The following is a 144,179-nucleotide window of genomic DNA, read 5'->3' on the forward strand; positions in this document are numbered from 1 at the left end:
TAAGGTTTTGTTCAGTTCAGTTCAGTTTGGTCACTCAGTTGTGTCCAACTATTTGCGACCCCATGGACTGCAACACGCCAGGCTTCCCTGTCCATCACCCACTCCCAGAGCTTGCTCAAACTCACATCCATCAAGTCTGTGATGCCATCCAACCATCTCACCCTCTGTTGTCCCCTTGTCCTCCTGCCTTCAATCTTTCCCAGCATCAGGGTCTTTTCTAATGAGTCAGTTCTTCACATCAGGTGGCCAAAGTATTGGAGTTTCAGCTTCAACAGTAGTCCTTCCAATGCATATTCAGAGTTGATTTCCTTTAGGATTGACTGGTTGGATTTCCTTGCTGTCCTAGGGACTCTTGAGAGTCTAGCTGGAGACCCTGTTGCTTTGGTCCATGCCTCCAATAAGCACACAATCCCCTGAACTGGATGCCCATCAGATCTTACTTGACAACTCAGCATGTGAAACCTTCTCTGGACCCTCACAAGGTGGAGTCAGTGGCTTCCTGTCCTATGGTCTCATTTAGTTCAGTTCAGTTCAGTCACTCAGTCGTGTCTGACTTTTTGCCACCCCATGAATCGCAGCACGCCAGGCCTCCCTGTCAATCACCAACTCATTACTCATGTCTTTTCTTGCCTGGGTACAATGTAGAAGAAAAACTCTTTGTAACATTTACCATTCAGATTGTGATTTTTTTGAGTGGAGAAAAGCTTTACTTGTCCATAATTCTTCAGTGTCTAACTCAAGCTTTGTATCCACAAGATGCTCAATGCATGCTGAATGAATGGAAAATGAGCAAATAAATCCTATATCAAATATCATAATCAAAATCCCTAGATCATCAGCACATCAACACACTTAGCCAAATAGTCTAATTTCGCAGGGAAACACACATTGACCAATGTTCCCGATTCATGTTTTTCTTGGTGATAGAGCCATCTTTCTGCCTGCCAATGCAGGAGATGCAGGTTCAGTTCCTGGGTTAAGAAGATCGCGTGGAATAGGAAATGGCAATCTGCTCTAGTATTCTTGCCTGGTAAATTCCATGACTGTCCATGGGGTTGCAGAGAGTTGGACACACATGCATGCAGAACCATCTTTAGAGCTATCTTTCCTTTCATAAAGTATCCAAGTATGTAAGCTCTTCAACCTAATACTGAATTCATTTTCTCCAAAATCTTGGCCACTGGCAATATTTATACACATCCTTAACAACACAGCTTGTAGGACTGCCACATCCTTGTTTTAGGCAACATGTTATGAAACATATATGATTTTGGACACAGTCTTTCCAAGGACTCCCCTGCCTGAAACAAGATCACTAATTGAGAATCTATTCTATCTTTGACTTCTTTTAAGATTCTGGCCTAACTTCTTTGAAGAGCTAAGGAGAAAAATAGGCTGACTATTCCAGGAGATGAAAAACAGCCCGAACAATAAAATGTCATAACCAGAAAAGAAAGCCGTTTCCCTCTCCTTTCGTGGAGAACAGGGAGGTAACCAGGCAGCATGGAATAGCTGTCGCTTTGAGAGCCAACAACAACAACAAATTATCAGATTTTCTAACAATAATCTCACAAATTATCACCTATGCTCTAAAAAATGTTAAAAAGACAAATACTTCTTGGTTAAGCTTCAACAGCCTAAAGTTCATTTCTTGATGGTTTGGCAGGGAAAATGCAGCCTGATTTTGGGAATATCCCAGGGGTTCGTGCCTACAGAGGAGCATGGCTGCATTCCAACAGCACCTTCCTGCAGGGACCTGGCCTCGGCCGTGCCATTCCTGTGATTAATGTGTCTAGCATGCTTTCAGGAACTCACCGGGTCCTCCGTAATCCTTTTAATTTGATAAGATGTTTTTAATTGAATCCCTCACTGACGTGACAACAAGCTCCTCAGTTCAGCGTTTGTCTTCTTGTCATCCTAGTTATGTCCACAGATGCCCAGACTCCGGTCAATTCTCGTCTTAGCCCGTGAAAGTCACTTGTTACAGCCCAGCCATTTTTAGCTCGAGTCTAGCACTGAACCAGCGCTCCTTCTGAGCGATGAATTTCCTGTTATTAAGAGCTTTTAGTTAAAGGGTCAGGACCACCGAAAGCTCAGGAGTCCTTTTGGAGTCCACCATTCATATCATCCATCATTCTCGGAAAGATGATTGTCACTGACGGATGCATCAGTGGAATGAGAATTACACCCCGTCGATGTCACTCGTCTGGACCAGTCATCAGATGTAGACACTTGTTTTGAAGGATAATTACGATGGAGCATTTAGCTTGTACAGACAAGTCAATGGAGCTCTGCAGAATGATTACCCACTGTGGGGTACATTAACAGTCAAAGACGAATAAGACAAATCCTCTTTTATCTAGCAGTCATTCACCTGGCTGTCTTAACTGTCTAGAACTAGGACGATCCTTGAATCAAGGCAAATTACCTGGGGAGGATATGAGCTGTCTGAATCCATGCACTCATGCTTATGAAACTTATCTGTGAAAGAATCCATTAGGCTCTTACATTAAGACCAGATTCTGACTAAGCTGTTCATTATCTTTCTTAGCTTAGCCATCATAAGAAGACAGGGATACTGGTAGGAGTTTTTTAGAAGCAAATGAACTAATGAAATGAGAATACGTCGCCCTACAATGCACTGGAATACAGGGCACTAATGAAATGAGAATGCATAATACATACGTATTAGAGTACATAATGTGATGTTAACAGAGACGATATAAAATCTCAGAAAGGAATGGCACAGAGCTACACAGATGCATGTCCATTTAAGGGGAAACTGATTATAAATCAAAGCTTCGCCTGCTTTGAAGCAATGCTGTGTTTTGCACAGTTCAGTGCACATATTTACTTTAGTCTATCAAGAAATTTAAATATTAGCCATGAGTTTCTAACTTACAGAGAGAACATTTATAATACATGTTACAGATTATTTTTTTAAAGAAAATGTTTTAATTTAAAAAATAAGTTTGGGCATATAAAAAGGTATTTTCTGGTATTTGTAAAATTACACTATAAGAGTACTTCTGTATTTGACTGAATATATGAGGCAGTCTATTGCAAAAATAAATAATCTTGAGTGAAGTAGCTAAAACATCAGTTTAGTTCCACTGATGGAACAATTAATAAAATTCTGATTTTTTGATCAGAACAGGAACACAGGAGCAGAAGTCACTGGGTCTGGGTCCAACCTTTGATATTTTATTAAGAATTGTTACTGCATTATATTTGGAAGTCCTGCATTTGTGGAAAAATTACATATGACATTGTCACATTCTTTTGGAGCTGCAAAAATCTCCCATTGAGTTGCTGATGAAACAGGAGACAAAGAGGTCAAAAATAGGGCTGAGAGAAAGTCCAACCGTGGCCGAACATGTCACACACGTCACAGGTTCATGGAAGAGGGGGCGAGGGATTAAGGCTGTGGGTCTCAGGCTCAGGCTGCCCCGCTTTGATCCCTGGCTCTCTCGCCCACTAGGTACAACTTGTGCAACTTCCTGCGGTCCCCACACCTGAGTCTCCCACGTTTGTAAACCGGGGTGGAGATAGCAGCACCTTCTCCCTCAGGTTAGCATGAAATTAAATGAGTCAGTGTGCGTATGACACTTAGTGTGGGGCCTGAAACAGTACACACGCCACAAGCATTAGTTCGCGAGGTCTTAAAATAAACCTATCAGCTGGCATTGTGTCTCAGCTTGACAGATGAAGAAACCGAGACTCAAAGACATCCAAGAACTTTCCTGGGGTCACTGTGTAAGTGGTAGATTTTTATAAGGACAGTCTGATAGGGAATGGGTATTATGCTCAACTAGAGAAAAGTTATCCCAACTCCTCCAAAGCTTTTTTTTTTTTTTTAATCTGTCTTACTCCAAAAGAAGAAGACCTAAAATCAAAGAACATGCGTGGAAAAACCAACGGTGTATTTTCACAGATGTTCTTCAAAAGTCCATTTCTTCTTCTCTGTTGTCTGATAACCAAACTTTGTACCTTAGCAATTACATGAGTTCCAGTGTACTTTTTTGTTTTTTGGTTGTGCCGCAGGGAATGTAGGGTCTTAATTCCCCGACCAGGGGTTGAACCCGCGTCCTCTGCACTGAGAGCATGGAGTCAACCACTGGACCAGCAGGGAAGCCCTGACAATGATATGTTCAGAGACTCAGAGATTCTACGATACTTGTTTTAGAACTACATTGTCTTTGCTTAAATATTTTAAAAACTCCACAATAATGAAATCATTTGTCAATCTAAACTGTTAGCAGATTGATGGCATGTCTAATCTTTTCTTAGCTCTGATTGCTTTCTAGATCTGGGGTTACAAACTCAAGTGATTTTCCAGCCAGGGCTTTAACCCCAAAGGAGTATGGCGAAAGGGTAGCAGGGGTGGGTAGAGCTTGTGGCTAACTGCTCAACCTGCTGAGTTATGATCAAATCCACGAAGTGTCTAAAGAAATGGCCCGAGACTCTCCTTTTCTATTACTGGTCTCCTCTGTTCCCACAGAGAAGAGAAGCCACAAGCGCTTTCCTTGTGACTCAGCTGGTAAAGAATCCACTGCAATGCAGGAGACCTGGGTTCAATCCCTAGGTTGGGAAGATCCCTTGGAGAAGGGAAAGGCTACCCACTCCAGTGTTCTGGCCTGGAGAATCCCATGGACTGTATAGTCCACGGGGTCACAAAGAGTTGGACATGACTGAGCGACTTTCAATCTCATTCTCAATCCTGAGGATGCAAAAAGAAAAGTGCTCTTTACTTCTCTCTTATTGTGTTCAGCAAGAGAGTCAGGTTCAGAAGCATCGGTGTAGTACCTGTGAAGCACGAGGCCATGGCTTAGGTCCAAAGAGGGTTGCAAAGATGAATCCAATGACAACAACAATACCAGGAAAATAAAAACCATTTCTCAGGTGTGTGGTTCATTTCTGCACTCAGGTATGCTCACAGAAAACTGGACATGATGTGGTAAGTTCCACCATCCAGTGGGTGGTGGTGAGGGAACCAATGCAGGACGGAAGAACCCTTGGAATTAGCACTTAGCTGACTTGAGGCTCCATCAGCTGGAGGGGCTTTCAGAACTCAGAGAAGTGTGCCATGGAGGGGGTCAGAGCTGGAACTTGTGTGGTATTCTGGACCACGACAGGCTTCCCAAGCCTCCTCTCCTCCTGGCTCGCCTTAGCATTAGTTCCTTTTCATCTGCCGTGATCAGCTCAGCCCTCACTCCTAACACGGCGTCCTCTCACCCCAGAGAGTAGACGTTGGAGTGGGAGAGGAAACTGTGATATTTAAACTAATCCCTCCTGTTCCTGTTCTGGAGAAGGAAATGGCAACCCACTCCAGTATTCTTGCCTGGAAAATCCCATGGATGGAGGAACCTGGTAGGCTACAGTCCATCGGGTCGCAAAGAGTCGGACACGACTGAACGACTTCACTCCTGTTCCTGGTGAGTGTGGCAAAGGCCGATAAGAGACGATGACCTCTTGGGATTTGTCCAGGTGGAGGTTGGAACCCCCTTTCCTGTTTCAGGGTTCTTCTTCCCTTTTTCTGATGTTTCATATCTTAAAAATTTCATGATCTGAATTATTCACTGTGTCGCTGTACATGCTGCTTTTCTCTGTCTAAAATTTTTAATTGAAAAGCACTTTCTTCCTTATCAGGTGAGCTTCCTTGGGTACTAAAGACACCTTATGCTTTAGATGTGCTTTGTCTTACCACCTGCTTACTGGGTGCTCCTGAGTCAATTCTGAAGTTTGAGGGTAACTTTAAATCTTCATTGATTTGAAGAAGTAATTCAAGGAAATATGTGCTAATATATTGACCTCCAAGTCAATATGTGCACATGAAATATTAAAATTATTTCAGTGCCCTTATCTGTAAATGGAACTGAAATAAAGACCCTGAGGATGGTGAGAGTGTTAAATATGGTGATATATGTAAATATAATCTATAAAGTATAGCTCATTGGATGAACATTAAGTATGATAAGGATGTGTGTGTGTGTTTGTGTGTGTGTGTGTGTGTGTGTGTTGTGTCCAACTCTTTGCGACCCCATGGGCTATATATCCTGCCAGGTTCCTCTGTTCATGGAATTCTCCAGGCAAGAATACTAGAGTGAGTTGACATTTTCTTCTCCAATGATAAGGTTAAGAGATTTTAAAATGGATGACAGTTTTGAGAATCTCTTGGCTTCTTTATTATCTAATGTGAGGAGAAAGACAGACTAGCAGATCTTTAAAAACAAAAGGAAGGCCTCTCCTCTGAATTAGCGATCTTTTATTAAGAAAAAACTACAAGGATCAACAACTTACAGTGATTCTGTGATGTCCACTGCCCCAAGACCCCTGAATTGTGCCCTCTTAACCTCACCTCAAACTGAGGAATTTGAGTTGATTCATTGAGCATTGATAGGACTGATCACATCCCCTGACCTTGAATTCAGTAAGACAAGAAGCAGTGAAATTCTATTATAGCTGATTTTTATTTGGAAATCATACTCATGTTATAATCTGGGAAAAAATTTAGTTGTAAATGCAAATGTTTACTTCCTTTTTTCCTTGTCCCTTCAAATTAAAAAAAAAAATCATTGTTGGTCTAAGATTAGGGACCTGATGATATATTTTAGTTTAATTCTTCCATCTGTTAAAAAAAAAAAAAACTGAAAACAGTTTTCATCACCTAGTGAAATGAAAAGGACTCTGAATTAGTTAATACAGTGAGAGGCACTGACCACAGAAGGAGTGCTCAGGCTCCTCAGAAGCACTTTGTCACACTTTCACCACCAGCAAAGCCTCAGTCTGCTCTCCCGGGCACCAGAGGACAAGAAGGGGCAGGCCTGTGAACACGCAGGATGTCACAGTCTGTCCCCAGCCAGAGCATGGGGCTCACCTGATGCTTGTCTTTGTGCGTGGGGCTGTAACATGGCAGCAAGCTGAGGGCTATGCTCATATTCATGGAAGGAGGTACTCATTGCCTTGCCAATACTGAGTGGGGTTAAAAAACCTTCTCTCTTTCATGGAAATAGTATTGTGACAATTGGTCAGTGGTTTCTGGTTCAGACGGTAAAGAACCTGCTTGCAATCCAGGAGACCCAGGTTTGACCCCTGGGTTGGGAAAATCCCCTGGAGAAGGAAATGGCAACCCACTCGAGTATTCTTGCCTGGAGAATTCTGTGGGCAGAGGAACCTGGTGGGCTACAGTCCAAGGGGCTACAAAGAGTCAGGCAGGACTGAGCGGCTAACACTTCCACTTTCAAAGCACCAATGCTCAGTTCATTGAAGCATTATTTACAGTAGCCACGACATGGAATACAGCCCAAATGTCCATTTAGAGAGGGATGTATAAAGAAGATGTGGTACATAAATAAAATGGAATATTAGTCAGCCATACAAAAGAACAAAATAACGTCATTTGCAGCCACATGGTTGGACCTAGAGATTTTCACACAGGGTGAAGTAAGTCAGACACAGAAAGATAAATATCATATGATACCGCTTATATGTAGACTCAAAGAAAGGGTACAAAGGAACTTATTTACAAAATGAAAATAGAGTCACAGATGTAGAAAACACACTTATAGTTACCAGAGTATAAGGGAGTGGGGGGCGGGGAGGAATAAATGGGAGCTTGGGATTGACACACATAAACTACTATATATAAAATAGATAACTATTGAGAACTTACTGTGTAGGACAGGGAACTATACTCAATACTCTATAAAGATCTATATGGGAAAAGAACCTGAAAAGGGTGGATATATGTATACATGTAACAGATTCATTTTGCTGTACACTTGAAACTAACACAATATTGTAAATCAACTATACTCCCGCAAAAATAATAGAAAAAGAAACCACTCCCCACCCCCACCAGCATCCAGGCTCCACCCATGAAATCTGACATCATATTTCTAGGGTCTGTGCATGCATGCAGTCGCTTCAGTCATGTCTGACTCTTTGCAACCCTATGGACTGTAGCCCACCAAGATCCTCTGTTCATGGGATTCTCTAGGCAGGAATACTGGAGTGAGTTGCCATGCCCTCCTCCAGGGAATCTTCCGGACCTACGGATCGAACCCATGTCTCTTATGTCTCCTGTATTGGCAGGTGGATTCTTCACCACTAGCACCACAAGGGAAGCCCTGTACTCCAATAAAAATAATAAAAAACCACAAAGGCCCAGGCTCTCCCTCTGGAATCTGATATCGTATCTCTGGGGTGAGAGCTCAGAACCGCATGTTAAAGGTTGTTTCAGTTGCTTTTATTAGGCAGCCAAGGCGGAAAACCTAGGGGTTCTTAAAATTTCCTACCGGTGGGGATCACCAGAAATTTTCTGCTATACAGATTCTTATTCATGGAACTATTTGTTCTCTGGTTCCTCTGCCTTTTCTAAAACCAGCTTGAACATCTGGAAGTTCACAGTTCATGTATTGTTGAAGCCTGTCTTGGAGAGTTTTGAGCATTATTTTGCTAGTGTGTGAGATGAGTGCAATTCTGTGGTAGTTTCAAATTGCCAACATCCACTGGATCATCAAAAAAGCAAGAGAGTTCCAGAAAAAAATCTATTTCTGCTTTATTGACTATGCCAAAGTTTTTGACTGTGTGGATCACAATAAACTGTGGAAAATTCTTCAAGAGATGGGAATACCAGACCATCTGACCTGCTTGAGAAATCTATATGCAGGTCAGGAAGCAACAGTTAGAACTGGACATGGAACAACAGACTAGTTCCAAATAGGAAAAGGAGTACATCAAGGCTGTATATTGTCAGCCTGCTTATTTAACTTATACGCAGAGTACATCATGAGAAATCCTGGGCTGGAAGAAGCACAAGCTGGAATCAAGATTGCCAGGATATATCAATAACCTCAGATATGCAGATGACACCACCCTTATGGCAGAAAGTGAAGAAGAACTAAAGAGCCTCTTAATGAAAGTGAAAGAGGAGAGTGAAAAAGTCGGCTTAAAGCTCAACATTCAGAAAACTAAGATCATGGCATCCAGTCCTATTACTTCATGGCACATAGATGGAGAAACAGTGAAAACAGTGTCAGACTTTATTTTTGGGGGCTCCAAAATCACTGCAGATGGTGACTGCACTCATGAAATTAAAAGGTGCTTGCTACTTGAAAGAAAAGTTATGACCAAACTAGAGAGCATGTTAAAAAGCAGAGACATTACTTTACCAACAAAGGTCCATCTAGTCAAGGCTATGGTTTTTCCAGTGGTCATGTATGGATGTGAGAGTTGGACTATAAAGAAAACTGAGCACTGAAGAACTGATGCTTTTGAACTGTGGTGTTGGAGAAGACTCTTGAGAGTCCCTTGGACTGCAAGGAGATCCAATCAGTCCATCCTAAAGGAAATCAGTCCTGAATGTTCATTGGAAGGACTGATGTTGAAACTGAAACTCCAATACTTTGGCCACCTGATGCGAACAGCTGACTCATTTGAAAAGACCCTGATGTTGGGAAAGATTGAAGGCAGGAGGAGAAGGGGATGATAGAGGATGAGATGGTTGGATGGCATCACCGACTTGATGGACATGAGTTTGAGTAAACTCTGGGAGTTGGTGATGGACAGGGAGGCCTGGCATGCTGCAGTCCATGGGGTCTCAAAGAGTGGTACATGAGTGAGCGACTGAACTGAACTGATTCATGAAACTGAATACATCCACTCTTCCAACAAGCCCCCAGCTGGTGCCAGAGTTGCTGGTCTGAGGTCCACTCTAAGAAACAAAGATCCACATACGCTGAGCTCTCCGGGATCTGGACTTCTTCTGTTCACCTTTAGCAAGGGTGGTTCATGGCTCACACACCCCATGTTGCCTTAGCACATGTACACTTCAGAATAACATCTATCCAGTCCCATCCCTTATTTAATGTTTATGAAAACACTAATTATCTTTAAAGTAATTATTGTGAACACATTTAAATAGGTGTAGTTCTGCGGTTAGGACACTCTAATTTGGTATTTCCTATGTTTTACTGATCATCAAAGTTAACTGGGAGCCTTAAAAATCTAACCGGAATCCTCCCCAACAGGGGTGGGTTGTAGAAGAGAAGAAGAAACTTTTTAATTAAGCCACGCAAGTGATGGTGATTCAGATGTCTTCACTTTGGAAGTTTATATCGGTTTATAAAAGCTAATGAATGAAACAAAATCATCATCTCTTTCACTTCAGTATATGATAGAAGAAAGCAACTTGGAACTCAGGCACTAAAACCCATGGGCATGCTATTTTGTCATGAATTATGTAGGAAATACAATGAAAAAACATAAACTTTGAATATAACTGTGGCAGTGTCAAAATCCTAAAGTTAGAAAAATGTTAAAAAACTGTTTGATACATAGCCTGCAAAGGGGAAGTGAGAGCTGGGATGGCAGGACAAATCACTCCAGCCATTATTCTTCCATCCGTTGGTGTCTAGCTATGTCCTCCCCACTGAATGGATGGCTCTGGCCTCTGGAGGGCAGATCCAGCTGGCTGCCACCTTGTCAAGAAAGGAACTGGTCTTCTCAGCGAATCATTCAATCAGCCCACTACATGAGCAGAGTTTAAAAACAGCAACTTCATGTAATTCTTGACTAGGAGGACATTCAGAACAATGATGCAAATGGCATATTTACTTCTTATCTAGAGAGCCTACTTTCATTGTCTCTCTCTCCCTGTCTTCCTCCTCCCCTCTCCCTCCCTCCCTCCCCTCCCCTCTTTCCCTCTCCATCTCTCCCCTCCTCCCCTCTCCCTCCCTCCCTTCCTCCCTCTCTCTCCCTTCCTCCTCCCCTCTCCCTCCCTCCCTCCCTCTCCATCTCTCCCCTCCTCCCCTCTCTCCCCCTTCCTCCTCCCCTCTCTCCCTCTCCATTTCTCTCCCTCTCCCTCTCCATTTCTCCCCCCTCCCTCTCCATCTCTCTCCTCCCCTCTCTCCCTCCCTCCTCCCCCCTCTCTCTCTCCCTCCTCCTCTTCCCCCTCTCTCTCCCTCCTCCTCTCCCCCTCTCTCCCTCCCTCCTCGCCTCCCTCCCCCTCCCCTCTCTCCCTCCTCCCCTCTCTCCCTCCTCCCCTCTCTCCCTCCTCCCCTCTCTCCCTCCTCCCTCTCCCTCCCTTCTCTCTCTGGCCCCCTTCCTCTCCTCCCTCCCTCTCCATCTCTCCCCTCCTCCCCTGTCTCTCCCTTCCTCCTCCCTTCTCTCCCTGCTGCACAGAACAAGGAAAAAACACTGCTTCAAGTTCCATCCTATTACCTAGGAACCGTGGACACTAGTCCCCTGAGATGTCTCATTCCTTTGAGTCTCAGTCTTTGTGGTTGGTTCTATTGTCAGAATCAAAGGAGTGGCTGGGGTGTGAAAGCTGAGAATCGAGGGATCTCTCTAATTTCTTCCTGGGTCTCCTCGCACCTGGCCTTTCCTTCCGTGGTCCCATTGCCACACACAGGCCAGAGCCTTTCCCCTTCATGCTCTGCCTACCACCTTTCACCTGTCCATACAGGAGAATAAAGCTGATTTTGAGGATGACTTCCTAAGGCTGACCGTGCTGGTACGTGCTCAGTCAGGTCTGACTCTCAGCGACCCCTGAACTCTAGCCTTTTAGGTTGTTTTGTCCATGGAATTTTCCAGAAAAGAATGCTTGAGTGGGTTGCCACTTCCTTCTCCAGGAGATCTTCATAATCTAGGGATCGAACCTGTGTCTCCTGCATCTCCTGCATTAGCAGGCAAATTCTTTACCACTGTGCCATCTGGGAAGCCCAAGACTAACTCTGGGGCTAATTCTCCATTATTCATGATAATACCATCCCCATCCCTCCCAGCCCTGCCCAAATAAGCTTCTCTCTGACTTTATTTCCAGCAAATATTGCCTATATTTTATCTATTTCATCACGTCTTATTTTTATGTATATTACACCTCGCCCACAAATTTATGAGCAGCTTGATGTTGGGAATGAAGTTTTTGTTACCTTTCTACCCTCTTGGTCTCTGAGATAAGGTAGATGCTCTATGCAGGCACAACCATTTGAATGAATCCGCAAACTCTGTTGAGATATCCTGTTAATCTAGGACGTGGAGGAGCAGAAAGAAGACTACTTTATATTAGAGTGTGAGTGTTTAAGTTGGTGCAAATCACCCTAAACTCATTTGCAGAAGATGTATAAAATACAAAGCAACAAAAAATAAAAATAAATTCAACTTGTAATGCTACTTTTTGAAACCTCAAGCTCTGTTTAGAATTTGCTAGTCTCCATTCTAAATTGACCTCAAGTATGAATGTAAACTCTTTAAGAAAACTAATAATTGGATTCAACACTGTCTTGGAAGGCTGACTGCCATCTTACCTTCATTATCTTTTACTTTAGTCTCTTAAGAGTAGAATTTTAAGCCCAAGGAGACAACATCTTAAAGTATTCTTTTGAGGCACAATGTGCTATTCTTGGGGCTGATTTTTCAAAGAGTAAACGTTAAGCTTTGAGAATGTGTTGATACAGTGGAAGAATCTCAGAGGGGAGTTTTGCAGATCTGTTTATATTTAAAATGCAGATTTCAGAAAAACACTTTCATTTAGCCCTTATTTAAGCAAACAGGATTTTCACAGCATTCAGTTTTTGCTCTTACTTTATTTTTGTTTTGTTAACATTCCATTGGAAGCTTGGTATTGTTTTTGTGGAGTGTTTCTAAGTGGGTGTTGTATGAAGTATGCAAAGGAAGAAGACTTCACATCTTATAAAGGAGGGAGCTCAGATGTGGATAAAACTATTTAGAATCTGAATTAAAGCAGTGACAGAGGATCCACACAATCCGGATATCTACCTCAAGTTGTATGGATAGTGGAATCTTTAAAGCTGACATTTAGGAACACAACCCCACTAAAAAAATATAACTAAGATAGGCTGAACTCATTTTCAGAATGATAAGCTTTATGCTGTCATTGTTCAATTGCTCAGTTGTGTCCAACTCTTTGCGACCCCATGGCTTGCAGCACACCAGGCTTCCTTGACCTTCACCATCTCCTGATGTTTGCTCAAATTCAAGCCCACTGAGTCGATGATGCCATCCAACCATCTCACCCTCTGCCAACCCCTTTTCCTCTTGTTTCATGTGACTTCCATATAATTCAGTTCATTGATTTAGTGTACAAACTCGGGTACCTCTCTTAGCCTCCAAATGACAACTCAGTCTGTAATCCGCAAATGGAGAGATGATTTTTCTCTTTTCCAGAGTGTTCTCCTTCCTGTGGAAAGGGCAAGTTTGGATTCAATCCAGAAATTCAGGGGTAAGTACTAATACCTTAAAGAGAAAAATAAAAACCCAAAGGGCTACTGAGGATTCTGAAATCCTATCGTCCTGAGGAGGGCTCCAGGCTTTTCTCCATCCCGTGGCTGCTGCACTCAGCGGAGTGAGCACTGGGGCGGTCCTTGGGAGGACTGCTGAAGCTCAGGTAGACTCCCCCTTGACTCAAGTGAGCAGGAAGACTTAAGATTCTGTGCTCCTAGCAGGATGCGTTATAGAACCTGCTGGGCGTCACTCTTGGGAGGTTTTCTTGGGGAGGAGAATGCTTCTCTTCCCCAAGTGTGTATGAGGCCTTCTTAGGCTGCTCTTTTGAATGTCCCTGAGACATCCACACCCCTGCAATCATATCCCCGGCTTCAGGGCCCTGGTTAGTGGTGTGAGGAGGGTTAGTCTGTGGTTCCACCATAGGTCCTGTGCTGCATCCTGAACCTGCTTCCCACCCTTGGTGGTGACTCTGGGAGCCTGTGCAGACTCACTGGAGGGTGAGTTGGCCCCTGATGTCCGTCACTGACCAATTTATCTAAAGAAACTTCAGTCCATCAGAGACATTCTAACAATGCTAACATTGCAGAAAAGGGTTAAGATCTCAAGCCTCTTTGTTTTAGAAAGTTCTTTGCTCCTGGGGCAATATTTAAACCCTGTCCCCAGAAACTCTCTAGCATTTTACAAAAACAGAGTATTGGTAGATCTGTGGGCCTATTGCACCTTTCTCCGGAGTCAGAATCCTAGAATTTAGGGCACTGGGAATGGGTCTGCTTGCCATTGTGGCAAGGGGTGGGGGGAGGGCTGGAAGGCGGACACTTCAAAAAAGTGGGGTCATACTTCAAAAAGTTCTACTTCATGTTGGATGTTTCTTGTTTCTGCCGCTGTAAAGGAAAACCACAACAAAACAGAGCAAAACAGAAGGAAGCAATTAAGTGGAAGTTTATTTTATCTTAAAGTTAAAAAAAAGAAGATAAAACACTGCCTCAAGTTTGACCTCACCAGTTATCTTTAGTTGAAATATTAATTACGTTAGAATGTGTTTCAGCATAACATTTATATTCAACAACCTGCAAATTTTATATAAAGAAATTGCTTACAAAATGCCAGCCTGTAGGTATTTATTATCCTAAAATAAACTTCTTTATCTTCCTGTAGCTTCGAAACTGCGAGGTCTACTTCCACTAGAATCCTTGTGCCTCCTTCATGATCTTGGTCTCATCCTGACTTTAGGAAGTTTCAATTTCATGCTTTATGGTTGGGCTCTAAAAAGTTACCTCCTGATTGAGGAATGAACTAAGAATTAGATTTCTAGATTGGCAAGCAAGCTGGTACTGTCTACTTAGTACTGCTAAAGAGTCTCCTTGAATGTGCATTCATAAGGTTCCTGTGTAATCACTTTGCACCCAATATATTGGGCTTCATTATGCTGAGTTGAAGCTGAAGCCACTTCTAAATGTGAATGCACAGTGGCCTTTAGCTGAAAATAGGACAAAAGGAAAATAAGAAATACCATGGTTTTTAAATGAACTACATATATGTACATAAGTGTATCCGTGTGTGTGTGTACATTTATTTAAAAGTACTTGTGAGAAAGTGACCTTATCTCCAAGACTGGATATCATTGTCTCTCAGATTCCTTGCAGCATGACAGTTCTCTGAAAAGAAAACCCCTAAGTCTTGCTTTAGTCTCTCGGTAGCGTTTTGGTTGCTTTAATTGACCATAAGAGCGCATCTTTTGATGATCATTCGTTTTCCTTTTTCTTGTCTACATTTAAGGCTTTATTGTTTCCAGCTTCTCATGGGTATAAACTGACATGACTTTCATTTCACCTCCTGAGAGCACTTGGTAAAGACAGAGAGAGCTGCTGACAGAAACAAGGATGGCTTTTAACTTTTCCTCCACCTCCACCAGGTCAGGCTCCCCTCCCAGCCCCACTGCATGCAACCCACAGACTTAAAAAGCAATGGCTTAAAATACCCGGTCAGCTAGATAAACTGCATGCCGTATAGAAGCAAATAAATCTACAGCAGGTTCTGGCTCTAACATGTTTTGCCAACAGTCAGTGCACAAGCTAGGTCTTGCCACATGTCTCATTTGATTTCTTTCAGTGTTGGCTTTCTTATCTCCACATGAGGTAGTAAGAATCTTCCAGTTCTAAACCCCTGCAGTATTTAAGCATGTGAACCATCTGGCCATGTGCCGATAGCTAAGAAATCCTTTCTTTATGCCATGTTGCTGTTCAGTTGCCAAGTTGTGTCTGATTCTTTGAGACCCCACGAACTGCCTCCGTGTCTTCATGCCATACAGATCGAATAAGCCATATTCAGTCAAAAATCCAGTAATTTTGCTTGAGATGATGGATTGATCTGTCCGGTTAAAGGGAGGGCCGTTACCTGAGGGACTGATGCATGTAAACTTTCTAGACACTTGTCCTGATTTTCCTAAACAGAGAAGAGACTTTTCTTAGGGGAATAACTTCCAGGTGTGAAGATGTGCAGGACAGCTAAACCCGAGCCGTCCACCGCTTTCCCAGCCCTGCGGGTGGACTCCCAGCCTCTGGGCCTCTTGCTCTGAAGAGACTGCAGGCACGGGGCGTGCTCACTGTCACAGCCCAGCTGACCAGGACAGAGGGCAACCGTGGGCTGTGCCCAGGACCACCATGCTTGCTCTTGGGCCAGCTCAGGGCTCTCTCTTGGCTGATGCAAACAGGAGACAGAGCTGGGGTTTGGAAGCAGGAAAAGAAAAGAAAGAGAGAAATGCACAGAAAAGGATTAAATTGTCGTAATCTCGAGGCAGCCAGTTAGTGGTCTATGTGGCTTGGCGAGAGAGCAGAATTAGAGCTTGGACTTTATTCCTGAGCAGGCTTCCCAAGGCCAGCTTGGGTTCCTGTAAATACAGGAAACTACATTCAATATTGTATAATAACCTATAATGGAAAAGAATCTGAGAAAAAATACATATGCATATATATATGTATGTATATATATATTAGTTCAGTTCAGTCATTCAGTCGTGTCCCACTCTTTGCAACCGCATGCACTGCAGCACACCAGGCCTCTCTGTCCATCACCAACTCCCAGAGCTTACTCAGACTCATGTCCATTCAGTCGGTGATGCCATCCAACCATCTCATCCTCTGTCATCCCCTTCTCCTCCTGCCCTCAGTCTTTCCCAGTATCAGGGTCTTTTCCAGTGAGTCAATTCTTCGCATCAGGTGGCCAAAGTATTGGAGTTTCAGCTTCAGCATCAGTCCTTCCAATGAATATTCAGGACTGATTTCCTTTAGGATAATTCATTTTGCTGTTCACCAGACACTAACACAAGATTGTAAATCAACCATTCTTTAATTAAAAAAAGTAAAATAAAACAAAGTAGATGATGCCCAAGGCCTTATTCATTAAAAAAAAAAAAGATTCTGTAAAATTCTACTACTGTTTTTAGTCTCTCAGTCTCTCATTGATGTGATGTAATCACCCTCTCATTGTAATACTGATGTTAAACATATTCATTCCAGATGTTGGATTTTTAAAATACCGTGTTCAATGATACTGCCAAACACATTTTCTTATGTCTAAGCCATATTTGATATACTCAGGATGTTGGCATTATACGGTAAATATTTAAATGTAATCCTTTCTTTAAGTTGCTCTGTCGTGTGTTGGCCATTATCATAATTCATTAAGCTCCATGGAGGGGCTGGGTGCCAGAAGAGAGACCGTAGTTGGGATTTACAGTCTGTTGGGATTGCAGATTAGAGGCAGATCAGGAATGGAAATGAGGACATGGGTCACACCAATGGGGCACCTGAGAGGATGACTGAGGACTCAGCGGTCTTATCAGAGGCTGGCAGCACCCTTGTCCTACAAAGACGCTAGGAACAATACCCAGATTTTTAAGGGAATGGTTCAGGAATCATGAAAAATAGAAGTGAAAGTGTTAGTCACTCAGTCATGTCTGACTCTTTGCTGGACCTGCCAGGCTCCTCTGTCCATGGGATTCTCCAGGCAAGACTACTAGAGTAGGTAGTCATTTCCTTCTTCAGGGGGTCTTCCCAACCCAGGGATCAATCTGGGTCTCCTGCACTGCAGGCAGATTCTTTACCATCTCAGCCACCAGAGAAGCCCTTGGTAATCATGAAGAAGCCAGAAATGGTATTCTAGGCAAAGGTTTGTTATGAGATTAGCAGATTGAAAAGTGCAAAGGATTTTAAAATGTACAGAATGAATTGCATCCTTAATCACAAGATGTATGGCTTGAGGAGGTAGCACACACTGAGCCTTGGTGCCCTCAAATGCAAATGGGCATGATATATTATCCAGTAATTCTAAGGATGAAGGTGATTAAAAAAGAATGCCTACCAAAGGGAAATTTATTATTATTTTAATATCTGTGGTGAATCTACATTTCAGGGTTTATAGAACAATCTTTATTTCCAACCCTGTACCATCCTCCTAACCTAATTCATACTTGTCAAACAATGAATCTCAATTTTCTATTGGAACAATATGGCACGTGTGATAGATTAGTGAAAGTGTTGGACACTGAGTTAAGTATAACTTCAGGATAAAAGCAATAAAAATGGCTATCATAAATCAAATAATGTTAAAATCAGGAAGCGGCATTTGGGGCACAAATTTAAAATGATCTAAAATGTGTATTATAAGGAAGAAGGTAACGAGTAAAGAACAGGTGTCTCTAACATGATAAATTGCTGCACATGTGAGTGCAGTTGCTTCAGTTGTGTCCGACTCTCTGTGACCCCGTGGACTGCAGCCCACCCTTCTCCTCTGTCCATGAGATTCTCCAGGCAAGAATACTGGAGTGGGTTGCTATGCCCTCCTCCAGGTGATTTTCCTGACCAAGGGATCGAACCCACGTCTCTTATGTCTCCTGTACTGACAGGCGGGGTTGTTTTTTTTTTTGTTTGTTTGTTTGTTTTTACCACTAATGCTACCTGGAAAGCCTTTACAGGCTTCTTTCTGAGGCCAGTCCTTGGGGTTTGCCCTGTCCAATCTACCTCACTCTCTCCTTGGCTGGTTCTTGCCGGCCAACTCTCTGGACTACAGTTTAGCATTTTGCTGTCATGGGGTAACTGGCTTCTTAATTGCTTACCACCAAAATCTCCACTGCTTTTGAGACAGTTGTTAGACTTGAATCTCACTACATTCTGCCTTGAGTCAAGGCAATTTATTTGGAGTAAGCTTCTGAGGAAATGGCAACCCTCTCCAGTACTCTCGCCTGGAAAATCCCATGGATGGAGGAGCATGGTAGGCTACAGTCCATGGAGCTGCAAAGAGTTGGACACAACTGAGCAACTTAACACTTACACTCACTCACTCACTCTCTGATCTTCCCATTACGTTGGCCTCTCTCTCTCTGCCCCTGAGCAAAGTGTCTGAGACACTCCTCCAGAGTCGGGGGCTGGGAGAGTGGGCTGCTTCTCTTGGGCTGACATCCCGTCTCTCTGAGCTAGTGTCCAGGCGGTGGTGTCATCTGATCTTCTTGGCTCTCTGCTCCTGCTATGTGCCCTCCACCTCTGGAGGAACTGAATCACGAGCCGCAGCTTTTTGCAACTGGGGTAGAGCCTCTGTCCTGTGAGGCTGGGTGGCAGGGATAGAGAAAGAGAGTCTCCAGCCTCTTTTCAGCCTCTACAGGTTAGCAGGAATGGGACAGTGATGGTACTGTCACTTTGTCTTTTAATACTGTAAGCAGTTTCAAACTTCATCTCTTCTAAAAATTGCATTGTTTTCTGAATGAGACAATTACTTCTTGCTAGCCATCTGTCAAGCAGGTGAGCAAAAATGTCAGCCGTAATTATGTTCACAGCTCCAGCTTTGGCATTTAGGGTAATCTGGAAAACACTCACTTTGCTGGGAGATATTATGTAACCAGGACTGAGATTCAACCATGACTGACTATCAGATTTTGTTCCACTGAAATTCAGCTACGAGTGTGAACTGATGATGGTGAACGTGTTGCTTTGTCCTGTGTCTGTGCGAGGGAAGCTTCACGGAGCCTAACATTTATCAGATGAAGCTGTTATCAGAGGAATCTATTTTTAGGTCATGTTCATAGCTCAATAGTTGAGTTTTCAGGTGTCGTCATTAATATTTTGTCTTCCGTTTCCACTAAGAAGTATTTAAGGGTGGTTTCCTTAAACTGAGAAAATTAGTGTGTTAAGCAATCTATTCATTTTGCTGGGAAAATCAGCAATTTGTTCATTCAGGTATTTACAAATGATTTATTGAGTCTTTACTAGAGGGAAGTCCATGTGCTAGGAACTGGGGATCCAGTTGTGAGTGAAATCCAGATATGATAGGACCCTAATGGAGCTCACAGGCTGGTGGGCAAAACAGACTTTAGTAAAAAAAATATCACAAAACAAGAAATCTTTCTGAAAATATAGAAACTCTGAAAGTTGGCTGGTTTGCATCTTCACACAAGATTTTTAACTTTCAGCTGTATCTTCTGTTATATTGTCAAATGACTTGAAATACCCCTCTTGGTTTCTGGTTGCTAACTCTTGGTTGCTAAACTAAATCTGAATATGGTAATATATGTGATGTACATAGAATGTGCCTGGCATTTAGTAGGTGAGCTGCCTATGTCAGTTTTCTTCCAAGTCCTGTTTCCTTTGCCGCAAGAGAAAGAAAAAAACCATAATGTTCTATCTGAGATACTGCTTATCTCTGACTATTCTAAAATTCTGCATGATGTCCAACTTCTCAACTTAGACATGTTTAACTTTGTCACGAAGAGGCCAGTATGTATTTTATATTACCCTCTGTGTTGGAAATGCCCGATTGCTTCATTTTAATGGAATTTGAGATGGATCTTCTTTCCCGAGGATTAAAGTGAGTCCCTGTAACAGTGTTCCTTAAACAGGAATTTATGCTTGAGAGTCAGTAGACATTTTGTGGGGAGTCATGAAATCTTTACAATAATTTAAAATTCTATATTGATATTATATCTATCTGTATCTCTATCTGCCATCATTATCATAATCTACCATCCATCTATAAATATGTATGTGAAAGTGTTAGATACTCAGTCGTGTCCAACTCTTTGTAACCCCCATGGACTGTAGCCCACCAGGCTTCTCTGTTCATAGAATTCTGCAGGCAAGAATACTGGAGTGGGTTGCCATTCCCTCCTCCAGGGGTCTTCCCAACCCAGGGATTCTCCCAACCCATGGATTGAACTTGGGTCTTCTGCATTGCAGGCAGATTCTTCACTGTGAGCCACAGGAAGCCAGTAAATATGTATATGTGACTATATCTGTATCCATCTGTCCATATGTCTTTATATCCTGGATTGTTCAGGTAGCCTTGTCTTCATGACCACACTGAAGCCAAAAGATCAGCTAAATTTCTAAGCTTAAACTTTTAATGCATTTTCTCACGCAGGATCTATGGCTCTGTGGGTCTTTTATCTCTCTCTCCTTCTACCTAACATTCTTTTATCCTGGGCTATGTTAACTTTTTCTGTGTGAGAATATTACTGCTTTGGGGAAAGATTGTATTTGTGTGTGTTTGGGCATTTCTGTACACACATTTCAGGTATGGATGTTATAGAACACATATTTGTTTACTGGATGATTGTAGATGTTTTTATTTTATATTGTGCTAGAGAAACATGACTGGTGGATCACACTGTTGAGTCTACGTTAGGACTAGCAGTCTAGACTTTGGGACATAAACTGTTAAAATCGTCTGATTCAGCATGTAGAGCAAACACCTTGCTGGTTCATTTTCTCTTGAACAGAATCGATGATCTTTCCTATTCTGGCTGATCAAGGGTGGATGTTAATCTTGAAGCCACTCTTGCATGGAGGAGAGGATGGAGGTGTGAGAGGGGGTCTGGGAGGAGGGGAAGAGTTTCCTCTGACTTTGGGGCTGGTGAATAGTTAAGCAGGGCCCTAGGCCACAGAGATGCATAAAGGCATTCCCAAGAGCAAGGGGTCATTTTCATCCAGTTGTTTGGACAAAACCAAGAAGCAGTGTAAAGGGGACTTGTCGGCTCGGGAAAGAGCCACATCAACACAACCCATCACCCGGAAGTTATCTTATTCCGTTTTGCCTACCTTGACTCTGGCTCTGGCAATCATTGATATGCTTTTGGTCTCTAGTAGTTTCACTTTTCTTAGAATTTCATGTAAGTGAAGTCATACAGAACGAATTACTTAGTATTTATTTTTCCCCTCATGCAGTGTAATAGTTTTGATATTTATCCATGTTGTTATGGGCATTAATAATTTACTTCTTTTTACTGCTGAGCAGTAGTGTCTCCTGAATTGGCAGGTGGATTCTTTGCCACTGAACCACCTGGGAAGCCCTCTTATAGTACTGTATTGTAGCGCTTCCCTGGGGGTTCAGTGGTAAAGAATCTGCCTGCCAATGCAGGAGATACAGGCTCAAATCCCTGGGCTGGGACTATACCCTGGAGGAGGAAATAGCAACCCACTTAGCATTTATGCCTGGGAAATCCCATGGACAGAAGAACCTGGTGAACTGTTGTACTTGGGGTTGCAAAGGATTCGGACACGACTTAGCAACTAAACAACAGCAACAAGTATTGTATGATTATACAGCAACTTGTTTATCTATTAAGCTATTGATGAATGTTTAGCCTGTTTCCAGTTGTTTGTGATTATGAATAAAACTGGTATGATTATTTATATACAAGTTCTGCATATACATATTTTTTATTTTGGGGGAAATTATTAGGTCATATGGCAAGCATCTATGAAATGTTATATGAAACTGTCAAACTATTTCCCAAGATTGCTCTACCATTTTTAAATTCCACTAATAATGTGTGAGAATTTAAGTTGTTCTATTACTCCTTGGAAGGAAAGTTATGACCAACCTAGATAGCATATTGAAAAGCAGAGACATTACTTTGGCAACAAAGGTCCGTCTAGTCAAGGCTATGGTTTTTCCTGTGGTCCTGTATGGATGTGAGAGTTGGACCGTGAAGAAGGCTGAGCACCGAAGAATTGATGCTTTTGAACTGTGGTGTTGGAGAAGACTCTTGAGAGTCCCTTGGACTGCAAGGAGATCCAACAGGTCCATTCTGAAGGAGATCAGTCCTGGGGTTTCTTTGGAAGGACTGATGTTGAAGCTGAAACTCCAGTACTTTGGCCACCTGATGTGAAGAGTTGACTCATTGGAAAAGACTCTGATGCTGGGAGGGATTGGGGGCAGGAGGAGAAGGGACGACAGAGGATGAGATGGCTGGATGGCATCACTGACTCGATGGACCTGAGTCTGAGTGAACTCTGGGAGTTGGTGATGGACAGGGAGGCCTGGCGTGCTGCGATTCATGGGGTCACAAAGAGTCAGACACGACTGAGTGACTGAACTGAATTGAACTGACTGGTACTTTGCAAATACTTGGCGTTGTTGGCATTTTAAGTTTTGTCTTTTAAAATCTACTAATTATTAATTTTATTTAGCCATTCTAGTAGATATACAGGGCTAGTTTGCATTTCCCTCCAAATTTCCACCAGTTGACCAGGCCAAAGGAGACTCAAGTCAATAATGTCAGGATGAATAAAGGGCTATTATCGTATTTTGTAATCAGAGGATAATGAAATGTGTAACATATGGGATACAAAAAATAATGATTTTTTTCTTAAAAATCAATATCAGGAGCAATATACTGTGGAACAGAGACTTAACCACTTCTTTTACTACCACACACACAGCTGAGCAGAAACTTGAGCATTTTGGCCACGAGAGAGTAATTGTACGTATCGTGAGGCCAAATTCACCCTTCTTGGCCATGGGGCTTTGGCATTGAAGCCAGGAAATTACTATTCCTCTTGGTTGCTGCTGTCACTCTAGAACATTCTGTGAGGTTTTCCTTGACTGTGGTTTCCAGGGTGCTGAAACTATAAAGATTCGGGGTCTATAATAGCCTCACTACTCATTAAGCAATAATTTAATAGGAGAGAAAATTCAAGGGTTTGTCAGCTCCCTTAAAAGAGTGCACGTTTCTTGCCAGTATTTTGCAGGAAGATTCTCAGAGCATTATTAAACATTGTACACAGAGCTTGGATGCACTATTATTATGATGCAGGATTTTAACTGAAATGAAAACCAGGTTCTGTCACCTCACTGGGGCTTTAGTGTATCCACTCTGGGATCACCAACTCTTCTTTTTTATTTTTTTCTCCGTCCAATACCGGTGGAAGCTCAATCCTTAGAAGACAATGTTTGGCATAGCATTGCAAGTCTGACTTGGTTTAATGCACTGTGAGAAAACATTGTTGATAATAAGATTCCCCAGGAAGGATTGCACTGTGAGGTTTTACATGCCAGTTCAGATAGAACTCAGACTTTGCTGTGCCTTCTTCTTCTAATCTATATGCATATGATCGGAAGCTTACCCCTCAATAGGTTTCTATAATCACCTACTGCGGGGCATTGAGAGCCTGTTTCACGTGAGTGCTTCATCAGCACTCAGCCTCGTCCTGCTTATCCTAAGAAATCTCACCCTGGAGAAATGAGCCTCCATCTCTGAAACAGGATCTCCAGTACCAGGCTCAGCTTTCTGCAGCCCAGCTGGGTCAAGGTCAAGGCTGGCAACCTGGGGAGCTGGGTAACAATAAGCAGAGATAGAGCAAGGAAGAGGGAGGGGAAATGCTGAATGAACAGACCAGAGGCATGAACAAACTTGTGAGTTTTGCACTGTGATTGGAAAAATCCTTTTGGCCTAAAGACAACTGGATTAGCAAGTAGAATGGGCCAGTTCAATTTACTTCAGTTGCTCAGTTGTGTTCGACTCTTTGTGACCCCATGAATCACAGCACGCCAGGCCTCCCTGTCCATCACCAACTCCCGGAGTTTACCCAGACTCATGTCCATTGAGTCAGTGATGCCATCAAACCACCTTATCCTCTGTCGTCCCCTTCTCCTCCTGCCTTCAATCTTTCCCAGCATCAGGGTCTTTTCAAATGCATCAGTTCTTCGCATCCGGTGGCCAAAGTATTGGAGTTTCAGCTTCACCATTAGTCCTTCCAATGAACACTCAGGACTGATTTCCTTTAGGATGGAGTGGTTGGTCTCCTTGCAGTCCAAGGGACTCTCAAGAGTCTTCTCTAACACCATAGTTCAAAAGCATCAATTCTTTGGCGCTCAGCTTTCTTTATAGTCCAACTCTCACATCCATACATGACTACTGGAAAAACCATAGCATTGACTAGACAGGCCTTTGTTGGCAAAGTAATGTCTCTGTTTTTTAATATACTGTATAGGTTGGTCACAACTTTCCTTCCAAAGAGTAAGTGTCTTTTAATTTCATGGCTGCAATCACCATCTGCTGTGATCTTGGAGCCCAAAAAGATAAAGTCAGCCACTGTTTCCACTGTTTTCCCATCTATTTGCCATGAAGTGATGGGACTGGATGCCATGACCTTAGTTGTCTGAATGTTGAGCTTTAAGCCAACTTTTTCACTCTCCTCTTTCACTTTCATCAAGAGGCTCTTCAGTTCTTCACTTTCTGCCGAAGGGTGGTGTCATCTGCATATCTAATGCATGGATATTTCTCCCAGCAATCTTGATTCCAGCTTGTGCCTCATCCAGCCCAGCATTCCACATGATGTACTCTGCATATAAGTTAAATAAGCAGGGTGACAATATATAGCCTTTTCCTATTTGGAACCAGTCTATTGTTCCATGTCCAGTTCTAACTGCTGCTTCCTGACCTGCATACAGATTTCACAAGAGGCAGGTCAGGTGGTCTGGCATTCCCATCTCTTTCAGAATTTTCCACATTTCATTGTGATCCAAACAATCAAAGGCTTTGGCATAGTCAATAAAGCAGAAATAGATGTTTTTTCTGGAACTCTCTTGCTTTTTCCATGATCTAGCAGATGTTGGCAATTTGATCTCTGGTTCCTCTGCCTTTTCTAAAACCAGCTTGAGCATCTGGAAGTTCACTCTTCACATATTGCTGAAGCCTGACTTGGAGAATTTTGAGCATTACTTTACTAGCATGTGAAATGAGTGCAATTGTGCGGTAGCTTGAGCATTTTTTGGCATAGCCTTTCTTTGGGATCGGAATGAAAACTAACCTTTTCCAGTTCTGTGGCCACTGCTGAGTTTTCCAAATTTGCTGGCATATTGAGTGCAGCACTTTCAATCTTTCAGGATTTGAAATAGCTCCACTGGAATTTCATCACCTCAACTAGCTTTGTTCATAGTGATGCTTCCTAAGGCCCACTTGACTTCACATTCCAGGATGTCTGGCTCTAGGTGAGTGATCACACCATCATGATTATCTGCATCATGAAGCTCTTTTTTGTACAGTTCTTCTGTGTATTCTTGCCACCTTTTCTTAATATCATCTTCTGTTAGGTCCATACCATTTTGCACTTCTTTTGCTTGGGGATGGTCTTGATCCCTGTCTCTGGTACAATGTCACAAACCTCCATCCATAGTTCATCAGGCACTCTGTCTATCAGATCTAGTCCCTTAAATCTATTTCTCACTTCCACTGTATAATAATAAGAGCTTTGATTTAGGTCATACCTGAATGGTCTAGTGGTTTTCCCTACCTTCTTCAATTTAAGCCTGAATTTGGCAAGGAGGAGTTCATGATCTGAGCCACAGTCAGCTCCCAGTCTTGTGTTTGCTGAATGTATAGAGCTTCTCCATCTTTGGCTGCAAAGAATATAATCAATCTGATTCTGGTGTTGGCCATCTGGTGATGTTCATGTATAGAGTCTTCTTTTGTGTTGTTGGAAGACGGTGTTTGCTATGACCAGTGTGTTCTCTTGACAAAACTCTATTATCCTTTGCCCTGCTTCATTCTGTATTCCAAGGCCAAATTTACCTGTTACTCCAGGTGTTTCTTGACTTTCTACTTTTGCATTCCAGTCCCCTATAATGAAAGGACATCTTTTTTTGGTGTTAGTTCTAAAAGGTCTTGTAGGTCTTCGTAGAACCGTTCAACTTCAGCTTCTTCAGCATTACTGGTTGGGGCATAGACTTGGATTACTGTGATATTGAATGGTATGCCTTGGAAACGAACAGAGATCATTCTGTCGTTTTTGAGATTGCATCCAAGTACTGCATTTCGGACTGTTTTGTTGACTATGATGGCTACTCCATTCCTTCTCAAGGATTCTTGCCCACAGTAGTAGATATAATGGTCATCTGAATTAAATTCACCCATTCCAGTCCATTTTAGTTCACTGATTCCTAAAATTTGACATTCACTCTTGCCATCTCCTGTTTCCCTTCAGTTCAGTTCAGTTCAGTTCAGTCACTCAGTCATGTCCAACTCTTTGCGACCCCATGAATTGCAGCACGCCAGGCTTCCCTGTCCATCACCAACACCCAGAGTTCACTCAAACTCACATCCATCAAGTCGGTGATGCCATCTAGCCATCTCATCATCTGTTGTCCCCTTTTCCTCCTGCCCCCAATTCCTCCCAGCATCAGAGTCTTTTCCAGTGAGTCAACTCTTCGCATCAGGTGGCCAAAGTACTGGAGTTTCAGCTTTATCATCATTCCTTCCAAAGAAATCCCAGGGCTGATCTTCAGAATGGACTGGTTGGATCTCCTTGCAGTCCAAGGGACTCTCAAGAGTCTTCTCCAACATCACAATTCAAAAGCATCAATTCTTTGGCACTCAGCTTTCTTCAGAGTCCAACTCTCACATCCATACATGACCACAGTAAAAACCATAGCCTTGACTAGACAGACCTTTGTTGACAAAGTAATGTCTGTTCTTTTGAATATGCTATCTAGGTTGGTCATAACTTTCCTTCCAAGGAGTAAGCGTCTTTTAATTTCATAGCTGCAGTCACCATCTGTGGTGACTTTGGAGCCCCAAAAAATCAAGTCTGACACTGTTTCCACTGTTTCCCCATCTATTTGCCATGAAGTGATGGGACCGGATGCCATGATCTTTGTTTTCTGAATGTTGAGCTTTAAGCCAACTTTTTCACTCTCCTCTTTCACTTTCATCAAGAGGCTTTTTAGTTGCTCTTCACTTTCTGCCATAAGGGTGGTGTCATCTGCATATCTGAGGTGATTGATATTTCTCCCAGCAATCTTGATTCCAGCTTGTGTTTCTTCCAGCCCAGCGTTTCTCATGATGTACCCTGCATGTAAGTTAAATAAGCAGGGTGACAGTATACAGCCTTGACATACTCCTTTTCCTATTTGGAACCAGTCTGTTGTTCCATGTCCAGTTCTAACTGTTGCCTCCTGACCTGCATATAGGTTTCTCAAGAGGCAGGTCAGGTGGTCTGGTATTCCCATCTCTTTCAGAATTTTCCACAGTTTCTTGTGATCCACACAGTCAAAGGCTTTGGCATAGTCAATAAAGCAGAAATAGATGTTTTTCTGGAACTCTCTTGCTTTTTCCATGATCTAGCAGATGTTGGCAATTTGATCTCTGGTTCCTCTGCCTTTTCTAAAACCAGCTTGAGAATTAGGAAGTTCACGGTTCACGTATTGCTGAAGCCTGGCTTGGAGAACTTTGAGCATCACTTTACTAGCGTGTGAGATGAGTGCCAGTTTGCTTTGATTCATGGACCTAACATTCCAGGTTGCTATGGGCCTATAGGATGGGCCAGACTAGGATGGTAACAGCAAGCCAGGAATCTGGGAGATTCACAGGAAAGAATTAAAGAATCTAAAGATCCATTTCCCACTCCACTCCTTCTGTCCCCAGTTTACAAGGTATGCCTCCAATGAAGTCTTAGACCCAAGGCTCTGCTCTGAAGGAGAAAGGGGTGAGTTTCAGGACCCTAGACAAACAAGATACGATGACATCGTCCCTTATCAGTGCTGTGATGTACCTTCTCTGAGCCTTGCTTTCTTCACCAAGAAAACAGAGATTATAATCACCAGTTACTATGAGGATTAAACAAGAATGCACGCAGAAGTGCTTTATAAACCATGGAAGAATGAACAAATATTAGTTATTATATAGAGACACCAGTCAAATGAGTCTTCATTGACACCACATCCACCAGCTTATCTTCTAGATGAAGTGATGGAAAGTCTAGAGATAAAAGCCTGCCTGACCTCATTCCTTCATGAAGACTGGACACACCCTAGGGGCACTGCCTCAGGAAGCCTCTTCCTGAGTGGACTCTGTGAGTGACCACCACACGTGAGAACAAAGATTCTCAAAGTCAGGTGTTCAGTCTCCCTGGAATTTGCAGATGTAAACTCAAGAAATAGTGCTTTGTATGGGAGTCAGTGTATACTTCTTTTCATCTTAATGGCAACCTTAACAAAAGTTTTGCCAGTTGTAAAGATAAAAGTGTCCTCTTGTGGTAACAATTTTTAATGGAAATATGTTTTCCTGTAATGAAACTGATTTCATATGAGCATATTTTTTTAAAATAGGCCTGTGGACTCCTGGGACCCATGAATACATTTCTGAGGGGCCCAAGGGGATGTTTTTTTTTTCTCTTTAGAAGGATTATTTCCTTTATCCAAATTTTAGAAACACCGTGACACATCTGGGACAGTTTACTTCAGAATTTAGAAATAACAAACATATCTTGACTTTCTACTATGATTATTATTTTAATTTTTCAGTGCGGTCCAAGTCTTTCTTCCCCAGAATATAGATTGTAACTCTCTCCTGTGAAAACTCAGAACCCCTCTTTAATTGAGGTGGTCATTTCTTTGTAGACTGTGAAGTGTTAGTTGCTCAGTCATATCCAACTCTTTGTGACCCCATGGACTGTAGCCTGCCTGGCTCCTCTGTCCGTGGAATTTTCCTTGCAAGAATACTGGAGTGGGTAGCCATTACCTTCTCCAGGGGATCTTCCCAATGCAGGGATTGAACCCAGGTCTCCTGCATTGCAGGCAGATTCTTTACCATTGAGCCCAGGGAAGCTGTGCCCCACAAGTATTTGCTACAGGCGTAGAAAATCAGTTATTGCAGTTATGGGCCCCAATCACAAGTCTAAAATCTTACTTAACTGCCGTGAAAGAAAGTCTTGATTCATTTAGTAGTTTGTGCAAGAAATGTGCATGAAGATACTCTCTTTAAACCCGATCCAGTTAGACTCCAGGCTTCCATGGGGTGATGATGGGAATGTGAAATGGAGTCTTTATTGGACCCCAATATATAATTGGGCTTCCACACTGCACAGGTCTCAGGTCTACACAATGCAGATCATTCGGGAAGGCTTTTCTGGGCCACCAGGTAACACTGAGAAGCTCTTGGTCCAACAGGCCCTGACTGCTGAGCCTGGAAGCTCTGACAGGTCCATGACACTTATAGCCCTGGACTCTAACCTGTGACCTTGAGCCCCTGGCCTGGGTTTAAGTTGTCTGACATCAACGTAAGCAATTGCTAAGCAATACTAAGTGAGTAGGATTTTCTTTGGAAGTCTGAGTTTCTGTTCGGCAAAGAGTGAGACAGCTGACCAAGATGATGTGCAGTTCCAAGATGATGTGCAGTTCTCATCTTCTCAGCAAAGGATGACAGAGCTGGGTCCTTCCTACCCCTGCAGGGCTCACTGATGTGAGTTCATCTGAGGCAGGACTGTAGCTCTCAGCTAACCCTGTGCTTTTCACCTCCAAAGACCCTCTTCCTCCACCCCTTTCCTCACTCCCTTTCCAAGATACTGTGTATACTCTCTATAATAAGTTTTAAGTGTGGTGAGACTAAGTCTTTGACACTTAGAGGGCTCAATTTAGTGTGTTTTATTTGATTCAGTTCATTCAAACTCTGAGCCCTACTCCTGGTAGGTTGAATTTTAGGGGCGATTGGAATTCTTTCACTTTTCTGGCATTGCATAAGAAGATGACACCCATCCACTGTTGGAAGGGTTCTTAGTCTGTGGTCCATTGTGGTTAATATTAACATCTTGACTATCCCAGGTGTTCTGGTTCTTGACGATTAGGCAGCTCAGCTCTGTGGTTTCTATGCTCTACTTAGGTCCTGGGAATCCAGACCCAGCTACCTTCATGACACCATTGTCCACTCCATCATCCCATCACTGCTTTGGGTTCTGAGGGAAAAGATGGACCATGAGGCTCTATAATTTACAAGATCCCATGTCTGTACCCTTCCCAAGATCTAGGAATCTTTGCCTCTTTCTCTTGTTCTTTTCAATAGATTTCAACTCTCTTCCTTTTTAAAAAAATATTTGTTTATTTATTTGGCAGAGTTGGGTCTTAGTTGCAAAAGTAAAGTGAAAGTGTTCATTGCTCAGTCGTGTCTGAATCTTTGTGACCCCATGGAATGGAGCCCTACCCCACCCTCCCACCCTCCCGCCCAGGCTCCTCTGTCCATGGGATTTCTCAGGCAAGAATACTGGAATGGGTTATCATTTCCTTCTCCAGGGGATCTTCTCCACTCAGGGATCAAACCCAGGTCTCCTACATTGCAAATAGATTCTTTACTGCTGAGCCAGAGAAATCCATGTCACTAATGGTAAAGAACCCATGTGTCAGTACAGGAGACATAAGAGATGTGGGCTCAATTCCTCAATTGGGAAGATCCTCTGGAGGAGGAAATGGCAACCCACTCCAGTATTCCACCTGGAGAATCCCATGGACAATGGAGCCTGGTGAGCTATGGTCCATAGGGTTGCAAAGAGTCGGACAAGTCTGAAGCAACTTAGCACGAGCATGCATAACACAGGTCTTAGTTGCAGCTGCAGGATCTTTTGTTGTCATGAGGGCTCAGTAATGGTGGCACATGGGGTCAGTTGCCCCAAGGCATGTGGAATCTTACTTGACTAGGATTGAACCCCTGTTCTCTGCATTGCAAAGCAGATTCTTAACCACTGGGCCACTAGGGAGGTGCTCAACTCTTTTCCTTTTAACCAGTAAAGTTGGAGACAATCTACTTGGAAAGGAGTTTTAAAAAAGTAAAAACAAATAGCAATTGATATTCAGGGAAATTCTCCTGCTAGAGAATCCTAAGTAAAATGCTAAAGAGATTCAAGGTTTGTTTTCATGCGGAGAATGTGAGTGTGAAGGTTGAAAATAGATTACAACAAATACAAATGGGATAGTCCAATATATTATCCTGTACTCATTCATTTAATCATTAAACAAATGTGTCCTGGGTACCTGCTCTGTGCCATCTGTGTGCTGTGCTTAGTCGCTCAGTCATGTCTAACTCTTTGCAACCCCGTGGACTGCAGCTTGCCAGGCTCCTCTGTCCTGGGGGATTCTCCAGGCAAAAATACTGGAGTGGGTTGCCATGTCCTCCTCCAGAGGATCTTCTCAACCCAGGGATTGAACCCAGGTCTCCTGCATTGCAGGCAGATTCTTTACCATCTGGTCCACCAGGGACGTCTGCTCTGTGCCAGAGACTTGGGTAAAAATAGTGAGGAGCACAGTGTAACGAGGAGACAGATAAGAGGTCACTAGGTTATCCTAAGATACATGGTCTTTCTGATGGGAAGAACATGAAGTTTGGATTAGATTGTTCTGGGTTAGCGCCCTGACTCGGCTGCTTTCCAGGTATGTGGCTTTTGGGAAGCTCCTCCCCTGATTGATCCTGTCAAGCTGACTGCTCTACATGCCAGGTTCATAGGGGTTTTCATCCATGTGACTCTCATCTGTCACTGAAGGGATTGCAACTTTATCTCCACTTTTGTGACACCTTTTTTCCTTCGTAGAAACGTATGGGAGACAATCTTTATACTCAGAGTTTTATTATCATTATCTCATCAGCCTTGTTTAATTTGTATTTCCAAATGCTCTTTCTTTTTCTTAAAAAAAAAAAACAAAAACTTTTTTTTATTTTTCTGTATAGCCGATTAACAATATTGAGATAGTTTCAGGAGGACAACAAAGGGACTCAGCCGTACATATACATATATCTATTCTCCCCCAAACACCCCTCCCAGCCAAGCTGCCACGTAACACTGAGCAGGGTTCCCTGTGCTATACCTGGTTGCTTATCCATTTTACATATAGCAGAGTGGACATGTCCATCCCAGACTCTCTAACTATCTCTTCCCCCAATTCTTCCCCCTTGGCAACCATGTTCTCTATGTCTATGAGTCTATTTCTGTTTTGTAAGTAAGTTCGTATCTTCTTTTTAGATTCCACATATAAGGTACATCATGTATTTCTCCTCTGTCTGTTAACTTCACTCAGTATGACAATCTCTTGGTCCATCCATGTTGATGCAAATGGCGTTATTTCATTCTTTTTAATGGCTGAGTAATGTTCCCTTGTATATATGTATGACAAACGTTCTTTCTTAAAAGTTGTTTGCAGATGTCATTAAAGCTCATGGGTTTCTTCTTAGAAGACAGAGAGAAGATCCAATTTCTGAGTTAACTCTCTCTCCTCAGTTGTGGTTCTCATAGATATCACCTACAAGCAGGCCAGACAAGTAGATGTTAAGCTTCCCTTTTCCAGACATCACTGTCCACTGAGGGAGTAGGGAGCATGGACACAGCATGGTCCCCTCAAATCAGCAGACAGGGGCCAGGTCCTGAGCAGGACCCGAGTCTTCCTGAACTCCTATGCTATTCCCCATTTGCACAGCATCCCTTGATACATCTGGTCTGTACTGTTGAGGCTTGAACCTGGTCAGGTCAGGAAGACCCAAATTTTTGATAATAGCTGCCTCTCCTTGTGGTCCATGCGTGTATGGGTGGGGGGCATGGTTTAAATCTTGCTTTTCCCAGTACCATGCCCTATGTGGACTGCTTGTTTTTCTATAGAAAAGTCTATTTTGCCATGGCAATTCCATAACATATTTGGAGGTAATTGGAGATGCCGTAAGATAATGTTCCTTCAGGTAGAAAATAATCATGATTATAGTGACAATAGTGACAATGAATAGAGCAATTATTACATGCCACTGAGTTCTGGATACTTTACAAATGCCTTTTCTAATGTCCCCTTCACTCCTACAAGGAACCAACTTTATCATCCCTCTTTTGCAGGTGAAATGATCGAGGCTTATGGAGGTAATATGTCCAAGACCTCTTTAGCAAAATTTATTCTGGATTTGTCTGACCTTTAACTTCTCCATTATTTACAGTTTTCCATTCACTCTTCTCTAAGAAGTGGAAATACGGGACATCTCAATTTTTTAAAAATGTATTTTGTATTGGGGGATGGCCAATTAACAAGCAATGTTGTGACAGTTTCAGGTGAACAGTGAAGTGACTCAGCCATATATATGCATGAATCCAATCTCCCCCAAAGCCCCCCGTCTAGGCTGTCACATAATATTCAGAAGAGCTCCATGTACTATACGGTAGGAAGGACATCTCAATTTTTAGAAAACATTTTATCTTGGAGCGTAGTTGATTAACCATGTTGTGTTAGCTCCAGGTGGAGAGCAAAGTGATGCGGTTATATATATACTTGTATCTACTCTTTTTTCAAATTCTTTCTCATTTAGGTTGTTATATACCATTGAGCAGAGTTCCCTTTGCTATACAGTAGGAACCTTGTTGCTTAACCGTTTTAAATATAGCAATGTGTACATGTCAATCCCAAACCCACTAACAGAAGACATCTAAAATCGAAACACATATATGGTTATTGTCTTCTGTACCTAGAAGAGGAGAGATACTTGAAAGCTTTGGGGGGAAATGGCACCCCACTCCAGTACTCTTGCCTGGAAAATCCCATGGATGGAGGAGCCTGGCAGGCTACAGTCCATGGGGTCGCTAAGAGTCAGACACGACTGAGCGAATTCACTTTCACTTTTCACTTTCCTGCATTGGAGGAGGAAATGGCAACCCACTCCAGTGTTCTTGCCTGGAGAATCCCAGGAACGGAGGAGCCTGATGGGCTGCCATCTATGGGGTCCCACAGAGTCGGACACGACTGAAGCGACTTAGCAGCAGCAGCAGGGAAATGACTTGTGTTAAGCTCATGATTATATATATATACATTGTTAGCAAGGCAGTTCCCAGGGCAGAGGTGTGAGGGCAGAGGGCAAAGCTCAGGTGAGTGTGCACCATCTGTCTTCCTGTAGCATCCTATCCTCATTACTTTGGCATTGTAAGTCAGTCCTTTAAAAGTTACATATATTCTCCACTCAACAGTGAGTTTTTATTTAAATGAGGGATTTTGTCTTATTCCTCTTCGTAGCCTCAACATCCAATACAGCACCTCCTGGCACATTATAGATATTAAAGGACATTTGCTGACATTAAGAAAAAAACATGGACTATCACAAAATCTATTTTCTAATCAAAACAGTTCAGTATTGAGCATATCATTTGAACATATCTGTTATCACTTAGTCTTGCTCCTTTAGCCAGATCTATTAAATCTGTTTTGTTCTCCTACTGATTCAGAGCTTGGGTAATTTTCTGCTTCATCTATTTCATAGAAACTCTTTTGAGCAACTTCTGACAAAGCATTCACTGTGAAAAATGTCTTAAAATATACTTGGGTTGCAAGGAGGAATTCCAGTTGCTGCTGCAGTATTATTTCAGTTCTTTGCCAGCGGGAAGCTCTTCTCCAAACACATTTTTTGGCATCCTTGGAAGACAGCTGAGGCCACGTCTTCAACCTGGGCTTCTTAGTACCGTCCTGATGGCCTCACTGCCAGCGCAGTAGGGGGCGGATTTCCCTGAGGACTCTCGTGACCCAGAAGCATCCCTCCTCACAACCCTCTGTCTCACTCTTCCCCAACAAGCATCCTGGGTTCTAGCCACCCTGGACCAAGAGCGTCTTACTTTCAATTTCTTTATGTTCTTTAGGTGGTCAAAGTCTGATCATTCCTCAAGGTCCTGAGATCTGATTCCCAAGCTGCACTTTCACAGAGGCTTCTCTGTTCTTTCAGCTAAAAGTTCTCTCTCTATTCTTTGAATGTCCCACATCAGTTGCCACCTCAATTGTCATGTGTTTAGTAAAATTATGTATACCGCCTTCCTTAATCAGAATACAGAGTATGTTTGAAAGAGGGAACTTCTCTGATTCATTCTGGGTCTTCTCCTTTTCATTGCATTCCAACCTTTTGCACATAAAAGATGATTGGTAAATGGCTTTGTAAGAATTAAAGAGTGTGAGCACCGTGGCAGCATGTGGGGTACAGTTGAAAGAACATGTACTGGATTCAGATCTCAGGAATTAAGACTCCAGCTCCATCCTTTTTAAGGAATTTTGGGCACATAAACTTTAAAGCTTCTTTTCTTTTTCTTGGATAATGATATTAGAACACGCATGCAGGGAAACTAAGTGTTTTTAGCTACTGAATCACTGCGTTCAAGATGGGGGAGAATGAGTGCCTGTATATGAATGGCTGAGTCCCTTTGCTGTTTACCTGAAACTATTACAACATTGTTAATCGTCTGTACTCCAATACAAAATAAAAAGGTTTTTAAGAAAGACTCAGGCTCGAGGAAATCCCCTTTGGTCTCTTTTTTTCTTCTCTCTTCTTTCCTTCCCCGATAGCAACAATGGCAATCTTGACTTCCATTTCTTGTCAACTTAATCTCTTTCTTCTAATCATAGACAGTGTCTTTCTGCTCTTCTTGCAGCACTGGTACCCAATAGGGAAAAAAATGTGTGTGTGTGTGTGTGTGTGTGTGTGTGTGTATATATATATATATATATATATATAAAGATTGGTCTAATGGATGAACAGAAACTCTGATATTCCATTAGTTTTTGCCAGTGGTGTATGCTGCTCAGCCACTGATGTCTAGTGAGAAACACTAGAAGCTTTTTCTATATTATTTTCCTCCCCCTCCAACATGGAGCTCACAGATCTCCTCTCTTCTTGAGATATCATATCCCTAATCAATATTTCCCCAAAGTGTTTCCTAAGAAGAATGCTAGTTTTATCACAGGAGCTAGTTAGAAGAAGAGAAGGAGGAAGAGGGGAGGAGGAGGAGGGAGGGAAGGAGAAGGACTAGAAGGAGAAGAAGATGCAAAGTTAAATAAGTCATTTGACCAATAACCCTCTTTTTGCTTTGAGTAACATCTACTGATGAGACTTTCCAGGTAGCACAATGGTAGAGAATCCACCTGCCACTGCAAGAGAACTGGGTTTGATCTCTGGGTTGGGAAGATCCCCTCGAGAAGGAAATGGCAACCCACTCCAGTACCCTTGCCTGGAAAATCCCATGGACGGAGGAGCTGGGGTGGGGGAGTCCATGGGCTTGCAAAGAGTCAGGCATGACTTCGTGACTAAAAACAACGGGATCTATTGATATCAAAATCAGTTTAGAAGGCACTCTTCTATGTTTTGATCATTTTCAGCTACGTAGAACCTCTTATCATTTGAATAGTTGCCTGAAAAATTCCCTAAAATGTAGCCATTTTCAGTATGAAAATTCCAGGTATGGGGGAAATCCTTTGTATCTTTCTTTCCTGATGGCTGGCAGCTCCTTGTGCAGTGACAGATGAAGTCAGTGCCTGGGGCTTGTAATCCTTCCATTTCCACTGCTTGTACCACGTCTTTCTAGCACCTCTTTAGGATTGCATAGGTGAGCTTTTGAAGCCTTGTAATGGAACTAATGGTTTTCTCAAAAATATTCCTAAAGATATATTCAAATCCTGCCTGAAATAATAAATGGGGGCATAATGAGGGGCATTTATTTCTCAGTACTTAACTGCAGTGTTGCCTCTCTACACTCACAATTTATGACGAGTAAGGATTTTTTTGTGAGTGGAATGCATTACGTTAGGAAAAAAAAATTAATGGCCATCTGTAAAAGTGAGGATGGCTGGCAAGTCGGTTATGCATGTTGTAATAAAAATGGTTTATTGGGCTATCATGGTCAGACACAGGAGCCAACGCTGCAGACTCAGCTGGAGAACATGATTGGACTTAATATTATTTTGACTTACGCTGGAGTCTCTCTGAAGCACTCTTCTTCTGACCCATTCTGAAGAGGTTTTCTACAATGGGTTCCTTTTGGACTGCTGGCCTTGGCCCAAAGATTTCTGGTTTGGAGCCCCAGGTTCCCGTCTGCAAATGAAAGTTTGCATTAGACAAACTCTAAGGTCCCAGGCACACACCGCTCGTAGGATTTGAAATCCCTTCTTGGGGATAAAGTCTCAAAAGTCTAGTTAGCCTGCATTCAACTGCAATTCAGTACTTGTAAGAACAATAAAGATGATGTATCTGCCATCTTCCGAAAACGCTTTGTTCCATAAAGTAAGGAAGTACTTGGAAAGCAGGGACATGTGAAAATGACCAGTTGTCAGCCTGAAGAGGAGGCCACTGGCCAAACTGGAGACCATCTGAGCATAAAAAACCCAGCAGATCATGACAGCACAGCTTATATCACCACTGGATCAAACGAGAATCTATAAGTCCATACCGACATGGCAGTCAGTCTGGAACACAGAGTATGTACCGTCTTTATCTTGATGATATTCACTTTGACCCTTGGTTGAGGAGGTATTGGCCAGGTTTCCCACAACAAGCTCCTATTTCTCTCCTTTGTAAAATATTACTGTGTCGTGAAGAGGTACTTCGAGGTTTTCTTTCCCACCATTTTCCTCAACATTTTTTACTTATAACTTTCTGGAAAACTCACCTCAGACTCCTTATACTGGACTGATTCATATTACTCTGCATTCTACTTTTCTAGAAAGGTAACAGTTTATGCCTATTGTCCGATTAATATTCTAGAGCCCCTTTCACTCACAAAAAATGGCTCTGTTTTGGTGAAGTACCTATCATTTGTCTGATCCGTCCAGAAGGGCAAAGTTTGGATTCAACCATACACTACTGAATGTTGTGGTTTCCGCACGAACTTCAGCGCAGCTAACTAGGAAGACTGAGACTTCAGGACATACCTGGGGTTACTTTGTGTGTGTGTGTGGTGGGTTTAGGGGGGACCTCTATCCCCATCTTGTTTCCATGGTTCCTCATGAAGACAAATTAATTAGGTGAAGTGGGAATGAAGGAGAAAATGTAAAGAAAGGTGTCCATAGATAAATCTCTATATGGTTGAACTTCCTGGGTGGTACTAGTGGTAAAGAACCCGCCTGCCAATTCAGGACACATAAGAGATGTGGGGTTGATTCCTGAGTTGGAAAGATCCTTCAGAGAAGGAAATGGCAACCCACTTTAGTATTCTTGCCTGGAAAACCCCATGGACAGAGGAGCCTGAAGGGCTACAGTCCATGGGATCACAGAGAGTCGAACATGATTGAAGTGACTGAGCACATACGTGATGGTTGAACTAGGGCTTGTGATTTTTTAAAACAAAACAAAACAAAAACATACTGAGGGATTGTGAGGAGAAGCGTGTATCTGGCATAAACCTTTGCATAGCTCTGCCCTTGATCAGGGCCCTGTGCAGACCACAGACCTTACATGTGACCGTGATTGGGGGAGAGGGTGGGGGGCTTTAAGGCACACGTGGAGAATTCTAATTGAACACAGATGGGATCCGGGAGGGGTCTAGGAGCAAGCCCAGCCTGTGGGAGCACAGAGGGAGGGGCCCCTGGAGGAATCCGAGGGCTGACAGCTCACAGTTCTTGGGGCAGGCAGCCTCTTGGGAGTGGGGAGGACACAGAAGATGGTTTGGAGTGGCCACCGAGGGCCAGAGCCAGGAGTGGGCAGGGCCTTGCGAGTGAAGCCAGTGCTGGGGCTCTGCAGTCACTGGGATGTACTGACAGCGTTGTTTGTCACCAGAAGATCACAACGCGATGAGAAAAGGATAGACTTGTCTGCTTAGACTTCTTAGTGTCACCTCCTTGTTTACCATTGAGGAGCTCATTCTCACTTATAGGTTGAAGTGAAGCCGAAGTGAAGTGGCTCAGTCTTGTCCGACTCTTTGCGACCCCAAGGACTGTAGTCCACCAGACTCCTCCATCCATGGGATTTTCCAAGCAAGAGTACTGGAGTAGGTTGCCATTTCCTTCTCCAGGGGATCTTCCCCACCCAGGGATCCAACCCAGGTCTCCTGCCTAGTAGGCAGACACTTCACCGTGTAAGCCACTAGGGAAGTCCTAGTAGCTGCTTACAGGCTGGGCTTCCATTATGAACGGGTACACCTGGACTTGCGTGGGTGGCAGCTGGCTGAATTGGCCAGTAGCACGCCCTCAACCCCATCCCCTGACCCCTGCCCCAGCACGGGTGGAGCTGCGGCAGGGAAAGTTCGGGATTGGATGTTTCTTCATTTCAGGATAACAGAAAGCCAACGTCCAAGGTTACCCCGGGCCACTGAAAGCGTAACCTCCTCCAGGCACGGAGCCCTGACGGCTCCCTTGTCCCTTCCCTCCACCCCTAATTCACCAGGTGGGGAGCCCTGGGCCGGGAATCAGCTTCAGATTCTGATCTCAAGTCAACGACTCATTCAACAACCTTGGAGAATCATTTATATCCCAGCAAGTCCTAGGTGTCAGCCAGGCTTCCACACCCGTCCTGCACCCACATGTGTGTCTTAATCACTACCAGGTACCAGGTGCTGAGCTGGGTGTAGGGTATGCAGATGTCAGCACCTCAAAAAGGGGACGGGGCTTCCCTGGTGACTCAGTGGTAAAGAATCCTCATGGAGACATGCAATCCCTGGTCTGGGAAGATCCCATGTGCCTCGGGGCAACTAAGCCCGTGTACCACAACTAGTGAACCTGTGCTCTAGAGCCTGGGAACCACAACTACTGAGCCCAAGTGCTACAACTACTGAAGCCTGGGTGCCCTGGAGCCAGGGCTGTGCAACAAGAGAAGCCACCGCAATGGAAAGCCTCTGCGCCACAACGAGAGAGTAGCCCTCACTCTCCACAACTACAGAAAAGCCTGTGCAGCAATGAAGACCCAGCATAGCCAAAAAGAAACAAATAAAATAAAATTATCAAAAGAAAGAAATGGGACCCTTAGTGCTCACTCAGTTCCCTGGGTTGATGGTATTTACCGCCATCAGCCGGTTGTGGGAACTGGTATATAAACAGGGTAACTATTTTGCCCAGTGGTTTTTCCAGTGGTCATGTATGGATGTGACAGTTGGACTGTGAAGAAAGCTGAGTGCCGAAGAATTGATGCTTTTGAACTGTAGTGTTGGAGAAGGCTCTTGAGAGTTCCTTGTACTGCAAGGACACCCAACCAGTCCATCCTAAAGGAGATCAGTCCTGAGTGTTCATTGGAAGGACTGATGCTGAAGCTGAAACTCCAGTACTTTGGCTACCTCATGCGAAGAGTTGACTCATTGGAAAAGACTCTGATGCTGGGAGGGATTGAGGGCAGGAGGAGAAAGGGACGACAGAGGATGAGATAGCTGGATGGCATCACTGACTCGATGGACGTGAGTCTGAGTGAACTCTGGGAGTTGGTGATGGACAGAGAGGCCTGGCGTGCTGCGATTCATGGGGTTGCAAAGAGTAGGACACGACTGAGGGACTGAACTGAAATGAACTGAACTGAACTGATTTTGCCCAAAGTCACACAGGAATATAATAGACCAGAGATCTATGGACCAATCTGATTTAAAGTCTCAATTTCCTTTGCTTGAAAATTTATGATAGTTAGACTAGATTGCTTCTAAGACCTTTGCCTCTCCAAAATTCTAGGATCCAGTTTTAATTCTATGTAACAGCTTTATTTAGCTGCTGACTCAGTTGATTATCCTTTCAACACACAGATTCTCAGCTATTGTACACTGGTTGTCCTGTTCTCTTTCCAAGATAGGATGTTTCATTGGTGGGCTGAAACATAGTAGCATAATCATTTCCATGTGATTAACCTTTTGTAGACGTGTTGAGGACAGATCTCAGTGTGTAAGACAGAAAGTGGAAAACTTTGTTCTTTAGCTTAGAGGCTGGTCTCTAGGGACTTGGTAAAGGACTTAGGAAGCAGAGAATCACAGCTTCTTCCAATTTGTAAGTGAAACATAAGTCATTTTTGCCTCTAGTAAACCTTTGAAATGCTGCGGAGAACAACTAGAGAAAATCAAACTAGTTGATGAAAGGGTTTCAAGCATATTTTTGCAGATATATGAACATGTCATTGTGGGGAGGTGGTGGGGTGCAATCATTTTGGGTCTCTTGGGCTCACAAGCCAGATCTGCAAGGATCCAGATTGGACTTGTTTGGCCCGAATAGATTTGAAACACATATGCTTAGAAGGAATGACATTTCTCCTGTGCCTATGTTTTCTCTCCTCCTTATGGCCTTGTATCTAGCTGCCTTGTCCCGGCCCTGGTGCTGGGGGTTCGTTCATGTTGGAGTCCCACCACCCAGGGCAGCAGGCAATGTCTTGAGGTTGAGGACCAGAGGGAAAGCAGCAGAGCAGAAGAATACTGTGACCTTAGCCCCTGGTGCACTTTGACCCTCATTGGTTTGTCTTCTTGGTCCATCTAGTCAATGCTCTGAGCCTTGGTTGCCTTCTGATAAACTGAGCAATAATCTTGCAGGATATCTCTGAGATTTAAAAATAAGAAACAATGGGAAAGAACCCAACCTACCATGGGCACATACCTGCTGCTCCTTAAACAACAGCTGTCATTTCCATGTCCACTGTTCATTACATTTGGTGACCACATTTCAAGTGCTGATGACCATGCTTCTTTCAGGGGCTGCAGTGAGATGGAAGTGTTATTTATTTTTCCAGAAAGAAGGGTGTTCATCCCCTTACTCTGGTGGCTGAGAACAGACGGGGTTGCCTGGAGGATGCCTCTCATCCCTGCCCCTTTCTCTGTTCTGTGACCTCCCGGGGAGGTGCCACTTCTCCCTGTAATGAAGAGACGTCTGGGTTCGCACCCCGTTTCTGGTCTGGACAGCATATGCATAATCAGCTCATTTTCTTCTGAGGCTCATTGTTGGGAGGTGTGGGGAGGGTTGTTAATCCAGTTGCTTATGTATAACTCTCGTCATACAGTCAATTACAGGACTCTTTCAAAGGCACTGCTGAACACGTGTTTGGCTTAATCAGTTTTGACAGCAGCCGGGCCGGGGCTGCGATTCAGCGTGCTGCACAAAGGCGCGTCATTAGCGGGCTGGTCTCAGGGCGCCAATGTGTCCCTGTGTGTGCTCTCAGGGTGACGGGACTGATAAATGTCACCTCTTTATGAACTGCTCCGATCACCTCTAATGCAAGTTAAAAATAGTAGGCTTTTGGAGACTATACCAGCCCAGGGCACAAGTGCGTGCTAAGTCGCTTCAGTTGTGTCTGACTCTTTGTGACCCGCTATGGACTGTAGCCCTTCAGGCTCCTCTGTCCATGGGATTCTCCAGGCAAGAATCCTGGGGTGGGTTGCCGTGCCCTCCTCCAGGGGATCTTCCTGACCTGTGTCTCTTACGTCTCCTGCATTGGCAGGTGTGTTCTTTACCACTAGCACTGCCTGGGAAGCCCACCTGCCCAGGGAACTTCCTCTAATTCATAACAGTGGTGGGAACTGCCTCCAAAGAGTCCAGTGGAGAGGAGAGGACAAGAGCTGGCTTCTGAAGTCAGGTCACTTGTTCAAGCACCAGTTAACTCACCTTCTAGCCTTGTGACCTGAGCAAATGAATAACCCCTCTGTGCCTCAGTTTCCTCATCTGTAAAGTAGCAGATGGAGCCCATCTCAGGACCGAAGGGGATAAACATGAAGCATCTGGCCCAGCTCTTGGACCATCATAAGCCCTTAAAAAAGATGAGGAGTTGTGTCCATTACCAAGGGCAAGACAGACCACTGCTTCCTGAACATGAATGTCAACATGAGACTCACAAGCACTGAGAGGTTATTTCATGCCGGATGTACTCCACACCCTTTACATGTAGTAACTCAGGTGCTCCTAAGAAGGAAAGCTATGACCAACCTAGACAGCGTGTTAAAAAGCAGAGAGGTCACTTTGCTGACGAGGATCCATATAGTCAAAGCTATGGTTTTCCCAGTAGTCATGTACAGATTAAGAGTTGGACCATAAAGAAGCCTGAGCACCCAAGAATTGATGCTTTTGGACTGTGGTGTTGGAAAAAACTCTTGAGAGACTTGGACTGCAAGATCAAACCAGTCCATCCTAAAGGAAATCAGTCCTGAATATTCATTGGAAGGACTGATGCTGAAGCTTAAGCTCCAATACTTTAGCTACCTGATTAGAAGAGCTGACTCACTGACAAAGACTCTGATGTTGTGAAAGATTGAAGGCAGAAGAAGAAGGGGGTGACAGAGAAGAAGATGATTAGATAGCATTGCTGACTCAATGGACATGAGTTTGAGCAAACCCTAGGAGATGGTGAAGGACAGGGAAGCCTGGCATGCTGCAGTCCACAGGGTCGCAAAGATTCAGACACGACTGAGTGACTGAGCAACAACGCATTTTGATCTTCAGCAAATTTGATGAATAAAAATATTTCTCTTTCAAAATGGAGGAATCTGAGTGTTAGCAGAGTTTCAATGAGAACACGCATTTATCTGATGGCAAAGTCTACACCTGTGATCAGGGCTTGGAGAATATACTTTAGTTTTTAAACTGCTGTCTTGTCATCATGCCTGGAAAATCCCATGGATGGAGAAGTCTAGTGGGCTGCAGTCCATGGGGTCGCTAAGAGTCAGACTGGAGCTTCAAGAGGTAGGGGTGCTTGCTAAGCAAGGACTGGGTTTGACACAGTTGCACAATTACCAGGGGAGACCCTGAGACCCTCAGGTTGCAGCTGCCAGCAGACCTTGTTCTGAGAATGGCTGGGGGTGTCCTTGAGCCTGACACTGTTCAGAAAAGATCTCAGGGTTCTCAGGGATGCAGGAATGCATCTGAAACCACATCCACATGGCCACCCAGCTCCAGTATGGATGCTTGAACCACAGTGACTCCATTTTGATTTTTAAATGTTTACTTTTCTTTAGTGATTAAAGCAGATGTACAATGCATGTTTGACGAGCCCTAAGACAGACTGTTCTGGTTAGCATAAAATTCACGTTAAATCATGTATAAGCCGGAATGACTTCTCCATCCTTCAGTATGTGAAAATTCCTTTCACCAAGACTAAGGCAGAATTTTGTGTTTCTGTACAGTCCTCTGACACACATGGGAAACTCCAGATGCATGTAAGCTGCTGGATGAACATGTGTGGTCCTGGACCTGCAGGCGTGATGCGTGTGGGCCTCTTCTTTTCTTGCGCCTGATTTCTTTTTGAGACATGACTGTTTCTTCTTCTCTTTCTCCTCATTCTCACTGTTTTTCATCTTCTTTTAAATCAACGTCAGTGTTTATCCATCTCTCTCTCAGTTTTGCTCTGGTCCTCTGCCCTGTAAGACAGAATGCCTGTTAAGATAGCAGGATGTTCCAGATCATCACTGCTCCAGGTGTACTGCACAGACACTGACATCCCTCAGTTGCTTACTAGAAATGTGGAACCTCAGGCTCCCCTTCCAGTTCTACAGAGTCAGAATCTGCCTCCTAAATCTGACTCACTAAAGTCAGAGAGCCTCTGGGCTGGGAAGAACAGGAGCCTGGGCCCCTGGAGGAACTAGACCTGAATCCCACACTCTATTGACCATCTGGGCTGCCCTGGAAAAATGCATAACCTCCTGAAATTGTTTTTAATTATAAAATGAACTTAATGATATCTTGTAAGAGTGTTGCAAGAACTGGTGATAATTAAAGTAGCTGTACTGATTATTCTGTACTCAGTATTATATGAAATGTGAAAATATGTGAAACATTTATATGAAATATTATATAATATGAAGTATTATATGAAATATTTATATGAAATATTATATGAAATATACCTGTATTGTTTCTCATTTCATTTTCACAACAAGGCTGTGAAGTAGGAGCTAGGTATATCTTAGCAATGAAAAGACTAAATTTCAGAGAGGGAAATGCTATGGTTCCAGCTTCTCTGTCTCTCTCACTTGAGCCAGGCCTTGACCTGAACAGATAAGGACATGACTTCTGTAAACACCAGGAAGCCCACGTGCCTCTGCGGACACCATGCACACACCTTATCTATTGCCTTACTTTGTTGAGGACTAAAGGACAAATAAAATTTCTTGTATAAGAAGTATATGGCATGACAATTTGATATATGTTGTACAATGATTATCAAGATCAAAATAATTCAAATCCCATCATCTGACTTTATTAACATAATTGGCTTTTCTTCTACAGTCTTTTTTATTACTATTATTATTATTTTGGGGCCATGCTGAATGGCATATGGGATCTTAGTTCCCTGAAAGTTAAAGTGTTAGTTGCTTAGTTGTATCTGACTCTTTGGGGGCACCATGGACTATAGCCCGCCAGCCTCCACTGTCCATGGAATTCTCCAGGCAAGAGTACTGGGGTGGGTTGCCATTCCCTTCTCCAGGGTATTTTCCTGACCCAGGAAATGAACCTGAATCTCCTGTTTTGCAGGCAGATTTTTTTGTACTGTCTGAACCACCAGGGAAGAGGGATCAAACTCTCGCCCCTTGCTGTGGAAGTACAGTCTTAACCATTGGACCACCACAGAGGTCCTCCACACAATCCTTAGAGCTACCCTCTATGAGTTCACTAGGGCTGCAGTGGCAAAATCTCATAGACTGGGGACTTACACAGCATGAATGTGCTTCCTCATAGTTCTGGAGGTCAGAGTTGGAGGTCAAGTGTCGGCAGGGTTGGGGGCTGTGAGGAAGAATCTCTTCCAGGCCCCTCTCCTGGCTTCTGGTGCTTTACTGGTGATCCCTGGTGGTCCTCGTGTTCATGGCTTGTAGACCCATCACCCAGAAGTCTCCTTAATGTGTGTGTGTGTCCAAATTTCTACTTTCATAAAGACCCCAGTCACATTGGGTTAGGGCCCATCCTACTCCAGTATGACTTCATCAAACCAGTTATACCTATAAAAGCCTTTTTCCGAATCAGATCACATTGAGTCATCGGAGAACTTCAACACGTGAACAGTGTTTCAACCTATGAATGCTTGTGTGCATGCCCGCTCAGCTGGTTCAGTTGCGTCTGACTCTTTGTGACCCCATGGACTGTAGCCCACCAGGCTCCTCTGTCCATGAGATTCTCCAGACAAGAATCCTGGAGTGGGTTGCCATGCCCTCCACCAGGGGATCTTCCTGACCCAGGGATCGAATCAGCATTTCCTGGTGGAATCTTTACACACTGAGCCACCTGGGAAGCCCCAGTGAATGTTTAGGGGACAAAATTAAACCCATAAGAAATCCTATGCAATAGACTTTGGCATGTATACTTTAAAGATGAAGATGATGAAACCTTGAAAAGAGTAAGAATTTTCCAAGGTCGTCTAGCTTGTAAATCTGACCTTAAAGCCTAAGCCCTTGTCATAAGTCTTATTACTTCTGAAGAGAGAGCAACTGTACCCCCCGCCCATGTTGATTTTCTAGGTCAGCCTGGAGAGTTTGGGGTGAATGTAGATTTTGAGGAGGCCGAGTCCTGGTGACCTGCCCCCTGCCCTTCTTCCTTCAGCCTCATCTTTCATCTTGTGTAGATGTACTACTTGTTTATTAGCTGCCTCTGTTGCAATAAAGACAGAGTTAACATTTGCATCACAAACGGCTGATTCCGGGGGCTTTTAGTTTTCTGTAAAATTAAATTCTAGTGAAATCTCTCCTGCATTTTCTTAGCAGGGAGGTAAAAGGCCCACTTAGATGCTATTTGTGGGTTGCATTTTTAAATGAATGCAGCTGGGTATTTTGATTAACTGCATATTGAAATCCACTTATAACGAGTGAACCAAGACAATGAAAGGGCCTCAATGCTCCATTAAGACTTTTTTCTGAAATTGTTCAAGTTACACAATTCAGTAGGATGTCACCGTGCTCTGGCGTCGCCTAGAAACAGGCACCGAGCCTGTGACAGCGACATTTGCCAGCTCTAGGAGACCGTGCTCTCCAGGGTGGGGTGTGCAGACCAGAGGTGCAGACCTCATCCAGGTGAAAACATCTGTGGGACCAGATTTCCGGGCAATCCTTGAGGTGTACCAGGTGCTCAGCAAATTCTAAATAGAATCACCGATGTGGCTTCTCATAAGACAAAGCAGTTCCATGGCTGGAATCAAAGCTTTCCGATTGGCTCTGCAGCCTTTAGAACATGTTCCCACCTTCAAAGAACTGTTTATTTCCCGTGGGTTCTCAGAGCCACCCACGGAAGCATTCCCTTGCCTTGAGATCTTGCCCCCTGGCCGCTGCAGCAGGCAGTTCCTGGGAGGCATCTACTGACCTCAGGCCCCTTGAGGGCTCCCAGGCTGTGAGCTGATGTCAGGGCTTGGACAGGGAGGGAAGCAGTCCATATTCACTTTGTTGACTCGCCTGTGTCCATGCTGCTGTGAGCCAGAGGCCGGAGTCCCTGAGGTCACAGGACATACCGCAGTCTGCTGGGGTAGACAGACAGTGAACATAAGTCAGCATGATCACTGCTTTGATGACAGTGGTCCAGGTGCTGGGAGAGTCCTGTAGTCAAGGGAGCCATGCCTGGGGGAGCAGTCCCATACTTGAGTTTTGCAGAAAAGTAGTGGAGGACAGGGAAGCTGCCAGGCTCTGGTCCATGGGGTGGCAAAGGATCGGACACAACTGAGAGACTCAACATCAGAGAGTAAAGCAAGAGAAGGGTGTCCAGAGAGCTCCATAAGCAGAGAGACTAGAACAGGCGCTCACAGGCTATGGAGGAGTAAGTCACAATGGATGGAGATTCAGCTCTGGAAGATGGCAAGCTACAAGGTTTACAAACCTTTTTCACCCCGGCAGAGGAAATACCATGGAGGGTCTTCATGCCCAGCAGCTTGTTACTTACTTACCAGCATCAATAAAAACACATCCTCTCTGGGGGATGACCTGAGGCCAGAGCGATTGAATCATACAGCTTCCAGATCTGGGTCAAGATCATCCTTGGGTCTCCTCATCGTCCCCTCTGAGGCCCTCCTTTATAAAATCTGAAAATGCCAGATGCAGTGTAGTACCAGGGAAGCTTTGAAGAAAGAGACACTGTTCTTGAAGACTTAAAATATACAGACAATTTTAGTATTTAAAGTTACTTTGATAGTCTTTCAGTCAAATAACCGAACCAACACATTATTAACAAATGGTCATTTTTGTCTTTGCCTGAATCCAATCCAACCTAATGCTTTTACTATTTGTCAAGTAGAAAGCATCCCAAGGCTGTGCATTCTGTTGTTAATATCTTTAGCTTAAAAACTATCCTTTTTTTAAATCCTCTCGATGTAACATCAAACAAGTACCCAGACTTCCACAGGACATGACAATACTTTTGATGCTGTTTTGCCTTAATCTTTTCTCAGTCAGCCTGCTACAACATAAAGAGTGTGGATTATGTAGTTAAGAAAACCTGATTAAAGCCATCATTTTCATAGTTAATATTTACCTTTGATACAGAAATTCATAAACTGAATCTCAGGGTCTACTACTGGTCCTTACTGGCCCATGTAATTATTGGGCTTCCAGACTTCTCCAACCCTTGTAAATCAACTGTAATCCCTAATGCTCATTGACTTAAGCTTTCTTAAAACTTTTTCAGTATTTCTGTCAGAATTTGAGTGGGATAAGATCTTCTTAAAAATCATATATGCTTTATATATGGAATCTAGAAAAATGGTACTGATAAGCCTATTTTCAGGGCAGCAATGGAGATGCAGACATAGAAAACAGACTTGTGGGTGGAATGGGGGAAGGAAAGGGTGGGATGGATTGGGAGAGTAGCTTTGAAACATGTGCTTTACTTTACCGTGTGTAAGATAGATAGCCAGTGGGGATTTCCTATATGATGCAGGGAGCTCAAACCGGTGCTCTGTCAACCTAGAGGGGTGGGCTGGGGTAGAGGGTGGGAGGGAGGCTCAAGAGGGTGGGGACCTATGGTTGATTCATGTCTATATATGGCAGAAACCAACAAAATATTGTAAAGCAATTATCTTCCAATTAAATAAATTAAAAAACATCATATCTGCTTCATGAGGATAGTAATAAATGTGGCTTTACACATTACCACCTGCAGGGCCTTGAATGATGATAGTGCCCAGTACCTGGATAAATGAATCAAGTAAATACTCTTCATATGCTGAGTTTTCTTCTTTTTTATAATTATAATTATTATTATTTTTTAGCTGTGCTGGGTCTTCTCGCTGAGTGTGGGTTTCTCTAGTTGCAGCACATGGGGCCACTCTCTGGTTTCGGTGTTGAGGGCTTCTCACTGTGATGGCATCTTTTGTTTTGGAGCATGGGCTCTAGGAGCAAGAACAAGGGCTTCTCTGGTGGCTCAGATGGTAAAGAATCTGCCTGCAATGCAGGAGACCTGGGTTTGATCCCTGGGTTGGGAAAATCTCCTGGAGTAGGGAAAGTCTACCCACTCCAGTATTCTTGCCTGGAGAATGCTATGGACTGTATAGTCTGTGGGGTCACAAAGAGTCGGACACAACTGAGTGACTTTCACTTCACTTCATGGGCCCTAGGGCACACGGGCTTCAGTAGTTGTAGCTCAAAGGCTCCAGGTTGGTGCATGGGCTTAGTTGCCCTGCAGCACGTGGGATCTTCCTGGACTATGGATTGAATCTGTGTCCCTTTCACTGTGAGATGGATTCTTAACCACTGGACCACCAGGGAAGCCCTGAGTTTTCTTCTTGAAATGTCTAGAATCTTGCCTGTTTGAAACCAATAGCAGCTTTTTTTTTTTTTTTTTTTAATGCTAATAAATATGCTAGGTGCTGGGCTAGACCCTTCACATTCCATATTTCGTTTAATTTGTATGATTTCTCCAGGCAGGTAGCTCAGTGGTTAAGGGCATAAGCTGTGGAGTCATGCTGTCTGCCTGAATCCCTGCTCTGGCTTAAGTAGCTGTGTGCTCCTGAGTAAGTTACTCAGCCTCTCTGTTTTCAGCTTCTCCCTGTGTAAATGGGGGACATGGATAGTAGCTTCTACATGTGGGGGGGCGTCCCATTCTGCGATGAGGAGCATGGTGGTCTCCTAACCAGCCCTTTATCTGGGGGCTGTTCTTGCAGCAGAGCTGCTGTTTCTCAGTCTGAATCCCCTGGATCACTTCTTTCCCACAATTCTGGGCTGCCCTGCTCCACATATTGTGCGTTTGTTCTAATTGCCCTCAGCTACAACTCTTGTTGAGGCTCCCACCCTGCTCTGCCTGCCTGGAGAACCAAAGGACCTGGGAGTTCAGGCCTTTAAGATACCCTTAGACAGAGACCAGCAGATGCAGGGACCTGCTCAAACCCTCTGGAGGAGAAACCCCCACAGGATCACACTTTGCCCCGAGGTTCCACCTTCACGTGGCTCCTTCTCTCCCATCTTGCTTCCTCCTGGGCCTTGCCAGTTTCTCCCGAGAGCACTTCTTCTGGAAGTCATCTGCCCAGGGTCTGCGGCTGTGAAGCCAGAGTAAGTGTTTCTTCTGTAACTGTGTCTTCAAATGCCATTGTTGTGTCCTGTTAGGAGCACCAAAGCTAGTCTCTTTAGATGAGCCAGCAATGACTTGACAAGAACTTTTTGTCTTTCCCAAATCTTCTAAAGCTCAGACCTTTAAAGCTTTTCTTCTTATAATTTTGTGATATTTCTTCACCACCTATTGCAGGCTCTATTTTAGACTGTCTTGCTGAAGGATGGCTGTTGGTTTCCTCTCTGTGTTGTCCTGCACCTGGAGGCGAGTGTCCTGTCTGAGCTCTGCATGATGTTGAAGCTACAGTGGCCCAGGTCTGATCCTCGGCCTCAGTTCTTTATATGTTTGGGCATATAGCTCAGTTATCCTGACTCATTTCCTTGTCTGTAAAATGAGGAAAATCATACTTCCAGTCTTACTGACCTCAACCTTCTTTGTTATTTGTCAGTTTTTACTCTCACTTGTTAATTCCGTCTTGCCTTTCATTTTTTATTGGTCTTTTTTAAAATTAAATTAATTTCTTATTTTAATTGGAGGCTAATTACTTTATAATATTGTAGTGGTTTTTGCCATACATTGACATGACTCAGCCATGGGTGTACATGTGTTCCCCATCCTGAACCCCACTTCCACCTCCCTCCCTATCCTATCCCACAGGGTCATCCCAGTGCACCAGCTCTGAGCACTCTTTCTCATGCATCGAACCTGGACTGGCGATCTATTTCACATATGATAATATACATGTTTTTAATTTTCAGCTCTGGTTCCTCTTCCGAGATTTTCCTAAATTTACAGGCTGGGTAGGTGCCCCTCTTGGCTCTCCCACCACACCTCATGCAGCTCTCTATCAGAGGTAACTACCAGCTTTAAAATAATCCACCTGTCTCTCTTGCTGACTACTACATCACGGGCTCCTTGAAGATGGGCATTACCTCGTTCTGTCCTGTGTCTTTGTTGTCTTTCTCAGCTTCTGGTCTGTGATAAGTACTCAGTACGTGCTTTTTGGAAGAATGTAAATGTTAAGGCTTCTTAGATTCATAAGAACTTTGCCTCCTGATGAAAATACCTCATATAACCTTCTGCTTTTTTTTGAGAAATAAACTAACACAAGGAATTGTTTTCTACATGGTTTATGCTGTTCTTACCCAGTAGAAAAATCTGGGGGTCATATAGTTTTTTTTTTGTTTGTTTGTTTGTTTTGTTTAATGACTGCAGTCATTCTTAATAATCCTTGAATGAACTTATTAATAAAAGTATGATGGTCTTAAAATGTAAGGATTGATACATGACTGATGTATTGGTCTAGCTAACATGTCACCATCATCACTGAGTGAAAATACTGTAGGTTGATTGAAGTCTCATCAAAGTAGCTTGTTGAAATGCTACATTTGCTACCAATGCAACACTGCACCTTCCCATCCAATCTCAGCACTTTAGTTTTGCACAGTATGTGTTTCTTCTGGGTGGAAATTTACAACAAATTACGGCTCATGACTCCTAGGGAGTGCGGCAGAATCACCTCTTTGCAACAGCCTTTGTGGTAGGGTGTTGTGGTTTAGTCTCTCAGTTGTGTCTGACTCTTTGTGACCCCATGGACTGTAGCCCACCAGGCTCCATGGGATTTCCCAGACAAGAATATTGGAGCAGGTTGTCATTTCCTCCTCCACGGGATCTTCCCCACCCGAGGACTGAACCTACATCTCCTGCATTTGCAGGTGTATTTTTTACCTTGTGCAACCTGGAAAGCCTGTATACCAAAACTGGCAACATAGAACCAAGGTTGTTTAATGAAAAGACTTTAAGAAACTTTGAGCTGGAGCATGATACATTAGGCCAAGGTCAGCGCTTTCCTGGAAGCGCTGGAAGCATTACCTGTTGATCGTTCCTCTGTTCTTTTAGCTCAGAGAATCAGTTTGCTGTCTTCTCTCTGGGACAGTGCTTAAGATCCACAAAGACAGCTCCTCTTCCCTCCCTTAGACTTTTCCATCCATGCTAAACATCTCCAGATCTATAAGCTGTCTTTCATGAGCTGGTCTCTTTGCATGTCTTTTACGATCAGGAGGTCAGAAGTGAATTAGAATTCTAGGTGCATTTTGTGTGGAAAGGGGAAGATGGACCCCATTACCTTACATTTAAAGTGAGGTGGACAGTTTACTTCCCTTTTCTCCAGTCTGAGTTATATTATTTAGTTATGGAAAATTTAGGGCTTGCCAATCATCATCAGGCATGAAATCTGGACCTCTCTTTCTCATGACAAATAAAAGCCCTGATTTTTTTTTTCCTTGAGAGCTCAATGGCCTGGAATATTGTAGGCACAAGGACATTTTGAGGGAGAAGAAAGCAAGTGAATTTTATGCTTTACACTAAAGCCATGCTTTTTTTCTGATTTTATTAATGGAAGGTGATTATAGAATATTTTAATGTCAGGAAGGTTTGAAAACCATTATGCGTCTCTGCAGATCTAAAGCTGTTCTGCTTAATGACTACTGTGGATGTGCATGATCTGTCTCTGTCTGTCTGTCTCTCTCTCACACACACACTCCACATGCAACAGTAGAGAGTTGACTCTGCTCTTATTTGTCATGCCTTCCACAACTCCTGTATTGCATTTAGGAGGTGCTCAGCGTCTTACAATACTCAGAAACACTGACACAAAATACAAAGATGATCCAATTACACTTTCTGCAACTGCATTTCATTCTGCTAATGCTTACAAATTAAGGGTGTCTGTCGCTGCTTGCATGAGGCTGCACGGAGAGCGCCTCCGACCTCATGAATTTTAGAGTGTGTGCTCAGAGGAAACGCAGAAACCAATCCAAAGGTAAGGAGCTGACACACAGCTCGTAATCCCTGTCTAGCCGGTATGAAAATCTGCCTACGTGGGGAATGCAAAACCAAGTCACCCAGGCACCCGTGGAGTCCTGGGCTGTCGGGGGTGTTACTTTACCAGATCAGAGGCAGGGCTGTCCTGACGTGAAGTATTTAAAGAGGAATCACTTTTCTGGGTTGAAAAACACGCATGTGCTCAGCTCTTTTCAATCAGCACTGTTTTGGCCATTGTCCTTTGCTTTTAAAACTTTCAGCATGTCTGTGGATGCCCTGGTATTCACTGCGATGCTGGGAGGTCAAGATTGTCCCCAGGATACAAATCGGGCTGCAGAGGCTGAGGGGTGACCCAGCCTGTGGGGTCCTTACCTGCTGGATGCTGACAGCACGGAGGAGGGACTGTGGTGGGTTATCAGCAAAGATGGTATAGTTGCCCTCATCCCTACATGTGCACTCAAAGGTCAGGGCAGTTTTGACCAATGGAATGTGCTAGAAGGGGTGCCTACCAAGTCCCAGCTGAGGCTGGAGAGGCTGAAGGTTCCACTTCTGCTCTCTTGGAAACCCTGAACCCTTCCTGGGTTTTCATGAAACCACTGATCCCCACCCCTTTCTGTTAACCCCCCTCCCCACCCCACTCTCAGCTGAGCCCATTCAACCTACAGGAAAGTAACATAATAAAGCTCTGGCATTTTAGACACAGAGTCTAGGAGTGGCTTCTGTCTCTGCCCCTTAGGATCTGTGATCTCGGTCAAATCTCTGATTTCCAAGTTCTCAGTGTTCACATCTCTACAACGGGAATAACAGTGTGTGTGTGTGTTAAGTCGCTTCAGTCCTGTTCTACTCTATGTGACCCTATGGACTGTAGCCCACCAGGCTCCTCTGTCCATGGGATCCTCCAGGCAGGAATACTGGAGTGGACAGCCATCTCCGCTTCCAGGGGATCTTCCTGACCCATGGACTGAACCTGAGTCTCTTAAGTCTCCTGCATTGACAGGCAGGTTCTTTACCACTAGCGCTACTTCTGTTGCTGTTGTTCAGTCTCTCGGTCATGTCTGACCCTATGCGATCCCATGGACTGCAGCATGCCAGACATCCCTGCCCATCACCAACTCTCAGAGCTTGCTCAAACTCATATCCATCTAGTCGGTGATGCCATCCAGCTATCTCACCTTCTGTCGTCCCCTTCTCCTCCTGCCCTCAATCTTTCCCAGCATCAGGGTCTTTTCCAGCGAGTCAGCTCTTCACATCAGGTGGCCCAAGTACTGGAGATTCAGCCTCAGCATCAGTCCTTCCAATGAATATTCAGGGTTGATTTCCTTTAGGATTGTTGATATCCTTGCCTTGAAAACCCAATAAACTGTATGAAAAGACAAAAAACACCACCTGGGAAGCCCCTTTTATGTGGACATATGTTTTCAACTCATTTGGGTAAATACCAAGGAGTTTGATTGATGAGTCATGAGTTAAAAGTATGCCAAATTGTATAAAAAAACTGCCAAACTGCCTTCACAAGTGCCTGTACCATTTTGCATTCCCACCAGAAACGAATGAGAGTTCCTGTTGCTCTGCATTCTGGCCAGATTTGGTGTGTGATTTAGAGTTTGGCCATTCACAGAGGCGTGTAGTGGTATCTCATTACGGTTTTAAGTTGCATTTTCCTAGTAACAAAAAATACGGAACATCTTATCATATGCTTATTTGCTATCAGTATATCTTCTTTGGTGAATTGTCTGTCCAGGTTTTTTGCCCATTTTCTAATCAGGTTGTTCATTATCTTATGATTTAATGAAGTCTTTGTATACTTTGGAAAACAGTTTTTTATGTCTTTCTTCAAATATCATCAGAGAAGGCAGTGGCACCCCACTCCAGTGCTCTTGCCTGGAAGATCCCATGGACAGAGGAGCCTGGTGGGCTGCAGTCCATGGGGTCGCTAAGAATTGGACACAACTGAGCGACTTCACTTTCACTTTTCACTTTCATGCATTGGAGGAGGAAATGGCAACCCACTCCAGTGTTCTTGCCTGGAAAATCCCAGGGACGACGGGGCCTGGTGGGCTGCTGTCTATGGGGTTGCACAGAGTCAGACACGACTGAAGCGACAGCAGCAAATATCATATCCCAGTCTGTGGCTTGTCTTTTCATTCTCTTGATATGGTCTTTAGCAGAACAGAAGATTTTAATTTTAGTTAAGTCCAGCTTATCAATAATTTCTCTCATGGATTGTTGTGACTTTGGTGTTTCAGCTGAGAAAGCATCACTATATCCAAGGTCATCTATCTATGTTTTCTCCTGTATTTTCTTCTGGGAATTTTAGTTTTGTGTTTTACATTTAGGTCCATTTTAAGTTAATTTGTGGCACGTGTAAGATCTTTGTCTAGATTCTTTTTTTTTGACATGTGAATGTCCAGTTATTTCAACATTATTTGTTGAAAAGCTGAATTTGCTCCATTGAATCCCCTTCTATCCTTTGTCAAAGATCAGATCACCATACTTATATAAGTTTGCTTCTGAGTTCTCTCTGCATTCCGCTGGTGTATGTGCCTCCTCTTTCCTCTGACCACATCATTATGATTACTGTCACCTTATGACACTTCTTGAAGTTGGGTAGTGGTTGGTCTTCTGGCTCTGTTCCTCTTCCATATTGTATCTGCTATTCTGTGTCTTTTGCATCTCCATATAAACTTCAGAGGGTTTCCCAAGTGGCTAGTGGTAAAGAACCCACTGCCAACGCAGGTGGACCTAAGAGACGGGAGTTTGATCTCTGGGTCAGAAACATCTCCTAGAGGAGGGCATGGCAACCCACTCCAGCATTCTTTCTTGGAGAATCCCATTGACAGAGGAGCTGCTGTGTCCATGCAGGCTGCTGTCCATGGGGTCATACAGAGTCAGACACGACTGAAACAATTTACCATGCAAGCACATAAACTTTAGAATCAGTTTGTTGGGTGCCATAACATAACTAACTGATATTTTAAATAGGATTGCATTAAATCTATAGGTCAACTGGAGAAAAACTGACATCTTGAGAATATTTAGTCTTCTTATCCATCAGCGTCAATCATCTCTCCACTTATTTGGTTTTCTGATTTATTTCATTAGTCTTGTAGTTATCCTCATACAGACTTTTTATGTATTTAATTAGATGTATATCTAAATATTTAATTTTTGGTTGCTAATATAAGTGATATTGCATTTTAATACCAAATTCCACTTGTTTATTGCTCATATTTTAAAAAATGATGGACTTTTGTATATTAATTTTATATTCTACAAAGCTTACTAATGTATAGTTTCAGGAGCTTTTTGTCTTTTCTTTTAGAATTCTACATAGACAATCATATCACATATGAAGAAAGGCAGGTTAATTTCTTGCTTCTTGATCTGTATACCCTTGTCTTATTGCATTAGGGAGGACTTCAGTCTGAAGTTGGGAAGGAATTGTAAGAGAGACATCCTTTCCTGGTTGCTGACCTTAGTGGGAAAACTTCTAACTTCTCACCATTAAGTTTGATGCTAGCTGTAGGTTCTTTGTGGCTGTTAGAATTGAGTTTTTACCTCTTCTGTGGTTTTCCTCTTTACCAATTTTCTCCCTCCCCAGAAATGCATCTGTTTCTTCCATCTCAGATCTTAAAAAAAAAAAAAATTAGTTAAATTAATTAATTTATTTTTGGCTATGCCAGCACATGTGGGATCTTAGTTCTCTGATCAGGAATCGAACCTTGGCCTCCTGCATTGGAAGTGCAGATCCTTAACCACTGGACTGCCAAGGAAGTCCCCCAAACCTTCCTTCATAGTAAAATCAACTTGGACTCCCTCTGAAGCTTTCCCTACATCAGTACAATGAAACTCCAGCCTTCATGAAACTAAACTGTCCGTCAGTTAGACCTGGTTGGCCCAGCAGTCACTTGAGCCTGGGGTCCATTCTGAGCCACATTATGAAGCAGGGGGTTGCATTCCTTCAAGCCCACTCACAGTGTACTTACCCATGATGTCCATTTTTACAAATAGAACTCCATTGTGGATAAATGGAACCTCTCTGCTTACCAGAATATTTAATTAATCCAATTACCCATTTCCAATCTATGGAAGATGAATGGAAGTTTTTCTTGTAGTTGAGTCAAGTGTTTTATTTATACAGCCATCTGTTCCAGTAAAAGCCAGCCCGGTGAAGCCTGCACAACGCTGGCAATGCTGCTAGTTCTCTTCAGCTCTGGCTATTTGCTTTCAAAGTAGTGGAGGCAGAAGCCTGAGTTATAGTAGAAAAAAAAGTGAATGGTGAAACCTGTGGTTGTCTCCCTCTGTAATTGTTTGTTGGTGTTGGGTGTGTGAGCTTTTAATCACAGAAAGGAAAAGATTTTCAGATATTCATGGGTACCTAAGGAATTAGAGCACAAAGAGAATTTGAAAATACTTTTGCTAGTGCTGTCGTAGTTGAGGCTAAGATGAACCAGCACATGTCGCCTAGTAATTCATCAACTCAGCACTTTATTTTTAGCATGTTGGGGACAATCTGGGGGTCTGGGAAAGTCAGAACTGGAGTGACATGGCTCAGATTTCAGTTCTTGAGCTCTCCTCTTTTGACTTGGCTTTCTTAATAGTTTTCTTTCTTACTTAAAAAAAAAAATGGAGGGAGATGGTTTCTCTGAACACAGTCTTGCTACATTTGTTTCCATTTTTTCTTATTTTGACACTTTCAAGGGGGCTACTTTGGTGTTGCCTGGATTTGTAACATCATTGTCAGTAAGTCTTTTATTTCCAAATGGCTGCGGCACACTGCTCCCCCCACCCCAACCCGCACCCTCCCCCACCACTCACAACAGGCTTGTGGGCCAGTACAAACTAGTCTCTCAATCCAGTGGGCACTTTTTCCTGATATGATTAATGAATTATACATGTTTTGTATTTCAGCCATTCCCAAATTCACTCAGCTCTGGGGGGCTCTGTGGACTCAAAATTGGTTTGGTTAATAGCCCGGCAATTTTCTTGAATAGCTCTATGAAAAAACCCCATAAAGGTCAAAAAAAAATTTTTTTTTTCCTATTAACACTTCAAAAAACCCAATTAATTGACTCAAAGTGCCTCAGGGAGGAGAATCTTTTCCCAATTATAACAAGCTGTGTTTTGAATAGGAATTGAAATCTTATTATTATTATTATTATTTTTCCTGTAGAAACCTGAAGGTGAGGTTGCTCTCCAAGATCCCATATTTCTTTCACAGTCTGAAAATATAAACAAATCCAATGAGATTCATATGCACAGCCTGGAGCTTGGGGGGACTAGGTCAGAGACTTGGGAGAGGCAGGGGAAAGAGAGGGGGAGGGAGATAGAGAAGGGGGTGCCGGGAGGGGAGGGAGAGTCAGAGACCCGCCCACCATCTGTCCCCAGTCCTCTACCAGCGACTTTGCACACTACACCCAGCTTAACTGTAAACCAGCAACTGTGACATAGAGACTGAAGACCCTTTAAGCCAGGTCCAGTGAGCAGGAAAGAAGGGTCCCTTGTGCGTGTTATCCTAAATCTTTGATCAGGAGGGACCAGGAAACTCCTCTGTGGCTTTATCTGCTTTCGACCACACAGTGAAGCGCATCCTACTTAAGGAAACAAAAAAACGAGGATGAATCCCACCTAATAAGCCAGCTACTTTGCGGGGGCGGGGGGGATTGTGGGGGGTGGGGGAAGATCGGGGAGGGAAATAAAAGCCAGAATTTAGCATGTATTATTTCAAAAGGAGATTTTGCTTTCTGCCTCATTTTTATGTTGAAAAGCAGGGGGGAAAAAAACCACAGGGCACATGCCCCACCCCCATTCCTTGAATTCTGGGCTTTGTGTCTCCCGATTGCTGGAGGATGGACTTGTCGGGGAGAGGAGCACAGCTGGTCTGGGTGGGTGAGCTGGAGGGGGCTGGCTGTTAACCCCACAATTGCCAGAGAGCTGAGAGTTCAAGCCAGAGATACAAATCTTGTCAACATCCTTAGAATCAGCTAAAGGGGGGAGCACAGACACCATCTATCCAGAATGATTTTTACATGTGAAATTAATTACATTTCTGTTTCTAAAACCAGTATTTGATTATTATTTAAGACTACAAAAAACCAGGAAAGGCAAGAGAAAAAAGCCCCATAATTCTACTATCCATTGGCAACTGTTATTTATGATGGTTAATGTAATTATCATTGATTATATTTAATAATATAGATAATTTAGGGAACACTGTGCTGGTACTCCAGAGAGTTAACCTATGCTTCCTACAACTGTTCTAGAATATTTGATTAGTTTCTTCATTTGAACAACAAGGAAACCTTTCACATACTCCTTTCAAGTTCCCTTTTTCTGTGGGTACTTAAGTATACTTGGGTTACATTTGTGCAGTCTTCTTTTCCCACTTGACAATGTGAAAAACTCCATATTTCTACAAACCGCATTTTTAAATTACGTAACTGTAGAACATCATGAGATACTTAGCCATTTCTCTATTTTTAGATAATTATATATTTGCAGAATTTTTTTTCTCGTAAATAAGATAGTACTATGGATATTTTTTGGCACAAAGCTAATTATTCCTTAGGCCAGATTGCCAGAAGTTTCCCAGTCATTGGGGGCTGTTGAGGTTCTTGATAGATATGTCAATTAGTTATGGAGAACAATTATAGCAGGCCACCTCTGCGGTGTCCAAGGAAACCATGGCCCATGAATAACCTTGCCAGCACTGAACATAGGCCCTTTGCTCAGGTGATCATGGCATTTCTAAGCCAGTTGCATGCATTTGATTTTCTTCAGCCCACCCAGGTTGCAGGAAACACCCTTAGCTAGTGCAAAAAATTCTGAGGTTTAACTGGTCATTATTTCCTAGAAAGTGCTCTCTGCAAGTTGGGTGACTTTTTTCTATAGTTTTATGTGTTTTAAGTATTGCATTTTTAAACATTCTTATGCATTTCAAGGAGGACAGTGAATGTGTTTTCTATTCCACAAAAGGGAAACAGACATTGTAAAATGCTTCTTTGATTTACTCCCCGTCTCATCCTAAATGTGGGCATGAACACTAGGAGTTCACGACTTACCCACAAGTATCTGTATGATCATTATTTTATTTCCTGGAGGAAAGAAATCTCATTAGGGGTCCATCTATGACAAGGAGAATAACAGATGAAATTTTACATCCATCTTCCTTGTTGAACATTCCAAGGTGGAATGTTGATATTCTGGCAGGTTTGTGGCCATCTAGATATCAGTGGTGAGCTGAAGGTATGCTTGTTTGTGCCAGTGAATATTCTTGGGAAGCCGTGTGGGTTTGCGGACGCTATGGTGGATCTGGGGCTATCGTGGTGGGAAGTCGCTCAGTCATGTCTGACTCGCCACGACCCCATGGACTGCAGCCATCCAGGCTCCTCCGTCCATGGGATTCTCCAGGCAAGAATACTGGAGTGGGGTACCATTGCCTTCTCCAGTTAGGTTGGGGAGCTAAGATACGTTTCTCTTTCTGTAAAGAAAACATTTCAAAGGTAAGTAGCTAATGATTTTGCAAATAAGTTCTCAGAAGGCAAATGAAGGAAGAGAAAGGGAAAGCACGCTCTCTCAACATCAGCTTGTATGTGTGTGTGTTCAGTTGCAGTTGTGTCCAGCTTTTTTTATGGACTGTAGCTCACCAGGCTCCCCTTCCACGGGATTCTCCAGGCAAGAATACTGGAGTAGATTGCCATGCCCTCCTCCAGGCTATCTTCCCAACCCAGGGATCAAATCCTTGTCTCTTATGTCTTCTGCATTGTAGGTAGATTCTTTACCCACTGAGTCACCTAGGAATCCCCAACATCGGTTTGTTTGTTAGTTGTTGCTGTTCAGACACTCAGTTGTGTCCAACTCTTTGCCATTCTGTGGAGCACACCAGGCTTCCCTGTCCTTCACTATCTCCCTGAGTTTGCTCAAACTCCTGTCCATTGAGTCAGTGATGTCATCCAACCATCTCAACCATCCACATCTCTTACGTCTCCTGCATTGACAGGCAGGTTCTTTATCACTAGCGCTACTTTTGTTGTTGTTGTTCAGCCACTCAGTCGTGTCCGACTCTTTGTGACCCCATGGACTGCAGCACTCCAGGCTTCCCTGTCTTTCACCATCTCCTAGGGTTTGCTCAAACTCATGTCCATTGAGTCAGTGATACTATCCAACCATCTTATTTTCTATCATCCCCTTCTCCTCCTGCCTTCAGTCTTTTCCAGGATTAGGGTCTTTTCCAACGAGTTGGCTCTTTGCATCAGGTGGCCAAAATACTAGAGCTTCAGCTTCAGCATCAGTCCTTCCAATGAACATTCAGGGTTGATTTCCTTTAGCATTGACTAGTTTGTCAGTAAAGGTATCTTACTGCCAGTGCTTTGTTTTGTTTGGTTTGTTTCTCTCACAGAACAGCTGGAGCCTTTTTCCCTTTTCTGGGTCCTGTTTCAGTAATCCTGGAAGGTTGTTTAGCACTAGCCCTAAATAATCTATTTCTATTAGAATCGATTTTCTTTAACCTGCTTTGAATATTCTGGATTGTCCTCCAAACTCCATTCTGATATTTCATTTATCTTGCGGTAAGTGTAGTGGCAACAGCTTGCTTGAGAATCTGTGTTCCAGTCCCTATGTCAGCAATTCGTTTTTCCTTTGGGGCTTTGGTTTTCTAGATTTTTCCAAACTTAGCCACTCATGTGAGTTGGCTGTTAAAAATACAGCTATAAGACCGTTTTCCAGGAAAAGCTGTTTAGTGATTCTGGACAGGATGTTTGAGCACATGAATCTGTCAGATGATTACCAAATTTTGGGAACTGCAGACCAAAGAGACTGTGGCATAGCTGTGGTGTGGGCTTCCCCTGGATTTATTAAAGACATAGAATATTGGGTCCCAACCCCAGACCCACTGAACCAGAAAATGCACTTTAACAGGATCCCAGGTGATTTATAGAACAGGGAATTTTGAGAGGCATGGGGCTAGATGAGCTCTAAATTCTCTTCCATCTCAAAAACGCAGTAATTCTGAGCTTTACTTCCATATTCCGATTCTATTTCCAGCTCTTTTCCTATCCTTTTTTCCCTGATATGCTGAAGAAAATTTTCTCTGTGTTAGGTAGATATTCTATTTGGTGAATTTCCAGTTTGTCTGCAAGAGGTTTTGTATGTCAAGAGGAATTGGGACTCAAGGAGTTAAACACAAAACACATTACCATAAGACAGCTGCCAAGGCATCACATTCTGAAATCTGATAAATGAAAAATGGGCATGGTATCAAATTTAATCACATTTGTATTCAGATGTTGTTGAGAGCAGACACTGATTTATGAACTAGCAACAGACACCAGATTTCCTGCCTATGTTATATACATATGAATGGGTGGACGGATGGATAGATAAACAGACAGTGAAATTATGTTGCAAATTACACAGCACCAGACGTGTTTATAACCTAGATCTCATCAAACTGATATTAAAAAATACTACAGATATAATTTTTTCCTGGGCAGTGGCTGTTGGTTTGCTTTTACCCTGAAAAACAGATTGTTTTCAAAGTGTAGTCTTGCTTCAGTGTGTGCAATGTTGAAAATGCTTCTGCTGTGCTCCGTGGCTGTATATTATTTGTTCATTGAGAATATCCTTGATGAGATAAAAAGGGAGAGGGGGGTGCTCAAACCATTGCTGCATTCTGTTGCACACACCCCCTCTCCCCCACAACTTCACGAAATGTCCCCAGTGCAAGGAACGGCCGCATACATCTGGGACTCCACTGCTAAAATCAAGGAGCTGTGAGGTGCTGACCTGGAGGAGGAAATGGCAACTCACTCCAGTGTTCTTGTCTGGAAAAATCCCACGGACAGAGGGCCCTGGTGGGCTACAGTCCATCTGGTTTGCAAACATGACTGAGCACTTGTCAGCAGCAGCAGTGAGGTGTTGAGGTGCAAGGGGGAGGACATTCAACTTGGATTAATAATGAAGAAGTTAAACAACTTCTTAGCCGAGCAACAGGAAGGGCTAGGTTCAGTGTTTCTGTCCCACTGACAATTTCAAAAAAATAAATCATTTGGATCATAAGACTCTCTACTTTACAACAGGTCACTGTTCAGTCTCACCAAAGACATCTAGCCCTTTTTGAAGTGATTTCTTGACCATGCCCTCTGCCTAGGCCTCTGCTTTTCAGAGACTTATCCTCAAATTTGGCAAGTCTGGACAAATTTTATCCATCATTCAGTGGTCACATACATACATTAATTCACTTTCAATACATTTTTACCAAGACCCTATCTTGTGCTGTGCACAGGAAAAATAGAAGTAGATGACCCCTCAATTGACATTGAAAAAAAAATCAGGTCAAATGAACTTTTTTCCAGGGCAGGAATAGAAACACAGATGCAGAGAAAGGACATGTGGACACAGGGGAAGGAGAGGGTGGGATGAATTGGGAGATTAGCATTGATTTTATATATATATATATATATATATATATATATATATATATATGTATCTGATATATATATATATCAGAACCCAGCTGAACTTCCTGTGTTATATAGTAGGTTCCCACTAAATATTTTACACATGATATTGTGTATATATATATATATATATATATATATATATATATGATGACCTAGAGGGATGGGATGGGGTTGGGGTAGGGAGACACAAGAGGGAGTAGATATATGTGTGTACACACACACACACACACACACACACACACACACATGTAGCTGACTCATCTCATTGCACAGCAGAGACTAACACAATGCTGTAAAGCAGCTAGACACCAATAAAAAAAAAGCAGCTCAGGAGCTATGGATAAGTCAGATAAATATAGACAGTTTCAATATAATTAAGAAGAGTAATTGAATTCGGCACAGAGAGCTAGATTAGCTCAGAGAAGTGAAACCTAAATCAGACTAGAAAGGCGCCAGCCAAGGGTTCCTGGAAGAGGTGGCACTGAGTGGAGTCCCAAAGAATGAGCCATCTCCCACTGATCCTTGAAGAGACAGGAGGGTGGGGATTGGTGGTGGAGAAACACTGAGGGACCAGGCATTCCCAGGGTTGGAAACCATGGAGGCTGGGAAAGCATGGCGGTCAGGGGACAGCAAGTAATTGCGATAGAACTCAAGTAACATTGCGCTCCGGCTGCTAACGAGACGGTGAAAAGACGACAAAGAAACCATTACTACAGTGTGACCTCGAGGTGTTCATGTCCACCCTGGGGAGAAAATCATGTTGTCACCACCTGAACAAATGGACAGGTGTGATGGGAAAGCTAAACAATGGGAAGGGTTCAGAGACCCAAGTGCAATGAGGACTTCAACTGACAAGGAGTGTTTTGAGAGAGGGACACGAATTTGAGTAGTCTCAGGTCTGGATATGGAAGATAGTCAGGACCAAATGGCTGATAGAGAAAAGATTTTAAAAAAGGGACCGCTCTGTGGAATTCTATGTAGGTGATGATACTCTTTACTGAGAGAACATCCAGAAGAAGGGGTTTGCTTTGTTAATTTGATTTGCTTTGCATGGAAGTGTGGGGAACACAGGGTACTCCTTTGCTGTGGGTGTGACATTAATTGAAACTTCACCTTCCCTAAGGAGCTTGCCCTAACATCTGAGCTAGAAAGCAACCTCCTTCTGTGCGCCTTTAGGAAACAGAGTGGATATTACCCATTGAGAACCCATTACTACTCTGAACTTGGTTCTGTTTTCATGTGCTGTCTCATCTTCTTAATGAAATGATCTCCTCTAGGGGAAGGCCATGCCTTATTCCTGTTGGATCATTCACAGAGCCTGAAGCATAGTGCTCCATGTAGAAAATATTGGTCAATGTTTGTTAATTGACTTGTTGGATTTTTTTTTTTTTTCACTGAACACATTCCCAAGAAGGAGCCAAACCCAGAGTTAGGAAGCCATCTGGCAAAGCCTGTTTGAAAGAACACTGCTTGCCTGTCATAGCTTAGTGGTGTTCTTAAATCGGCTTATATTTATTGAGTATATAACTATGTGCCAGGCTTTGTGCTGAGCCCTTTATGTGTATATATATAAAGAGATGCAAGTTCGATCCCTGCCAAGGGAAGAACCCCTGGAATGGGAAATGACAACCTGCTCCAATATCCTTGCCTGGAAAAATCTCATAGAGAAAGGAGCCTGGCGGGCTAAAGTCCACGGGGTTGCAAAGAGTTGGACATGACTGAGCAAATGAACACACGTGCACATACACACACACACACACACACACACACACACACACACACACACACATATATATATAATGTCATCTCATGTAATCTTTAGAATAATCTTGTGACATAAATGCTATGAATATTCCCCCTTTAAAACTAAGAAAAATGAGGCCCAGAGAGATCAAGCCATTTTTTAGATCAGTGAGTTGCAAACAGGAGTCAATCTAGCTTCTTGGTCTACCAACTTCAATGTCCATTAAATTTGTTCCCGGATGGAAAACGCCTAGTGCACTCTCTGCCTTCTCTCTCCATCTCTTTTTCTACCATCTGAAAAACTGATACCCTAGGACTAGACAAGCGAGGCTCATCTATGGTTCCCCGTGCAGAGCTGGAGCCAGGAGTCGAGCCTAGATGGGGTGTCATTGTATTCGCTACTCTGCTATACTGCTTTGAAGACAAATCTATTTTTGAACCAAGCTTTTCTACTGGGCAATAGGGGTCACAGAAAGAAACTTAAAGCCTGCTATTTGGCTCCAGAAGTGGCACAAACTAGTTTGGGATGCATGACAGAATCTCTATAGTTAAATTCTAGAGTACAGCAGCCCCGGTGAGACCCTTACAGACAACACACTATAAGAAGGACAGTTTGACACAGTGGGTATTTGTACTCTAGAAAATATGGGAAGGTTGTGATTCTTTCTTCAGATGAGCAGAGCCTAATTCTCTCTGAATCCTCACGGAGCCAGATTTTAGCCACATACCACCTATTAATAAGTGGTTGTTAATAGATATTTTAGCAACTAACATTGTCAGTAGTGGCTGGTGTGAGTGTGTGAATTAGTGCAAGTTTCACTGCTATTATTATTCAAGCTGGGGCTGGATGACCGGATTGATAAAATACAAAAAGGAATTGCTGCGATGAAAATTGGGGTACACGTGTCTCTTTCAATTCTGGTTTCCTCAGTGTGTATGCCCAGCAGTGGGATTGCTGGATCATAAGGCAGTTCTATTTCCAGTTTTTTAAGGAATCTCCACACTGTTCATCGCAGCACTGTTTGTAATAGCCAGGACATGGAAGCAACCTAGATGTCCATCAGCAGATGAATGGATAAGAAAGCTGTGGTACATATACACAATGGAGTATTACTCAGCCATTAAAAAAAATACATTTGAATCAGTTCTAATGAGGTGGATGAAACTGGAGCCTATTACACAGAGTGAAGTAAGCCAGAAAGAAAAACACCAATATAGTATATTAATGCATATATATGGAATTTAGAAAGATGGTAACAATAACCCTGTATACGAGACAGCAAAAGAGACACTGGTGTATAGAACAGTCTTTTGGACTCTGTGGGAGAAGGAGAGAGTGGGATGATTTGGGAGAATGGCATTGAAACATGTATAATATCATATATAAAACGAGTCGCCAGCCCAGGTTCAATGCACAGTACTGGATGCTTGGGGCTGGTGCACTGGGATGACCCAGAGGGATGGTATGGGGAGGGAGGAGGGAGGAGGGTTAGGGATGGGGAACACATGTATACCTGTGGCGGATTCATTTTGATATATGGCAAAACCAATACAATATTGTAAAGTTAAAAAAAAAAAAGAATTGCTGTATCAAGAGGTGGACCACAGGAGGTTGGCCAGGGTGACCCCTTCAGCTTTGTGTTCTTGATTCTTTCTAGGTGTCTGACTGGTTGCTACAAAGCCTAACCACCTAATTCATAATTTTTCTCCAAGATGGTTCTTGCATGCATGAGCCAACTGCCTATGGTATATGGATTGGGGAAACATTTTTCTCCATTTCAGTTGGCCCTAGATTTGAGCCTCACATCATTTTCAGGCCTTTGGTATAATGTTCAGAACTACATGCCTATCTATAAAGGGAAGTTACAGAATCACTCTAGAGATTAGAGCATAAAATTAGCAGCTTTGTACTCCAAGATGTTTCTTCTTTCCACTGGAGAAAGTAAGTTAGGATTAGAATGTCACAACACTGCCACATATCCTCAAACTTTAAGATATACTGTGTAGAACAATTCAGGTCCTTTTAGGATATTTTACTATTTGTAAAGCCTGTGAGAAGACAAATCTGCCTTCAAACCCTCCTAATCATTATAGACAGTTCACAGTCTTTATTGGTGACTCAGTTTCGGGTCACTGAAAGTCGAGCTTGGGTGAAGCAAGAATGAAAATTCATTCCTGCCATTCCTGGGACCAACCACAATTGCAGCAGTCAAGTCAAGACCTTAAGATGTGTCTACAAGCTCTGTGGGCACAGAGGAGTTGGATTTCCTGTTGGATTCAGCTCTGAGTGTGGCATGCATGGGCTGGGGTGATGAGGCAATGGGCAGAGACAACAGACGACATTCTGAGGTCAAACTCGGAAGTCCGATTGTTGGGTCTGAAATCCAAGTCTGTCCACTCACTCCTGTGACTTTGGGCAAGTCATTTTGTTCCTGCTTGACTCAGACTGGAAGTAAAATGCCTAATTGGCTGAAATAACCCTAAAATATTTCCTAAATTTATTCCGAGAATTAAGTGAGCCAATACTCTCAAAGCTTTTAAGTCAGAGCTTGACCTTAAAAATGAGCACTCAGTCAGTATGAGTTTTTATTACAATAGCAATTACAATCATTATTCCTGGAAGTAGAAATAAGGGCTAAATCACTAAAACAGGAGGAAAGGAAGGGAAAAAAAAAGAACCATAAGAGGAATCAGAGAGATTTGAAGGAAGAAGTGAGAATGTTTGGGAGACATTCGTTTTACTCTAGATTGCTGTCTAAACCAGATTGTAGGCTCTTGAGATGATCCTGTTCATATGGGTCAGGATTTGTCTGCTCTCAGAACGTGATAAAATGCAGAGGATGCAGGGCTGGTTGATGTGAAGAGCTCCAGCTGAAGCCAAGGTCACGGTGTGCTGACCCCTGAAGTTCCTAAAGTTGAACTTGATTCCTCACGTTCCATGCAGAGGCCCCTGAGTGTGGAGCCTTGGTCTTTTAAATGCAGTCCCTGTTTTGATGAGACTCCACCATCTGGCTGTGTATGGCAGAGCTTCCAATTACAACTACATCAGCCTACAGGCTCCCTTTGGCATGCTCACAGCAAACCCTGCTCTCTTGGAATTTAAGATCCCTCTTCTGAAATATTAGAGGAGGGGAAGTCTAGGGGCCCCAGGAGGGTTGTTGGCATATACAATGCTCCATCTCAAACCAGACCTCTGCAAACTTCTTCCTCATTTCAGAATTGGACATTAAAATGGTATCTGAACTAGCATAAAATTGTTCATATAAGTTTCTTGTCATCATTTTCTTCAATATCCTACAGATACCCCAGACACGACATCTGAAGACTTCAACTGAACAATAATAGCCTATGGGAAGACACAGCATAGCTACTGTGGGGAGCAGGTGGTGACTCTTGCTGCCATAGCCTTGAGCACACACGTCCTTGCGCAGAACTCCCCAACACAGTTTCTCAGATGAGATCACCCCATCCTCCAATTCCAACCCTCTCTGTTCTCAGCCACAGACCATACTTCATAGACTTGCAGTGAGTGTCATTCATCTCTGATTTCTCAGCCTCTGCTAGAGAAACTGACGTGTAAGAGGCTCTGTAAGTAACATGAAAAGAAAAAAATTAAAGCTGACTTAGGTTGCTTCCGTATCTTGGCTATTGTAAATAGTACTGCAATAAATAGTAGGGTACTTACATCTTTTTGAATTATGGCTTTCTCAATATATACGCCCAGTAGTGGGATTGTTGGGTCATATAGTAGTTCTACTTTTAGAACATCATACTGACTATACCAACTTACATTCCTACCAACAGTGTAGGAGGGTTCCCTTTTCTCCACAGCCTCTCCAGAATTTATTGCTTGTAGATTTTTTTTTCAATGATAGTCATTCTGACCTATGTAAGGTGATACCTCTTTGTACTTTTGATTTATATTTCCCTAGTAATTAGTGATTTTGAATATTTTTTCATGTGCCTCTTGGCCATTTGTTCATCTTTGGAGAAATGTCTATTTAGATCTTCTGCTCCTTATTTGTTAGGATTTTTTTTTCTCTGATATTGAGCTTCATGAGCTGTTGGTATATTTTGGGGTTTAATTCCTTGTTGGTTGCTTTCTTGGCAAATATTTTTTCCTAGTCTGTAGGCTGTCTTTTAATTTTGCCTATGGTTTCCTTTGTTGTGTAAAACTTTTGTGTTTGATTAGGTCCTATTTGTTTATTTTTTGTTTTTATTTTCTTTGCTCTAGGAGTTGTATCAAAAAAGATCTTGCTGAGATTTGTGTCAGAGTGTTCTGCCTATGATTTTTAGTTCTTTAATCCATTTTGGGTTTAATCTACAGCACTATTTACAATAGCCAGAACATGGAAGCAACCCAAATGTCCACTGGCAGAGGATGAAGGTGTGGTACATATATGCAATGGAATATTCCGTTCAGTTCAGTTGAGTCGCTCAGTCGTGTCCGACTCTTGGTGACCCCATGAATCGCAGCATGCCAGGCCTCCCTGTCCATCACCAATTTCCGGAGTTCACTCAGACTCATGTCCATCGAGTCAGTGATGCCATCCAGCCATCTCATCCTCTGTTGTCCCCTTCTCCTCCTGCCCCCAATCCCTCCCAGCGTTAGACTCTTTTCCAATGAGTCAACTCTTTGCATGAGGTGGCCAAAGTACTGGAGTTTCAGCTTTATCATCATTCCTTCCAAAGAAATCCCAGGGCTGATCTCCTTCAGAAAGGACTGGTTGGATCTCCTTGCAGTCCAAGGCACTCTCAAGAGTCTTCTCCAACAACACAGTTCAAAAGCATCAATTCTTCAGTGCTCAGCCTTCTTCACAGTCCAACTCTCACATCCATACATGACCACAGGAAAAACCATAGCCTTAACTAGATGGACCTTTTTTGGCAAAGTAATGTCTCTGCTCTTGCATATGCTATCTAGGTTGGTCATAACTTTCCTTCCAAGCAGTAAGTGTCTTTTAATTTCATGGCTGCAGTCACCATCTGCAGTGATTTTGGAGCCCCCATAAATAAAGTCAGCCACTGTTTCCACTGTTTCCCCATCTATTTCCTATGAAGTGATGGGACCGGATGCCATGATCTTTGTTTTCTGAATGTTGAGCCTTAAGCCAACTTTTTCACTCTCCATTTTTACCTTCATCAAGAGGCTTTTTAGTTCCTCTTCACTTTCTGCCATAAGGATGGTGTCATCTGCATATCTGAGGTTATTGATATTTCTCCCGGCAATCTTGATTCCAGCTTGCATTTCTTCCAGTCCAGCGTTTCTCATGATGTACTCTGCATATAAGTTAAATAAACAGGGTGACAATATATAGCCTTGACGTACTCCTTTTCCTATTTGGAACCAGTCTGTTGTTCCATGTCCAGTTCTAACTGTTGCTTCCTGACCTGCATACAGATTTCCCAAGAGGCAGGTCAGATGGTCTGGTATTCCCATCTCTTTCAAAATTTCTCACAGTTTCTTGTGATCCACACAGTCAAAGGCTTTGGCATAGTCAATAAAGCAGAAATAGATGTTTTTTCTGGAACTCTCTTGCTTTTTCCATGATCCAGCAGATGTTGGCGATTTGATCTCTGGTTCCTCTGCCTTTTCTAAAATCAGCTTGAACATCAGAAAGTTCACAGTCCACGTATTGCTGAAGCCTGGCTTGGAGAATTTTGAGCATTACTTTACTAGCGTGTGAGATGAGTGCAATTGTGCGGTAGTTTGAGCATTCTTTGGCATTGCCTTTCTTTGGGATTGGAATGAAAACTCACCTTTTCCAGTCCTGTGGCCACTGCTGAGTTTTCCAACTTTGCTGGCAGATTGAGTTGCCGTGACATGGATGAACCTAGAGATCGTAATACTGAGTGAAGTCAAACAAAGACAAACACTATCATGTGCTATTACTGATATGTGGAATCTAAAAAAACGGTACAAATAAACAAAGTTACAAAACACAAATAGAGTCACAGATTACCAAGGGAGAAAGAAGGGGAGGGATAAATTGAGATTGGGATTAACATATGTACATTACTATATGTAAAATAGATAACAAATAAGACCTACTGTATAGCAAGGGAACTCCAGTGAATACTCAGTAATGACCTATATGGGAATAGAATCTAAAAGAGTGGATATATGATTAAATATGTAACTGATACACTTTGTCATAAAGCAGAAAGTAACACAAATTGTAAATCAGCTCTACTCCAATAAAAATTAAAAATTAAATAAATGAAATAGTCAAATTAACTCATTTAAAAAAACAAACAAACAAGCTTTAGAGGAAGAGGGCTCAGGCAGACTACAGATTTTAAGACTTCCATCTCAGAGGACCAGCAGTCATTTGATGCTTTTATGCTCTCTTGAATATAAAAGTCACAGTTTACTTTTCTCTTAGTGACCATGTACAAAGGCTCATTTATAATTTATGTGCCAAGTCCTTAATAAAGCAAACCAAATGTCATGTTTCCCCTTTTCTACATTACCAAGTCATTATTTCTTCTGGATGAAAGCACTTTTGATTCATGAAAATAAAAACAATGAGATCATTTGGGTGGATTCAGTGCATAGAAATATTCTTTCCTATTACAGATGCTCAGTTGTCCTCATCACTCTTAGAATGGTTTCAACCAACCATGTGTGAGTTAGCAGCATTCTGATGAAAGCTGCTGTGAAGGTCTGGTTCCTTGGAGTGATCCATGGTGAAAATGAAACTCTTTATATGTCAACAGAGTTTCTAAGTGAAGCTTTTATGTATCATCCTCCCATCTATGGGCCCGGGAAGAGAGAATGATACTCTGCTCATCTCTGTATTTCTATTTTAAAAATTATTATTATTTTTTGGACATGCCACATAGCATGTGAGATCTTAGTTTGCCTGAAAGTGAAAGTGAAGTCGCTCAGTCGTGTCCGACCCTCAGCGACCCCATGGACTGCAGCCTTCCAGGCTCCTCCTTCCATGGGATTTTCCAGGCAAGAGTACTGGAGTGGGGTGCCATTGCCTTCTCCGGCCAGTTACTGCTGCTGCTAAGTCGCTTCAGTCGTGTCCAACTCTGTGCGACCCCATAGATGGCAGCCCACCAGGCTCCCCCGTCCCTGGGATTCTCCAGGCAAGAACACTGGAGTGGGTTGCCATTTCCTTCTCCAATGCGTGAAAGTGAAAAGTCAAAATGAAGTCGCTCAGTTGTGTCCAACTTTTAGCGACCCCATGGACTGTAGTCCACCAGGCTCCTCCATCCATGGGATTTTCCAGGCAAGAGTACTGGAGTGGGGTGGCATTGCCTTCTCTGTCAAATCTGCAGTCCCTGCCTCAAAATGGAGAGTCTTAACCACTGAGTCACCAGGGTAGTCCCATCTCTGTGTTTCTGTCACACCAATTCTTGGACCTCATCTGGTGCTTAATGGATATTTCTTGAATGTTGATGGCCACCAGTTACACGAGCTTTTCTTCAAAACACTGCTTTCTGGGATCCTTTGTTCCCACCTGCAGAGAAGGACGCTGTCACTAGATGGGGCTTAAGGCCCTTTCAACTCTGTCCATGATGCTGTGTCTCCATGTTCATACAAGATGGACTTCTTATTCTTCTGGGCAATGCACCAGGCAGAGTTACTACTAGATAATATTTTGTACCACTGGTGAAATCTGACGTTCACAAATATTTGAGTATGCCTCTGTATTTTCTTAAAGGAAGATGGAAATAAAAATTCATGAATTGAGATTGAAAAGCTTATTAATGTCCTTTGGAATATTTTGACATGCAAAAATGTCTCTGTAAATTCTAAGGAAGCAGAAAGTTCAATTTTCATAAGGTTTTGTTTAAAAAAAAAAAAAGCAAAAGTTTTTCTTCTTTTGAACTTACACTAGAGACAACATAGGCCCAAACAGTGTTTTGTAGATGAACAGATGCCTCAAGCTTAATGGATCTTAGGATATAACTTTTAATCTTTTATGTGGTTATGAACTTTTTGAAATTAATGAACCTAGAACCCTCTTTCTACTGCACACCTCATAGCTTTTTATGTTAGGATCTTCTGGGACCTCTTGAATTAGTGATATTTAGTGGGATGAAGAGTCAAAATCCTGCTTCTAGCCACTGCTTTCATTGCCATCACAGAAAAAGCACTTTCCCGCTATGTTTTGGCTTTTTCGTTAAGAAGTAAAGTCATCACATGAGATGATTTCTTTGCCCTATCTGGCTAAAATTTTCTACTTTTCTGTTATTTAAACTACACATCCTGTGATGAAAGAATTTCTCTAAAGGAAAGACAAGCAAGAAAGTATTGAGAGATCAGTGCCTCACTCTTCTGCCTACCTGAATTCTGTTTCACCCAATTACATGGCAGTTGTATTACAGCTCAGTAATAAGAACAAACTGGGAGCTAGGAAGATCTTGATAAAGCTATTATGAAGACTTGGCTCATTGGAAACTTAGAGAAGTATCAACAGGAATCAAAATGACACATAATGGAAAATCATATGCTTAACTGGACATGTTTCTCAGAACTGGATACAATAAATTTTGAATATTTTTTTTTTTAAAGAAAAGGTATCTGATTCTGTAAAATTCAGGGTGTACACTAGAAGGATCATTTGTTTTATGTATCCTGTGAGCACTGGTGATGTTGGAGCTCAGCCAAAAATAAAAGTCCTTGGGCATCAGACAGGCATATACTCACCAGTTTTGGAATCCAGATTGAAGCATCTTATTTTAAAAAAGGATTTCTGTCCATTTGAAACCAACACAACATTGTAAGTCAGCTATACTCCAATCGGAGAAGGCAGTGGCAAACCACTCCAATACTCTTGCCTAGAAAATCCCATGGATGGAGGAGCCTGGTAGGCTGCAGTCCATGGGGTAGCTAAGAGTCAGACATGACTGAGCAACTTCACTTTCACTTTTCACTTTCATACAATGGAGAAGGCAATGGTAACCCACTCCAGTGTTCTTGCCTGGAGAATCCCAGGGATGGCAGAGCCTGGTGGGCTGCTGTCTATGGGGTCGCACAGAGTCAGACATGACTGAAGTGACTTAGCAGTAGCAGTATACGCCAATAAATTTTTTTTTAAAAAAAGCTTTTTCATGAGCAAAATGTATGAAGTTTCAACATTTATTCGATTCATCTGAGATGAAGCCAGTATGTTTCCTCCATGTGACCTTGGGTCGTTCTGAACAGCTCTGTGTGGTCCATCACCCTCCTTCAGAAAACGACCCAGTAGGCGAGGAAGAGCCTGTTCCTCCAAACAATGAACACTTATATTTTCCCAGCTTTCTAGAAAAGTGTGGAACTTCCAGGGTAGAATTGCACAGCTCACCTTTGAGTGTACTTTTATTGGTTTTAGCAATCATTGTCTTGCTACTCTAAATTTTCAAACAAGAGGGGAGATGTATGCATTTTAGGGGGATATAAAATCATATGTAGCTTTTATGTTCTGCATTATTTAGTGGAAAGACAGACAAATCCACTGGTGAATGCAAAGCAGTGGGAAATGTCTATAACAACTATGTTTCTTTGGGTATTGTGTCAGCCCATAAACCATTTAAATCAGCCAAAGGCTGGAGGAAAACTTTCTGAAAGAGGTATATTTGTTTAGATTTGAAATAGGAGTAGGCATTTGCAAAAGGACATTCTTGTTGAAAGTCTTTGTAAAAGAAAAATAATAAGCAATAAATATTTAAGCAAGACACGAGGGAAATGATGCATACAGGCAATGAGACCAGTATAGAGTCTATTTACAAAGCTGATTGCCCTGCGTAAGTGAAGGGATGCGATATGTAGAGTGAATGGGACGAGATGAGAGAGGTCATTAGTGGATAGACTGTTCTGGAACAGTTTCTGGGATGTATTACGGGGGCATTTAGAAGGAGTAGGCAAGATAGAAGACTATTATTACCAATACTCTGTGAGTAACATGACTAAGCCTGGATATAGGCATTAGCAGTGACACTGGTGCAATAGATTGTGAAACTGTGCTTAAGAGACTTGGAGAAGGTAGAATGGACAGGATATGCCCCCATGTAAACGTGGGCTTGATGGTGAAACGCATGGTGAGAAAGGACCAGGCAGGCATTGCTCAGAAGTGATGGGTTCTCAGGACAATTTTATTGACTTGGCCTATTACGGACACCAAATAGGATGATGCCTAAGCATGGAGCTGAAACTTCTTACTTTTCATCCATTACCACATAAAGACTGATGTGTGTCCTTTATTTATGACCACAGGTCATTGTGAGAAAGCTCTCCATGTGGATCTTTGGTTCAGCCACCATAGATTAACTGAGGGTTAGTTTTGGTCCCTGGTCAACTGGCTGGGTCAGTAGACATTGGATGTCTTGGACCTAATGGGTGATTATCTTATTCACCCCTTAATAATCATGCCTGCCCAGTTCTAATACATAAGATCTATTCAATCAATGTTTGCTTAATGAATCCATTAAATATACTCACAGACACACCTTTTTAATCTCAGGAACTGTGGATCCTACTATTGCACTAGAATATAATTCTCTCCATAGAACTAGAGATGTCTATCAAGTTACATTCTAAAACTTGTCTTATCTCATCAGCCTAAATCAAACCTTAAAAATTAGAATTAATAATATTTGTTTTAAGTCCAGCACTTGCCTTGAGTTCATTTTATTTTTTCCCCATATGCCACACTTTGCACCCTAAATGAAAATCTGTAGTGATTGTTTTTCCTGCCTCAGTTCAGTTCAGTTGCTCAGTCGTGTCTGACTCTTTGCAACCCCATGGACTGCAGAACGCTAGGCTTCCCTGTCTATTACCAACTCCAGGAATTTACAATCTCATGTCCATCAATCAAGTCAGTGATGCCATCCAACCATCTCATCCTCTGTTGTCTTCTCCTCCCGACTTCAATCTTTCCCAGCATCAGCGTCCTTTCAAATGAATCAGTTCTTCACATCAGGTGGCCAAAGTATTGGAGTTTAAGCTTCACCATCAATCCTTCCAATGAATATTCAGGACTGATTTCCTTTAGGATGGACTGGTTGGATTCCCTTGCTGTCCAAGTGACTCACAAGGGGCTACTTCAACAACACAGTTCAAAAGCATCAATTCTTAGGCACTCAGCTTTCCTTATAGTCCAACTGGAGCAGTGAGCAGCTGAGAGGAGATACCCTATTTTCAAGGTCAGTAGCAGCGGCCATGAGGAGATACCCCATATCCAAGGTAAGGAGCAGCGGCTGCACTTTGCTGGAGCAGCCGTGAAGAGATATCCCATATCCAAGGTAAGAGAAAATCCAGTGAGATGGTAGGCATTGAGAGAGGGCATCAGAGGGCAGACAGACTGAAACCACAATCACAGACAACTAGCCAATCTGATCACATGGACCACAGCCTTGTCTAACTCAATGAAACTAAGTCAGGCTTTGCAGGGACACCCAAGATGGATGGGTGATGGTGGAGAGTTCTGACAAAATGTGGTCCACTGGAGAAGGAAATGGCAAACCACTTCAGTATTCTTGTCTTGAGAACCCCATGAACAGTAAGAAAAGGCAAAATGATAGGATACTGAAAGATGAACTCCCCAGGTCGGTAGGTGCCCAATATGCTACTGGAGAACAGTGGAAAAATAACTCCAGAAAGAATGAAGAGATGGAGCCAAAGCAAAAGCAACACCCAGTAGTGGATGTGACTCATGATAGAAGCAAGGTCCGATGCTGTAAAGAGCAATATTGCATAGGAACCTGGAATGTCAGTTCCATGAATCAAGGCAAATTGGAAGTGGTCAAACAGCAGACAGCAAGAGTGAATGTTGAAATTTTAGGAATCAGTGAACTAAAATGGACTGGAATGGGTGAAATTAACTCAGATGACCATTATATCTACTACTGTGGGCAAGAATCCCTTAGAAGAAATGGAGTAGCTATCATAGTCAACAATAGAGTCAGAAATGCAGTACTTGGATGCAGTCTCAAAAATGACAGAATGATCTCTGTTTGTTTCCAAGGCATACCATTCAATATCATGGCAATCCAAGTCTGTGCCCTGAGTAGTAATGCTGAAGAAGCTGAAATTGAACTGTCCTATGAAGAACTACAAGACTTTTTTGAACTAACACCCCCAAAAGATGTCCTTTTCATTATAGGGGACTGGAATGCAAAAGTAGGAAGTCAAGAAACACCTGGAATAACAGGCAAATTTGGCCTTGGAGTACAGAATGAAGCAGGGCAAAGGCTAATAGAGTTTTGCCAAGAGAACGCACTGGTCATAGCAAACACTATCTTCCAACAACACAAGAGAAGACTCTACATGTGAACATCACCAAATGATCAACACCGAAATCAGATTGATTATATTCTTTGCAGCCAAAAATGGAGAAGCTTTATACAGTGCAAAAGCAAGAACCAGAGCTGACTGTGGCTCAGATCATGAACTCCTTGTCAAATTCAGAGCTAAACTGAAGACAGTGGGGAAAACCACTAGACCATTCAGGTATAACCTAAATCAAATGCCTTATGATTATACAGTGGAAGTGAGAAATAGATTTAAGCGACTAGATCTGATAGAGTGCCTGATGAACTATGGACGGAGGTTCGTGACATTGTACCGGAGACAGGTATCAAGACCATCCCCAAGCAAAAGAAATGCAAAAAAGCAAAATGGCTGTTTTAGGAGATCTTACAAATAGCTATAAAATGAAGAGAAGCGAAAAGCAAAGGAAAAAAGGAAAGATAAACCCATTTGAATGCAGAGTTCCAAAGAATAGCAAGGAGAGATAAGAAAGCCTTCCTCAGCAATCAATGCAAATAAATAGAGGAAAACAATAGAAGGGGAAAGACTAGAGATCTCTTCAAGAAAATTAGAGATACTAAGGGAACATTTCATGCAAAGATGGGCTCGATAAAGGACAGAAATGGTATGGACCTAATAGAAGCAAAAGATATTAAGAAGAGGTGGCAAGAATACACAGAAGAACTGTACAAAAAAGATCTTCATGACCCAGATAATCACGATGGTGTGATCACTCACGTAGAGCCAGATATCCTGGAATGTGAAGTCAAGTGGGCCTTCGGAAGCATCACTAAGAACAAGGCTAGTGGAGGTGATGGAATTCTAGTTGAGCTATTTCAAATCCTAAAAGGTGATGCTGTGAAAGTGCTGCCCTCAATATGCCAGCAAATTTGGAAAACTCAGCAGTGGCCACAGGCCTGGAAAAGGTCAGTTTTCATTCCAATCTCAAAGAAAGGCAATGCCAAAGAATGTTTAAACTACTGCCCAATTGCACTCATCTCACACATTAGCAAAGTAATTTTCAAATTCTCCAAGTCAGGCTTCAACAGTATGTGAACCATGAACTTCCAGATGTTCAAGCTAGTTTTAGAAAAGGCAGAGGAACCAGAGATCAAATTGCCAATATCTGCTGGATCATTGAAAAAGCAAGAGAGTTCCAGAAAAACATCTATTTCTGCTTTATTGACTATGCCAAAGCCTTTGACTGTGTGGATCACAATAAGCTGTAGAAAATTCTGAAAGAGATGGGAATACCAGACCACCTGATCTGCCTCTTGAGAAGTCTGTATGCAGGTCAGGAAGCAACAGTCAGAACTGGATGTGGAACAACAGACTGGTTCCAAATAGGAAAAGGCTGTATATTGTCACCCCACTTATTTAACTTCTATGCAGAGTACATCATGAGAAATGCTGGGCTGGAAGAAGCACAAGCTGGAATCAAGATTGTTGGGGAAATGTCAATATGCAGATGATACCACCCTTATGGGAGAAAGTGAAGAAGAACTAAAGAACCTCTTGATGAACATGAAAGAGAAGAGTGAAAAAGTTGGCTTAAAATTCAACATTCAGGAGACTAAGATCATGGCATCCAGTCCCATCACTTCATGGCAAATAGATGGGGAAACTGTGGAAACAGTGGCTGACTTTATTTATGGGGGCTCCAAAATCACTGCAGATGGTGAGTGCAGCCATGAAATTAAAAGACACTTGCTCCTTCAAAGAAAAATTATGACCAACCTAGACAGCATATTAAAAAGCAGAGACATTACTTTACCAACAAAAATCCATCTAGTCAAAGCTATGGTTTTTCCTGTAGTCATGTATGGATGTGAGAGTTGGACTATAGAGAAAGGTGAGCACCGAAAAATTGATGCTTTTAAACTGTGGTGTTGGAGAAGACTCTTTCGAGTCTCTTGGACAGCAAGGAGATCCAACCAGTCCATCCTAAAGGATCAGTCCTGAGCATTCATTGGAAGGACTGATGCTGAAGCTGAAACTCCAATACTTAGGCCACTTGATGTAAAGAGCTGACTCATTTGAAAAGACCCTGATGCTGGGAACAATTGAAGGCAGGAGGAGAAGGGTACAACAGAGGATGAGATGGCTGGATGGCATCACCGACTCAGTGGAGATGAGTTTGAGTAAACTCTGGGAGTTGGTGATGGACAGGGAGGCTGGCATGCTGTGGTCCATGGGGTCATGAAGAGTTGGACACGACTGAGAGACTGAACTGAAACTGAAACTGACACATCCATACATGAGCACTGGAAAAACCATAATTTTGACTAGACAGATCTTTGTTGGCAAAGTAATGTCTCTGCTTTTTCATATGCTATCTAGGTTGGTCATAACTTTCTTTTCCAAGGAGCAAACGTCTTTTAATTTCGTGGCTGCACTCACTATCTGCAGTGATTTTGGAGCCCCCCAAAATAAAGTCAGCCACTGTTTCCACTGTTTCCCCATCTATCTGCCATGAAGTGACGGGACTAGATGCCATGATCTTAGTTTTCTGAATGTTGAATTTTAAGCCAACTTTTTCACTCTCCTCTTTCACGTTCATCAAGAGTCTCTTTAGTTCTTCTTCACTTCTGCCATGAGGGTGGTGTCATCTGCATATCTGAGGTTATTGATATTTCTCCTGGCAATCTTGATTCCAGCTTGTGCTTCTTCCAGCCCAGTGTTTCTCATGAGGTACTCTGCATATAAGCTAAATAAGCAGGGTGACAATATATAGCCTTGATATACTCCCTTCCTAATATGAAACCAGGCTATTGTTCCTCATCCATTTCTGACTGTTGCTTCCTGACCTGCATACAGACTTCTCAAGAGGCAGATCAGGTGGTCTGGTATTCCCATCTCTCAGATTTTCCAAAGTTTGCTGTGATTCACACAGTCAAAGTCTTTGGCATAATCAATAAAACAAAAGTAGATGTTTTTTTTCTGGAACTCTCTTGATTTTTCAATGATCCAACAGATGTTGGTGAATTTTTTCCTCTGGTTCCTCTGCCTTTTCCAAAACCAGCTTGAACATCTGGAAGTTCACGGTTCACTTACCTTGAAGTCTGGCTTGGAGAATTTTGAACATTACTAGTGTGTGAGATGAGTGCAATTCGGTGGTAGCTTGAACATTCTTTGGCATTGCTTTCTTTTGGATTGGAATGAAACTGACCTTTTCCAGTCCTGTGGCCACTGCTGAGTTTTCCAAATTTGCTGGCATATTTAGTGCAGCACTTTCATAGTATGTATCATATTTGAGAATTTGAAATAGCTCAACTGGAATTCCATCACGTTCACTAGCTTTGTTCATAGTGATGCTTCCTAAGACCCACTTAAATTCACATTCCAGGATCTGGCTCTTACATGAGTGATCATAACATAGTGATTATCTGGGTTGTGAAGATTTTTTGGTATAGTTCTCTGTATTCTTGCCACCTCTTCTTAATATCTTCTGCTTCTGTTAGGTCCATGTTCCCTGCATCACTTCATCACAACTCTTTCCTTCATTCATACATAGCCAGAGAATTTCTTGGGAAAAAATCCACAAAGAAGTGAGAGAAGGAGATCAAAGTGTAAACAGCAGAGGAATGTGATGGTGGATTCAGAAAAACAAAAAACAAAAAAAACAAAACCCACTTTTTCCTCCCTGTGGTTTTGCAAAAACAGGGAACTGGACTTCCTAAGGGAAAGAACAGACTTTTTGAAGCCTCAGATGTGAAGAATCTTTTTAATCCAAATTTCCACTCAGTGACAAAATGGGTCCCCTTGCCTTCTAAAGCATCATGTCTTCTTCTTTTTCCTTTTCTTTTCACTATTGATATATTAGTACCAACTCAACTTATTTAACTTTATGATGAATTGTGATATATGAATGCTGGATAAAAATGTACAGTCTTTAATGATATTATTTCTAAAGGACAGGAGTTTATCAATGTGTTTTGCTGCTTTATCTGTGAACAAACATTTTAACTGAGATTACCCACATTTCTGAAGGTCTGATGTCTTTGCAGAACCCAGCACCAGTACCTAAACTTGGTAGGGATCAGCCCTGGATTCACAGTGGGGACACCAGTATTCCAGTTGTTTTTCTATTTTAGCTAGCACTGTGACCATGGGCAAATCACGTAAGCATTGCTGGATTTTTAGAAGTAGGCTAACAGACTAGATAGTATTAACATCTTTTCAACTTCAGAGTCTCTATGACTCCATCAAATTTGTGATGCCTTCTTTTTTGGAATGGCTACTAGAAAGGATGTGGGCTTCTGACTAAGGAAATAAGGTTTCATGAGAAGTTTTATAGAAGAATTTTGAGGGAAGCCAGAACTAGATAGAATTTAAATGGCAGTCTAAATAAAAGACATTTCTCACATTTCTGCTTATTTATTGGGGTTGTGGTGAGACTAAACAAAGAGAAGAAAAGCATTTTGATGTACAGAAAATGCAACTTGTAAAAAAAAATAATGTCACTATTAAAAGTTCTTTGAATTTTGGCATTTCTGTTTTATTCTTCATGCGTGTCTGAGATACTCCTTCTTCAATCAATAATAACCCCAAATTACCAAATTTTAGTGTGCCAGGTAAATCTTTGTTTATTTTTTAGATTTGGTTTGGGTATTCGGTTACCCCTTACACAAATGGTACAAGTGATGAGTTGCAACCATTTTCCATTATTTTGAAAAGAAAAAAAAAAAGTGATGGGTTTAGAAACTAAAGATAAGCTTTTTCTCCTGGAAACTAGAATCAGAGAAGAAAATTTGACCGAATGGGTTGGGGAGAAACAAAGCCACAGGAAAGAAAATCTGAGTCTGGGAACTACTGTCTGTATTTGGAGACATGTGTCTATGGGAGTAATATGACATGGTGTGAAGTTATCATAAGCTAAATAAGATCACATGTCCCATGAATGGGTGGGAGTTTGGGGAATATCTGCTCATGCTCTCCAAACAGATAACAGTTTTATAAATTATTTTTCACCTTCCATAGCTTCTATCTTAAGTTTTTGGGAATATGGTGATAACCAGGATGTTTTTAAGGTGGTGTTAGATCCCTGGGTTGGGAAGATCCCCTGGAGGAGGGCATGGCAACCCAATCCAGTATTCTTGACTGGAGAATCCCATGGACAGAGGAGCCTGGTGGCCTATGGTTGCAAAGATTCAGATGCAACTGAAGTGACTTAACACACAGCACAGCTGGAGAACCAGTCACATAAAGGCATCCAAAGTAATCTAAGTAGGCATATTGTTTAAATCAATTAAAAACAAATTTAAAAGTGTGACACTAGAATTCTGGAGAAAAATATGCTAAATGATTTCTAATAAGCAAGGGACAGTAAATGGAAATTAATAGTAGAATACTCACTATTATTTTAAAAGCAATATACTCCATTGTTAAAATCTTTATCAAATAGCATGTCTTTGTTTTCTATAAACACAATAAAATACATGGATTTGTGTAGGTCCCCTTACACATTCCCGACCACTATTTTACTAACTAGACCTGCAAATTCTGTTACTGTGTGAATTTTGGCCAGACTAATAAGGGACTGATTCTGTTCTGTGGCCCTAAAAAAAGTATCACTTCCTGTGAAACTCGTAAATCTGCTACCTGACAGGTTGTTTCAAGTCCTGTTATGACTTCATTTATTTATTGTTTGTTTGTTTGATTTCACTTTTTATTTTACTCTATTTCATTTTACCAATGTCATTGGGGGGAATGAGATTAAAACTAAAGGCAATTTCTTTCTCCAAATACTTTACTCTGAAGATTTGTATATAAGTTCTACTGAATTATTTCTGTACTGAAAACTGAAGTCAAATATGATGAATGATTATTTATGAAAAGATAAAAAGAACTAAAGAACTCAACATATATTGTACAGGAGATTTGATAGGAAATGCAGAGGGAAATTTTTATAAATAGCCTTTGTAGAGAGAAGCAAGCGTGGGCCTTATAAACATCTATCAGAGAGAACCCAGACTCAAATATAAAAGTAAACACTTATATGGGCCTCCTGAATAATGGTCCCAAAGTTCCATTTTGACTTGGAAATTGGCCCACGAGGCTCTGAATTTATGAGCTATTATCCTGCCTTTAAAGCGTGTACTTAAAAAAGTATTGTCGCAGATTGAAATACGGTGCTACCCAAGCTGGTGTCCTGTGCTAAAAGGCTCTGACATCCCTTAAACTTTATGCAGAATGTCCTGAGATTGTCATGATGACCTGCACTCAGCAGTTTTAGGCACTGTTTTCCTCCTATTAAAACAAGTATTTTAATAACCTTTTAATAAATCATTGCTCTCTCATTGACACATTTATTTATTTACTTTAAAATTCATGTTTGTTTTTGGCTGTACCAGGTCCTTGTCGGTGCATGGGCTTTTCTGTAATTGCAGTGAGCAGGGGCTATTCTCTAGTTGCAGCGCCCAGGCTTCTCATTGTGGTGGCTTCTCTAGTCGCAGAGTGCAGGTTCCAGGGTTTTAGTTGGCATAGCGCACTGGTTCTGGAGCACAGGCTCAGCAGTTGTGCCCATGGACTTAGTTGCTCCTTGGCATGTGGGATCTTCCCAGACCAGGGATCAAACCCCTGTCTCCTGCACTGGCAGGCCGATCCTTAACCACTGAGCCACTAGGGAAGCCCCCTCTCATTGATGTTTTTAAAATTGCAAAATTTCCCTTTTCAATTCTTGAAAGGATGAAATGTAGTGAGATCTTTTTAAAACTGTCATTTTGAGTTAATCTCTTCATTCCTTCTGTTCCTAACAGAAAAATTGTGATGTTGAAAGCCAATCAGTTAAGGTTATTAGGAGTTTGTGAGGCACTGTGATGGATGTTATATAAAACACAAAAATGGATACATATCTGAAGGACTTATCATCTACTGAGAAAACAGAACAAGGCCAAGTCACCCAAAAGTGGGATGTCAAAGTGACATGAAACTATAGTATTTAATTAGACAGTGAAAAGATTGGCAAATCTCCCCTTGAAACAAATTTAAACTAAGGGAATATATGGAGAAACAATTATTTGAAGGCTCTGGAAATTTTCTAGGGAAAAACAACAAAATAATAAACATGAAAAACTGATACAACTTTGTGTAAAATCAGTGGGACGCTACATCCTTTTGGGCTAAGATTATTCCCATTCCTCCACTGCCAACCAAGTGGGTTGGTAGAGCTGGTGATATTTTTTAGTGGGGTCACAGGGAGGAAGAAGGAGGCTGGTCCCTCAATGTAGTATTAAATTCATGGCCAGAGGCATCAAACTTGATTTAGAGCAGAGAGTTAAAATCTTTGCCCCAATAGCTGGCTCAGCGGTAAAGAATCTGCCTTTGCCTTCCAAGGCAGGAGATGCAGGAGATGAGGGATCGATCCCTGGTTTGGGAAGATCCTCTGGAAGAGGAAATGGCAACCAACTCCAGTATTCTTGCCTGGAGAATCCCATGGACAGAGGAGCCTGATGGGCTATAGTCCATGAGGTCACTAAGAGTCAAACACGGCCGAGCGACTGAGCACAACGAGCACAGAGGGTGAAAATCTTTGCCCCGTTAATGTCAGCAAAAGTGGCACAATTAGTAGGAAATGAATGGAAAACCTATAGCTCTGCTGGTATGAAGCTGAGTCTGGTTGGGGTGAGTGATGGGTCAGTTTGGAATATAACGGGAAGTTTCTGAAAACAAGAGCGCTAAGGAGGGCCACGTGAGTTCTCTAAACCTTGTTAAAGTGAAAAATGAAGTTGCTCAGTCGTGTCTGACTCTTTGTGACCCTATGGACTGGTGCCTACTAGGCTCCTCCATCCATGGGATTTTCCAGGCAAGACTACTGGAGTGGGTTGCCATTTCCTTCTCCAGGGGATCTTCCTGACCCAGGGATTGAACCCAGGTCTCCTGCACTGTAGGCAGATGCTTTACCATGTGAGCCACGAGGGAATTCTAAACCTTGTTGGCTGAACCCTAAAGGAGGATGTACCCAGGAAAGATACAGAAAGGCAGACCCAGCAGAAAGAAGAGCCAAGCATGGATGGAAGACAGCCTGATAGATGCTCTTCCCTTTGAAGCAGACAGATCCATTGATAGGGTGGATATCTCATGGACTCCAGATGTGTGCACTGCATCTTCCCAGCTGTTGCCGCAGTGGATTTAGTGGGCTGTTAAGTCCACTTAGCAATGTAGACACAAGGATGGCCCCTCGATATCAAGATAAACTAAGACAAAAATTAAATAATGGTGGGGGGGATTCCCTGGCAGTCCAGTGATTATGACTGTGCTTCCAGTGCAGGGGGTGTGGGTTCAATCCCTGGTCAGGGAACTAAGATCCAACGTGCGCTGATGCTTTAGTCACTAAGCTGCGTCAGACTCTTGCGATCCCATGGACTATTGATCGCCAGGCTCCTCTGTCCATGGGATTTCCCAGGCAAGAATATTAGAGCGGGTTGCCATTTCCTTCTCCAGGGGCTCTTCCTGACCCAGGGATTGAGCCAGTGTCTCCTGCATTGCAAGTAGTCTCTTGTATTGTAGGTAGATTCTTTACTGATTGAGTCAATAGGGAAGCCCCCTGGCAAAAAATAAAGTAAATTAAAAAAAAATAAAAGCATTATTTAAAAAATAGTGTAAGAAAGGAATTAAAAAATAGAGGACACCAGGACCGCAGACAGTGAAGGAGACACATAACCTAAAAATATTCTCAGGATAAAAATCATTCAGTATGGAGGTGCTTCAACACTAGATTACCTAAAATGTCTAGTTTGCAAGAAAAAAATTACAGAAAATAATTTCTGTTATGATGGTCACTGTGTCTTTACCTGCAGGTCCTCCTCACCCAGAACCTCTGCACTCTTAGTTCTGAGAAAAACTCACAGAGGAAATGAAACCTGAGCCTCCCTTTCCCATGGTCCTTCTCTGTTGTCCGCTGGACACCCTGCTTTTGCAGACAAAATTGATAGCCTCTCCCAAGAGCAGAGCAGAGAAGCAGCTGGCCTCACACATCCCTGTTCTGCAGGAGACGCCAAAAGCTGAGGCCAGGGTGACAGAAAAGCAAGAGAACATACAGCGCTCCCTTCCTTCCACCCTGCCTCGGAGCAAATGTGAGTGAGACATGATTTTATGCAAGGCTTTAAGAAGGAGATGCCGCAAACACTCAGTTACTCTTAAGGAGGACCTGCGGCAAAAGCTGCTGAACTGGGAGCAGAGTTGGCCTCCCCAGGCTGTGCCAGGTTGCAGGATCTTCCTTCCCAACTTCCGACAATGAGAAATATTTGGTGCTGGTGTGGAGCTATGGATATGATAAATATCTTTAATTACATGATAATCAGAGATGAACTAATTAGATAGCACTTGATAACTAATCAGTTGCAACATTCATAAAACTGATTCTCATTTCCTCCTCACATCCTTTTAACAGATGGTGCCTGGTGTTCTCAGGGCAGAACTTGTAGGCAGAGCAGGATGTATGATTGCGGTCAGAGGATCAAATATTTGGTGCAGGCATCAGGGGGGCAGCAAGGCCGTGATGCTGAGAGGCATGTGTGATTTACTGTTGGATTTAATCTACTTGAAAAAAATCTCAGAGTCATATTAAGGAAACCAAAATGTCATCAACTTAACACCTGAAATTCCTCAGCACCATCTGTCTGTGACATTAAACAAAACCCAGGGGACTCTGGGAGACAGAACATGGCAAATTTAAGGATGAACTTCACCTGGGTAACTTGATAAATGTTACTTTTGTGGCTAGTCATTAGCCAGAAAGTCCCTAAAACCACAGAGAAAGAAGCCTGCAAAATGCTTTAGTTGTGGAAGGGTTTTCTCTCGCAGCACATGAGACCTGGCATGTATTGCCTGTCAACTTTCGCCCTCTTGCAGAAAGCTGGCTGTGTTGAAAATAGGACAGCTCCTCTCTCCTTCTTCCCCTTGGACCAGATTTCCTTTCGGTAATTCAACCTTAGGAAACACTGAAATCTAGTTGTGGACTTATATATCTGTCTGTATAGAACATCTCCATGAACATTTACCAACCTGCTACAATATGCCAAGACTGCACTGGACACACAGCATAAATTGTGCTCTGCTGAAAGGAAGATGTCATCATTTCTTTAGATGTGTGATGATTTTGTGAATTAATAAGGCAAATAAAGAAACAAGCCTGCTAAGGATAAATGTAAGTGGGCCTTAGGAAGCATCACTACAAACAAAGCTAGTGGAGGTGATGGAATTCCACTTGAGCTATTTCAGATCCTAAAAGATGATGCTGTGAAAGTGCTGCACTCAGTATGTCAGCAAATTTGGAAAACTCAGTAGTGGCCACAGGACTGGAAACAGTCAGTTTTCATTCCAATCCCAAAGAAGAGCAATGCCAAAGAGTGTTCAAACTACCGCACAATTGTATTCACCTCATACACTAGCAAAGTAATGCTCAAAATTCTCCAAGTCAGGCTTCAATAGTGAACTTCCAGATGTCCAAGTTAGATTTAGAAAAGGCAGAAGAACCAGAGATCAAATTACCATCATCTGTTGGATCATAGAAAAAGCAAAAGAATTCCAGGAAAACATCTACTTCTGCTTTATTGATTATGCCAAAGCCTTTGACTGTGTAGATCACAACAAAATGTGGAAAATTCTTATAGAGATGGGAATACCAGATTACCTGAACTGCCTCCTAAAAAATCTGTATGCAGGTCAGGAAGCAACAGTTAGAACTGGACATGGAACAACAGACTGGTTCCAAATAGGAAAAGGAGTACGTCAAGGCTGTATATTGTCACCCTGTTTATTTAACTTATATGCAGAGTACATCATGAGAAACGCTGGACTGGAAGAAACACAAGCTGGAATCAAGATTGCTGGGAGAAATATCAATAACCTCAGATATGCAGATGACACCACCCTCTGGGCAGAAAGTGAAGAGGAACTAAAGAGCCTCTTGATGAAAGTGAAAGATGAGAGTGAAAAAGTTGGCTTAAAACTCAACATTCAAAAAAGATCATGAAATCTGATCCCATCACGTCATGGCAAATAGATGTGGAAACACTGGAAACATTGCCAGACTTTTTTTTCTTGGGCTCCAAAATCACTGCAGGTGGTGACTGCAGCCATGAAATTAAAAGGCACTTGCTCCTTGGAAGAAAAGCTGTGACCAACCTAGACAACATATTAAAAAGCAGAGACATTACTTTGCCAACAAATGTCCATCTAGTCAAGACTGTGGTTTTTCCTGTAGTCATGTATGGATGTGAGAGTTGGACTCTAAAGAAAGCTGAGCGCCAAAGAATTGATGCTTTTGAACTTTGGTGTTGGAGAAGACACTTGAAAGTCACTTGGACTGCAAGGAGATCCAACCAGTCCATCATAAAGGAAATTAGTCCTGAATATTCACTAGAAGGACTGATGTTGAAGCTGAAACTCCAATACTTTGGCTACCTAATGCTAAGTACTGACTCATTGGAAAAGACCCTGATGCTGGGAAAGATTAAGGGCAGGAGGAGAAGGGGATGACAGAGGATGAGATGGTTGGATGGCATTACCAACTCAATGTACATGAGTCTGGGTGAACTCTGGTAGTTGGTGATGGACAGGGAGGCCTGGCATGCTGCAGTTCATGGTGTTGCAAAGAGTTGGACACGACTCCTTGACCAAACTGAACTGAACTGATGTTAACTCTCAGATGCAGCCAGATTTCAGAGCAGTTAAAATGTGAAAAATGTGCTGTTAAGAGTCAAAGAACTTATTGGGAAATTCTTACTATGTAGGTTTGTGTTAACTATTTGTTTTTGTATGGTCATCTCTCTTTTTCTCTCTCTCTTATTTTTAAAGTAAACCAGGTTTTCTAAAAAGAAAGAAAAGTGACATCACAGTGCATTTAAGACTCAGGGCTCACCACTGGCCTTAAAAAAAAAAAAAGCTATTTGCAAAATGATTTTTAGATTCACTGGAATATTGAGCACTAAACAGAGAGGTCTCCATATTCCCTTGAGGAAACTTCATTTTCTGAAATTAAGTAACTTGAACTAGCTGGATAAAACCCAATATAATTATAGAAGAGAGGCCACTTTAGTCACCTCTACTTATATTTCACTATGTGACTTTTTTTTTCAGACATAGAGAATAATTTAGGAAAGAAAAAAGCAAACAAAAATCATGCAATTCTCTTAAGCAGATGCTATGAATATGGTCTCTGCTTTAAAGAAATTAAAGAAAGAAAATTTCTTTAAAGCAGATGCATCACAAAGAAAGCTGAGCATAAAGAACTGATGCTTTTGAACTGTGGTGTTGGAGAAGACTCTTGAGAGTCCCTTGGACTGCAAGGAGATCCATCCAGTCCATCCTAAAGGAAATCAGTCCTGAATATTCACTGGAAGGACTGATGCTGAGGCTGAAGCTCCAATATTTTGGCCACCTGATGTGAAGAGCTGACTCATTCGAAAAGAGTCAGGATGCTGGGAAAGATTGAAGGCAGGAGAAAAAGGAGACAACAGAGGATGAGATGGTTATATGGCATCACCGATTTGATGGATGTGAGTTTGAGCAAGCTTCTGGAGATGGTGATGGACCGGGAGGCCTAGCATGTTACAGTCCATGGGGTCACAAAAAGTCGGACACAACTAAATGATGGAACTAATGAATATGGAAAAATCCTTTCAATCAATATCTCATAATGATATCTCTGAGCATGGAAGAATTGACTCATAAAAATTACCAAATACCCATAATATTCTAAGAGTTTGGGTACTATACACATTGGAGTAACCTCAAAAATCATATAAGCACTGACACTTGGATTTATGAGTGGTATCTAAGTACCTTTTGTATCAAAAGAGTTGTGTTAATCAAGGTTATTCATAATAAAGATCCCACTAACTTAAATGGGAAATATTCCCTAATAGCAAGAGATTCACAACAATGGTTGACTAAGGTGAGATTTAGGGAGACTGTCGGATCACTGTGTCTCTATCTCTTCACTTGGAGAAGGCAGTGGCACCCCACTCCAGCACTCTTGCCTGGAAAATCCCATGGATGGAGGAGCCTGGTAGGCTGCAGTCCATGGGGTTGCTATGAATCGGACGCGACTGAGCAACTTCACTTTCACTTTCACACAATGGAGAAGGCAATGGCAACCCACTCCAGTGTTCTTGCCTGGAGAATCCCAGGGACGGCGGAGCCTGGTGGGTTGCCATCTATGGGGTCGCACAGAGTCGGACACGACTGAAGCAACTTAGCAGCAGCAGCAGCATCTCTTCACTTAGAGCACAAAGACTTTTAATATAAACAATAACCAGTAAGGGTCCTTCATAATTTGATAATTCCAAGTCTATGTTGGATTTTGGGGAGTAACAACAAAGAATGGCATTGTGTTTTTAATGGTTTTAAATCTTGTAATGTTTTAGGATAAATGGGTTATCCATTATGAATCAATTCTAAGAAGTCTCAAAAACAGGACCTCCTATTTGCTAGACATGAGACCAGGAATCAGAGCCAGCAAAAGGTGTGGATTACAAGGATGGGGAAGGTCAGCTCAGGAGGAGGCACTCTTCCCATTTAAACTGTGTTTACCCATCTGCGTGCATACATCTGGCATCCAAGACAAAGGAGATTTCATTTTCCTGACTCTGTCTACTGCAAAAATCCTTGGCCTCACCACTCTCTTCTTAGCTTCTCCATTTTCTTATCTTATTTTATGTTCCCACATCTGTGCTCATTGCTTGGGCCGGATGAGAGTTTGCTTTAGCAATTTTGCAACTTTACCTCCTTATTTTTTTTAATTCAATTTTTGGCTGCTCTGGGTTTTCCATTTTTGTGTGTGGCTTTCTCTAGTTGTGGGGAGTGGAGACTACACTCTTGTCACAGTGGACAGGTTTCTCATTCCAGTGACTTCCCTTGTTGAGGAGCTTGGGTTCTAGGCAGGCAGGCTTCAGTAGCTGTGGTACAGGGGCTTAGTTGCTCAGAGGCTGTGGGATCTTCCCAGACCAGGGATCAAACCCATTTGCCCTGCACTGGTAGGTGGATCCTCAACCACTGGACCACCAGGGAAACCTCTCAAGTTTCCTCTTGAATGCAGTTTTACTACTGTCCCTGGCTCCATCACTCTTCAGACACACCGTTTCACTCAGGATTCAGCACCCCTAGTCCCTTAGCCTATTTGGCCACCACCTCCTCTGGACCTTAGATCACTGATGAGTCAAGAGCAGACAAGAAACTTTTTGGTGATGAAGAGGGACATCAAGAGATAGCTCTCCTTCCATGGAGGATCACATTTCATTTGGAGACGTTGCCATAAATGCACGACAGGTGGAGAATCAGAGAGCACTTGCCTGAAGTAGAGTTATGATCATCCTCTTATTTATAGAATCTAATTGCATTCCATTTTTGACATTGAATTTTTGATTTTTTGTTCATTTGTTTGACATTGCAATCTCCCAGGAAAATTATGTGAAGTCAATCATGTTTGCCGGTATAATTGTAACACATATGCATTAAAGAAGTAAGCACACATATAGAAATTTACATTGTATTATTGGGTGACCTTTTAAAAATAGATGTTTTGATGTAAGAAAATAATTTTGAACTTAGTAGAAGGAAATATAATCCTGGTTTTATATTCACTTCCCGTGAAACTGCAAATCACTCAGTAAACTTCTTTCTTTCTGAAAAATTAAATGTGTGTACATAGGTTTATTTTATTTTCTTGGGCTCAAAAATCACTGCGAGTAGTGACTGCAGCCATGAAATTAAGACACTTGCTCCTTGGAAGAAAAGTGTGATAAACATAGACAGCTTATTAAAAAGCAGAGTTATCACTTAGCTGACAAAGTTCTGTATAGTCAAAGCTATGGTTCTTCCAGTAGTCATGTACAGATAGGAGAGCTGAACCATAAAAAAGGCTGAGCAATGAAGAATTGATGCTTTTGAATTGTGGTGCTGGAGGAGACTCTTGAGAGTTCCCTGGATAGCAAGGCGATCAAGCCAGTCAATCCTAAAGGAAATCAGTCCTGAATATTCATTGGAAGGATTGTTACTAAAGTTGAACCGCCAACACTTTGGCCACCTGATGCAAAGATCTGACTCATTGGAAAAGACCCTGATTCTGGGAAAGATTGAAGGCAGGAGGAGAAGAGGGTAGCAAAGGAAGAGATGGTTAGATAGCATCACTGACTCAATGAACGTGGATTTGAGCAAACTCTGGAAGATAGTGGAGAACAGAAGAGTCTTACATGCTCCATGAGGTCACAGAGTTGGACATGACTAAGGGACTGAGCAAAAACAAGGCATATATTTAGAAATTCTTTCCAACTTAAAAATTCTATTATTTTAAACCCTATAAGCTCGAGTTTCCTAGGAGATAAACACAATATTATATTTCATACCCAAAGATTATCTAGAAAGGATTAAGAGACATTTATACTAAAGAAATATATTTTCTTTGGTCTACATGGACTTCAAGGAAAAAAAATCATCTAAAGAGTTAGTTTAACACTTAGTCACACAAGTTGACTTGAAAATTGAGTCATCATCATATCACACGTGCTCGATCATGTAAAGACTCTTTATTTTTCTTTAGTAACTTTTCATTCTTTATTCATCAGTCTCAGGAAAAGGCTGATCTCTATTTATCTGGCATTCTGCTCTATGTTCTGCATTTCCTGGCAAGATGGGTTATTTGGAAGTCTCTACAGATAATTTTTGTTGATAGAGTGACTGCAAACCAGCTTCCCAAGCACTGTCAGAAAGTCCATTTTGAATCATGATTACTCCAGGCCAGCCTTCTTTAAAAGGCAAAGTTTGAGGTAAAGGTGAGATGCTCCATTGGGCTAAACATCTCACTGATAACAATGAGAAACTCTGGACAAAAAATTTAAAAACAAAATTATTTGAGGTCCCTGCAGTGCGACTCCAAAGAGCCAGACAATGAAGAGGATGTGATGCTTTGAACGGTCCTTAGTAAGATCCATACTGGAACATCTTTTCCCCAGGGGACACTCTCCAGGCCACATGGAGTGCTTATAATTTTAGTTCTTCTCTGTATATAATTCATACTTTTTCTTCCATGCATCTTGGATCCTGCTATTTCCCAGGAATTTTCTTTTTCCTTCCAATTTTGACTACTTTCACCCTTTCAAGCCCAGTTATTTGTCGAATTATTAGTGAAACCTTTATTGACCTTTCATTACTTTCTTTTTTATTTTTTTTATTATTTTTTTAATATATTTTATTTTATTTTGTAGCTTTCTCTTCTGCAATTTCCTGAAGACCTTGAAGAACGTGCCACTCATTTGCTTCTATCTATATGCAATTTCTTACTTGACTATCCTTCAAAAAAAAAAAAATCTCCACTTCTAGAGTCAAAAGTCTACATGTTGTCTCCTGGCTTCCTGCTTCACTTTGTTTAAAATCTGAAGTATAGTTGATGTAGAATATTATATGAGTTATAGGTATGCAATACAGTGATTCACAATTTGTAAAGGTTATACTTCATTTATAGTTATTATACAATATTTGCTGTATTCCCTGTATTATATTCTTAGAGCTTATTATATACCTAATGGTCTGTACTTTCCTCTCCCCCAGCCTTATCTTGCCCCTCCCCACAGTGGTAACCATTAGTTGGTTCTCTATCTCTGTGAGTTTGCTTCTTCTTGTTATATTCACTAGTTGGTTTTTTGTTGTAGATTCCATGCACAAATGATAGCATATAGCATTGTTTTTCTCTGTCTGGCTTATTTAACTTAGCATAATGTCCTCCAAGTCTATCCATTTTACTGCAAATGGCCAAATGTCATCTCTTTATGGCTGAGTAGTATTCCATTATATATATATTCCAATATATATGTGTTTTATATATATAAATATATAATATATTTACCTATGATGGACACTTGGGTTACTTCCATACCTTGGCAATTATAAATAATGCTGCTATGAACATTGGGGTGCATGCGTCTTTTTGAATTGCTGTTTTTGTTTCTTTTGGATATATATTCAGAAGTGACATTACTGGGTCATATGGTAGTTCTATTTTTAGGTTTTCTTGAGAAAACTCCATACTGTTCTCCATGCTAGCTGCACCAACTTACGCTCCCACCAACAGAGTGGGAAGGTTCCCTTTTCTCCACAACCTCTCCAACATTTGTTATTTGTGTTCTTCTTGATGATGGCCATTCTGACAAGTGTGAGGGGGCATCTTGTGCTTCTGACATGCTTTCCCCTGATAATTAGTGACGTTGTGCTTTTGATGTGCCTCTTGGCCATCTGCATATCCTCTTTGGAGACATGTCCGCTGCACTTTTTTAGAGCACTCTCATCTCATTTCTGAAAGATGTACCTTCTTTGAACATGTTGGGCTTTGAAGTGAGGTATGCCTGGGAGGTGTTATGCCTCTGAATTTTGACAAAATACCAACTATGAGCCCCTCTGTTTTCAGCTGTAAGATGAGAGGGATGATGGTAACTATCTTTCAGGGCTGTGATGAGGCTCAAGTGAGGGGACTGATTAGAAGTGTCTGGTAGTAAGTAGACACTATTCTATGGCAGATTTCAGCCCTTTCCCCAGGAGCAGATTTTAAAAGTGCTGAGAATTCTTCCCATCCTGAATGCAGGCTTGGCCATTAGGACAGTAGCAGTCAGGAGCCACGCAGGGGCTTGAATAGACTTTATGAATCAGGGCTTGTTGGTTCCTGTGCTTCTGTGGAACCCTGAGATCCTGCAGTAAGGAGTCCAGGCCAGCTTACTGGGAAACAAGGCCTCGTGGAACAGAGGGGAGCCTTCTCCTCTCCTTCTGAACATATAAGATATTCAGAAATTCATAGATCATTGTGAATGTACACATACATAAAATATTTAGAAATTCATTCCCAATTATTTATGTGGAGTACCTTATCCAAAAAAATAAGAGAAATTTAAATTTAATTATCTTTACGTAAGTAGAAGGAAGAATATATTAAGATAAAAATAAATCAATAAAATAGAATACAGTTAGGTAATAGAAACAGATAATTAAATTCAAAAGTTAACTTTATGATGACTGATTAAACAAAAATGCTTAAGAAAAAAAAGCAAACACAGATTACCAATATCAGATAGGAAAAAGGAAATATTATTATTATGCCACATTCTATCAAAATTCCAAGGATAATTATTCAGTATCATATTGCTGTTGTTTTGTCACTAAATCACGTCTGACTTTTTGTGACTCCGTGGACTGTAGCCTACCAGGTTCTATCCATGGGATTTCCCAGGTGAGAATACTGGAGTGGGTTGCCATTTCCTTCTCTAGGAATTGAACCTATGTCTCCTGCATTGGCAGGTGGATTCTTTACCTCTGAGCCACGTGGGAAGCCCATTCAGTAATATAACTTTATATTAACAAACTTAACAATCTATGCCAAATGAATGACTATATTGGAAAAACAATTTATCAAAACTGATACACAAAGAAAAAAATCAAAATAGCTCTTTATATACTGAACTATCAAACATGAATTAGGAAAGAAAAAGAACCTCATTATTAAGAAAACTTCAGGCAAAAAAGTTCCCCTGACATACTCTATAAACATTAGTAGAGATAATACTACTCTTCCACAAAGGTTTTTAGGAAATAAAGAGGGAGGGAAAACTTGCTCCAGTTCATTGTATGGAGCCAGCTTCAATCCGATGCATAAATCTTTTAAAATGAACTTTTAAGAAAAGATATTTGATTGATATCTACTATTTAACATACTCCAAAATCCTTAGTTTGATACCAGCGAATACACAAGAGGGCTTGTCCCAGGAATGAAAGGTAGGTAAAACATTAAAAAAAAATGATGGCAACTCATCCCTTCAATAGAAAAAACAAATAAGCATATGATTATCTTAATACATACAGAAGATGTGTTTAAAAATAATTCTGCTCCTGTTTATGATAAAACCTCACAGTTAGTCAGGAACACAGGGATCTCCTTCAACTTGATTATGGGCCTCTGCCAAAAATTTGGAGCTAACATCATCATTAATGGTGAAAGAGTAAAAGTGGTTCCTCTAAGATGGGGCCAAGGTAAGGACAGTCAACTTCAGTGCTTCTAGTTAACATCTTACTGGGTACCAGCCAGGGCAGTGCAGAGAATAAATGAGTCAAGTTACCCTAATTGGACTTGAAGAAGAAAACCTAGAAAACCTGTCTTTGTCATAAATGACTTGTTTGCTTGGTTTAGGGTTGTGGTTTTCTTTTGCCATTGCAGAAGATTGCTTAATCTCATACTGGGTTTTAGCACCCTTCCCATCTAAGCCTCATTCTGGGCTTTAAAAGGGCCCATACTGAGTTTACATCTTTTTTTTTTTCTTAAACCATCCAGTCTAAAAGTGTCTTTATTCTGTTATTACACTTAAATGGTTATTTGACTAGATACAGAATTCTAGGTTAGGTTTAATTTTCCCTAAGCATTTTAAAGAGATTGCTCCACTGCCTTCTGTCATTAGATGTTACTATTGAAAAGTTCAAGATCATTCACATTTGTGATTCCTGTTGGAAACTTGTTTTATCTCTCTGGAAGCTCACATACAACATATTCTCTTTGTTTATTCTAAGGAGCAATTTTCAATCGTGACATTCACGGTTTTTATTCTGGGAACTTTCCTTGCATGATTTCTTTGAAGTTTTCTGTGTTCTTCCTCTGTATGTTCACATTTCTGAATGTCTACTGTTTTGTTATTGGGCCGTCTGCATTGATTTTCTGACTTATTATTTCTCTACTGTTTTCCTCTGTCTTTTTGTTCTTTTGTGTGCTGTCTTTCTAAATTTTATATGTCAACCCTTCTATTGAGTTTTAACTTTCTTCCACCATTCAAAAATAAATCTAATAGACCTTCTGTTCTTTAAAGTAAGGAAAAATTCTTTTTCTTATTTCACAGATGCTATCTTTTTAGTTAGTTGAAGCTGCAGAAACCTTTCTAACACACATTCAAGTGCCCTCACCGACCCTCACATGCCCGAGGTCCCCTCTCCCCTTCTTACACAGTCACTCTCTCCTTCTCTCTCTCCCTCTAACCTTCATTCCTTCATTTATTCCTTCATTCCTTCATTTATATACTGTACAAGTGACTAAAGAAATCGCATATATTCCTCATTGTCTGTCTACCTTGCCTCCCGCTATCAGAATCACTTTCCATGATATTGGGGGGTCGATACTGCTTTAATAGTTTGGTTGGGTGTCTTGTCCTGGGGGCCTGGAATGATGTCTGACACATAGTGGGCTGTCAGTCTTTTCATGTTGAATGAATGAATTCATGAATGAGTGAGGTGGACATGGAGACCAACAAGGGCCCTGCAGAGGCCCAAGCACAGTTGTTGTGTTGAAAATGAAGCTGAAATACACAAGTCCTGTTCAGTTTTACTCAGAGCCCGACAACAGGTCTGCACTGACCCAGATTGGGAACCTTGGTTGATTAAACGCTTGGGGAAAATTGATCCCCGGGAAGACCTATTTCCGCCCTCCCCCTCAGCTGCGCTGCACTCCACTTCCGTTTACCAATTCAGTTTGATGCGTGGGAGCAGAGTCCTTATACCTTTGGAGGGTGTCTTGGGACCTGGAGTTGCAGCCTGTGTTTTCACTTAGAATTTTTAATCCACAGCTTCCAGGAGCAGCAGAGACCCTGCTGAGAGGCACACACCTAACAGGTACCAACAGGCCCTGGTGTGAATATATTCATGAAGCGATTTGCTCCAGCAGCTAGCCGCGCGCCCCGTTGCTTCCTGGGCTTGCAGACGGCATGCAAGCCTGGGCCACCACAGAGAATACCAAAGGCCTTTTCTCCACGGCTTTGTCCCAGAAAGGCAGTCCCCAGTGACAAAGGCCTTGCAAGCTGCCTGGCTTTGGAATCAGGCAGATTCTTTTCTGGACAAAGCTTACAACCCTGAGAAGGTGACTGTGGTGTTGGACACCTGTCTCTAACCACAGCATCAGTGACATGGAGGGGGGACTTGGGGTAATTAACCTGCCAGGTCCATGGCACTGACACCAGCTCCTTAACTCTTGCAGCTACATTTTCTAAACGCGGCAGCCGAATTCTTTTATATTCACGTATTCTTTCCCCTGCTGTTCTGAGAACACCCAAGCAACAGACTCTTGCAAAGGATGCTTGTATTAAAGCATTAGTTTATTCCCACTCCCTGAAGCTTCTCTTATGATTTAAGGTATGGAGTCTCTGTTGCTTCTACTCAAAAGGTGTTGGGTTCAGAGTAAAGACCCAGAAGCGATTTCAGGCTGACCCAACAACACTACTTGCTTCTTTTTGGACCCTGTGTCCTGCATATGCTGGCAAATGGGGCAGTGATAAGGGGAATGTGAATTGTTCATGTAGGTGCTGGGCTAACGCACAAGTCTCTGGCTCCTAGACCCAGAATGGGAGTACAATCTAGGGGGTAGAAAATCAGTGCAGACATCAAGGAAGAAGGCTTTCAGGATGGAGTGGAACTCCAGGTCTTGGGCTGGGTGCTGCGGACAGTCAGACATCACCTGGCTGTCAGGGGGTGGTCATTCAAGGCTGAGTCTCCCCATTTTGTGCATTCTGTTTCCCTACCAATGCATTTGCTCCTGTTTCCTGTGACTTTCATTTTTAATCATAAGCAGTTGCCTTGAAAAATCGTGGAGCCAACAGGTCTGTAGACGGTTCAGAGGCAACATTCTGGACAGGTACATGCATGCAGCACTTAGAATCATGGGAACTGGGTCCTGACCCATCCTATTTCTAACCTGAATGTGCTAATCTTGGGCTTCCCAGGTAGCTCAGGGGTAAAGAATCTGTATGCTAATGCAGGAGATGCAGGAAATGCAGGAGACATGGGTTCAATCTCTGGGTAGGGAAGATCCCCTAGAGGAGGAAATGGCAACCCACTGCAGTATTCTTGCCTGGAAAATCCCATGGGCAGAGGAACCTGGTGGGCTACTGTCCATGGGATTGAAAAGAGTTAGACACCATGTACCCACTGAACACACGCATGCTAATCTTACGCTGTAGCTTTGGATCCGGTACTGGTCTGATGTGTACCACAGTTTCCTCGTCTATAACGTGAAAAGAATCATAACTGCAGCTTTCTTCTCTGCTTGTTGGGCCATTAAATGTAATATTCGTGCCAAGTGCTTATTGCCAGGAGCAACACACAGTAACCACTGCTGAAAGTCAACTATTAGAGCGTAGAAGTCTTCAGCAGATGAGACGACATATTCAGCAGAAGTAGGAAAATCATCTCCTGTAATCAATAATAAAAGACAAAGAATAGACGTAGCCGTACGTCCACAATTCAGGTCTGCACGCTGACACAGCTTCACGCTGGACCTCCCCTGACGGTGCAGAGAGAGTGTGGAAACACAGCCTCCTTCTGGAATGGTGGCAGCACTAAATTCTAGAAGACATGGAGATAAGCTACAGGGCATCCCCAAGCCAGGTGGTACAGCTGGGAAGGTGGAGCTTTGGGTTGAAGAAAAAACTAGAAGGAAGGAGACTAAGGAAAGCCTGAGGGTAGGAATGACATCCTAGGACTGGGTACACATTTGGAAAATGGATAAAATGGGTCCATATCTCACACCATAGATTTTGAAGCTTGATGTAACTGACTACATCTTACAAGATCATTACAAGCACAGTTGTCTCAGCAGTAAAAGTGGTGCAATGTACTCACCGTCTGAGGTGGTAAAGATTATGGATGATAAATACAGAACATTTAACCAAGTATATTGCTACTGATGAGCCTGCAGCCTAGTGCTGAACTTACACAATAAAAATTAGTCACATACATCTTAACATAAGTCCACAGAGAAGAGGAATCCTCTTCTGATGTAGCCTATACCTGATTCTCTTGAGGTTAAACTGATGAAACAAGGCCTGAACTGGGAGAACAATTCCACTTCACAGTAGGGTATACTTGGCGTCTACTCTTTTGCTGTCTCTTCTAGAGACTTGATTGTACCTGAGAAGAAAAGAGTTTCAGTTGACAGTACAATGTTACATAACTTACACTTTAATGAATAGTTCAATGCACATAAATTCTATCATGCACTCACCAGTGTTTTCTTAGCCTAGATTCCTAGAACTGCAATTATCTGTTCAAGATGGGAGCACATTGCCATGTTGCTTTCTTGGAATCCTATGCTATCATACTCCCAACAGCAGGGCAGGAGAGTGGTATTTAAAAGGTATTAAAAATGCATAGTTGCATTCCTCTAAGAAAATTAGGAAGGAAAGCAAAATGGAAAAGCTTGCCCATATATCACTTTCAATAAGGATTAATTCCATATTCCCCTGTCTTAAAATAGTTTAAAAATTTTTGTTTTCTTAGATGAGTGTCAAATAATTGTGATATATATCAGAATTCTTTGTTGTTTAGAATTCTTTGTTTTCTTAGATGAGTGTCAAATAATTGTGATATATATCAGAATTCTTTATTGTTTTTAAAAGAGTTTTAATCATAGCAATTTATTTGTGTGTATCAGTGTCAATGGGAAGAATCCTGCTCCATCACTGTCCTCTACGTTCATTTTTCTTTGATCTCTTCATACAATATATTTTAAATTTCATTCAGTGATGAAAAAACAAACAAAAACATCACTAATCAGCATTGATTCTGTCTTATTTTAAACAAGTATATGAAATTCTGTGGTATCACTGCTTTCTCTGTATCTCAGAGAGATGGCGTTCTTATTTAGTTTCTCAAGGGCAGCATTCAAAGCTCTTTCAGTCACTTAAAAACAGAATTGGAAAGAAAAAAAAAACAAACAACTTTGGGCCTACACTATTTAAAATAATTTTTTTCAAATGCTCATGGAATGTAGATCAAGACAGACCACACCCTGAGTCATAAAACAAACCTCAGAAAATGTAAAAGAACTCAACCACGTGCAGCATGTCCTTTGACAACCATGGAACCATTACATTTGTTATTGAAAAGCTATTAACGTTACAGCACCGCTTTGATGATATTGAATATAAAACAAAAGAAGCGTATCTATTAACAATCAAGTGCTAATTTTCTTTGTGAATCCCAGAGAGAAACTTACATATGTGTGCAGGGAGGCATGGTTAAAGATGTTCACTACAACATTATTTATAATTGTAATAGAAGACCAGGAGCTGACTGTGGCTCAGATCATGAACTCCTTATTACCAAATTCAGACTTAAATTGAAGAAAGTAGGGAAAACCACTAGACCATTCAGGTATGACCTAAATCAAATCCCTTATGATTATACAGTGAAGTGAGAAATAGATTTAAGGGCCTAGATCTGATAGATAGAATGCCTGATGAACTATGGACTGAGGTTCGTGACATTGTACAGGAGACAGGGATCAAGACCATCCCCAAGCAAAAGAAATGCAAAAAAGCAAAATGGCTGTCTGGGGAGGCCTTACAAATAGCTGTGAAGAGAAGAGAAGCGAAAAGCAAAGGAGAAAAGGAAAGATATAAGCATCTGAATGCAGAGTTCCAAAGAATAGCAAGAAGAGATAAGAAAGCCTTCCTCAGCGATCAATGCAAAGAAATAGAGGAAAACAACAGAATGAGAAAGACTAGCGATCTCTTCAAGAAAATTAGAGTTACCAAGGGAACATTTCATGCAAAGATGGGCTCGATAAAGGACAGAAATGGTATGGACCTAACAGAAGCAGAAGATATCAAGAAGAGGTGGCAAGAATACACAGAAGAACTGTACAAAAAGGATCTTCACGACCCAGATAATCACGATGGTGTGATCACTCACCTAGAGCCAGACATCCTGGAATGTGAAGTCAAGTGGGCCTTAGAAAGCATCACTATGAACAAAGCTAGTGGAGGTGATGGAATTCCAGTTGAGCTATTTCAAATCCTGAAAGATGATACTGTGAAAGTGCTGCACTCAATATACCAGCAAATTTGGAAAACTCAGCAGTGGCCACAGGACTGGAAAAGGTCAGTTTTCATTCCAATCCCAAAGAAAGGCAATGCCAAAGAATGCTCAAACTACCGCACAATTGCACTCATCTCACACGCTAGTAAAGTAATGCTCAAAATTCTCCAAGCCAGGCTTCAGCAATACGTGAACCATGAACTTCCTGATCTTCAAGCTGGTTTTAGAAAAGGCAGAGGAACCAGAGATCAAATTGCCAACATCCGCTGGATCATGGAAAAAGCAAGAGAGTTCCAGAAAAACATCTATTTCTGCTTTATTGACTATGCCAAAGCCTTTGACTATGTGGATCACAAGAAACTGTGGAAAATTCTGAAAGAGATGGGAATACCAGACCACCTGACCTGCCTCTTGAGAAACCTGTATGCAGGTCAGGAAGCAACAGTTAGAACTGGACATGGAACAAGAGACTGGTTCCAAATAGGAAAAGGAGTTCGTCAAGGCTGTATATTGTCACCCTGTTTATTTAACTTATATGCAGAGTACATCATGAGAAACGGTGGACTGGAAGAAACACAAGCTAGAATCAAGATTGCTGGGAGAAATATCAATAACCTGAGATATGCAGATGAAACCACCCTTATGGCAGAAAGTGAAGAGGAACTAAAAAGCCTCTTGATGAAAGTGAAAGTGGAGAGTGAAAAAGTTGGCTTAAAGCTCAACATTCAGAAAACAAAGATCATGGCATCTGGTCCCATCACTTCATGGGAAATAGATGGGGAAACAGTGGAAACAGTGTCAGACTTTATTTTTTTGGGCTCCAAAATCACTGCAGATGGTGACTGCAGCCGTGAAATTAAAAGACGCTTACTCCTTGATAGGAAAGTTATGACCAACCTAGATAGCATATTCAAAAGCAGAGACATTACTTTGCCAACAAAGGTTCATCTAGTCAAGGCTATGGTTTTTCCAGTGGTCATGGATGGATGCGAGAGTTGGACTGTGAAGAAGGCTGAGCACCGAAGAATTGATGCTTTTGAACTGTGGTGTCGGAGAAGACTCTTGAGAGTGCCTTGGACTGCAAGGAGATCCAACCAGTCCATTCTGAAGGAGATCAGCCCTGGAATTTCTTTGGAGGGAATGATGCTGAAGCTGAAACTCCAATACTTTGGCCACTTCGTGCAAAGAGTTGACTCATTGGAAAAGACTCTGATGCTGGGAGGGATTGGGGGCAGGAGGAGAAGGGGACGACAGAGGATGAGATGGCTGGATGGAATCACTGACTTGATGGATGTGAGTCTGAGTGAACTCCGGGAGCTGGTGATGGACAGGGAGGCCTGGCGTGCTGCGATTCATGGGGTTGCAAAGAGTAGGACACGACTGAGCGACTGAACTGACTGACTCACTGATGAAACATCTAAATGTTTTCCAGCAAGACAGTGGTTAAATAACCATCTAACACATACTATTACATGATCCACAGTCAAATATGAAGTAGACCCACATATATTAAAAGAAAGATATATCTAACACACATTAAGTGAAAAAACTAAATTAAATAACAAAATGGTAGCAGGCTTCCCATGTGGCTCAGTGGTAAAGAATCCTCCTGCCAATGCAGGAGACATGCAGGAGACACTGGTTTGATCCCTGGGTCGGGAAGATCCCCTGGAGAAGGATATGGCAAACCACTCCAGTATTCTTGCCTGGAACATTCCATGGACAGAGGAGCCTGGCAGCCTGCCATCCATGGGGTTGCAGAGTCGGACATGACTGAGCACACACACAAAGCAATTTTCTAATGCCACAAGAATGCTGTATTGTCAACTACTATAAAAAGTTAGTGTTATCCAGAATTTGTTTTTTCTAATGTACATTAGATATATCTCTCTGTTAATATCTGTGGGTCTACTTGATCCAGAATCAATAGCATCCATTTAGATTGGGGATGGGTGGGAGGTTCCATGTCAGCTGGGCACCTGCTCTTACCTGATGACCAGCTGAGAGTCAGCTTGTCTTGGGTGGCCTTTGCAGGATGACCAGGGGAACTTGGCTCTGCTCCATGCCTGCCTTGTCCTCTGGAAGGATGACACAGATATCTTCTCCCACAGAAGGTGGAAGAGCCAGGGAGCAAGTGGGAACACACAGGCTTCCTGTAGCCTGGCCCGTAATGGAATATTGTGACTTCCACGTGATTCTGTAGCCCCAGATGAGTCCCAGAGATGAGCGCAAATTCAAGGGCTGGAGAAAGAGACTTTGCCTCTTTTGTGAGAGAAAAAGGCATGAAAGGGCATGCGACAATAGCCATGATAAAGGAGAGGGTGCGTGTTTGGGCCATCAATGCAATCAATCCACATCAAATACTCACAGTTACATATTGCATATCTTTTGGGCGGGGGAGTGAATTCTTAGATTATTGGGGCAGAACACAAAGGATAATTTAGCTGGAGCTGGAGCGTTGACTTTTTATACCGAGGATGTGTGTATATGTGAAAAACATACAGTCTACATAGAACAAGCTGGTAAGGCATTTATAGAATTTGGAAATACAAACAAAAAAGTTATATATTATGGGTGAGATCTGAGGCGTGTGTAAGTAAACTGATAACATCTCCGAGGTCCTAATCAGGAAGAGTAGCTCCCTTACTTTGAAATAGTAAGTAATCGATTTCCGACATTTACTGTATTTGCTATGTCCCAGGGTCTCTTCAATATGTCATCCAATTATCCCAATAATTTGCATGGATGGTATTAAGGTACCCATTCTAGAGAAGAGACCGCTGAGCCTCAGGGAAGGTGAGTCATTTTACCAAGTATATCTTGTTGATAAGAGAGAGGCTGGCACTGCACTTGCTACATCTAATGTTCTTAGCTTTGCCCCTAATTCCTCTTAACAAGCAACATGGCATCAAGTGTGTTAGCACATGTGGAATCTAGGTAGGCAGAAAGGCAGAATGGGTATGACAGATGCAAAGAGATATTTTCTTGAATTGATTTTATAGTAGACAGTATTGGGTGAGCTAGGAAAGCACACACACACACAAATGCTGCTTTTTTCGAACACACATTCACAAAACTCACATAAATGCAGAAATGGACAAAGAAACAGGTTTTGGGTCCAGTCAACAGTAAAGTGGGACACTTGTTTCTTGTTTCTCTCTCTTTCTCTCTTCCTTCCTTTTGGCTGGCATTTTTTTTTTTTTAATGAGAGAGACACCAGGAAATAAAATGCTGCATTTGGTTAGCATCCTGTAAAGTACAGATTAGTAAATAAATACCTTATGCCTGCGTGCCAGGGCTGAAGTTATAATTAGCCGCAGGTGGGGTTTATGCTGTTGGCTGTTTCGTACAAAGAGTCTGGAGAGAGTGGCCCACTTCCACGTGGCCCCGCAGCTTCTGGTCTCAGCATGACCATCATCAGATGTCTCTTTTGTCCTGGGGCTGGGTGGTCAGGAAACAGTCTCCTTGTCCTGTCCTTGAGAAAGGATGCGATCACCAGGTGGCCCTTGGATGGCAGGGCGCCAGTAATTTGACATCATTTTTGGCACAGAATTACTGATGAAGAAATTTCTACAGATCTTGAAGTTGTTTTTTTTTTTTTTTTTTAACCAAACTAAAATAACATCACCCTGCTAGCTGGAAAGCATTCTTTTCTTTTTGTTATTTTTGCCTCAATCTATTTCCCAGAATTGTGGGAGAATTGTGGATTCCTCCCTTTGAGCTTGGTGTGTTTTCTCTCAATTGTAACAATGCACAGCAAGATTTTATTTTGAGGATTTTTGTCATAAGCTGTAATTCAAATATATATCTTTGTCTGGAAATAGTGCAATTTTTAGTCTCTTCTTCAAAAACTGTGAAAGTCCTGCTCTGGCCAGATTTAAGGCAGACTGAGGAGCAGCACAATTAATTTAAATCCTAAGAATAGCAGAGACTGTTAAAATCTTCAGAAATTAAAGGCAACAGTAATAAAAAGTTGATTTTTTTTTTACCTAAACATTCTCATAAGAGATCACTGACTACAGAGGTAATGGTGTCTAATGATTAAATTCATTTCTGTATAATTTTAAATTTTTTTTTGGTTCTTCTATAATGGATGGTTGAAGTATTGGGGTATTTTAAGTACTTGGAGTGGGGAAAAACCAGTATCAGTATAAAATAAATCCAATAAATCTTGGATTTATCAGAAATTTGTGATAGAGAACCAATACATTTACCATGGAGATTGTACTAACATAGCATTAAAAGGTTGCTTGAAAGAAAGTCCAAGGAGGCTTGATGATCTCGTTACAATATGGTTACTATTTTGAGTTTCAGACACTGATTTTCGATCAATATTTTTGTCATATGGAGTCCTTTTCTCATTTGATTGTTTGGTGGACATGTACAAGGCCAATGTCAATTTAACGAGAGGGCTCTGAGGCTTCCACCAGCAAGACCTGCTCTCAGGATCCCCAAAGGCTCCATATTTGAACTATTTTTGTCTACTCAACTGCATTTACAAGTAATAACACTTTTATTATCTCATGTTTTATTCATCAAACCCTATATAGCTGCCAATCAAGGCTTGTAATCAACATGAGATTCCCGTGCTATTGACATGAGGTTGACAGCAATAAGGCAAGGAGTGGCTTGTTTTGTGGTTTAGGGGCTGGGGTTTGGATCTCAGTCACTAGCTTTGTGGTGTTGGCAAGCTGTTTAACCAATCTGTCTCTCCCTTTCTGTCCATCTCTCTCTCTTTCTCTCTCACTCTGGCTCCCTGCAGGCTTATAAAATGTTAAATGCTGATATATTGCAAGATTGTTAGGAGGGATGCTGAGACCTCAGGATGGGAACCACTGTACCATGGAGACTCTTCTAAATGGGATAACTGATGATGGAAAGAGACAAGGACCCCTAGAATTGACCTTGGGAGCAAGTAGAGCAGGTTATCTATACAACACTCGCCTAGCTGTCATGAAATTGATGATCTAAATGATAGGGAGAAAACTGATCAGATGCAGACATGGGGGCTAACCCTAGGATGCCATGGGCACGAGGCCATAGAACCAGGATGAAAGCTCAAGGGTGTCAGGTGCAGCACAAGACCACCTGGAGGAAGGCATATCCGGCTCCTTCATCGCAGGGTAGGGAGACAGGACCAGACACCGGGAGTCAATTGCCAGACACACTGAGCTGAGTCCTCGAGCTGGAGGTCTGAGCTCTCCCCTCAGACATATTCCATTTATGATACCAATACATACATGAATGAGCACATGGCAACACACACACACACACACATATATATATGCCATTGCTTAATCACTAAGTCGTGTCCGACCCTTTGGTTGATCCCATGAACTTTAGTCCTCCAGCTTGCTCTGTTCATGGGATTTCCCTGGCAAAAATACTGGAGTAGCCATTTTCTTCTTCAGGGGATTGTTCTGAGCCAGAGATCGAACCCATATCTCCTACATTGGCAGGCTGCTTCTTGATCACTGAGCCACCAGGGAAGCCTATATATACCTAGGCTGTTTATACACACACACACACACACACACACACACATACACACACATATACATAATTGAATTAGAAAAATAATAGCTACATTTTTTTTCAACTCCATTATGTACCAGCCTCTTTGCTGAGTACTTTACACACATTACCTTATTCTGGGCTCACACATATCCTGTTTTTCAAATAAGATAAGTTTATAAAGATTAAGTGATTCTCCCAAATATGTGCAGCTCGAAGTTGTCTGGGTCAGGAATCAACACTGGGCTTTTTGATGGGCTAGTCATATATATTCCAGTGCACCAGCCCATGCATGCCCCAGGATACAGGGAGCAACTGTCGCCTGGGATGTAGGGAACAACCATCCCCTTATGTTTTCACAGTGCATCAGGTACAGAAGAATGTTCATGTCTACTATCCAGCATCCTGTTTTTACTATGAGCACACAGAAAAATTAAATGGTGCAGTAAAAGGCTCTTAAGACAGAGAACTTGGGCTTGAACTCAAACTTTCTGAGACTAGAGGCTGTGCTGTTTTCACTCTATGGCATTCAAAGGAAACAGTAATCCCTGCAGACTTCGGTAGCAGGGACAGTATGTATAGAATTGGTAAGAAAGTTTCACAAAGGAGATGGCTTGGATTGGCCCCAGGTAGTACATGTAGGATTTTGCTGATAAAAGAATAATGAGGGAAGATAAATAAGGAAGATAATTTCCCCTGTAGGACATGTACCAAACATTATTCATAGAAATTTAACTCCTGTATTCATATTGTAGAAACACCTACAAGTTGATTTAAATCAATATACATGTACTGACACATACATGTACATATATATGAGTGTGTGCACACATACACCTACATGTTGTGTGAGAACACAGTATGATGTAGAGAACTGGAAAGAACCCAGGCTTGATGCTCAGGAGACCTGGCTCTTGGCTCTGCCATTAATTATTTCCACGATCTTGGCAAAGTCATGTACAGTTCACTTTGGCAAATTCACTGTAGATTAGATGAATGATTGTTAACATTTCCATGGCACTTAACCAAGTGGTTTCACATAAATTATCTCGTTTAACACTCAAACAGTTCTACAAGACAAGAAAGGGCACTTGTTTAAAATGCAGGTTCTCTGGTGGGATTTAAGACTGGTGAAGTTGAATAGCTGAGAGTAGGACCCAGATTCTTGCGTCTGTTCCACTATTCCAGAAGATGGTTCATTCAGCTAGGCTGGAAACCTGATATTGCCTGTCCTAGGTATTTTATCCAACAGCCTGTGGTCTCTGCAGCCGCGCTTGGGATCCTCAGCTTCCTTGATCCAGGCATCTTTCCTTCGTCCTACGCCATCCGTCTCCAGGGCGAGCACATTCGAAGGCTTAGCCTGATCAGTTTGAGTCAGGAGTCTCTCCGTGGCAAAAAGAGCCCGGCTGTGGTAAGGCTATCCTGAGGTCCTTATGTCCTGCATTCACCCAGAAGCTTGCAATAATGCAGACTTTTCTTTCCTCCCATGTTTAGAGCATGATCTTCTAGTCCTTCAAGGTTCTTCTACCTGCATCTGCTTGATAACAGAACAATCCATCTCCTGCCTGCCAGCCCATTAGGTATGTGAGCACCTTGTCATATTTTCTCTAAGTCTGCTCTTCCCCAGGCTGAAAACTATCAGGAGTTCAGAACAGGAATATGTGTTTGATACTGAAGGCTGTCTCTGAATGTACCCAGCACTTTGCGCTAACAGGTAGGTACTAAACTCTCATAGGTATTTAGATATTTTATGCCCCACCTCCTGGAGAAAAGTGCTTCTCCTGCCAGAGATAAAATCTGTAGAACTTAGTGAAGTTCTGCAGCGAGAAAGCTGGGAGGTGGCAGATGTTCAGTTCTTCGGCATGTGTGCTCATTAAGAAATACAAGGACCCGGTCACAGCAGAAGAAACACATTTTATTCTGTGCTTCCTCAAGGAGAAGACACGCTCTATGTTTTATTTTGAGATTTATGTTGGAGATAGTCAGTGGACCACTGGTTCTCTACTGTAATAAAATTCTCTATTTATCTCTCAGTTCCCTGCACTGAGTTTTTGAAAACTTTACCAACTTAGGGATATATGTTGTCTATAATACGTAGTGCCTTTAGTCTGAGTATTTTGCAGTTAAGTGATTTTTTATAGAGCATTTCTTCATTCTTACTCTGACATATAACTACTAACTCTCACAATGACACAAGAATAATAACTCTTACACCTTTAAGGCAGAGAAGGCAATGGCAACCCACTCCAGTACTCTTGCCTGGAAAACCCCATGGATGGAGGAGCCTGGTAGGCTGCAGTCCATGGGGTCGCTGAGAGTCGAACACAACTGAGCGACTTCATTTTCACTTTTCACTTTCATGCATTGGAGAAGGAAATGGCAACCCACTCCAGTGTTCTTGCCTGGAGAATCCCAGGGACAGCGGAGCCTGGTGGGCTGCTGTCTATGGGGTCGCAGAGTCGGACACGACTGAATTGACTTAGCAGCAGCAGCAGTACACCTTTAAGGAATCACCAGGTGGAGCAGAAACATACCAAACATGTTATATACATTGCTTAATTAAATGAACTTACTGACCTCATGTGTGTGTGTGCTAAGTTGCTTCAGTTGTGTCTAACTCTTTCAGACCCTGTGGGCTATAGCCCACCAGGCTCCTCTGTCCATGGGATTTACTAGGCAAGGATGCTGGAGTGGATTGCCATTTCCTTGTCTAGGGGATCTTCCTGACCTAGGGAAAGAACCCATGTTTCCTGCAATGGCAGGTGGATTCTTTACCACTGAGTGTTGTGTTAGTCACTCAATTATGCCTAACTCTTTGCAACCCCATGGACTGTAGCCCTCCAGGCTCCTCTGTCCATGGGATTCTCCAAGCAAGAATACTGGTGTGGGTTACTATGCCCTCTTCCAGGGGATTTTCCTGACCCAGGGATTGAGCCCAAATCTCTTATGTCTCCTGCATTGGCAGGCATGTTCTTTATCATTAGAGCCACCTGGGAAACTCCAACTGACCTCATGGACAGATATTAAATATTATTCTCAGTACACAGATGAAGATAGAGGGTACAGAGCTGGGAATAGCCAGCAAGTTGGCTCAGAAGCTGGTTAATAGAGGAGCTGGGCTGGTTCTGATCCAAGCATTTCTCTCCCCAGGCTGACTGTCCAACCCTCATTGTTCTCCTATGTGTAATTATAGAATTAGTCTTAATTATAAAAGAATTCTGATTTTAGCACATGGGGTTGAAAGTCCCCTCCTTTTTCTGTCCTGATTTTATCCTTTACATAACTTAAAAATATTAACAGACAATTGACGCCACTGCTTCCTATACTCACCTCATGTCCAGGATCCATCCCCTTCCACCTGTCTGATGTCCTCACCATTCCAAAGCCTCTGTTTTACAAAGGTCGTCAATGATACCCTGAGAGTCTTCATTCAAAACTCTTTCCATGCCTGTCTTGCCATCACTTGGACTGTCCTTTAAAATAGAAACGCATAACATAAATGTCCATAGACAGAGGAATGGATAAAGAAGATGTGGTTCATACATATGATGGAATATTACTCGTCATTTAAAAGAATGAAATAATGCCATTTGCAGCAACATGGATGAACCTAGAGATTGTCCTACTGAGTGAAGGAAGTCAGACAGAGAAAGACAAATACTGTGTGATATTCCTTATAAACCGAATCTAAAAAGAAGTGATACAAATGAACTTATTTATGAAGCAAACAGACTCACAGGCTTGGAGAATGAACTTATGGTTACCAGGAGGGAAGGATGTGGGGAAGGGATAGTTAGGGAGTTTGGGATGGACTCACACACTGCCGTATTTATATATGGATGGCCAGCAAGTACCTACTCTGTGGCACAGGTACCTCTGCTCAATGTTACGTGGCAGGCTGGATGGGAGGGGAGTCTGGGGGAGAAAGGATACATGTACACGTATGACTGAGTCACTCTGCTGTCCACCGGAAACTGTCACAACATTGTTAATTTTCTATACTTCAGTATAAAATAAAAAGTTTTTTTAAAAAGTAAATGTAAAAATGTAAAAACCATTCACACATTTGGAGGCTTACAAAGAAGAGATTCATTATCTCAGAGTTTTGGAGGTCAGAAGTCCAAGGTGTTGGCAGGGCCACACTACCTCGGGAGGAGCAATGGAAGAATTTGTTCTCTGCCTCTTCTAAAGTCTGGTGCAGACAGCATCCCTTGGCTTGCGGTCGCATCACTCCCTCTCCTCTATCTTTTCAGAACCTTCTCTGACTTAAACCTCTCTAGGCCTCTTTCTTACAAGGAAACCCCTGATTGCAGTAGGACCACCCAGATGATCCATATGCACTCCTCCTCTCAAGTTTCTGAATTTAATCACATCTTTTGTCCTCAAAGTCACATCCATATATTCTAGGGATTCAGATATGGACATAATGTGGTGGTGGGGAGGGGCATCATTAAGCCCATTATTGGGCTTATAATTAAAGACAGCCCCGGTTCTGTCTTTAATTATAGTGCCTGCCTACTCTTGTAATCTTCCTGGTTATTTTTTTTTTTAAATAATATTGCTTATGGAGACTATTTATTTTTATTTACTTTTATTATATTTTATATTTTGACTACACAGCGTGGCATGTGGGATTTTAGTTCCCTGACCACGGATTGAACTCATGCCCCCTGCTCTGGAAGCATAGAGTCTTAACCACTGGATCACCAGGGAAGTCCCTCTTCCTCTTTATTTCACTAGTATTTCCTGTTATCTTGAAAATTCTCAAATTTACAACCTTGGCAGAGTTCTTCTGGGCTTATAACACTTCTTTTTCCTACATATGCACATAATCACGGAGGTTATATAGGTTTATAATACAAAAATAAGATACTGGCCAAGCTCTGACCACACTCCTTTCAGGGTAGGATCAAATTTCAGCTTTTATTAGCTGACTTCCTACAACACACAAGAGGGGTTTATATCTTCTCCCGACTTACCTTCCCTTAACCTCATACACCACACCATATTTTTTGTTAAATCAACAATGTTTACACTATTTTAACTAGATATCAATATATGAAAACATTATTTCCTTTTTAGTAAAATGTATTTTGCTTTCCTAGAAGTCAATAATCATCTTATTAATTACTTAGCCTTTTTGCTCAGTTTTTGTGTTTGTCTGCTTTTTTGTTTCTATTTTGGGAAGTCAGCCATTATTTTAAGAATTTTAATTATTTAACCCATAAATTCAATGCTAGGATGTAAATCTTCTCATAAAGTGTTTAAATGTATCCACATGAGCCATTAACCTTATTTAAGTCTTAAAAAGAGCTCACCTGTAGGTCTGCTGTGCAGCTGTGGGATAAAGGTTTCCCTTCATGATCAGTCTAAGGATTTTATCTTCTTTTCTGGGTTGGGTCTATACTTTTTTACATTGCATGTCCTTCTGGGTTTATTGTCTTATTTTGGTGGAGTATATCTTCTTTCAGCATGATACTTAAAATTCTTGAGAGGGTCTGAAAAAACTCTTATAAATCTCTCTTAATTAATATTCTGTGTGTGGGTGCTCAGTCACTCAGTCCTGTCCAACTCTTTGTGACTCTATGGACTGTAGCCCACCAGGCTTCTGTGTCTGTGGGATTCTCCAGACAAGAGTACTGGAGTGGGTTGCCATGCCCTCCTAGAGCGGATGTTCCCTATCCAGGGGTTGAACCTGTGTCTCCTGCATTGGCAGGTGGGTTCTTTACCACTGAATCATCTGGGATTCTGGCTGGGGGCAAAAGTATTGTTCACAAATTATTTGTCATCACTTTTGAATGCTACACATCCATTTCAGGCTTGCCGTGGTGGATGTTAGAAGCCATTCTTGTCCATATCCTCTGTTCGTCCCATTTTCCTTTTCTGTCTGGAAGGCTTTCGGACTTTATTTTCTCCCCAGCATTCTGAAATTTATGATAATGTGGTCCTTCGTGTGTGGTCCTTCTTCAACTGTGCTGGGAAATAAAGAGGAATGATCAATCTGACAAAGGGTACTCTTCAGTTCTGGGAAAATTTCTTAAACTGTGTTGCTTTTATTTCTTCTCCTTTTTTTTCTTTCTCTATTTTTTCTGGAATTTTCTATTTTTCAAACACTTTGAATTTATGTTTTAGTTTTATTGTATTTTTCCTATTTCTTATATCACATTTTTCTAGAAAAGTTTATCAACTGTATCTTCCAGTCTTTTCAATGAATTTTTTATTTTGTCATCTAATTTTAATATTTGAGACATAATTTTTTATTAATCTAGGGGAAATAAGCCTTCACTTTTGTTTTTTTTTTTTTCATAGATATGGTATCTACTTCCACATCTCTAAGAATATATGTATATTTTAAGGTTCTTCTCCCCACTATACTTTGCATTCTTTTTCTAGTTCTTTGAGGTTTAATTTTTCTCAAATGTTAGTTCATTCTTTTTATTTTATTGGACTATAATTTCTTTAAAATATTATATTAAGTTTCTGCTGTGCAACAAAATGAATCCACTGTAAGTATACATATATCCCCTCCCTCATGAGCCTCCCACCTATTTACTCTGAGTAAGTATCCTCTCTGACCACAGTGGCATGAAGCTAGAAATCAGTACTAAGAGAAAAAAAGGAAAATTGAATACATCCAAATTAAACAATTGTCTTGAACAACCAATGGCTCAAAGAAGAAACTAGAGGGACAATAAAGAAGTTCCTGGAGACAAACGGAAATGTAAATGCAACATACCAGAATTTATGGGATGCAGCACAAGTTGTTCTAAGAGGGAAGTTCATATCAATAAACTTTTAATTGAAGAAGCAAGAAAGATAAATAAGCAGTCTAGTGTTACTCCTTAATATTAATATTTTCTGCATTTATGGGAAGTTTGGATCATTTGCTCCCTGAGAGAGGAGTCCTAAATTTTCATTCATAGAGAGCTTAAGATCTACAACCAGTGTTCTGCAAACCAAAAACGGAAAGGAAACAGGAGAAAATAGATTATTGATCAAGGTCTCCATGTTCTGTGGTTTCCGTAAGCTGTGCCTGATGCCTTTGCAGAGTTAAGCTCCTGTATTTGCTGTAGAGAAGAACAGCAAATCTTATTTTATGAGATACAGTAGGAATCTTGCATTTTCAACTGGTCCTTAGATGTTCGACCAATCCTTCCTGATTTAAGTCTCCTATGTATGTCTTTTAGTGAGCCAGGAATATCAAGTGCCCACTAATCAGTCCATTCTAAAGGAGATCAGCCCTGGGATTTCTTTGGAAAGAATGATGCTAAAGCTGAAACTTCGGTACTCTGGCCACCTCATGCGAAGAGTTGATTCATTGGAAAAGACTCTGATGCTGGGAGGGATTGGGGGCAGGAGGAGAAGGGGACAACAGAGGATGAGATGGCTGGATGGCATCACTGACTCGATGGACGTGAGTCTGAGTGAACTCTGGGAGTTGGTGATAGACAGGGAGGCCTGGCATGCTGCGATTCATGGGGTCGCAAAGAGTCAGACACGACTGAACGACTGAACTGAATCTCCAATTGGAAGACTCACAAGACCTTCACTTACAATGACCATATGTAGACTCATTATCTTTCTCTATATGACTCCTCCTCCTGAATTCCAAATCCTAATAGCAGCAGATGCTGTGGCCAGCCTCTGAAATCCCTTTCCCAACCTAGAGGACCATCAGAAGTACTCATTAGCTTGACTTCTGTGAGTGCTGAATGGCTTACAGTTCTTACATAGATACCTTTTTTTCACCATTTCCATCAGCTGAAAAGAGCTGCTTTGCCTAAGGTCACTGCCTACTGGGGAACTTGCTCTAATGTAGCTCAGTCTCTGCAGGACCATCCTAACCTAGCACTTGCTGTGGCACTTTGTTAGCAGGCTGAGTCTTTCCTCTGCCCAATTTTGCTTTTTTTGCTTCCTCCTACACTGATGTTAATCCCAAGTACTCTGCATAATAAACACCTTGCATGCAGAAGGCTGTCCTGGAGTCTTCTTCCCTGGGGAACTGACCTGTGTTGCTTGTGAGTAGCATCATGACTGAGCTGCAAATGCTGAAGCCCAGTGGGATGGCTCACATTCCCTCACCCTCAGCTTACTTCCACATTCTTCTGTGTCCATTTTCTTCTGTCAATTTGTTTCCTGCTGCTCATTTCTCATAAATGGATCTTCATCCCTATTTAAGGTTGTAAAAGATGGCAATCCAGTTTGTCGTCTATGCTACTACTATCGGTGGTCACGCTTCTGAGTAATCATGGTTCTTCTTTGCTCAGCATGCCTTGGGAGTTCTCATCACTTGGCTTGATAAACCCTGGCCAACATCAGGAATAGGAAGAGGCTCACAACCTGGCTCACCCTTTCTGCTCTTCCAGCGTCATCCTGGGGGATATTCTCATCCCTTTCATTTTTTTCCTGCACATTTCACATTTCTTATAATTTTGTAAATATGTCACTTGCACTTGACTTCACACAGCCTTTCCTTCTCTTCTCTCTCTTTGAAGAAGTCCTTCTCTGGTTTCAGGACTGCTTCCACAACACCTTTGAGACCCCATGGACTGCAGCACGCCAGGCTTCCTTGTCCCTCACCAATTCCTGGAGCTTGCTCAAATTCATGTCTGTCAAGTCGGTGATAACATCCAACCATCTCATCCTCTGTTGTCCCCTTCTCCTCCTGCCTTCAATCTTTCCCAGCATCAGGGTCTTTGCCAGTGAGTCAGTTTTTCACATCAGGTGGCCAAAGTATTGGAGCTTCAGCTTCAGCATTAGTCCTTCAAATGAATATCTAGGACTGATTTCCTTTAGGATGGACTGGTTGGATCTCCTTGCAGTCCAAGGGACTCTCAAGAGTCTTCAACATCACAGTTCAAAAGCATCAGTTATTCAGCACTCAGCTTTCTTTATAGTCCAACTCTCACATACATACTTGACTACTGGAAAAACCACAGCTTTGACTAGAGGGACCTTTGTTGGCAAAGTAATGTCTCTACTTTTTAATAAGCTGTCTAGGTTGGTCATAGCTTTTCTTCCAAGGAGCAAGCGTGTTTTAATTTCATGGCTGCAGTCACCATCTGCAGTGATTTTGGAGCCCAAGAAAATAAAGTCTGTCACTCTTTCCATTGTTTCCCCATCTATGTGCCATGACGTGATGGGACTGGATGCCATGATCTTAGTTTTTTGAACAGGTATAATTAAATAAGATGAGGCTATATTGGAAGGGTGTGGGTCTAAAACCACTATGACTGGTATCTACAAGTGGAGAAGAACTGAGTCAATCAGAGACACACCACGAAGAAATTCATGTGAAGACAGAAGCAGAGACTGGAGTGATGTTTCTAAGCCAAGGAATGCCAAGGGTTGCCACAACCCCCAGAGGCTAGAAGATGCTTTTATTATCTTTCAGATTATTCAATAAAAGCATATAATTTAAAAGTATGTTATCTTAAATATTTATTAGATCATCATATACTTTTAAAAATATTTATTAGGTTACCAAGTGTATATCATTGACCTCCTGGGACCAAAGAGGAAAAATATTAGTTTAGAGAAAAGGGGCCACAATGATATATCATTGTACATGTCCAGGGCCTGGCACTGTGCTTGCATAGAGTATGTCATTAACAGAGTATATGGAAGGAGTACACACACTGTACTTCCGCTGTACTCCAAATGTCTTCCTGTAGATCAAGGGTCTGTTCTCATTTAGCTCCTTTGAATTCCTTGCATGTTTCTTTGTAAATTCCCCAAAAGTTTTGGCTGGTTTTGATGATTTTGTTTTGAAGACAAAATTTAAAAATAAATTTGTGATTCAGTACATTGTTTAAAAGATTTTAGGGATATCTGATAAATGTTTGTAACTGCTATTTCATCTAAGCACGCTGAATGAGGTCTGTAGTTCATAAACCCACAAGTTTATAAATACCTGCGTGCTTTGTCTCCATGAACCTTGGGTATGCAGAACTAGGGAATGAGAAACTTGGCCTTCAAGATCCTAAATGTAGAGGACTTCCTTGGTGGTTCAGTGGCTGTGACTTCTTACTTCCGATGCTGGCAGCGCAGGTTTGACCCCTGGTCAGGGAACCAGATCCCACATGCCGCAACTAAGAGCTCACGTGTCACAGCTGAATATCCTGCTTGCCACTACTAAGACCTGGTGCAGCCAAATAAGTAAATAAATATTTTTAAAAAGATCCTAAATTTGAAAAAGGGACAAAAATGCACCAATATTTAACTGCTAGTAAGTTTGTGTATTGGGGGTCCTATGCGGCTCAGTGGTAAAGAATCTGCCTTCCATGCAGGAGATGTGGGTGTGGTGCCTGGGTTGGAAAGATCCCCTGGGGAAGGAAATGGCAACCGCTCCAGTATCCTTGCCTGAACAATCCCATGGACAGAGGAACCTGGTGGGCTACAGTCCATCGGGTCACAAAGAGTCAGACACGATTTAGTGACTAAACAACAACAAGTTTGTGAACTACTGACCTTCCTGTTGTATTTAGATATCAATGAAAAACATTCTTCAGCTTCTGAATTTGTGCTTAGTTGCATAATTATGCAACCCACAAATATTTAGTTTCTAGGAATCATCGGCTCTTGGGGGGGAATGGCAAAAACCATCTACACAATTCACTAAGAGGTCAAAGATATTCCTTTAGGAAAGGTCATGGCTGAATGTTTGACCCATGATTTTGCACTAAAAAAATGTAAGACTCAGCAAGCAGAGACAGTTTCCCATAGGAATGGCATAAAAGCTTCAAGGCAAATCCGTAGACTGATTCCTGGTGCTGCCAGACACCATCACTGCACATGTGTTTATTTGCATGTGAGAGGCTTAGTCACATGTTTCCCAAATCACAGGTTTTACTCTCAGACGTGTGCTTAGAAGATTACATCCCTCAATTAATATGGAAAGCAAGACTCTGTGAACACACCAGATGAGAGACTCCAACACTTATAACCCTTTCATTCCCACTCAGTTGTCTTTTTCGTTTCTGTAAAATGAGCATGCCTCATGGATGGCTATTCCCCTTCTCAGGGTTTCTCAAAATAGCTTATGAGAATATCATACCAATGAGAAAAACAGCCCCAAATTAATAATGAACATTTGTTTTTTTTAGTGATTGAAATCCACTGTTTTATACCCGGTTGCAAATGACTAAATGGGTTTTTTCTATTCAAGAAAAATGAGATGATTAGAAAAGAGAGGTTGAGAGTATGATTTCAACAATAAAGTGGACTCACTAAGTGTTAAGTGTCAGTCACTCATTCGTGTCTGACTCTGCAACCCTATCGACTGGAGCCCTTCAGGCTCCTCTGTCCATGGGATTTACCAGACAAGAGTATAGGATAGGTCTTCCATTCCCTTGTCCAGGAGATCTTCCTGACCCAGGGGTTGAACCTGGGTCTCCTGCATTGCAGGTAGATTCTTTATCATCTGAACCTCACTAAAAGGAAATGCTAAAGCAAGATTGAGGAGTACCTCGAATGGGCAAAAACTGCTAGCTCCGCAGAAGGCCAGATTTTGTTTCTTCTTAGATGCACCTACTACCGCAGGGTTCAGTTTTAGAACAGGCAGTGGGACCAAACCATTTGAGAACACGTTTGCACTTGGGACCAAAATTTTGGAAGCTTAATACTAAAAAAGCAGTATTCACACGAAAAGTACAGCACACAGGATCAGAGGTGTGTAAAGGTCCTAAGACTGAAGTTTATATATCAAACAATTTATTCTTTTTCTTGCATGGGTTTTTGTGATCTTGACACAACCCACATGTGGAAAGATGGACAATGAATTTATCTGAGTTCACTGGCAGGCCCCAGAACATACAATGAGTCATAGTGCAAGGCCTAGGTCTTACATAAAGGACTAGAAGACAGGGATGGGCATAAAAGAGGTGGAGGACTATATGAACCCAGAGCCCGGGTCATGCTAGACTTGCTTTCAGGAACCCTCTGCGTAGAGTGTGATCAAATGAGGATAAATTGTATTCAAAGTTCTCCTGGAAGACAAAAGGTTCTCCTGGAAGACAAAAGGTTCTCCTGCTCCACTTCCCCATTCCCGTAGTTCCTAGTGACATCGTGCTTATAGTTGCACTTTGTTCTCTGGAATATGATGTCAGATCACTCTGCATACAAGGTCGTCGAATGACCTGAGCCATCTTCTCATTACGTGGCGTATCCTCCCCCAAACCTCTTTGGGAACCTCTTTTACTCCCACAACGTATCGCTCCTCTCTCTCTCCTTCATTTTAATCTGGTAACAACATTCATTAGGCTTGTGAAGTACGTCCATTTTCTGTACAGATGAATGCTTCTTTTGTTCTTTCTGTCTTCCAGACACAAGTTTATGAGTCTCCCCAGGCCTATTTTATTAAATAAAAAGCCTTGTCCCTTTTTTTTTAATTTTAGAGAAAGATGCCTCATGGTAGAGTTTATATTTTAGCTGAGAATAGAGTCTGGGCAAAATTGGAATTCTTGGATCATTTTCTGAATTATTATTTAGCCTTTTTTAAAAAAAAAATTGATCTTTAGATAAGAGGAGAGGCCAGTAAGAATCATCTTACCATCTCTAAGATTAAGAGTGCTCTGGGGCATCACATATAATGAAGCCCACAGAGAAATTTCTCTATTAAGCATTCTTACTAATTAGTACTCTTAATTAGTAGCATAATTAAAAGAATTGATGCATCTATTTTTGATAAATTATGAAACATCCACTTTAATATCATTGCAATTTCCAGCACATGCATACTAGCTGAAACAACACAGGTAGATTGAAATGTGCTGTGAAAAACAAGTGGAAGGAAAGATTTAGTATTTCTAAATATATGGTTGTGCAAAGACACGACACACATTATGGTCAGAGAGGGGAGATGCATGTCTCCCATGCCTAGTCAGGTGACATTTTACCCAAGCCAAAAAGCAGGGTTGAATACAGAATGGATGTGGGTTAAATACAGATGGCCAGCTGAATTTGAATTTTAGATAAACAACAAATAAATTATATATAAATATTTCCCAAATATGACATGGGACATACTTATGCTGAAAAATCTTTATTTGCTGTTTATCTGAAATTCAAATTTAGCTGGGCATCCTGTATGTTTATTTGCTAAATCTAGCAACCCTAAAAACGAGTCAGTTGATATCAAAAAAGTAAAATATGTGTCAGTGTCCCTCAAAACAAAATATGCCTTTACGACAGTCTGGAATCATTCTCATAATTTGATAACATAACCTAGGTCTCAGAAGTTTTCAAAAGGCTTTCAGAGACATTAGCAATCAACAAGATAAACTTAACTGATTCTACTCCACTGCTGAGTAGAACTGAGTAGGACTTCCTATGTGGCTCAGACGGTAAAGCGTCTGTCTACAATGTGGGAGACCCAGGTTCAACCCCTGGGTAGGGAAGATCCGCTGGAGAAGGAAATGGCAATCCACTCAGGTACTATTGCCTGGAAAATCCCATGGACAGAGGAGCCTGGTAGGTTACAGTCCATGGGGTCGCAAAGAGTTGGACACGACTTAGCAACTTCACTTAACTCCACTGCTGAAGATATAGATGTTCAGAATGGTCGAAGACTGGCCTGAAGCCAAACTAGTCCTAAGAGATGTGTGTGCCAAGTCACTTTAGTTGTGTCCAACTCTTTCCAACTTCCTGGACTGTAGCCTGCCAGGCTCCCCTGTCCTTAGGGATTCTCCAGGTAAGAATACTGGATTGGGTGCCATACTCTCCTCCAGGGGATCTTCCCAATCCAGGGATGGAACCCACGGCTCTCATGTCTCTTGCATTGGCCTGCGGGTTCTTTACCACCAGCGCCACCTGGGAAGTCCAGTCCTAAGAGATGGAACCACAACTAGTATCTAAGTCTTGAGATTCCTAATCTGTATCTCCTTGTTGACTTAAAAATAATTAATTGGATTATAAATAATCTAAACCATGTAGTCATATTAGTCATAATCCACCTGCCCTGGACAGTAATTATAATTTTTGGCAATAGCCACTCTGATTTGAATTGAAAATGACCAAGGGAGCATCTGAATCCAACTGTGCCCCGGAAGCAACGTGAACTATCTCGCAGAAGCTCTGTATTAATATATGCACAGCGTGGCTTGTGGGTGACATTTCCCCACCGTTTCTAGAGAAATCTGTAACTTTTATATATATTATGTATTTCCATTTTCTATACAAGTGGCAATATACTTTGATGTCAAGTAACTACGTGGTTGTTAAGAATAATTCAGAGGGGCTATTGGTTTTCCAGCTCAGAAAGGATGAAAAGTCGTTTTTGTGACACTTCCACTCACAGATCTAAAGAGTAACCGATCAGGGTCTCATATCTGACTGTATTTGCAGGGCTGGCACTCAGAGAGACAGACTTCTCATTTAAAATTCAGCCCTTCTGTGAGACACTGAGTGATGATCTTGGAACCAAACAGAATTGACCGGAATTTGTGAAAAGGTAATCAACCATTCCTTGCTGAGGAAAACCAGTGAATATATGTACACACTGCTTCGAGAATCTGTTCTTTTTGTTACAGAACAGATGTCTGGGAGGTTTTTGGCAGGCCCCACTCAGTCAAACAGTCCAGTTTTGACAGTTCCTTGCTTGAGGCATGGCTGAAATGCAAAGTATTTCTGATCAGAATATCATATTCATCTGGATGTTAATTACTGTGTCTGCCTTGGTATAAATAATTAATTATGCAAAACCCACACAGCTGCTGCTGGACAGAGTTAAGTAACTTGCTGTCAGTCTTACAGTTCTGGAAAGGAAAGGAGGATTTAGAAAAACGTGCTCTGTCACTGTGGGGAGGGGGTGCTTGTCACGGTCTTCCTGCGGCCAGATGGAAATCATTGTAATTGAGTGTGGGGCACACGCGCGTGCGTGTGTGTGAGTGTGTGTGTTTCAGATAAATAAATAGTATCTCCTAATTGATATTAGTTGGTCCTGAAAGCAATTCCCTTTTCTATCTGTGTCGTACCTTTCCAGGACCCCAAATACCATGCCAGAGAGTCATTACAGATCTGACTTCCAAATCCCTCTCAGTTTGTCATCATATCCATCAACCATTCAAGCGTTCTCCTGGAGCAGGACATTCAGGTTATGCTGAGTTAGGTGAGCTTTTTTCTTTCTTTTTTTAATCTCTGGAAAGGCACAGACAGCACCAGCTGATTTCATTCATGCTGGAGACTTGTTTCAAGTTTCACCAATCTTGTCAGTGATGACTGTGTGAATATCTAGAGTGCTGAGAAATCATGATGCATCCATTTAAGACTTTTTCTGTCTCCGTTACTTGACTCAAGTGCAAATGACTTGTTTATGTTTAAATACAGCTAGATGTTGCATCCATATAGGCTAAGTGCTAGTTCCATGTAACTGTGTGTGTGTGTGTGTGTGTGTGTGTGTAGCAAAACAGCACTGCGTGTAGCAACAGTGAGAAAAAGAGGGGATTAAAAACCACCTCTAAAACAAAGGCTTTCACAGACTTATCAGATGGGTTTTTTTTGTGTGTGGTGTAAATATTGATATTACTTTAAAGAAGCAAACTTCCAGAACTTACAAAGAATGTTCACGCAGAAAAGGTACAAACTCCCCCTTTGAGAAGCAGTTCTTGTAGAGTGGATGCTGGTGGTGGGCCATGGCTGTGGGCGCCGGACGCCACCACATTCCAGCTGAGTAATTTAGGACAAGTCACAGGATGCTTAGGGAACTTCCTTTTCTGCTCTCACCCAGGATCAGTGATAGAATCAAATGAGATCATCGGTATGAAAGCACTTTGCAAACTGGGATGATATTTAAAAATAGAGTATCATTTTGCCTCCAACAATGAGTTATTGGGCAAGTCATGCTAATGAAACATCCACCTGTTATACTTCTTCCTTTTAAATCTACCACCTCATTTATTCACCCAGCAAGGTTTTGTTGTCTCCTATTCATGCACCTTACTCCTTGGAAGGAAAGTTATGACCAACCTAGACAGTATATTAAAAAACAGAGACATTACTTTGCCAACAAAGGTCCATCTAGTCAAGGCTATGGTTTTTCCAGTAGTCATGTATGGATGTGAGAGTTGGACTATAAAGAAAGCTGAGTGCAGAAGAATTGATGCTTTTGAACTGTGGTGTTGGAAAAGACTCTTGAGAGTTCCTTGGACTGCAAAGAGATCCAACCAGTCCATCCTAAACGAGATCAGTCCTGGGTGTTCATTGGAAGGACTGATGTTGAAGCTGAAACTCCAATACTTTGGCCACCTGATGCAAACAGCTAACTCATTGGAAAAGACCCTGATGCTGGGAAAGATTGAGGGCAGGAGGAGAAGGGGATGACAGAGGACGAGATGGCTGGATGGCATCACCGACTCGATGGACATGAATTTGAGTGAACCCTGGGAGTTGGTGATGGACAGGGAGGCCTGGCATGCTGTGGTTCATGGGGTCGAAAAGAGTTGGACATGAATGAGCGACTGAACTGAACTGATTCATGCACCAGGTACTCCTGTGATCATGAAGACAGAAGTAGCCCCCGCCTTTGTGGAGATCATAGTCCAGTGAGGAGAATAAACACAGAAGAAAATATATGAATAAAACAATCGCAAATAAAGTTAAGCGCCAACAAGAAAACAGAATGAGGCAGAGGGATGGAGAGTGGCTGAGTGGGCGATTTAAGATGGGGCAGTCAGGGAAAGGCCCTGAGAAGAAGATCTGATCCTTAAGCAGATGCCCGAATGAAAAGACGGACCCAGCCAGGTTGGTTAATGCCAGAGAGGTTAATTCCGAGCTAGCGCCAAGGCCCATGAGTGGGGACGCGCTTTGCGTGTTGGCAGTGGAGGGTGCTGGCAGGCCTGTGGCTGCTCCCGGAGGGAGGGGGATAGGATGTCAAACCCACCATCTCCCTCTCCTTACTAGGTCACAGAACAAAACCTCCGCACACGACACCGGCTCTGTGATTTTCATTCACAGAAGACACACCGTGTGGCTGTAACGACTTCGATTTTCCTGACAGAGCAGTGAGATTGTCCTTGCTTGGAGAACACTGAGATCGTACAGAAAAGAGTGGAAAAAAATCCAACCCACGTGTCTTTAGGGAACTACAAGTCTGAAATATCTGTATTGATTTAGTTTTCTTTCCTGTTGACTTCTGACCTAATGATTTACAAAGCCTTGTTACACCTTATAGAACAGCCCATGGAAGATACATGGGAGGAAAGAAAATTAGTGCTTCCTTTAAGTCTTCACATGGGGCACCTTTAGTGTGAGATCCAACTAAGTGTGTGTGCTGATACGCCAGTTTTTGCTGACACTGATATTAAGAGTTTTATTAAAAAAAAAATCTGCTAGGATGAGGAGCCTGAGGAGCCAGCACACCTCAAAATTCTGGAGTCTGTTTTGCTGAAAAAGGTTAGTGGTGTATCTCCCTACACACTCGTCCTCTCTTTGCATGGAATTACTTATATAATTGTTCTTTGCTGTCTTGTGTGTTGATGATGGGAATACAATCTTGCCCAGCTGTTTAGGCTGAAGGTAAATAGCGGGGTTGGGGGATAGAGATTGAGAGAAACTTGGTTCCCCTTTCATTCTAAAGGTTAATGTGCCTTAACACTGGCTCAATATTGTAAATACATCAATATCAGTGGCGTCTAATAGAGATAATTACTCAGCCAAGGATTGCAGATTGTTAAAGAAAGAGTACTGCTGCTGCCGCTGCTGCTAAGTCGCTTCAGTCGTGTCTGACTCTGTGCTACCCCATAGACTGCAGCCCACCAGGCTGCCCCGTCCCTGGGGTTCTCCAGACAAGAACACTGGAGTGGGTTGCCATTTCCTTCTCCAATGCATGAAATTGAAAAGTGAAAGTGAAGTCGCTCAGTCGTGTCTGACCCTCAGCAACCCCATGGACTGCAGCCTACCAGGCTCCTCCATCCATGGGATTTTCCAGGCAAGAGTGCTGGAGTGGGGTGCCATTGCCTTCTCCAAGAAAGAGTACAGTTTACTATAAAAGAATGCAACCTAGAACTAGAAGATCTAATATCCTATATCTGTTTTTTTTCTGTTTTTCTTTTTTTTTCCTGTATCTTTTTCCTTCTGTATCTTTTTTTTTCTGTTTTAACACTAAGAACATGACACATATATCTGAGTTAATAGTAAATAGTACAAAATTTCACATAATGATAAACAACAATTCTCTACTCTGTCACTCCCAACTCCATCACCTCCTTAAAAACGTTCACCATATTTCATTTTAGTTACCTTTACATGTAAATATGCTCAGAATATTAAAACATATGGCAAATAAGTATAATACTTTATTTTTTCATTCTTATAATGAAATAAATAATACTACCTACCTATATACAAATTATCATTTGCTACTGTACTTATCAAATTTGAGAATACATTTAATGTGAAGAGTGTGGTCAGTCAGTCAGTTAGTTCAGTTGCTGTCATGTCCGACTCTTTGCGACCCCATGAATCGCAGCACGCCAGGCCTGCCTGTCCATTACCAACTCCCGGAGTTCACTCAAACTCACGTCCATCAAGTCAGAGATACCATCCAGCCATCTCATCCTCTGTCGTCCCCTTCTCCTCCTGCCCCCAATCCCTCCCAGCATCAGAGTCTTTACCAATGAGTCCACTCTTCGCATGAGGTGGCCAAAGTCCTGGAGTTTCAGCTTTAGCATCATTCCTTCCAATGAACACCCAGGGCTGATCTCCTTCAGAATGGACTGGTTGGATCTCCTTGCAGTCCAAGGGACTCTCAAAAGTCTTCTCCAACACCACAGTTCAAAAGCATCAATTCTTCGGCACTCAGCCTTCTTCACAGGTCAACTCTCACATCCATACATGACCACAGGAAAAACCATAGCCCTGACTAGATGGACCTTTGTTGGTAAAGTAATGTCTCTGCTTTTCAATATGCTATCGACCTTAGTTATTATTACGCTAGTTCGGAGAGGAAATTTGGTGTACATTTACTATAATCTCCACTGGATTTGCCTAATTACATTTTCTTTACATAGCATATCATTGATCCAGGGCATTGACAGGTTTTTCATTACAAAGCACAAATTAATATCACTATCTCTGGAAAAAAAATTGAGTGCAAAATGTACACACTATGAGAACAAAGCAATCTTTATCTGGGTGTGAAGTGCTAAAGTTGCTATGCTCCTAACTGTGGAGAAATTGGAAATTCATCTCATAAAGAGCTATCTACTGACAACCAAAGAAGCTGGGCATATATTCACTTGGTGTCTTAAACTAAACAAAAGCCTCAATGGTTTCTAACCAGTCATCTTTGAGTTGTAATCTGAGGAAATACAAAAGTATCAGGATCAAGAAGTTATTAGTCGACCAAAACAAGGGATAAACCAAGTAAGTTATGGTTAAACTGGACTAGCTATTAGGACCCACACTTTAAATGGAGAAAACCTATAACAGGAATAATGGACAAGAGGGAAGATATGGCTTAGCATCAGACATGCGAAAAACTTCTATGAGTTTTAGATGATGACATAAAAGTAAATACATTTAAACACCGCAGTGCGGTTTCCAAATAAATCAGTATGGCATGAGGCTGAATTACTGTAAGCATAATGTTTGGAGCAAGGTATCCAGGGGCTACTGGGGGATCAGAAGGTAAGTTCCCCATAGAGATTCCTCTCTGTGCCTGTCAGTTACATTTCCAGAATGGCCAGCATGGAGAAAGAGTTAAAGCCATTCCATACAAGAAATGAATGAAAACATTTAGCTTCTCGGAGTTTCAAGAGCAAAATCTGAAAGCAGCACGTGTCAGAGAACGGTTCATGGCTTTCTCAGATCATCTGGGTGGGAATAAAAAAGGTTGAATTCGATGACTTAACTTTCTTTTCAGTTGATAATTAGGGCCCATGGCTCACAACAGTGTGTCAACATTAATTTCCTTGAAGACTTTGTCTAAATAGCTACGCGGTACCTGGAAAATAGCATGAAAACTGTGTTTGGAGATACGAGTTTGCATCCAGGTCTTACCGCTTAACCTGTTTTGTCATTGTATGATTTGTCCTCTCTCAACCTCACTCTCCTCATCTGGAAAAATAAAGTTAGTATTCCTTACACGGAAAGTTTTTTGCGAGAATTAAATGACCTAAAGCTTGTGTAATGGAGATGACATTTCTGTAAAGTTACCTTCCATGTAAAGCTTAGCTACGAGGCTGGAGTGGGTAAGGAGGAGAACACGTCAAAGATAAACAATACCGGACACTAGTTGAAAGTAATGAAAACAGGTTGTATTGTCTATTGCAGTAGGAGAGTCCAGTGTAAGCCAAGCTCATCTTCAGTCGTGCGGAGGTGACTGTGTGTTTTAAAGGAGACTGAAGGTAGAGGGAGCAGGAGTAGGTAAAAACCGAGCAAAGTCGGGGAGGTGGAAATTAACAAAAAGCAGGAAGGAGCGCTGGGCCATGAAATCTTTTATGAAATCTTAGGAACTCGAAGGAGATGTTCTTAGACCCTTTTCACCAACCCCACTCCCAGGAGCTGGTGATCAGTATTGAATCATCCATACCCTCTGCCCCTTGCTCCCTTCTCCCAGGTCACATGGCTGGGCTGGATTTCAGATGAGCTCTCAACACAATGGTGACACAATTACGAGAAGCTTTTACTGGGCCTTTTCATCTGAAGCGCCTTCATCTGTGCAGGCAGCTGTGACGAAGTACCGTAGAGGTGCAGTGTTTTCACATGGAAAGTTGGTTTCTCACAGTTCTGAAGGCTGGAAGTCAGGCTTGGAGTGCCAGCATGGTTGGGTTCTTATGAGGACTTCAGACAAGCTCCTTCTGGCTGTGTCCTCACGGGGTAGCCAGAGAGTGAGACGTCTCTATTGTAAAGAAGGGTTCCAATCCTGCTCCTGGGGGCCCCGTCCTCAGGACCTCCTCAAGTCTGCACCTCCTAACACCATCACCATCAGGGTTGGGTTTCAACACGTGAATTTTGGAAGGACACACATACTTAGTCCACAGCAGAGAGAACATACTAAGGAAAGAAACACAGGAAGAAAGAACAGAGGGAAAGAGAAAGAGGAGACTGAACCTGGGGCTTGTAGTTCGTCTCCACCCAGCCTGATGGCTCAGCTGCCAACTCTTCTCTTTGCTTCTCTACCTTCATGTAGCCTAGCTTTTACACAAACAGAAAGAGCTTAATTCAGGTCAGCGTTAGTGAATATGGACTTTGTGTCATACACTGGATATATGTTTAAATTAAATCCGAAACTGAACCTTGAGAAAAATAAATAGTCCCTAATGCTCAGATGTTTACTGAAAAAGGATAGGCTTTGGAATTATGTTCATCTGGAGTTGATTTTCTTCTCTTCTACTCTTTTTTTTTTTTTTTTGGTGACACATTTCATGGAACAAACTTACTGAGACTCAATTTCATAATTTAAAAGAAAATCTCCATTTGGTTAAGCAGAAAACCCAGTAAAAATACCACGTCCTAATGCAATGGGAGACCAGCTCAGACCCTGTGCCCACTTGCTCTGTCTCAGATGGAGGTGGGCGGGCATTCTTCTGGAACTTGAGTGAGACCAAGGTGGGTGAGGTGCTGAGAGTCAGTCCTTGAGAAAAAAACAGCAGACGACCTCATCTGGGCAGCAGGCAGGTGGAGGATTTACCTCTGCACCCCAGTGTCCTTCCTCCCCTCTCCTGGGTCAGGCTGAAAAAGGTAGCTTCCAGATGCATCAGCCACGCAGAGTGCTGAGGACCACCTCCAGCTGAGTTGGTCCTGCCTCACTCCAAGTCTGCATCCGTGTCTTTCCCCTGCAGGCATTTCTGTCTGATCTGTTTCCTCATCTGTGAAATCAAGATGAAGTCCACTGGCAGACATGAAGCTGAGGGACTCTCTCCCAAGACCCAGGCCTCAGCTGGGATGCTGACTCAGCAGAGAGGGGCCAGCTCTTCCCATGTGTTCTCTCTTCCTCAAGGAAGCTAGTCGAGGCTGGAGTATGAAATGGTCCCAGCAGCAAGAACCAGGAGGCTCTAACCTGCAACTCCTCTTGAGCATCTGTATAAGTGTCATTGGCTATTGTTCCATTGACCAAAGCCAGCTCAGGGTCAGTGCAAGGCAGCGATCCCTGCAGGTGTGTGTACAGGGAAGAGATTATGGTGCAAGGATTTTAGCAAAGGGATAATGACAGCTGCCTAATAAGGTTATTTGAGGATTACAGAAATTAACATTCAGGAGGCATGAAAAGCAAAGCCTGGAACACTGTAAAGACTAAGTAAGGTTTACTGCTGTTATTAACTCCTTGGGTCCCTCTCAGTGGTAAGGTCTGTGACACTAATGATTTTATCCAGAAATCTCATACGTGATCTTATTTTGCCTCTACCACAAACCAGTGGAGTTACTTCAGACCTGCAAAGAGCTTCTTTTGGTTCTAGTTTCTTTTCAGTTTGTATGTATTTTTTTAGTGACATAAGTAATATATAAATACATGGTTATTATGAATACCAATATTACTATGAAAAATGTAAGGGAATATAGAATAAAAAGTATAGTACCTATTCAGTTCAGTTCAATTCAGTTGCTCAGTCATATCTGACTCTGCGACCCCATGGACTGCAGCACAGCAGGCCTCCTTCTCCATAACCAACTCCCAGAGTTTACTCAAACTCATGTCCATTGAGTCGGTGATACCATCCAACCATCATATCCTCTGTCGGTCCCTTCTCTTCCCACCTTCAATCTTTCCCAGCATCAGGGTCTTTTCTGTGAGTCAGTTCTTTGCACCAGGTGGCCAAAGTATTGGAGTTTCAGCTTCAGCATCAGTCCTTCCAATGAATATTCAGGACTGATTTCTTTTAGGATGGACTGGTTGGATCTCCTTGCAGTCCAAGGAACTCTCAAGAGTCTCCAACACCATAGTTCAAAAGCATCAATTCTTCGGTGCTCAGCTTTCTTTACGGTTCAACTCTCATATCCATACATGACTACTGGAAAAACCATAGCTTTGAAATACTTATACCCATCCCCTATCTTCAAACTCAGTTGCCAAACCTATTAAAAATTTATTATTTAACCTTCCTTATATATGTGCCTATGTGATGTAATGAAATATACATACAAAATCTGTCTCAGAAGTGTAAAATAGATGTAGAAATATAGATACAGGTTTCATATCCATGAAATCTATGTATGTCTCTAATCACATAATTTATAAATTGCATTGCATCATTTACTTATATAAAAGGGTCATACTCTGTGTAGTATACTGTGAATTCTTTTTTCAGTGATATATACTGGAGAACTTTCAATGATATGGATAAACTATATCATTTATTTTTTAAACCCCAAAATGTTTCATAGTACAACAACACCCCATTTTATTTAAATATTCCATTGTAAGACACATTCAGGTTATTTTTCTTTTTTCATCATTGTAGGCAGTGCTACACTTAGCCTCGCCTATATTACATGCGTGTATATAGATATGTTTATATGTGATAACTTGCTGGGTTGAAGCTATGCATGTCTTACATTTTGAGAGATTCTGCCAAGTTTTATTTCACAAAGCCTATGTCAATTGTTCATCAGTGGACTTAGCTATCATGTGGAAGGCTTGGGGTACATAATTTTTAAATTGCATTCCAGGAAACTTACAGTTCCTAGGTTCTGATCAAGACTTTGGCACCAGATCAGAACTATTAGGACACTAACGAACCGTCCTGTACTGACCATCTCACAGTGCAGTCATAACTGTAGGCCAAATTTAGACAACTTAGTGAGTTTCCAGGCACAAACAGCTAAGAGCTAGTTTGCTCAGTGCTTTGAAGTTTTTGTTATGTAAAATCTTTATACTCTGGATTAAGTGAGCAGTGATATCCCTGATCTACGGGAGCCCGGACTCTGCCGTTACCGTCCCACTTGCCAATCATGGGTCAGTGTGTGTGTGTCAGTCAGGCACGTGTCCACACGCTTGTCCCCACGTGCCATCAGAGCACACCTGCCTGACCTACCCCAGCAGGTTTCTCCTGGGAACTTCAGGGGACAGTGTCGAGGACCAGAGTCCTTTTGGGTCACTTTAATAAGGTAATGTGAGCTGCAGCGTGACTGACAGAAACAAGAAGTTAACATTCATGAGAGAAACCTCAGTCCTGGAGCTGTAGTAGGCAGACCGCCAACAGAAATTGTTTTGTGGATGAAATATTTCCTAAAAATAGCTCTCCCAGATCAGCCTAATGCAATTAAAGTTAGTGATGTACATAATAAGGAAACTGGGAGCTCTTCCTGCTAATAACCACTGTGGAACCAAGGCAATCCATTCCATTAATTTAATATACACTTTCATAGTCCCTTGGTAATAGAAGTATAATTAAAATGATATGCTTTGATAGGCTTTTCTTTCCAAAATGAAATTTTGCAAGTACAGGTTTTGAAGTATACATACATATATATATATATGTGTGTGTGTGTGTGTGTGTGTGTGTGTATACATTCTCCTGTAATTATTATCCATTGTATATTTATTTTGGTCTCTCCTTCTTCCATGCCATATCCCCTACTGCCAATTTTTTTTCCCCTTAAAGTTGAATCCTGACAACGGTACTGACAGATTTCTTGATGCAGAAAGCTGTTTGAAGATGAGCTATTAAGAGCATGGCAATTAACTGCTGAAAGCAGGTAGGGGGAATGTGGGGTTGAATTTGGGTTTATTTGAGATTTTTATTCCAACAGTATATAAAGAGGTGCCTTGATTCTGAACTTCGCATCCTGCAGAACTGCAAGAAAAAAATTTCTGTGTATTTTTCTAAGGAGTTCAATTCAACTTTTCAATTAGAAGAACACAAGACTTGGGACTTTCCTGGTGGTCCAGTGGTTACGACTCTGCACTTGCACTGCTGGGGGCCTGGGTTTAACCCCGGATCTGGGAAGTAAGATCCTATAAGTCATGTTGCATGGTGGGAAAATAAAAGACAGAAATCAAAAAGACTGAAAACAATGCAGTGACACTAAGAAAATGGGCTCCCATTAATGAACAACTGGATAAGCTACTGGTTCCTATCATTCTTTGGCCATGGGAGTTCAAGAAGCTTGTTAAAACAGATGTCATATAGTTTACAATAAAAGAAAAGTAGCTCTGCTCTGTTTGGGATTCATTGGGAAATAAATTATCTTACTGTTTATTGAACTCTATTTTAAGGTACATCAAGTTAATCTTACTATGCTCCCACCTAAGCATGAATAGGCACGCATTTGAATCAACTCAAAAAGAAATTTAAAAGTTATATCCCATTAAAAATGTAATAAAAAGATATTTTCAAAGGGAAAGGCTATTGAAGCATGAGTAAGTTTGAGCCAAGATCTAAGATCTGATGGGAAGTCAGAAAGCTGATATGGAGTCGTGCTGGGCTTTGTCTGTGGCACCGATGCCAGTGAGAGGCACTGTTGTCTACGACACTGTATCAACCCCAGGTGCATGCCATCAGCAGAACCTGTCAGTATATTTACCTCCAAAATAGGCTGAGATTCTGACCCTATCTCAGCCTCTTCACTGCTAAATCTTCACCCGAGCTGTCCTTGTCTCCTGCCTGACTATCGTGAAGACCTCTTGATAGAATTCTGGCTTCCACTCTTGCTGCCCAAGGAGAAGCCAGCTGTGGACTCCTTGTCCTCAAAAACACTCTGATGACTTCCCTTCTCACCCAGCTGCTGCTGCTGCTAAGTCACTTCAGTCGTGTCTGACCGTGTGCGACCCATAGACGGCAGCCCTCCAGGCTCCCCCGTCCCTGGGATTCTCCAGGCAAGAGCACTGGAGTGGGTTGCCATTTCCTTCTCCAATGCATGAAAGTGAAAAGTGAAAGTGAAGTCGCTCAGTCGTGTCCTACTCTTAGCGACCCCATGGACCACCAGGCTCCTCCGTCCATGGGATTTTCCAGGCAAGACTGCTGCAGTGGGGTGCCATTGCCTTCTCCACCCAGACCAAACACCTTAATGCCCTGCACGGTCTCTCTTCCTCTCTTTCTCCCACCGCAGGTCCACCCTTTTAACCCCAGCCCCTACTCTGTTCATATTGATTCACCTCTGCTGGTTTCCTTGCAATTGTTCAAGAAACGCTTTTTCCTGAACATTCTCAGTGACTTGCTCCCTCAAATTATTTGTCTTTGCTCAAATTTTGCCTTGTAAAAAATGCCAATGTAGTATGCCCTAAAAAAGCCATGCCATCACATCAATTACCGTTTCTTATATTTATTCTCTATTTTAAAATAATCCTTAGCACACCTGACTTATTATGTATTTTTATTTCTTTCATACCCATCTCTATTCATTCAAATCTGTGCTCCCTAAAAAAATGATACGTTTTTCTATCATACCTCTGGTGCCTAGAATAATGTCTTGTACACACTAGTTGCTAAACAAATACTAGTTGGAAATGCTTATTTTACTTTTTTATTTCATTATAGTTTGATAGTAAGATTTAGTGATTTCTAAAAATTCAGAATCCCATTTCTAAAAATTCAGAACCCATCATGAGAAGATAAATCCAGTTGGTAACACAAATTTTCAGATACTTTATTGCCACATTTTCATGCATTCATCATCAGGCTGAAAGATTACTTATGTGTTTGGACTACACATTCTTCCATAACTTTTCTTCGTTAAAAATATAAAATAAAATTTGCTGATTATACCTACCAAATTCAATATAAAATCAGTAATCATGGACATCATATGGTACATAATTTTCATAACTATCAAATAAACTTGCTTTTTTAAGCTCAGTTTTAAGATAATTAATACATATTGACATAGAATTAGCTGTGCACTGATTATATCTTTCACTTGATTACTAATCTTAAATTAGCATGGGTCTCTTTTCTGATTGGTGATTTTAAAAAGCTTTCTTAATGTAGAAGCATATTTTTTCATGATTGAAAACAATTCTAATACTTTGAATTAAATTGGAACATGTCATTTATAGTGTTAGAAACTTAAATGTATATTTGTGCTACATGTTGGATGTATCTTCCTATTCTTAGACATATATCTTTATTACCAGAGTGACAAGGGAACATGAAACATTGTATTTGGAGATATTTGCAGCTAAATATCGAAGGAGCAAGCCTTATGGATCAATTCATATGTAAATGAAATGGTCTGCATCTGTTGCCTAAAATTCTTGCTTAGTAATTAATTAACCTTATTTAGTCTACTAAGATCATGGCATTTGGTCCTATCACTTCATGGCAAATAGAAGGGGAAAAAGTGGCCGCGGTGACAGATTTTATTTTCTTGGGCTTCAAAATCACTGACGATGGTGACTGCAGCCATGAAATTATAAGATGCATGCTCCTTGGAAGGAAAGCTATGACAAACCTAGACAGTGTATTAAAAAGCAAAGACATTACTTTGTTGACAAAGGTCCCTATCGTCAAAGCTATGGTTTTCCAGTAGTCATGTATGGATGTGTGAGTTGGACCATAAGGAAGGGTGAGCATCGAAGAGTTGATGATTTTGAACTGTGGTGTTGGAGAAGACTCTTGAGAATCCTTTGGACAGCAAGAAGTTCAAACCAGTCAATCCTAGAGGAAATCAACCCTGAATATTCATTGGAAGGACTGATACTAAAGCTGACACTCCAATACTTTGACAACCTGACACGAAGAGCTGACTCATTGGAAAAGACCCTGATGCTGGGAAAGATTGAAGACAAATGGAGAAAGGTGCCAGGGGATGACATGGCTAGTTAGCCTCACTGACTCAATGGACATGAATCTGAGAAAACTGTGGGAGCTATTGGAGGACTGAGAAGCCTGGCGTGCTGCAGTCCATGGTGTCACAAAGGGTCAGACATGACTCAACAATTGAATAACAACAGAAGTCTACGGCAATATTATAATTACATTAAATAATGCTCCTTTTCCCTTGACCTTTGGTGTCCTTCTTTTATCTCACCAACTTCTACGTTTCTAGATCACTGGAACCATATCATGCCAACAATTTTGCCCTGAATGAAACCGAAGCTGATGGTGCTGGAATCCCCTCTAACATCTACAGAGCTTGCAGTACATCCACAACCTCCAGGAGTTGGGTTTCTCTACTTCGCTTATGCTTGTCCAACTTTCTTTTGGTAGATGTCCACATTTTTTTCAGCTTTGTTGTTTCTGCTTTGAATGTTCTCTGAGAACATCTATTAAAGAGTGGAGGTCTCAGAAACTTTAGATCACTCACTCACACAGCTAAATTTTCTTAGGGAAATTGCTATAAAAATCCAAACTCTTCAGAAAGACATTCATGAAGATGGACAAGGTGAGCTTATGTCCTTTATGCTTCTCCATAGCAGGGAGAAGACAAGTTTCTTTCAGGGATTAGTACAGGAATTCTGTATCTATGGCTTGGTGAGAACAAATAGTGCTGTGAAAATGGATGTGTCTGAAATAGAAAAGAAACATCAGGTGATAAACTGAGGTTATTGCAAATGTGCTTTTGTTAACAGTATAAATAGTAACAAAGTGTCAAGTGATGTATAAACTCAACATTACACAAAAACTTTATTTTTTCACTCACTCTTGAAAAGTTGGTGTCATTTCTTTTTTTTAATTTTTTTTAAGATTTTTTTTTTTTAAATTAAAGACACTTGTTCCTCGGAAGAAAAGCTACGACCAACCTAGACAGCATATTAAAAAGCAGAGACATTAGTTTGCTGACAGAAGTCCATTTAGTCAAAGCTATGTTTTTCCCAGTGGTCATGTATGGATGTGAGAATTGGACTATAAAGAAAGCTGAGCACCGAAGAATTGATGCTTTTGAACTGTGGTATTGGAGAAGTCACTTGAGAGTCCCTTGGACTTCAAGGAGATCCAACCAGTCAATCTTAAAGGAAATCATTCCTGAATATTCATTGGAAGGATTGATGCTGAAGCTGAAACTCCAATACTTTGACCACCTAACGCGAAGAACTGACTTATTGAAAAAGACCCTGATGCTGGGTAGGATTGAAGGCGGGATGAGAAGGGGACGGCAGAGGATGAGATGGTTGGATGGTATCACTGACTTGATGGACGTGAGTTTGAGTAAACTCTGGGAGCTGGTGAGGGGCAGGGAAGCCTGGTGTGCTGCAGTCCATGGGGTTGCCAAGAGTCAGACATGACTGAATAACTGAACTGATCTGAAGATTTTTTAATGTAGACAGTTTTAAAAACCTTTGTTGAATTTGTTACAGTATTACTTCTGTCTTATGTTTTGGTTTTTTGGCTGCATGAAATTTGGGATCTTAGTTTCCCCACCAGGTATCAAACCCTCACCCTTGCTTTGAAAGGTGAGTCTTAACCACTGGGTCACCAGGGAAGTCCTGAAAACTGGTACCATTTCATTTTATAGATGAGAAAACTGAGATTAGCTTTACGTTTGTCAATGGTCTCCTCGTCACACTTCATGATAGTTAAGTCTAGAGCTCTTCCCACTGCAGCAAATCCACTTTTCAATATTTCAGGGCTGCACACAAGCACCTTGGCCTGGCATGTCCTCTTCTCCTTCACTGGAGTTTCTGTGGCTGTAATGGCACTCACTCCACCTGTTCTGCTGCCTCATTTACCATAAATTTGCTTCTCTGCCTTCTCATAATAACCCCTGGATTGCACACTTCTCAGAAAAGCAGAGATATTATCCTCATAAAGTTAAGAAACTTTAAACCTCAGAGTTGCTAACAGAATAAATGAACGACTTGAGTCTGAAGATGCAAATGCCAGCTACTGACAAGATTGACTTACAGGTGAAACAAGCCATAGACAGTGAACCAAAACATCTGCCTGTTAGAATTTCATCAAAAGCACTCCACTACAGCTCCTTAGAAAGATTTTCCTAACAGTCCCCCATGACATCAACTGTGTGGTTGTCACATTCGAAGGTAATACGTTTGCTGGAAAGAGGCCAACAGACAGAGTTAGAGGGAATAATGTTTCTTTAATGCAAAAGATGTGGAAAATTCAGAATGTAACTGCAGGATCAGGAGATGGCAGAGCACGCTCCCAGACAGAGTTGGCTTCCAAGCGTTCTCAAAGTTCGCTTTGAAAATAAAGCTCTAAGGATGTCACTGCATAACTGGGATGACAGTTTCTCCAGGTAAAAGAATATTTGTCATTCTGAAGGCAGATTCCTTTTCTCTTGACGAATCTGGAAACTCAGCCTTCTCTTAGGAGCTGCATAGAATTTATGTGGAACAAACTCAGCAAAGCCCTGAGTGACTGAGCATCCAGCAATATTAGGTTATTGGAGGTCAACTGGGGGACAGTCCTCGGCAGACCAGATGTTGCCTTTGTCAGAGGGCAACTTTGGAAGCTTTAAAGTGGCTAACTTCATAGACAAAATCAATATGCTCTTACCAACTTGTAATTGTGGATTCAGAGGTTTGAGTTTTTGATGGTCTCTGTTATAGACTAAATATTTGTGTCCCTCCAAAATTCATAGGTTGAGAACTTAATCTCCAAAATGATGGACCTTTGGGAGGTGATCAGGTCATGAGTCTGGAGCCCTTATGAAGGGACTAATGCCCTTATAAGGGAAACCTCAGAGAGCTCACCGCACTTTCTGCCAAGCGAGGACACAGTGAGAAGATGCTGCCTGTGAACCAGGAAACAGGGTCTCCCCAGACACCAAGTCTACCAGTATCTTGCCTGTGAACCAGGAAACAGGGTATCCCCAGACACCAAATCTACCAATATCTTGATCTTGAGGACTACCAGCCTCCAGAATTGTGAGAAGTCTTGTTTATTTGGTTTATAAACCACCTAGTCTCTGAAGTTTTCTTACACTAAGTAGACTAAGACAGTCTCTAAGATTTTCTCAAATAGGAAGAAAGGAATATTCATATGATGCAAAATTATTGTCCAGGGAGAGAAATTTACCACATGAATTTTGCTTGCTGCTGTTGAAACACACTAGGAAACGGAGCTGATTGGATTTCAGCCTCAGATGATGCTGCAAGAATGCTAATCTTGTCTCATTGTTGACAAAGGAGAACAGTTATTTGTGACCAGAGCCCAGAAGGTTCTACAGAATTCTTTACTGTTGAGCAGAAACCTTTCTGGAAAATAGTCTTTCTGGTTAACCGGTGCCTAATGAATCTTGTTACCAACAGAGAGACTGGGCCATTTGTACTTTTCCAACAGTACAGCAGTGCCGTATTTCATACCTTGGTCCCTCCGCAGGACTGAACACCATGTGGTCTCAGATGTGACAGAAAGATTGTATAACTTCATTTCCCTAAAGTAATGCAGCGAGATCAAACCTGTCAATCCTAAAGGAAATCAACCCTGAATATTCATTGGAAGGACTGATATTGAAGCTGAAGCTCCAATACTTTGGCCACCTGATGAGAAAAGCTGACTCATTGGAAAAGACCCCGATGCTAGGAAGGATTGAGGACAGGAGAAGGACATGACAGAGAATAAGATGGTTGGGTGGAATCACTGACTCAATGGACATGAGTGTGAGTAAACTCCAGGAGATAGTGAAGGACAGGGAAGTGTGGTGTGCTGCAGTACATGGAGTCAGAAAGAGTTGGACAGGACTGAGCGAATGAACACAATAACTGAAAAAGGAACTAGTGATAAAGATTAAGGTTTATTCATATGGGGGGCATTGGGGAGATACGCAAATCTAGAGTCAGAGTCAGAGGAAGAAAATGATGGGGATGGTCCAGGCAGATGAGAAAGGTAGATTTGTGGAAGATACATAGAGAAGATAAGAAAATGCATCTTTAGTTTTTGGTAGGGAAGGATCATGAAAAATTTACTGTCTTTCCACAAAACAAGAACCCAATAGCATGTCTCTATTGATTCATTCACTGATGACTTTTTAAACTAATGCTCTTTTCCACTTGAATAGAACCATTTGCTAAGTAAATTCTATCTTGCTAAGAAGAAATAAAAAAAAAAAACCCTATTTGTTTGCTAGTTTTTCTATTTAAATAGGATCCTACACCACTCATCACACAGAAATCTACAGTGTCTAGAAAATATGTATTAATGTATTTTTATTTCAGTGAAATCGCAAAAATCCTTTTAGTAATATGTGAGTGTGTTAGCTGCTCAGTCATGTTGGACTGTAGCCCGTCCAGATCCTCTGTCCATGGGATTCTCTAGGCAAGGATACTGGAGTAGGTAGCCATGTCCTACTCTAGGTGATCTTCCCAACCCAGGGATCAAACCTGGGTCTCCCACATTACAGGCAGATGCTTTAACGTCTGAGCCACCAGGGAAGCCCTAGCAATACGTATCATGAGGCTAACTATTGTGCCCAGGGGCAGGCAGCTGGTGAAAACAGCTGGGCTGACTCATTTTGCACTATGCTCTTATGGGGCAAGCCAGGTAACAGTTTTTTTTTTTTTCTTGCTGTGTTAATGAAGCAAGAGGGATATTTGCCAAAACTCAGAGGACCTTTCCATTATTAGGAACGCATGCCATATTCCTGGAAGTCCCTATAAAGATGGTCTCTTTGAAATTGTTGAGTGCCTGGTGGGCTGCCATCTATGGGGTCACACAGAGTCAGACACGACTGAAGCAACTTAGCAGCAGCAGCAGCAGCAACACTTTACAATATGTTCTTGCTTCTACTTCTTTGGTTTTATTAGAACTTCCCATAGTAGAAAAGCTATTATTTCCCTTATTTTATAGCTTCAAAAATGAGACTCAGACAAGAAAAAAAAAGAAAAATTTGTCAAAGGTCACAGAAAGATTAAGCAGCAGAGACCAAACCAAATCAAACTCAAACCTAGGTTTTCTGCTCTTCCTAGAAACTTCCCTGCACCAGATTTTGTGTTTCTCTAGTGAATTCTAGAATGAGAAAACTGTAAACTTCATGGTTGTGCATTCAGTCAACAAATATTTGAGTGTCTCTTAACTGTCAGGAATGGAGATATTTACAAAGTGAAACTGAGCAGAGGAAATCATTTTATTTTCCTCTGGGAATAGAAGAAGGTTGAACTTCCCAGTCCTCTGGTACCTCCATGAGACTAAGTGATGCATTTGGGGCAATGGAATGCTACCCACTTCCAACCCCTTCTTTTTATCCTCCACTCTCCCAGCTCCCTTTTTTTCTGTCCAGATTATGGAGAGAACAGGAGTTACTACAGCTCAGTGGAGCCACTGAGTGGAAAGGCTCATGCCTCAACCATCATGTTAAAACTGACCAACTTTTCACTGCACTATTGTGAGTAAGCAACAAACCTTTATCTTAATAACATTTTGTCACAGAATTTGGATGCTACACACCCTGACAAATCAGATTATATATTTCTGCCACCACATAGCTGTTGCTACCATAATCTCTCATTTGGAAGATTGAAATAACCTAAAACTGACCTTTGCTCATGCTCTCTCACTCTCCTCCCATCTATTTTTGAAGAAAAATTTGATAAGTATGTGTCACTGCTTAACATCTTTTTTTTTTAATTTTATTTTATTTTTAAACTTTACATAATTGTATTAGTTTTACCAAATATCAAAATGAATCCATCACAGGTATACATGTGTTCCCCTCCTGAACCTTCTTAACATCTTTAATGGCTTTCCAAAGTTCATATGATAACCTTTCCGTGTAGGATCTAGTCCCTACCAATGTCATCTCTCCTCATTTTATGCCTTTCTCTCTCTGTATTTGTTTCATAATGTCTGTCTTTCAGTTCTTCTAATCACTCTGTGACAAATTTATCTCCCAAACAATGATGTTCTGATATATGTTTAATGACTAGCTCCGGAAAAAAAAATGCATGTGTCTGTGTAAACTTATTTTTAAAATGTACAATTTTCAAATAATACAATATGCAATGCATTTTATAGTAAGTTTCATTTGCCAATTGGTTGGTTCCCACAAAATTTGCTGACTGATCCTTTCCAAGATCTTGTATTCATCACCAGCCTATGGTTGCAATCAAACCATAACTTGATGAAAATCAAACCATGAGTAAATGTTTAATTGCTGTCAGATTCAGAAAAGAAGTTGCTCACAACATTGATAAATGAATGTAGTTTCAACATGAATGTTGTTTGGTATTATTTGATGAACAGATAAGACAAAAGTGAAAAAAATACAAAGATATCTGTTGAAACCCCACTCAAATTTGTGAAGGATATATGTGACTTCTTAGCAGAATAAGATAAGAGCTTTCAATTACTGGAAGAATATTGCCTCAATTTGGGGGACTATTTACGATGTAGGAGCTATTGACATGCGTATGTAAAGTTTGTTCAGCACTGTTAAGATTGTCTCCATCACCTTCTTAAATCTAGACAACTTAATCTTCAACCACGGCTATAAATGAAGCCCTGATTTGTAGTTTGCCTGTTTTTTGTGCACACGTTCCTGCCAGGGCTGATTTCAACCTGTCAGTGAGATGCTACTGAATGTGAAATTGGGAAGAAATGTATGGTTAGTGGTAGTTGTTTAGTCACTAAATTGTGTCTGACTCTTTGAAACCCTATGGATGGCAGAGAGCCAACCTTCTCTGTCCATGGAATTTTCCAGGCAAGAATATTGGAGTGGGTTTTCACTCTCTTCTCCAGGGGATCTTCCCAACCTAGGGAGCAAAACCTGTCTCTTGCATTGCAGGCGGATTCTTTACCAATGAACTATCAGAACAGCCCATTATGCAGTATTTCTACCATACAAATAAAACCTACATAAAGCCTCTAAACAAAAGACCTACAACTAAAATACAATTGAGTAATGAGTTTTTAATATAATTTACTTAATCATTGGCTGATATGATTTGTTTTATGAAACAAATTATACAACAAATTTGTAAAACATGGCTGTGTTTACCAATCGGCTTACAACATTTCTGAAAGTTTCACTGTTAGCTCCCTTAAGCCAGTTTCTGTTGATAACAGCACACCAGTTCGCCTATACAGGACTTTTGGACATGCTATTTCTGTGTTAGGAACTCTTCTCACCCCTTTGTGCCTAGAGACCCATCCTATATCTCAACTCATAGTTCATTTAATCAGAGAAGATTTTTCTGTGTCTATATTTTTGCCCTATCTTGTTCTTTATGACTATAAATGTGTTTTGTAACTGTTAAAACAAACTTCTGTTTTGATAGGCTTTAGCATTTCCAACGAACTTTTACATATATTCGGACATTTGTTTTTCAGTTCAGTGTGTTGGTTAGAGGGATATACCACCCCCTCTTTGTGGATGAGAAGCAGAAATTCAGGAAGGATATGGGTATTTTCTTAAGTAATCTGTGGGCCTCAAAGTTAGAGATGATACCTGAATGCAGGGTCTACAGATTTTAAAGGCAGTGTTTTTGAATTTTAACACAAAGTTCTATGTTTGAATTTACTTTGAGAGATGATTCTATGATTAATGTGAGAAGAATGAAAATTGCTTCAGGAATGCATTATGATTTAAAGTTTAGTTCAGTTCAGTTTAGTCACTCAGTCGTGTCCGACTTTTTGTGACCCCATGAATTGCAGCATGCCAGGCCTCCCTGTCCATCACCAACTCCCAAAGTTCACTCAAACTCATGTCCATTGAGTTGGTGATGCCATCCAGCCATCTCATCCTCTGTCGTCCCCTTCTCCTCCTGCCTCCAATCCCTCCCAGCATCAGCGTCTTTTCCAATGAATGAACTCTTTGCATGAAGTGGCCAAAGTACTGGAGTTTCAGCTTTAGCATCAGTCCTTCCAAAGAACACCCAGGACTGATCTTCTTTAGGATGGACTGGTTGGATCATCTTGCAGTCCAAGGGACTCTAAAGAGTCTTCTCCAACACCACAGTTCAAAAGCATCAATTCTTCGGTGCTCAGCTTTCTTCACAGTCCAACTCTCACATCCATACATGACTGCTGGAAAAACCATAGCCTTGAGTAGATGGACCTTTGTTGGCAGGTAATATCTCTGCTTTTCAATATGCTATCTAGGTTGGTCATAACTTTTCTTCCAAGGAGTAAGCGTCTTTTAATTTCATGGCTGCAATCACCATCTGCAGTGATTTTGGAGCCCCCCAAAATAAAGTCTGCCACTGTTTCCATTGTTTCCCCATCTATTTCCCATGAAGTGATGGAACCAGATGCCATGATCTTAGTTTTCTGAATATTGAGCTTTAAGCCAATTTTTTCACTCTTCTCTTTCATTTTTATCAAGAAGCTTTTTATTTCCTCTTCACTTTC

This window comes from Bos taurus, chromosome 11, assembly GCF_002263795.3.
Source record: "Bos taurus isolate L1 Dominette 01449 registration number 42190680 breed Hereford chromosome 11, ARS-UCD2.0, whole genome shotgun sequence".
In the NCBI taxonomy this organism is placed as follows: Eukaryota; Metazoa; Chordata; class Mammalia; order Artiodactyla; family Bovidae; genus Bos; species Bos taurus.